Genomic DNA, 118408 nt, shown 5'->3' with positions numbered 1-118408 from the left:
ACAGAATGGGGGGTGAGGACCACACTCTGGGTGTTTCTCAGCATCTGAATGGCACTTTCAAGGGCTTGGACTGAGGAACCCAGTCTCTGTTGTATCATCCTAGGGGGTCAGTGGAGAGCCCCCCCCCCCCAGTCTGCAGGACAGCACAGAGCATGCGTTCATCCTAGGGGGTCAGCGGAGAGTCCCCCCAGTCTGCAGGACAGCACAGAGCATGCGTTCATCCTAGGGGGTCAGTGGAGAGCCCCCCCAGTCTGCAGGACAGCACAGAGCATGCGTTCATCCTAGGGGGTCAATGGAGAGGTCCCCCAGTCTGCAGGATAGCACAGAGCATGCGTTCATCCTAGGGGGTCAGTGGAGAGCCCCCCCCCAGTCTGCAGGACAGCACAGAGCATGCGTTCATCCTAGGGGGTCAGCGGAGAGTCCCTCCAGTCTGCAGGACAGCACAGAGCATCCCCTCTTTCAGGAAAGGATCTAGTTCTCAGTAGTGCTGAGAAAACAGACAGCCACCCACCTGCCTCTAACAGGAGCCTGAGGAGAGCATCTGGCTCCTCTCTGGCTTCCTCTTCTGTGAAGAGCAACTGAACCACGGCCTGGAGGAAGCAGCCTCCTGACTGAGCCCAGGTATGTGCTGCCGGTGGCTGGAATGGACAGGGGAACCCATTCTATGCCATTCTCTGTGCTGCTCCTCAGAGCCCAGGGCCTCACATTCTCTGTGCCTCCCCTTCCCCAGAGCTGGAAACAACCACGTGCTCCTAGCGCTCAAGGTCACTTCTTTATCCTAAGAACAACAGTGACCACAAGGAGAACTCTAGACCTAGGAGGAGAGATATCTGTCCTTTTCTGTCACCCAGGTGAGAATACAGCCAAGAATCAGTTAGAAGAAGGCCGGAAAAGCCATCTGGCCAGGCCTGACAAAGACGGTACCTTGTGGTCCTCAAGTTGGCCAAAGAGAAGAGCACACTCCCTGCTACCAACAGATGCGAGCCCAGGAAGCCCCAGGGAAAAACCCATCTGTGATCTCCTTCATTGATGTCCATACTGACCACATTTCAAGTAAATGGCTGTGGCCTATGCTGCAAAGAAACTGGTCCGGCTGTTCTTAGGGAAGATAGCCCCTCCTGGATCTGCTTAGACAGTGCAGGAGAAAACAAGGATGGCTTCAAGCTGTTCTTGGCTGTCTCTTCTTTGTCCATGTCCCATCAACTTGACATAGCTTAGAGTCGCATGAGAGGAGAGTCTCAATTGAGGGATTAGATTGGTCCAATGTGGGCATGTCTTTAGGGGGACCGTCTTATTTTTTTCATTGATGTGGGAGGGCCCAGCCCACTGTGGGCAGCACTAGGGAACTGTCTTACTTGTTCACTGATGTGGGAGGGCCCAGCCCACTGTAGGCAGCACCATTCTCTAGGCAGTTGGTCCTGAGCTGTGTAAGAAAGCAGGAGGTTGTGAGCAAGCCAGCAAATAGTAGTTCCTCCATGGTTTCTGCCTTATGTTTCTGCCCAGGCTTTCTCCAATGATGAACTGTAACCTCCGTGCTAAAATAAATCCTCTCCCCCCCTAAGTTGCTTCCGGTTGAAGTGTTTGATCACAGAGGCCCAAAGGGAAGTAGAGCTGGCCTCAGTCTGATGTGGCGGAGGAAGAAGTCAGAGCTCAGAAACGGGAAATGATTTACTGAGGGTACCCCAGCTCCATGCTGAGCCCAAAGTTCCTCAACCCATACCTTCTCTGCATCATGGCATTTCATTGGGACTTTGTCTCTCAGCTTCCTACTGGGTGCCTTGGGTCTCCAGAACAGACCGCAGAGGTACCCAGAGGTTTTCATTTGGTTCTCTCTGCTGAGATGAAAAATATTCAGAAGGAATTCCAAATAACAGCTGGTTAGGGAGGAGAATGAGTGCGCAGGGCCACGGCCACGACGTCACACTCCAGCTGTTGACATGCCTGCATTCCGGGAAGGTTTCTTTTCTGTGAGGAGAGCAGAGGACCACGTTTATGTGTTTGTGTGTGGTATATGTGCACACGTGTGTGCCAGGGAGTGAAGACAGGTGGCCCTGTCACTAGTCTGCTCCTTCTCTTCAGGGCGTGTGCCAAGTGACTTTCCCTTGGGATGCTGAGAAGAATAGAACATGATAAACGGACCTCAAGGCTTTCGGACTCAGCTGGATCACATCAGGGTTTCTTCCTGAAGTTGGACTGGTGGCACATGGACTAAGTAACATGTGTTTTCTTGGAAAAGCTCTCCAAAATGTCGAGTTAATGAAATCTTTGCCGAATGACCGATAGTCCCACGGGATCTTGGGGCCCTTCTCCAAATCACTCTGACTAAATGGTTCTGGAAAACTTGGCACTCACAGTGCTAGACCCTGGGACTGACTGACCTACCTGATATGGTAGCCACCAGCCAAATGTGCTGTTTGGCCTAAAATTAGTTAAAATTAAATACACCTAAAAGTCCTTATCAAAGCACTAGCCACATTTGGGGTATTGATAACCTTTGATGGTAATTAACTACAATATTGGATAACACAGAAACAAACTTTTTCCACCATCATAGAAGGTTCTAGCAGATACTTTTCCCTATCTTATGTCCCAGGAGAAGAACAGTTACATCTTATTCACTTCCATATTCCCAGCCCATAAATATAGTGAGCGGCTTACAGCAAATGCTTGATAAACACATGCTAATGGAAGAAAACACTACAATTCGTGGTAAGTATTAATTCATAAACATTATTCAATTTTGATATTTTAAAAAAAATATTAACATCCCAAACCCTGGTAACATTGGCTATTCTTTTTTCTTTTCTTTCTGTCTCTCTCTCTTCTTTTTTGCCTGGTGTCATAGAATTAACTTGAAAGACCAGCTATAGGACTTTTCCATATAAGTTGTTTCCTCAACAGTTAGTAAGTTTATGTGGAGTTGGCAGCACACTTGGGAGCTGTTATACAAACAGGAAATCATGGTGTCTACAACTCTCCAGCAAACTGCTGACCACAGTGAAGAGAAAGATGAGTCTACCATGATCTCGGTGCTAAGGTCATTTTCTTTTGAGGAGCACCAATGTATAAGTCTAGGTTTGGAGTTATGTTAATTATAGTTGCTCCAAAATTTTGAGCATTTTCTGACATTCTTAGCTCCTCTTTGTTTAAGTGTGGACTTATAAAACAGATATAAGGGCTTGTTGCAACTGTACACATGCTAAGAATCAGCAGTGTATGGTGTCGGAGGTTTTTACATGGACATCAGTGTTTAATCCAGGGCATTATGGGATGTTGATTTGGGACTTGAGGGCAGGGTGATGGTAAAGGGTTGTCATGTATTTGTCTCTTGGCCTCTTTTAAATGATAGATGAGCGTTACAAGGAGAGGGCCCCCCTGTTTGTCCCAGCTGCCTGGCTAGCTTACACCCGGAATAACCACACAAAAACTGTATTAATTAAATTACTGCTTGGCCCATTAGCTCTAGTTTCTTATTGGCTAATTATTACATCTTAATTTAACCCATTTTTATTAATCTATATATTGCCACGTGGCAGTGGCTTACTGGAGATTTAACTAGCATCCATCTCAGGAGGCAGATCCATGGACTTCCTCTTCTACCCTTCTTCCTCCCAGCATTCAGTTCTGTTTTCTCCACCTACTTAAGTTCCGCCCTATCAACTAGACCAAGGCAGTTTCTTTATTCATTACCCAATGAAAGCAACACATGAACAGAAGTGTCACGGCCACCTCAATCCGCAAGGATGACGCGACACCGGAGCTCTTCCTGCTAGCAGTTTATTCAAGACATTTTTTAATAATTGTATCTCTCTCTCTCTCTCTCTCTCTCTCTCTCTCTCTCTCTCTCTCTCTCTCTCTCCCTTCCTCCCTCTCTCCGGGCAAACCTCTCCCAGCCCTTAAAAAGGCACGGGCCGCCAACCCTGGATTGCCAGTGGGCACTGCCCATAGGTCCACGCATTTGCAAGCAGCTGACAATCATTTCGTGATAATTGCATGAGTCAGAGAGCACTCGCTTTCAGGATCGCGGAGGGCGGGAGCCAGTACCATCAGGTGCGGCTCCACGCAGCTCTCTACATTGCCATCAGGTGTGGCTCTCTACACAGAAGAACCTCCTACACCAGACGAGAGTGCCAGAAATATGACTGGGAATAAAGCTATTCTTTAAAAACCAGAGGCCTACAAATTACCACACTGTGTGGTGACAGAGACGTTCAGAAAGGAAGGAGGCCACCGTAAACAGAGCACTAATCATGACTCACACTGCTGCGTGCCTTCTGTATGCAGGGCACTCTCCACACACTCTCCCCAATCCTACAATGGTTCTATGACGTCAAGACTGACTGCCTCAGAAGCACAGAGAAGGGAAGTAACTTACCCGCTCCAGGTATGGCTGGCGAGAGTGTGGCAGAGCTGGGATTCAAACCAGACACCCTGGATCTGGAGACCAGAGCCTGACTGTCCTCACCGGGAGAGCCATGGAAGACAGGAAACATCGCTGAAGCAGATGGTACACAAAGGAGAGGGGCAGAGCCAGAACAAACCTGCAGTGCACTTTCCAAGGCTTGCCTAGAGTGGCTCAACGTTTGGATGGGCCTCTTGTCTTGGTAACATAATCGTTTTCCCTCATTTTATCCAGGAGAAAGTAAAAAACCTACAGTTTTTACCCCTAGTTTTTACTCTAACAACTAGAATTTGACCAACGCTCCTCTTACGACAGGTTTATATGTTTTATAGTCGTTCTCTCAGATGGGCCTGGGTCTATGTGACGGTCATTAGTTGGCAACTAACACATCTCCAGTGACAAAAACGTTAGGCTGTCCTCAGGGGAGTGAGGAGTAACAGGGACTCTGATTCTATAAACCTCATCCCCACACGTGCTAAGGCAAACACGCTCAGACCTAACTAAGAGACGGGTGTGCCTTCTCACCCAAATCCAGTGTCAGAAACACAAAAGCCGTGAAGAGGACTCCTCTGTGGCTGGTGTGGAAAAGCAGCGTCGTAGGTAGGTGAATTCTGAGAGAGCCCGAGAGGGAGTCCTATATCTTAGTGGATGAGTAGAGTTTCCAGAGCACCCGTGCACAGCCACGCAATGCTAACTACAGGGTGGAGAAGGTTCTGGATGCTTTCCAAGCATCTGGAAGCTTCCTGGGAAAAGCGTCCCTGTCTAAGAGACAGCTGCCACCTTGCTTTTTTTTTTTTTTTTTTTTTTTGAGACAGGGTTTCTCCGTAGCTTTTTGGTTCCTGTCCTGGAACTAGCTCTTCTAGACCAGGCTGGCCCTGAACTCACAGAGATCCACCTGCCTCTGCCTCCCGAGTGCTAGGATTAAAGGCGTGCGCCACCACCGCCCGGATGCCACCTTGCTTAATAAGAATCTTTTACCCCTTTACAGACAACAGTTCTTACTCACTGCATCTTTATATAAAATTAGCCAGGACTGGGGAGATGGCTCAGTGGTTAAGAGAGGACCCAGGTTCAATTCCCAGCACCCACATGACAGTTCACAACTGTCTATAACTCCAGTTCTGGGGGATATGGTGCCCTCACACAGACATGCATGCAGGCAAAACACCAATGTACATAAAAATAAATCTGAGCATGAGGGAGAAATATTAAAGTAAGCTTAAGAAAATAAGATGAATTAATCACATTAAGCAGGGATCCCGTGGGAGGGTTGCTCTGTAGTAGGTACAGATGGCTGTACGAGTCTTAACTCGGAGCTGAAGGAAAACAGAAGATGACGGAAAGGACTGGGAAGCAGGTTCTGTTGGGAAGAGCTTCCGTGAAAGTGTGAGGACTTGAGTTCCTTCCCTAGAACCCATCTGGGTGTGGAGGTGTGAGTTCCCAGTCTGAGCACTGGGCAGGTGGGGACAGGCAGATCCCTGGGGCTCTCTGGCCAGCTCGCTAGCCACTTTAGTGAGCTCCAGGCCAGTAAGAGACGTTGTCTTTAAAAAGGCAAAAGTCACTAGGTGGTGGTGGTGCACATCTTTAATCCCAACACACAAGAGCCAGAGGCAGGGTGAATCTCTGAGTCTGAGGCTAGCCTGGTCTGCAGAGCGAGTTTCAGGAAAGCCATGACTGCACAGAGAAACCCTGTCTTGAAAAAACAAAAAGAAAAGCCAAACGATGGCTGAGGTGATCTCCTGTGCTACACACACCTGTACCTGCATGCACAGACAGATACACAGAGAAATAGACATGCACACACACACACAGAAGTGTACCTGCATTCACAGAACACACACAGACATAGAGACATATAGTCAGACACAGATACACCTACAGAAAGGGGGGGGCCTTTCAAAGGCTAGAATGCGGAGCTACATCGCAGCGAAGGAAGAAAACATCTAGGCTCTCTTATGAGATAACAATTCCTCCACTCCTCCAGAGCTGGGCACTGATGACTGGCTACCGTGCTGCCATTGCTAGGTGTCTCCTCAGAAGCTTTCCTCTAGGAGAGCAGTCCTTAACTTTCTAATGCTGCTGTGACCCTTGAATACAGTTCCCCAGGTTGTGGTGACTCCAACCATAGAGTTATTTTCGTTGCTACTTTATAACTGCAAGTTTGCTATTGTTATAAATTGTAATGTATTCCAATGGTCTTAGGTGATTCCTGTGAAAGGTGTCCGGTCCCCAAAGGGGTTGAGACCCACAGGTTGAGACCTACAGGTTGAGAGCCGCTGCTTTAGGAGCTGCTGAGAAACCTGTCTGCTGCTTTAGTCTTGCACACTTAAGTCCGCTAGGATTTTCCTGTTCTTCGAGGGAAAGTAACACACTAATCGGATTTTCAGTCCTCATAAGCCATCTTTCAGTCCTATCTTACCACACACTTAACACTGTGCTTAGAAGATCTTCAGAGTTTTCCTTGAGGAGCCAGGAGCCCTATGAGCTAAGTGGAGAAGGTGGGGGCTCCACAGCAAAGCAGGGAGCTTCAAAAAGAAACTGGTCTCCACCACTGCAGATGGTTGGCAAGGTGCTGTCACCAAGCTGAATGCTGTCATCTCGTTTTTCTTTAATTAATATCTCACACTTCCAAACAAAGTGTGTGAAACTGCGAGGGACTCTGCCAAAATTTCCCCAGCTTACATAAGCCCTGTTCACGCAGGGCTGGGGATTTATTAGTGCTGAGAACACTCTGATGGAATCGGCAGTTGCCGTGCTGGATACACAGACCTGACTCTGGTGTCACCATCAGTCTGAGAAGGGGACCTCCTTCACAGAGCTCGTCCTGGCTGTTAAGAGATTCACACATCGTGCACGATCATCAAAGGATTTGCACACACACACATCCTCATCCCTGTGCCCCCTTTCTCCCTGCTGGAGAAGAGTAACTCTAGAACTCTCTGAGGTCAGTATGAAAGGAAAAATAAAGGGAACATCATCGCTATGTGGAGAACATTTTCAATTCAGGATTTATTTACTTGGCAAACACCGGGCCCAAGAGTCGGCTCAAATGTCATGCTTCTCTGTCCAGGCAGAACCGATTGCCCCATCCATGCTTCTGCGTCACTTCCTAGGCCGCTCACCCATGTGGAATTGGTTCCAGGATCCCCAGAAAAACACCCAAATCCAAGATGCTCAAGTCCCTTATATAGACCAATGCGGCATTTGCATATAGCCCTACACACATATGTTCTGCATCTCCTCTGGGTCACTCATAGCTAATTTAATGTCAGTGCTGTGTGCATAGTTACACTGCCTGGTTAGAGAATAATGATATGGAAAAATGACTGTGTTCAATACAGACATAGTTTTTCCCCAGATAGTTCTAGTCTGTAGTTGAACCCACAGATGTGGAAGGTTAGCTGTATCTACTATTCCAAGCAAACTCTAGGCCCTTTGTGATTTAGAAAGCTTTATTTTGGTCATTTTTACATTGAAGATTCTTGAAGCATGCTAAGAATAATAATAAGTGCCTATTAAGCCGGAGTGAAAAGGATGCCACACTTCCGAGTGCAGCATCACTCGTGGGAACCGATTCTGTGTGCTCAGGTCCATTGGGCAGGGCTTCTGTTCAGGTCACGTAGACAGATGGGTGCTTAGAGCCTGGTAGATCAGAACCTCTAGGAACGGGGGTCTTTCAAGTATCTACTGGGCTAGAAAACAATTTTTAAAATATCGTTTCCTTCCACCTCCTTATGACTTTCGAGGTGAGTGATGTCCACACCACCCTACAGGAGAAAAAAAACCAAGTTCAGAAAGGTCAGAGGTTGGGTCACTGTCTCCAGGTCACAGAGTCAACCCCACTCACTGCCAAGTTCATGTGATGCCTGATACCACAGTCTTCCAAGGTCCTAATGGTTAATCTGCCACTTAGTTGCTTCCTGACCTGGAACATTCCCGGTCTGGACCCAATTGCTGCTGGGTGGGGTTGGAGCCCTTTTTTGAAAAGTGGTAGCACATTCTTTTAAGGGACCCTGGTAATTCTGAGCCCTTTCTTTCTAACTCCACTCAGAGAGCCATGACTAATTATGAGACAAGCATTATGTAACATAAGAACTAACACATTCAAAGTGCTTAGACACAGCCTATAAACTGTGAGCGATGCAGGAATTGGGAGAAAGAAAACTTGCCGGTAAGCTAAGAGAGCACTCGATGCGGACAAGGCTCACACAGGGACGGACAACTGACATGCCTGGGGACGGAAAGACACACAGGGAGCATGCAAAGCTCGGGACACCGTTTTCATGCGGCTCCCAATGTGTTTGAGGTTGAGGCGAAACTGTCTGCGTTTTCCTGTAGGAAGATCTACATTTGAAGCACATAAAATGATTTGCCTAGGATCCATGGCTGAACAACTGAGCTGACTCTGTGCTTCAGCTCACATCAGGCAGAGGTGTATGGAGAGGACTGTGCAAAGCCAGGTGGCTGCAGCAATCACCAAGATCATACATCTGTATGAACACATTTCCCCTATTAAATATGCAGAGGCCATATCTTCTTAAGACATTTTTATTTGTGTGGGCATGTGTGGCCTGGGGAAGTTGACATGCATCATGCACATGCAGGTGTCAGTGGAGGCCAGAAGAAGGCATGGCAGTCCCCTGATCCAGGAATTAAAGGAAATTGTGTATCACCTAATATGGGTGCTGGCAACTGACCTCAGGGTCCTCTGAAGGAGTGGGAAGCATGGGGGGTTAACTGTGAGCCGCGAGAGGAAGTACCCCAAGGCTGGAGAGTTTTCCAGCCCCTCTCCACCCCCAGAAGAGCAAATCTGGCTCATGTCACCCAGACTTCTCTGGGCTGCACCATATCATCTTCGCTGACGTCAGTAGAGGTCACACTTTCTTTGTTCTACTCTGAGGTCAGCATAAAACCAAGGGGCTTTCCTACGCCTACTTTTCTTCCTTTTTCTAGGTTAATATCTAATAACTTTTAACATTAATAATCTATGTTTGTTACATGTGGGGAAGAACGAGAAGATGGCTTATGACTGAATGGGAATTTTATTTCCCTAGTTCAACTGAGAAACAGGAGTTAGGTGGAAGGACCTACCCGCCAGTAATGTTTGTAGAAATATGTTTCCTGGGGTCTGTAGGAGAAAGATAGTTCCAGAGTTTCTGCGGTATAGTAAGGTTTATTTTAATTTAATTCATACAGCTCCGAATTCTCTTGCTATTTTGGATTCATTCTCTCATGTACTTATTGGTATTTCCCTGCTTCTTCCTTCCAGGTTTTAAATCCTTTGCTGATTTCTTTGAGCCCTTTAGTAATAAAGCATGACCTATTATTACATCAAAAAGCTTTAGAACAGAGGCTTCCATTTTACCTCCTCATTAGTCACCCTGAGGTCCCTGAGGAAGTCAAGAAGGAAAGCTAGACTCCAGCACGGAAGTGACGTCATCTGTGCTGTACCGCCCTCCACGACGTGGAGCAATCCAGAGCTCTGACTGTGGATTCCGGGTCTGGAAGTGACCAAATGCCAAGCTAAGCCAGCTTTTGTTACTGGTGCTTTTAGTTTAAAAACAAAACCAACCAAACAAAGAAACCCAAAACCCCTCCTCTCTAATGACCATGGCTTCTCCCTCCTTCCCTCTCTCTCCCCCGCTCCTCGTGCATACTTATGCATTTGTGTACGTGAGTGCACGTGTGTACTGGTGTAAAACCCAACACTAAACTATAAACCCCACCCGCCCAAGGACCAGAGAACATCCTGGGATGCTGGGAGTTGTAGTTCTTGACAAATAACAACAAAGCTTTATTGGGAAAGTACGGTGGCCTACGTGTCTAGGGAGCACGCAGCTGGAAATCCTGGGGAGTGGTCCTGAAGTCCATCTAAGTCAATATTTAAAGTTAATAAAAGCTTGAGTCAAATATGGCTCAAAAACGGAGGAGCTGTTTTTTCTCTGGTGACTCTCGGAATTAACACAGGCTGAGGGAAAGCTCAGGTGTTGGTCCTCACCTACCCTGTTTGAGGCGGGGCCTCTTGTTCACTGCCGTGTCCCAGGCTAACTGGACTGCAAGCTTGTCTCCACTCCCATCTCGCTGGAAAAGCATTAGCATCACAGGCGCATGTTACAACACCTGACTTTATGTGGTTCTGGTGTGAACTCAGGACATCGTGCTGTGTGGCAAAGGCTTTATGTACTGAGCCACGTCCTAGCCCCAAGCACCTCTTCTTGGCACATCCACACCCACTTGTATTTCTCAGTAATGTCAAACAACAGTCAAGATGTCACCCAATTGTAAAGCATAAACTCACCTTCAAGGGTAGACCCTCAGTTACGTGGTAATGGGAATCAAACTATTTGGTTTGTTATTCTGAAATAAAAGAAGAAAAAAAGGACAAGTCTTCTTCGATAGGAAAGTTCTGGGTTCCAGGCTCCAGACGTGAAAAGCCCTACTAGAAAGAGTTGAAAGTCTGAACTCTAAGGAGTTGCTTAAGCAGCATAGGTGAGGAATCTGGCAGCACTCTCTACAGCCTTCCCTCTCGTGACTGCCAGCTCTCTCTGCTGCCCTCTGGTGAGAGTTCAGCCTTGTGGTATAAGTCCTGCCAACAAGTGCCAGCATGGCGCAAGTTTAGCCAATGACCATCATCCAACATGGTCCCTGAAGGGTCCTTGTATTAAAACGCCTAGCAACATAGTATCTTGTTATGGCGTAGAACTATGTGAGAAATTATGCAGATAGTGTTTTATTTGAAAATGATTGGAAGCAGGGAGGAATTGCCCAGAATTTTTCCATATGCTAACTGCTTTCCCCCCAGGTCTGGAAATAAAAACAAACCTAATCATTCCAACAGTACTGAATAACAGTGTGTTTATCCATTCCGTCCTTATGTCAGTTCTTTCCAGATGCACATATGCTCAGAAAAATAGAAGCTATGGTTAGAACCAAAGTTGCCAGCTCCCAATGCAAGTATACATACCTACTGGGTACAAGGCACTCTGAAGACACACAGAAACATGACCCTTCTATCCACGGGAATTTCTGGTTTTGGAAGTTGTCTAGAAGCACAAGTTCCTGGCTGCAGACAGTCTCAAGGTTTGAAAACAAATCAGCATCGGAGCTAAAATCCCTTCCTGGGAGAGATGACTCCGTGGATAAAAGGCTTGCTGCTCTTGAAGAGGGTGGACTTTCCAGTACCCACTCTGTACTGGCCCAGCCTCCTCTAACTCCAGCTCCAGGAGACCCAGCGCCCTCTACTGGCCACCACAGGCACCTACACACATATGGTAAACACATCACCACCACCACCATCATCATCATCACTCTTACAAATAATAATAAGAGAAAGAACACCCAAAAGTCCCATTTATGGCTTCCAAATTGATGACCAGCCTCTACCTGAATTTGGAAATATAATCTAAGCACTAATTTCTCGCTATCCAGGATGAATTCTTCACCCCTTAGTTGTGGTGATTCCTGATACCTGAGGAGAGCCATTCGCTCCACACGTGTTTCTTACCGAGCCAGCAGCAACGGACGAAGGAAGCATACGCTGCTCTCACGGCGCTCCCGTGCTGCTGCTGTCAGAGGGATTGCTGTGGATCTGCTTTCCATATTGCTGTGTGCGACTACATTTCCTGCCAAATTCCTGGAGAATTTTTATGAAGTGACCTTCTGAGTTGAAAATAATTCTTTCAACAAATGCATACTGATTACTGCTTAGCATATCATTATTTTAAAATCTATTCGTGCACTAATGCGAAAATCAAGTGCACTCTGGGTTAATGCAGGCATTGTAAATTAATCATCCAAAAATCTAAATGCACAGGGCCTGGTAGCATGTGCCTATCGTCCCAGCACTTAGAAGGTGGAGGCTAGTGGAAGAGGAATTCAAGGCCGGTCTTGACTACATAGCAAGCCTGAGACTAGCCTGAAGCAAATGGGCCCTATCACACAACGAAACAAAACAAAATTTTTAAATGCGTTTAACAGACAGCATCATAACCTTTTATAAATTTGCTGCTGTTTCCGAGCTCTGAGTCTTGCTGAGCCATGGCTGCTGTTGCCAGGATAGTCTTGGCTGTCACTTTCTGACAAATGCCATCTCTTGAATAACTTGTTTTTGTCCCGAGAAATACCAGTCCCATATGTACAACTCTTACAAATGCCCCAAATATTTTTCACTTCATAATTTTGCTGCATGTCTGCAAGGTAATTGGAATGGACCAAACAGCTTTTGGATGTCAATGGCTCTAGAATTTCAATTCCAATCATTGAAGCACACTACTTGGAAAAGGCAATGGGGAAAACGTAGAGGAAACCATTTATGAAAAGAAGCTATAAATGAATCAATGAATTCAATCGAATGAGGCATTGGTGACCTGTCATCAATCGAAGGAGGCCTTAGTGACCTGTAATCAATTGAACGAGGCTTTGGTGATGTGTAATCAATCGAATGAGGCTTTAGTGACCTGTAATCAATCGAACGAGGCTTTGGTGATCTGTAATCAATTGAATGAGGCTTTAGTGACCTGTAATCAATTGAACGAGGCTTTGGTGATCTGTAATCAATTGAATGAGGCTTTGGTGACTTGTAAGCCAACATCTAGATTTAGCCCATCCCTCCTGGGTGACTCACTGTAGGTTCTGGCGGGTTTGTTAAATCACCCTCTCTCTGAGCTTTAATCCTGCTCTCCAAATTTAGCTCTCCCTCTCAAACAATTTGGAGATACTTAAATTCAGTCAGTGTGCTGGGTCTCTGGGAGTAAGCCTGCTTAGTCCAAAATAGAACCCAGGTGCTCGGACGCACTTGAGGGATGTGTTTTGGGCCGATCCCAACCCCAGTCAAGCACTATGCAGTAGGTGTTTACTCTTCAATATCAGGGGGCACTGAGAGGACTTCTTTCCAGGTATAAAATGATTTTGGCAGGAAATTTTACATCACATCATTCCTGCCCATCTCTTTCCTGAATGATCAGATCTGGCATGCTGGTTAGGTTCAACATTGCAATATTTGCAATTTCACGGGCAATAATTTTATCATCTAGACCAAACAGGGCTGAGTGAGTGGGCTGCTCGCAAATTAGCTCAAGATCGCATCTCCCAGTTTGCAATTCATTTCTCTAGCTGTGGAAATAAATGAGTTCACAATATTTTCTCATTTGAAATCAGACAATATGAATAAAAAGAAACAGAACCTGCCTTTTCTCTCATTTCCTTGTACTTTGGTTTTTAATTGATGCACAAATATATAAAAGTTGAACACACTTAAAAGCAGCCATGTAATGGTCAATATGTGCTGATTCTTGCATAATGTTTAAATCATTGTAACTACCCCTCTCCAACATTTATCAGATCTTTGTGGTAATATTTTTTTCCAAAATTCTTTCTTCTAGCTGTTTGAAATGTTCAATACACAGTACCAAGAGCTTTCCTGATCCTCCCTGACTGTAGCCTAGAACTCACTCATGAGCCCCCTCTCCTCTTTCCCTTCTCTCCTCTCTCCCCGTATCTGGTAACCACCATTCTACTCTCAAGGTCACACGTGAAAGAGTGCAGTGTCTCTTTCTGTGTCGAGCTTGTTTCATTTAACACAGTGATCTCCTGTTCCATCCATGTTGCCACCAACGATTTCGTTCTTCTGGATTGCTGAATAAGTATTCCATTTTGTACCACACTTTCTTTACACGTTTACCAGCTGATGGGCACTTTGGTAGACCCCTTTCTTGGTTGTTGTAAAGAGTGTGTTGATGCATGTGGGCATGCAGCTAGCTCTTTGATACAGTGACTTAATTTATTTTGGTGGTGTGTCCAGCAGCAGGATGGCCGGGTCATTTGCTAGTTCTATTTTTAATTTTTGAAGAATACATTTCTTCTTTTTTTCTGAGCTGTATTTGTATTTATGAGAGATATTTTTAAGGTCAGTAAATTTAGATCCTCTACTCGAGAAAAGGATCATATTCCATGATTTAAAAGAGTGGGTTTTCCCCAATAGAAAGAGAGAACACTCATCCCACACAACACTGAGAAGTCATGATGCCTTAGCAAGCATGGAGGGCTTTTTGTTTGAGTGTTCACAGCATTTTACTTTAATCCAAAGGAAGAGGCAAAAGCAAGCAAGCAAAAAGTAGGTGTGTCTTCTGCTCATTTGTTTTGTTTGTTTTTTTTGTTTTGCTTTGTTTTTGTTTTCAAGACAGGGTTTCTCTGCAGCTTTGGAGCCTGTCCTGGAACTAGCTCTTGTAGACCAGGCTGGCCTCGAACTCACAGAGATCCGCCTGCCTCTGCCTCCTGAGTGCTGTTTTAGGTTTTGGTGGAGTTTGTTTTGTTTTCCCCAAGGAAGAGCACAGGGTTTCCTTCCCACTGGGCCTATCAGGTCACAGAGCCTCTCAGGTGCAGCTCCTGCTGCAAAGTCTCCAGCATCCTACACCAGCGATAAGAAGCATGCCAACAATCCCAAGAATGCACCAGAATAGGCATGCCACATTTTCATTTGATTGGCATATTTTCCAGGGTAAGTTTCCTGACCTAAAGACTTCTAGGAATCTCTTGGCAACGCTGAGTTAACGCTTGTCTCCTTTAACTGGGGTCTTTGAAACATCTTTTTAACTTACTTCCAAGAAAAATCAACCCCCTTCCCACTCATTTGCAATACTGTCTGTGCAAATGCTCGTAATTTACACACAACAATGTGTGTGTGTATGTGTGTGTAAAGTATATTACATATTATTTTCTTATTCTACGAATTTTCAGTTTTCCTCAAGACTGGACAAAAATCAAATCTCAAATAAATTGCCTTTTTGTCTCCACAAGCCAAGAATGCAGGCCTCTGGTCTCTCTATCTTAGAACTCAGTCTTAGAACTCATGGTAAAGGAATGCTAAGTTTATGAGAATATTAATGCAAAAGAAAACCAACCTTTTAAATTATACATTTTTCATAGCTCAATTTATTTTTAGGATTTGTTTATACAACAGCTTATAATATGAAATGCGATAAAATAAAAGCATTGACTTAGTTTAGGCCAGATTCCTGGTTAGTCATGAGGACAATCCTGAAAGCTTGCAGAGAAAATAATTGATTTCAATTTTTCTTAAGCCATAAAAAATCGCATTGAGTTGAAATGGGTTGTGTTAAGAGCATGAAATGAATTGGAGCCCTGGTCTAGATATGGAAAAGTTGAATGCACATTTTTCATAATTACATTTAGCTCCACACTGTGTGTTCCTGTGAGATTTGACTGCTGAGATCAGCGGACTCAAGCCTAGCTGCTTATTAGAATTCTTTCACAAGCTTTTCAGAATAATACCAACGGCCCTCCCCAATCCAAAACCAATCAGATTTCTAGAGTGGGACTTAACCATCAACATTGCAAATATCCCATATGATCTTAATACATAGGCAGGGTCCCACCTCAGGATGCAATTGGTAGAAGCTACCGGGACAACTCAGGTGGTAGCGCACTTGTTATGTGAGCAAAAAGGACCTGAGCTGAAATCCATGGCATCCATGTGTAACAAAGGTCTGGGTTCCACAGTGCAAGTTTATAATCTCAGTTCTAGGGAGATAGAACCCTGAGGCTCATTGGCAGCTAACGTGCCTACCCAATATTCAGTGTTCAGTGAGACACTGTCTCAAAAGATGGAGAAGTAGGGAGTGATTGAGAAAGACCCCAACATTATTGACCTCTGGCCTCCACATGCCACATTCATGTAAACTCATACAGGCATGTACGCACACACACAATTGATCACATGGCCTGGTCTGGAAATTGCCATTGCATATCTACAGCCAGTAGATATCAGTAGAGGGGAATAAAATGGCTTCTTTTATTGTTTTATTAATAAAAATAGTGGGTCAGACATTAGGGTAAAACCTGGTAGATCCACAGAGCGATGGAGAAAGTGATCAGCGACCTTTGCCCTCCAGGCTTCACCACTCAGAGTCCCATGCATCTCTTTATGTGGACCCCACCCTCCCAATCAAGGCCCAACTCCATTGCCCATCTCAGGGAAACCAACCAAACAAGCAGAAGCCAACCCACCAGGCTAGTTGCCAGGCTCAGAAACCCAGTGGGTGCACAACAAGCCCCAATAGCATCGTCAAGGACTAAAGAACTTGTTACGTCACTCTCAAGGCTGCAGTGTTTGGTTCTTTCCTGAAATTTATACTTAGGTCTGATATTTGGAAGGCTCAATGTCTGCAACCAAGGCAAAGTATTTGAAAGGCTGGAAAAGGTCACAGAAGGGGAAACAATCCTGGAACAAAAGATCATTCTTCCTCAAAAATTGCTTTTCTACAAAGCTACTAGGAAAACATGAATTTATTATCTGCTGTCTGTCTATTCATTTATCTGTTGTCTGTCTAACTTTCCTTCATTTACTTCCTGAGCACATAATGTTTTGATATATGCATAGATCAAGCTAATTAATATATTCACCACCATACATAGTTGTCTTTTCTGTGATAAGAACACAACATCTACTGTTGGCAAATTCCAAGTCTGCTATGATTATCAGCTATAGTCACCATGCCACAGAACAGATCTCCAAATTTGTTTGTCTTGTCTATTCAAGCCTTTGTGTCCTTTAACACACTATAATTTACCTGCATCTCATCTGTCTTAAGTCTCTACGCTTTTGCCATCATGATGTTAAAAGAGCCGTAGAATTGGAAGTTAGACATATCTTGGATCTGAAGAGAGATGGCTCAGTGGTTAAGAACACTTGCATCTCTTCCACAGGATGCTTGCTCTGTTCCCAGCACCTTCATCTGGTGCCTGTCTAAAAACCCCAGATCCAGGAAAGCTGATGCCCTCTTCTGGCTTTCATGGGAACTGCACACACATGTGGCTGACACACAGACATATAAACTGAAAAATGTTTAAAACAGTACAACCTTAATGCATAAAATATATTATTTTGTAGTTGATGCCCATCAGCTTCAGGGGAGGTTAGGGGGAAAGATGATGGAAATCCAAATCTCTTTCAAGATTTTCAGAAGCACCAGGTTAAATTTTTAATTTTAAATTTGCTTTGGAAGCTACTCTCTCATCTTTGTAAATCAGTACAGTTTTACCATATTCTAGATGTTTTTCCTTGCACCCATAGATAAGAGTCATTCTCATTCCTAATCAAAAAAGCTTCGTTCGCAGCAGACACAATTACCAAGATCTACAACTGATCAAATGCAGAGAATAAGTGATCATGGGATGCTCAGTCCCCACTGGGACATCCACAACCCAACCTCTACAGCTGAGGCTCAGAGACCATCATTGAAGAGAGCCAGGACCAGGATCCTGCTGCTAGATAATGTCCTCTAGACAGGACAAGGGTGCAGCATTCATGGCATTTCAACAATATGGCTACCTAAACAAGACCTAAATAAAGACAACACCAGTTGACATCCCAATGTGAATGGGGAAAATTTCACAACACCCCATCTCTAGATAAAGAGCTGCAGAAAACCAAAGGCTGCTACAATAGAGAATCAGCCCATGAGCCCCTAGGCTATCCAATACCAAGTGGTCAGCTTTAAACATAAGTACATATAAGAAACACTAAATGGGCACAGTAGGATTTTTGTATGTATGTAGGCATCAATAATAAGTATAGAAGAAGTCATGAGTTTGAGAGGGACTGGGGCCATGGAAGGAGTTGGAGTGGGGAAACGGGAGGGTGAAAATATTGTAAATGTAGTACGAAATAATGTGTGAAATTCTCAAAAATATTAAGGCTTGCTTTGAAGTATATTAGAATTTCAAGGTCAAACCCTAAACAAGCTTTTTCAGTGTGTAGAGTAGAAGCTGAAGACTCGGGATTCAATGTCAAGGATACCTGAGGACACTCACCCAAACTGGTTTTCCTGACCATTTCAATGATCAACTCCTCGGGAGCTGATGGTTTACTTCAAGATGCTTAAATGCGACTCAAATGGGACATTATCTTCCAGCAGCTGGAAGGAGATTTGCTGTATCTTGGAGTCTGGCCTCTCGAGAGCAGTTGAATTTTAAAAATGTTTATATATCAGGTCCTCTTTCTCCAAAAGGCTTAATAAGAATTTTGGTTAGAATTAAATTTACAATATGATGACTAGACATTTTTAATTTTGCTATGATATAATCCTTTTAGAGTATTGCGTTTCATCTACGTAAATATCTGCAATTTCCAGCATCTGTCCCTGCTCCAACAAATTGCAAAAGACTGTCGGTGATATTGGCCTTCCAAGTGCTCACAGATTTGGTTACCAACTACGTTCAGTAATATTCTCAAGCTTTGCCATCAGAATTGTGAGCCTCAGCAGTCAGCGGCTCGGGCATTTCCTAACACGGTCTTATACTATTAGAGCCAGACTCTTGTGTGCCTGTTAACTTCACAACTGTACCAACGGGACTGAAGGACAAGTCCCACCACTTCTAAGAACCTCCCAAAGGCTGCTTATGATGAGGCTAGTGAGGTGGCTTGGTTGGGTGAAGCGCTTGCTGAGCAGGCGCGAGGACCCAAGAGCAGGTCCTCCACTTCCGCACGAAAAGCAGGCACGGCACCATGCACGTGTCATCCCAGCACTGGGGAGACAGAGACAGGAGGATACCTGGGACTGCTGGTCAGATCTTGCAGCAGGCAGTCTAGTTAAATCTGTGAGCTCTGACCTCAGTGAGACCCCTATGCCATAAAAGTGGAGAAGCAATTGAGGAAGACATCCAACACCATCTTCGTCTCTCTCTCTCTCTCTCTCTCTCTCTCTCTCTCTCTCTCTCTCTCTCTCTCTCTCTCTGACACACACACACACATACACAGAGAGAGAGACAGAGACAGAGAGAAAGAGAGACAGAGAGAAGTTTTGCAATACAAGAAGTGTTGGGTGGGAAGGTATATTGGGGACTGTGTGACCTACTGTTCTCAGCCATGGAGTGAGCCTTAAAGACCCAATGTTACTCCATAGAGAAGTGGAACATTTTCCTAGACCTTCCAACTCTCAAGGCTGTTGAGTAGATCAGAAGAAAACACAAGAAGCTCACAGAAGACCAGTCGGAATGGCTGACAGTGGAGAGGACTGAAAGACCGTCTTCTCTTCCTGTCCCCAGACAGGTTCCTGGTAAAGAAGGGACACTGGGTGACAAGTCTGAGCAAATGCCATAAAAACCCAAGTTTCGGCATTTGGGGAGTTACAAGCATATGCCGGTGTGTGTGTGTGTGTGTGTGAAAGTTTATCTATCTCAACTGGGCTCCAGTATTGGCTTAGGAAAGAGGGCAGACTAGTTCACCAAAGCAGCAAGGGACTTTCAGGTCTTGGTTGACTGAGACTGACTGAGGTAATGACCCAATGCCGATGAGAGCCATAAACAGAGCGACCACTTTGTGAGCAATCCTCTTATGACATAGCAACTTGTGGGCATCTGGCACTTGGAAATCTCCAGGGCTGGATATCAATTCCAGTTACGTGGCTTGATTCATGATAAGCAACCTCTGAGGTGATAGAGACCATAAAACAATTAGGGTTGCTAATCATGTCTCCCTGGCAGGGAACTCTTCAGTGTGTACTGGCCCATGCCCAGCATAAGGAGCGGAAGTGCAACAGCTTTTGGGGGCCAGAGCGGGAAGTCCCTCAACTCTGAGGACTGCACCGAGCCCTAGAAATGGGTCTCAGGTGCCTAGTGCTTATTGTGCAAAAGTCAAATCTCAGATAAAGACAGAAAGACCATTCAAGGCTAATACACAAATTATCTCAGTGGATTTAGACATTACAGACAGAGCCAAGCCAGCCCAGAGGAACTGAGAATTTGATCATAGGTTAGGGACGTATTAATGATTCTTCTTCTAATGGGCGCTTCCAGTGTTCATGACTGTTGAGCAGCTGTGCTAGGATTAGGTAAGCAATCCAGAACTGAACTCTTCAGGCTTCAAGATCAAGCTAGGTCTCTTTCGTAGGAGCAGATGATGACATAGAATAAGAAGCAGACAAGTTTGCTGGGTGCAGACAGTAGCCAGAACAGAAGTGGAACATTGCCGTGTAGGGGAGAGAATGAAGAAAACCATGCTTAAATGATCACAGGGCCTAAATATCGCTTAGATGCCATTGTCTATGGAGTTTTCTGCAAGCAACAGCCAGTGCCATCAAATAAGTGTCAAGGGTCCTCAGGAAGGGCCATGCAAACCAAGCTCTCAAACTGCCACAGGCCCAGTCCAATGGTCACACACCTAGACCTGCCAGAGAAGGGCCAAGGCTGCCATGCCAGGGTTCTTCAGGATGAGATTCACAGGGGTCTTTGACAGAATATTCTGTGAAGAGCGTGGCAGTCTGGGACACTGCCTGTACCTGCTCTGTAGGAGGTACCCAGCATGCAGGAAGCTACCCACCACTCAGTGTCCGCCCCCCCCCAAGAAATGACAACTGTTAATCCACTTTATAGAAGGAACGGAGACTTGGGAGCTAAACGCCCTGCCACTGGGAGGCAGGCGCCCCACAGAAGCTGTCTGATGCCCCAGGTCTTGACTCCGACAGGCTGATTTTCTTTAGGGTTTTATTCTGATCTGTTGTCATTTCTCCCGGGGTGTCCTTGTGGCCACTGTAACCAGCAGCCCATTTTCACTTTGGGCCCACATAGTGCCTCCCCTCCCTGCATCTTCTCCTCCCTCCCTTTCCCCTCCCCCATCTTTCAAGAGTGTAGAAGTTCTGAGGTCATTCCTCTATTTAGTTATAATGAAATCCTGAAAGAAAGAATAAGCCACAAGCTTGGTAAGAGATTTTTGAGTAGGAAGTAGCAATATTTTGACAGCAGAATTAGAAAGAATAGAATTCAAGATAAACCCATTTCTGAACATCTTATAAAATTTAGAGCCTCTTCATCCCACCAGGAGCTATACAGGCTAAAAGCACGAATGAGTTCAGGAAAGGCGCCTTCAACTTCCAAATGGACAAGGGAAGCGAGACCACTGGCCTCATCTGAGGGACATCTCTGAGCTCTTGCAAGTGACACAGCCTTGGAATCACATCCTCGATGTTAACACTCGGGGTCACTCTCATACTGGCTGATCACAGGCCAGCTTAACAGGAAAAGCTTTTGTCTTTTTTTAGGTCCCAGGATGTAAAACATTCGGCTATTTTAGGACTTCATTTACTGCCATTTCCACCCACTGTTGCCATCGTCTTTTCCTGTGTGGCCCTCCGCTAACGTGCAACAGGCACTGTTGATCCTTGGGATCTGGCCCCTTTCCACTCATCCATGACCCCCTTGAGCATCCGTGATGATGGCGTCCTGTGCCAGCTAGCTGATAGCTGCATGCTCAGTTATCCTCCAAGTGTGGTCATTGCTACAAGTATTTGTATAAATACTTTCAAAATAATATATCATCTAATCAATTAATTAGCATCATAAAAAGTCAAGCCAAAAATAAAGATCACAATAAAATATAGTTGACTATTTTTTCTATCCTTTTTATTGCAAAATTTGATGAATATGTTTGGGCCACTGGCAGAACCCTGTGATGTTGGCAGGTTCCCTCAGCGCATGGCCCAGTTTCCTCGCCAAACTCAGCCAAGCCTTTCAACAGCACCTGTGTCCTACGTGCCCTGCCCTACATCAAAGGCTCCAAGCTCACCCTCAGCGAGACCCTCTCCACACCCTGTTTATTCCTCACAAGTGTGCTCTTCCTCTTCCTTTCCTGGCTGGAGCTTCCTCATCTGCCTGCTCTTAAGAACAAAACAGCAAGAGTGTGGGGTCAACACACAAGTAGTATTTATCAAAACCTAGGCTTGAATAAACTGGGAAACTCCTTAATTTATCAATATAAACTTGATTAGAAACAGAGTTTTCTCTGTAACTTATTTTCAGTAAATGTTCAAGACGTGTTACTCATCACTTAAACACTTTCATCTGTGTGTGAAACAGAGGCTGTTGGTAGTTGCACACCCATAGCAGTGTGCTGTGTCAGCCACTTGGCTGGACTCTAGGGCTGAGCGTCTTTCCAGGATGGATAACGGAAATATTAAAGGTCATGGACCCACAGCCTTTGCTCTGTAGGTGTCCTCAGATGGGGAGGAGCTGGGCGTTGAGTGCGGAGAGACATACGCTGTGCTGCAGAGTCCCAAGGCGTCCTAACAAGCCCTTCTCTGCTTCCATTTTAGGTGTGTCTCTTGCTCTATACATCACTTTACTGGCGCTTAAGCTACTGGGGGCTGCGACTCCTCCCCATTCTCCAGGGACCCACTTGTTCAGCTGTCCACCACGTGTGCAGACTCTCCTTTCTGTCTTGGTGTGTGCACCCACATGGCTTCACTTCCAGTTGCTTAGAGCTAGGCAACAGGCCCACACTTCTTTCCTGATGATTCAAGCACTACAAAATGGCTACATTTTACCTTTTTCAGGGGTAAAGAAGCTGTGAATCCATATTTTTTTTTGCACTAGCATCATCTGAGGCCTTTCCATTTTAACACGAAAAGGAAAATGCCTGCAAATTTCTAATCTTGGGTCTGCAAACACTGACTTGAGTGGCTGCCCTCCTCCTCCTCCTCCTCCTCCTTTCCCCTCTTTCTCATTAGAGTCCTTGGTAACTCTGAGACCTGAGCTCTCTCTGCTTATCAAGCTGGTTAGGGAAATGTAGGAGGAATCGGAGTCCTTTTTGAATGGACGGATTCTGCAAGAGGTTGTGGGATGTGTTCCAGAAGCCTTGGAACCAGATAAAGGTGATGCTTGGTTTTAAGGTCTCATTTCATCATGTAACTGCCATTTTCTCTCTTTCTTGCCCCCTTTCCTCTTTTTCCTCTTCCTTTTCTTTTCCTTCTCTCTAGTCCCTCCCTTCTTCCCTCTCCTCCTCTCTGCTCCTCTCATTTTGGCTCATTCATGTATATATTCTCTTTCCCTCCTGGTGTGCAATCCATCAGGTAGCTATTTTTAAGATGAATCAGCCACGGAGCAAATGCTAGCAGAGCTTCAGAAAAGTCAGGGGACCCCTGTCTCCAGCCCTAGCGCAAGTTAGGAATACATTATCCATCTTATTTTTAAAGATGAGTGTGGTGGGCACGATGTAAAACAGTGGAAAATTTCAATACCACACTACAGCTCAGATTCCAGCAAGAAAACATTCCTCCATGTCCCACGCCACCCCCACGGCAGGAACAGGCACACAGACTGCAGTCTACTGTCCTCCCAACTTCTAAGTCTTCAGCACAAGGGAGAAGCTGCCACAAGACTCAGGGAGTCAGCGTGGAGAGCTCCCGGAATTACCAATATCAGTAAGAGGGACAGCTCACACCCTAGGAAGGAAACCAGGCCTTTGAAGCTACTTTGGGGGAATGTGAGGGCAGGAAGACCATTCTAGATTTGTGAGCACAGTGCAGCTATTGACAAGCCAAGTCTTTCATTCTTTTATCAGAGAAGCAAACCAGCTGCCCTATTAGTTGTGTGATGGCAATGGATTAACAACATCCTCTCTCCCCAAGCCAGGGCATGGAGAAGTCTCCAGGGACCCTTTAGAAACAGAGGGAACTGCTCATTGTCCTTAGCATTTAGCTGTTGGAATGGAAAAACAGGAGCTGCATAAACAAGCAAGCCGTCTGTAGTGGGGTTTGAACTGTGGCCGCATGCACCCACAGTTCCTTGCTGTGGACAATGCAGCCCTGGAAGAATCATGGGGAGGAGTGGGACTTTAAAAACCTACTCTCCTTTCCAAAAACAAGCAGCTCTGGGTGCTCCCACTAGGCACTAGACTTGTGTTTGCCTGCTAGGGAGGGAATTCATCCTTGCCATCTGGAAAAGCGGCTATCCCAAGACTGTGAAGGAATCTTGAACACACGAAGAGAATGGCACACAGAAGAAGTCTCCTAGGAATGGGAGTGAGCAGCTCTTACACAGGGCAACACGACATTTGCAAGTTCTGACTCTCACATCTTCCCTCATGCCTTTAAGTGGCCTCTGGAAGGTTGGTCGCTGGTTTATTCTGTTTCCAGGAAAGGGACAGATCCTTCAGAAGTCACCAAAGTGGCTCAGTAGCTCTGTCAAAGTCCGTTCATGTATGACAGCATTAAACTGAACAGTAAGCTAGCATTTGGCTGCTGGTGTGAGGCATAGGAATTACCGTTTATTTGTGTCGATGAATTGTTTATGAAAATGAATATTCTGCAGGTATGCATTCTCTTGGCTGGCCTTTAATGCATAGAGATCCGCCGACCTCTGCTTCCTGAGGGCTGGGATTAAAGGCTTGCGCCACCATGCCCAGTTTGTATATATGGATTTGTTCTACTCTGTGTGCCCATGAGATGCTGGCAATGCTGGCTAACTCTCACTTAGCCTTTCATATGATTCCCGGCGGGCTGCTCCATTGTAATGAACTCCTTGCATCATTTTATGGTTGCTGTGACCATGCTGAGGTAAACACCAGCGTGAGAAAAAGCTTCTTCTGTTACTTTGCCTCCGACACAGGAGAAAGGTCTGTTCTTCCTAGTACAAAATCAGATAAGTAAATACTGAGCCACAGGTTGAAATATGTGGTTCTGGGACTGGAGGGCTGATCAGTGGTCAAGAGGGCTTGCAGCTCTTCCAAGCCATCCAGGTTTGTTACCAGCCATGGCAACCAGTAACTCACAATTGAGGAACCTGGGTGCAGGTCCCAGAACCCACCTAAATGGCAGGCACAGCGGTGCATGTCTGTCACCCCAGAACAGGAGACAGGGACAAGAAGATGCTGGTGCTCACCGGTGAGCCAGTCTGAATGCTGTGCTGTACATAAGTTCAGAGAGACTCGGTCTCAAAAAGTAAGCTGTAACGTGACAGACAAGGACAGCTGGCGTTGGCCTCCACCCTCCACGCATGAACATGTATGTTCACACATACAGGAACGCATCCTTAGACACGTGCGCACACACACATGTGATCTTTTTAAAATATGATGAATTGAAAGAAGAACGAGAAGGAAAATAAAAATCTGTACTCAGGAAATAACTGTGTGCTGAGAATATCCTTGGCCAAGAAAATTTGGAAAAACACACGATCCAAATATCAATTGCTAATCAAGAACATGATGAGAACATTATTTTTGATTTTAATGTTGTGAAACCTTTTTACCATTCTCTACGCTGAAAAAAAATATGTGTTTACCCTGGGAGAGACAGAAAGGGCTCACAGAACCTGTGGGTGTGACCTAACGCAGGAAGTCCGGGTTGTGTAGAAGCATTGACAGGGAGCAATGGAAAAGCCTCCCCACTGCCAAACAGCTATTGGAACCCTGATAAGATGGTGACAATTTAGCAGTGGGTATGAGTCAAAGACTTCTTAAAGTTAGAAGCGGGAAAACAAACAAACAAAAACCTTAAAGAAAGACATTGTGGTATATGGGCCAATCAGTGTCCCTAATTTCCTAACACAGGCTCCAATCTCCAATGCCCTGTGCATCTGGCCCCGCCCCAGCAGCAGCAACAGTCTGGGTAGCTCTCAGAACTAACCTCAGGGCTGTACTGACAGTTTCTTACCGCCCCCTCCCCCACACTTCACTCCCTCCAGTCCTACAGCTTGGGAGGTGCCTGGAGGTCCCGTGCTGTCCTCTGTCCTCAGCTTTGTCGTCAAATACTGTCCACTGTTTGACCAAGTGCCGACATGATGATGCAGTTCATCCAAACCATGCTCACTGGCCGCCTCCACCAGGGCCCTCCCACTGCTCAGGGAAGACTGTGGAGATTGCATGGCACAGGCAAATCGGCCAGTCTTGCAAGCCCCAGCCTTCATCCGGTTCAGAATGCACGTCAGCTGTGCCAGGTATACGCCGGGATGAAACAGCCAACAGGCCCAATCTGCCTTTACCCTCGTGGAGCCGGGGTCCTGGACGCTGGCTTCCTTACTCCAGCTAATCTGACTAACTCTCTGAGCGGGCTTTTGAGACCCTCCTTCTTTCCAGCTGCTGCTGCTGCTTTCTGCTTCTGGTCTCCATGGTCTGGAGCTTTGCTGTCTCAATAGCTTCTCAGCTTCTCACCATTTCACAAGTCTACCAGAAACCAATTTTATCACACCGCCTCAGCTCAGCATATTTCAATAGCTCCTCCCTCTTTCCCATAAGCAAAGGGCTGGCCAAGGCCTATGGACACCCTGGAGCGGAAGCTCCAGCTGCGTCCTTCAAACATGGTCTTCAGCTGTCCATTCGTCGTGATTAACCAAGCAGCACTCATTCTGTCTTCAGAACGGGGCTATCCACTTAGGTTGCACATGGGAAACCATCCTGCGTATTAACTATAACTTATCTTCTTTTTATACATGTACTCCACACTTCAATAAATGACATTTTTGCTCTATGTAACAACATGCCATGTAACCTTTTAGTTTTCATATTGTGGATATCCTTTCTGTCTCATTAAGTAGTCTTCTAGCGTACCACTTGACACAGTATTTACTTTTAAGTGTGGTATTTTCCAAAGTTATATAGGCACAAGTTAAAAAATCAAGTATTATCAGAAGACATAGAACAATAAACAGTATCATCCTGTAACACCTAGAACAATACACAGTGTCATCCTGTAACACCTAGAACAATACACAGTGTCATCCTGTAACATCTAGAACAATAAACAGTATCAGCCTGTAACACCGTTCTGCTTCAGCCCTGGTTCCCAGAAGTAGCCATCTAAGAACATGTTAGATACTGTGTCTCCTAACTTAGCTCTATGCTTCAAACAATATGTGTATGTTGGTCTTAAGATTCATTTATACTTTGTTAACTTCACAGTATGATATACTTCGTCATTCAACAACTAAATTATGCCCCCCCACCATGCACTAGACGTTGTCCAGGAATTAAGGATCTAGCTACAGGTGCGAGAGACAAGGGCATTCCATCCACGGAACTTGAACTCTTAGAGAAAAGGCGACTGGAAAGTGCGGTGCTGAGCAAAAGAAGCTAACATGCTGCTGGGTTGTGTGCAAAATATTCGCCATTGATAGACAGTGGATAGACTGGCTTTCAACAGAGTAGCAAAGAAATGCTCCTCTGGGTGACATCTGATTTGAGCCCTACGTGCTGAGAAACGCCTGCATTGTGAGACACTGGGGTGGAAGGGAAGCTCTGTGCATTGGAGGAAGGTCTGTTCTGGGTAACAGAGACCTTACAAGAATGGCTTAGCAAATGGATGTTGTGTTTGCTTCTCACAGTAGCCTCAGGACAGACTAACCAGGGCCAAGGCTCCTTTTCCCTTCTTACTCCATGTCTGCAAATCCCTGGACACCTCAGCATGAAGTCTAAAGAGTAAGAAGAATAGCAGAGGAGCAGGGCATACTTTTTCTGTATGGGTGCCAACTCTGAAATTTCCCATCTCTTCTGCCTATGTCTTTTTGGCCAGACCTTAGTCACATTGACGCACCAAGCTGTAGGAGATAATTGAAATGCAGTTTCTATTCTGAGCAGCCACGCACTAAGCTAAAATTTGCTTCCTGAGAAAGGAGACTAGGTATCAGGGGCCAATTCATTTTGTATCAAAATAACATTATTTTTTGTTGATTTTATTGAGCTATACATTTTTCTCTACTCCCCTCCTTATTTTCCCCTCCCCTTCAACCTTCTCCCATGGTCTCCATACTCCCAATTTACTCAGGAGATCTTGTCTCTTTCTATTTCCCATGTAGATTAGACCCATGTATGTCTCTCTTAGGGTCCTCATTGTTGTCTGGGTTCTCTGGGATTGTGGTTTGTAGGCTGTTTTTGTTTGCTTTATGTTTAAAATCCACTTATGAGTGAGTACATATGATATTTGTCTTTCTGGGTCTGGATTACCTCACTCAATATGGTGTTTTCTAGCTTCATCAATTTGCCTGCAAATTTCAAGATGTCATTTATTTCTTCTGTGTAGTACTCCATTGTGTAAATGTACCACATTTTCCTTATCCATTCTTTGGTCAAGGAACACTTACATTGTTTCTGGCTATGACAAACAATGCTGCTATGAACATAGTTGAGCATATGTCCTTGTGGTACAATTGAGCATCCTTTGGGTATATACCCAAAAGTGGTATTGCTGGGTCTTGAGGTAGGTTATTTCCTAATTTTCTGAGAAGTCACCATACTGATAACCACAGGGGCTATACCCAGTTTTCACTTCCACCAGCAATGCAGGAATGTTCCCTTTATCCCACATCCTCCCCAGCATAAGTTGTCATCAGTGTTTTTAATCTTGGCCATTCTTACAGGTGTAAGATAGAATCTCATAGGTGTTTTGATTTGCATTTCTCTGATGACTAAGGATGTTGAACATTTTTTTAAGAGTCTTTCAGCCATTTTAGAGTCCTCTTTTGAGAGTTCTCTCTTTAGGTCTGTACTCCATTTTTTTATTGGATTATTTGTTCTTTTGATGACCAATTTCTTGAGTTCTTTGTATATCTGTCTGATGTGGGGTTAGTGAAGATATTTTCTCATTCTGTAGACTGCTGTTTTGTCTTATTGACTGTGTCCTTTGCTTTACAGAAGCTTTTCAGGTTCAGGAGGTCCCATTTATTAATTGTTTCTCTCAGTGTCTGTGCTACTGAGGTTATATTTAGGAAGTGGTCTCCTGTGCCAATGTGGTCAAGTATACTTTCCAGTTTCTCTTCTATGAGGTTCAGTGTGGCTGGCTTTATGTTGAGGTCTTTGATCCATTTGAACTTGAGTTTTGTGCATGGTGATAGACATGGGTCTATTCTCATTCTTCTACATGTAGATATCCAGTTATGCCAGCACCACTTGTTAAATATGCTTTCTTTTTTCTGTTTGATATTTTTTGCTTCTTTATCAAAAATCAGATTGTTGTAGGTGTATGGATTAATATCTGGGTTTTTAATTCTGTTCCATTGGTCCTCCTGCCTGTTTTTATGCCAACATCAGGCTATTTTCAGTACTGTAGCTCTGTAGTAGAGTTTGAAGTCAGGGATTGTGATGCCTCCAGAAGTTTCTTTACTGTACAGGATTGTTTTGGCTATCCTGGGTGTTTTGATTTTCCATATGAAATTGAGTATCGTTCTCTCGAGGTCTGTGAAGAATTTTGCTGGGATTTTGATGGGTATTGCATTGAATCTGTAGATTGCTTTTGGTAGAATTGCCATTTTTATTATGTTAATTCTACCTACCCAAGAGCATGGGAGATCTTTCCACTTCCTGGTGTCTTTTTCAATTTCTTTCTTCAAAGATGTAAAGTTCTTGTCATACAAGTCTTCCACTTGTTTGGCTAGAGTACTCAAAGATGTTTTATACTATTTGTGACTATAGCCATGAACAAACTTTCAGCAGGGAGCTAGCAAGACCTTCTTCTCCATATCTCCCTCTTTCCCTGTTCCTCATTAGCATTAGTAAGCAGTTCTTACTACTAAATAATTACACCCATCACTCTTACATCACCATGAGTATGTCATCACTGTTCGTTATGAGGGCAGTATTGTGTGAAGTTTGCTTCAAGTCGACAGCTGTTGGTTTGCACTTATATAATTACGCACACAAACACAACACCAGACCATCTATCAAATCAAATACTCTAACCAGTTTGCTTGTTCATTTTGTGTGTGTGTGTGTGTGTGTGTTTTTTAATTCCCTTTCAAGATTTGGCTGTAGATCTTACCCACTGATGATGAGTATTAATTCTCTGGTCCTTTGAACCTGCTCATTTGTCATAACTTTACTATCATGCTAATGAATAAGGATAGAATGGGAAACATTAATGTAATCTCTCCAGCAATGTAACCAAAATCCCGTTAGCACCATTACTGAAGTATCTTTGACAGTAACTTTGACCTTGTAATAATATGTATTGGTAATGCACCTCCCAATTGTCATTTTTGAGAAGCAACAGGAAAGATGAAAATGACTTCTCTTTTGTCAGGTGTTGAAATAGGAGCGGCGGGGCTGCGTCCCCAACACCCCGGCCGCTTGGCTAGCGTATGCCCGAAATAACAACACATAAACTGTATTCATTGAACTGCTTGACCCATTTCTATCTAGCCTCTTCTAGGCTAACTCTCGCACCTGGACTAGCCCATTTCTAATGATGTGTGTAGGCACCCCAAGGTGCGCTTACCGGGAAGAGTCTAGCCTCCGTCCCTCCCGGTATCTCTGCTCCAGAGCGCAGAGCTGTCGGGTCTCTCCGGGAGCAGAGCAGAGTCTGACCTCACTTCCTCTTCCGCCCAGAATTCTATTCTGTTTACTCCTCCCACCAATGCTTTAACCTATGAGGCCAGCCAAGCAGTTTCTTTATTGCTCAATGACCTTCCTCCATCAGTCAGGTGTCATTTCTAGAAATTGTGACTGCACACCAGAAGGGGACCACGAGGCGGCTCCGATCTAACAAGACCCCACTCCTCTCCATCACCTACTCTTGGTTTTGCCCTCCCCTCTCCCCCACAGAGCTGGCCCTTTAAAGGCTGGTATCTGTCTCCCACCTCTCACCGCTTGAACGACTCTAGCAGACATTTAAATATTTCCAGGCTGTGTGTCGACCTTCTCCTGAGAGAACGGTTTTGTTGGCAGCCACCTGTGGTCTTTTTCAGAAATATCTGCCACTCTTCCCTCTCCTCTGCCTTGTGAGTGCCCTGACTGTACTCACATTTACAGCCCATCTGGGATGTCACCTCGCTCCTGAAGCTCTCCCTCAGGAACCTGCCTCTGTCAGCAGTGTGTCTGAACAGAACCAGCACTCTGTAAACCTTTCCCAGATGAACACGCTAAGCCACGCCGTGAGCATGCCAATTAACTATTCTTATGCTATCTAGTAATTTTTTCAAGCTTCTGCCGCACAGTTGAAAAGGCACTGCTCACTGCCTTCCCAGCCTAGGAGCAGATCTATAACTGAAGGACGTTTAATGTTTCCCAGCTGTTTGCTCGGCTCAGCAAGGATAATGTAGCCAAACCCATCTGTTTCCTTTCGTCTAGGGATTTCAAATGCTCACCGAAGAACTGTGCTCAACTTCTGACAACTCCTGCCTGTTCTTACCTGTTCTTCGTCAAAACTTGTTAGGGATTTTATTGCATATTAATAAATTTCAACGACACAATCTGGAACCAGTATAGAGCGCCTATGTAAACAGTTTCAGAGTCTCTTAGAGCAAGAACATGTTTCTTGGCTGATTAGTCTCAGCACACGAGAATAACTGGATTGTTTAAAACTCTGAGGTTTTAGTATCTGTTTGAAAAACCCAATCTTGGAGAGGAATAATATGATTTAGAGCTAAAGAGGAACTAAATCTGCTATCTGTTTAGTTATGAAATATTGAATTATGTAGCTTCCAGATACTGTCTTTGATAGCATGCTGCAGCTGGAAAGTATAAAAACTGGATTTTTTTTATATATTCACATCAACATCATAGGCCATTTTTAAAGCTACTGATCATACCACTGTGAATTTTCAAACCCACTGATCCCTAGTACCATTCCAAGTAGTAATTGTGAAATTGATTGTGTGTTGTGTCTACAACCATTTTACCTGTATTGCAGACAGCTACTTCATGGCCCCCAGAACTCCATTGTGCATTACACTATCCTAGTGGGGCTGGAGCAATGGCTCAGCAGTCAGGAGCATTTGCTGCTCTTGCAGAGGACCTGCGTTTGGTTCCCATCACCCACATGGCAGCTTACAGTTGTCTGTAATTATAGTTCCAGAGGATCTGACGATCTCTTCTGACCCCTGCAGATAGGAAGCTGGAGTGATGTGTGTGTGTGTGTGTGTGTGTGTGTGTGTGTGTGTGTGTGTGCGAGTGCATACATGCATGTGTGTGTGTGTGTGTAGATAGACATATATATTCAGGCAAATACTCATACACACAAAAAATGTTTTTAAAATAAAATTTATCCTATTATTAATTTAACTTGTTCTTATTGGGCCAAAATTGCAGACTTTTCATTGTTAAACATCATGATCTAACAAATCAAGACTAAAGAAAAAAAACAGGCAGGACAGAAACCCCTGACAACAAATTGGGGCCAACGTGAGACTGCATCTACATAAAGCCCAAGAGAGCTTGGAAAGCAATTCTAGATGAAAAGAATAGATTTAAGCATGGCTTATTGATAGCAGCACTTTCTTGAGTGGGCTCTGCTTGCTAGAGGCAAGTGCTCTCATTTAAGAGGGGCTTCCTGACTCAGCTTTGGCTATAAAACCTTGCAGCTTTTTTAAGAGGTCCTGGATGAAACACTTAAATGGTGTTAATGAAAAGCTGACTGCTTGCTTTTTGGTTTTCAGTCATAGCAGGAAAAAAGCTGTGCCATTTTAAAATGCTGGCTTTCTGGGCCATCCAGCCAGTGCAAATGCTGACTCTTTCAGGCAGGAGGTCCAGCTACAGAGCTTTTGAGTGTGGTTTGTAAGGAGACTGCTGCAGCTTGCTTGCTGGCAGGGACCTTGAAATGCCATAGAGTTGTGGCAATAAACATGGTTACAGCCGGTACCTCTGCCATGAGGCTGGAGCTCAGAAAGCTAAGAAATGCACTGGGTCCAGCTGTCAAAGCCACAGCTTTAATCCTATCCATATTGCTTAGTAAATTAAAGACTCATATGGTCAGAAAATGAGAGATATACAGTAAAGAGAGATTCAAAGACCAAGAAAACCTCTAAATGTTTTTCAGTGTATTAAAAATATATGCAGGCTTGGGAGAGAAAAGAAAAAGGTTAAAGTCCTTAAAATAAATTTAGAGAGAGAGAGAGAGAGAGAGAGAGAGAGAGAGAGAGAGAGTAGTTGGGTGTGGTGGCACACACCTTTAATCCCAACACTTGGGAAGCAGAGGTAGATGGACCTCTGTGAGTTCAAAATGTGGTGGCATACATCTTTAATCCCAGCACTTGGGAGGCAGAAGCAGGAGAATCTCTGTGAGTTTGAGGCCAACCTGGTGTACAGAGAGAGTTCCAGGACAGCCAGGGCTACACAGAAAAACCCTGTCTCAAAAAACAAAAACAAAGCCAGGCGGTGGTGGTGCACGCCTTTAATCCCAGCACTTGGGAGGCAGAGGCAGGCGGATCTCTGTGAGTTCGAGGCCAGCCTGGTCTACAAGAGCTAGTTCCAGNAAAAAAAAAAACAAAAAAAAAACAAAAACAAAAAAAAAAAAAAAAAAAAAAAAAAAAAACCAAAAAACAAACAAACAAAAAAAAAAACATAAAAACAGGACATGGCTCTCCTTTCGTAGATGAAAGATGTCATCTTCACCATTATCATCAACTGACTGGGACCTTTGACCTTTAGTCCTTTGCAGGTTGACACTGTGACTGATTTAGCTCGTTTACATGTTTATCTGCTTGTCCCACGCCTTGTGCAATCAGAGCTCCCGCCTCCACAGGAAGTCTGCACCAGTTCTTGCACAAGAGCTTGAGCAGTTTAATATCATCTAATAGCAAACTAGAGTCACGCTCTGATGCCATCCTGTGACCCTAAACTTTCGCTTTTCACGTTAAAATATCACAAGGGCTCAGACTGATAAAAAAGTTTTTACTTTTTTATCTTACTAAAAAGTTTTACCTTGAAAAATGTCAGTCACAGTTGGGACAAAGCACATAGCATTCTCAGGTGCCTTAAATCCTTATGTAAACTACTATGGGTCTATCAGAAGCTAAAACCACAAAATTCACTCCAACCATACAAGTAGTATTTACATAAATCCAAGTTTGATTTCAGTCAAGCAAGCTGTCACCCACGGACTATTTGCATATTACTGCTCCCAAATTATTTTCATATAAATTTTATTCCACCAACTGGATCATCATCAACCTCAGGGACCCTAGTGTCACTTCCCAGGGGACAGAAAAATCACCGGACCCATCTTTCCCTCTCACACGTGCTAAGTCACTGAGAAGTGGATACCTTCACTCGAGTCTTGGCTTTTGAGAAAGACTGAATTTGCAATCCTCTCTCCTCTAGAGTAGCTGAGATTTTAAGACTGACTAAGCTGACTTATCTCCTTAAAAATGCTTATTCTCTGACTTGTCCCTAAACCTCATTCAATTTGGAGAATACCTACTTGACTATACTGAAACAATTCACCATATATTTAGTTTCAATACATTTTTATTTCCAGTGGGTATTCCGGAATAAGCCTATTTTCACAGGAAGGATACATATAAAAGAATTTTGAAAACCCATTCTTAAAATGTGGATGGATTTTTGTCACGGTTTATTTGAGGTCCGTTCGAGCATTTATCATTTATGAGAACTGTCTGGGCCAGACACTGCAAGAGACTATATCCTCAGATGAATAAAACATGAGCCCTAGCCATAGGTATTTGCAATGCACCATGGGGCAGATCTTAGAGGGACCAGGGCTTTGGTGCTTCAGGAAAACCTGCTACCAATTAATGCTCATCATTCTTTCTAGAAGTTCAGTGAAATTCTAGCTTCAGATTACAGCACCGATGTTCTCATATATACTAAGAACAGAACTATTGAAAAGAATCCCTCGCAAATCCATTTTTAGTCCTCAGGGAACAAAACAGCATAATTAGATGCTGTGGATGGGGACTGTGCTGAGGCTAGAGAGGATTCCAAGAGGGGACGCTTGTGCTCAGAGGCCGGCAGTGCACAGTCAGCTTTGGGAAGGGGTAGCTCTCTGAACTCTGGGCCCAGAGCATTTCTCTACCTTACTGGTCCAGCACTGGACGTTTAAGAAAGAGAGAGGGGGGAAATCAATTCTCTGCTATTCTGGCTTGCATACATTTTAAACACTCCATGACAATGTTTTATGAATTATTTAGCTGTAAAATCATGGGGGAGAGCATGTTACTATACAAAGAGACTATGTCCTTTGTGGGGCTAGGGTTGATACTAACGGAAGCAAGACGATGAAAGATAATCACAACTTTTAATGGCTGCCAGGTCAACATGTCCTCTTACTCAGACTGGATTAACTTCCACAATTCACCTTCCCATTGTTCAGTGATAACTGCTGATTTTGCTGCCATTCAAATTATTTTATTAGCATCTTTCTAAAATCAATATCAAATGAATTAAATGAGATCAGATAAGTTGCCCCCTCGCCAATTAATTATTTTAAGACAGATCACTTTGGGAATCGATACCAGAAATGATTCTCTTCTCTGTGTCTTAGGAGTTATTGATGGCTCCTCAGAGTGAAGGATGGAAGTTCAGCCTGTGCTCGGTCCACAGGGTTACAACTCAACAACAGAAGGAGCACAATTCAAAACAAATGTCCTAGAGGGCGGTTTTCTGTAGAGGCCCACGTTGAGTATAGAGGAAGGGTAACGTACTTCAAAGGCACTGACCATAAGGGAGAAAGGTTTTATGTATATCATATCAAAGTCTTCAGAACTAGCAAATTCTTTCAAGGACCATGGAGGGTCCGAGGCCAGAAAACACTACAAAGGAGCTGTCTGAGGAGTCCCACGTGCATAAAGAAAAACGCTTCCCTCTAGATCAGCTCAACCCCTTCTCCCTCTCAGCCCCTTTTCAGAACGGTCTGAGCTGTGGCTTATCTCTTTTGAATGGTGGTTCTTTCATTTCATTTCACTAAATGGTTGGAGATTAGAGAAGACCTTGCAAGACACACAGGACGACCCATCCTGTGCCTCGGCCAAATGAGAGCAGTGGTAGAAGGCTCTCAGGCTGGAGGCTGGGCTGTGCAGTGAGTTCAAGGCCAGCCTGGGCAACTCACGACACCCTTTCTCAGAATAAAAACAAAACAGGCTTGGGATTGTAGCTGGACAGCAGATCACTTGCCTAGCACACACTAAGTCCTAGGCTGAATCCACAGTAGTACAAAACAAAACCACAAACAAAACCACTGGGCTTCATATGCTTGACAGCGCTGGAATATATGGTGGAGGCCATGATCTATTCATCAAACAGTATGCTATGACCCCAGAGTGGATTTATGCTTTGCAGCGATACACAAACCATGCCAAGCTACCCGAGTGACGTCTGCACAAAGGACGTTACTGCAGAGGGCTACAGGCTGGGACTGCTCAGGAAAGGGACACACCTGATTTTAAAAGATAAATGTTACAAATTATTGAGAAATACCAATAAAAACGATGGGCTGGAGATGACAGGTTCAGGTACAATACGCATCATTGGGGGAAACAAAGGAAGAGGGAAAACAATTCTAGGAAAAGACAATAAAATGACTCTAATGACTTAACCATGTCCCCATGTTAAAAATGCCTATAGAGGATGTGACATTCTAATTATAACCTTAACTAAAAACTTTAAGAGGTTTAAAACATCAAAACAATTGAAAATATTTTAAGCTTGGTCAACTGAGAACAGTTAAATCATGCCACCACAACCCTTTCCACTCTGTCTAACCTGGACCTTTTACCTCCCCAACAAAGTGAAATCCAAGCTCACACAAATGAGGCTCATGATTAAAATCATTGTTAACTAACTGAACTTACTGAGAAAAGGCACCAAGCCACATGGCTAAACATAGACAAAAATTATGGGTTAATTAAAGTTGTAAGAACTAGTTAATAATAAGCCTGAGCTAGTGGCAAAACAATTTATAATATAAGCCTCTGTGTATTAGAGGAAGTGAGATGAAAATGCCTTACTGAGAAAAAAATACTAAGCCGTGTGGCTAAATATACACAAGAATTATGGGTGAATTTAAGTTGTAAGGGCTAGTTAATAATAACTCTGAGCTAATAGACCAAACAGTTTATAATTAATATAGGCCTCTGTGGGTTTATTTGGGACTGAATGGCTGTGGGACTGGGTGGGACAGAAACCTTTGTCTACAGTAAAGTATAAAATTGTTTTAAAAAATTAAGTCTACTAAAAAGAAAATGAAATGACAAAACCCATCAAAAGATGGTTTAATAACATCTATATTAACTTTTATTTAAGAATGCATATCATATAAAAGTTTTATTTCATATTACTTTTGGTCTAGTATCCATTATCATGAATCTTTTTGGTTTCCTCCTCTCAGGTTGCTGAAGATTACTATTGCCTTCACGGAGAAAGAATGAAGAATTAAAGGCATGGGGAAGACGCCCTCTCAGCTGTCCCTGAGGAATCTGAGAGGATTCAGTAGCATGGATACAGTCTTCAAAGATGAGTGAGAAACACAGTCCTGAGACCGCTTGCATAAGATGCATTTCCTGTTGGCTTAGACTTAACCACCAACGCCTGCTGACTCTTCTGCAACAGCATCAGTATCCAGCCTCCAGTCTCCACTCTTTAAAGCACTTCTCCATCGCGTTCCGGGACTTAGAGGTGCCGACATTTACGGTGGGAATGATTTTCTGTGGTTTCAGCCACTGGACAAAACGTTTCATTTCTAGGTAACTGCTGTGTTCACTGTAGGGGATTCCTGTAAGGCCCAAAGGAAGAGATTATTTACTAAAAACCAAAATAATAAAAGTAAAAGAAAATAGAAAAGCAGTACAGAATATTGCTGTTAAAAAATTCTGGTGCTAGCTGGGAAATGGTGGTGCACGCCTTTAATCCCAACACTCGGGAGGCAGGGACAGGCATATCTCTGTGAGTTTGAGGCCAACCTGGTCTACAAGAGCTAGTTCCAGGACAGGCTCCAAAGCCACAGAGAAACCCTGTCTCAAAAAAAAAAAAATCGGTGCTTTAGTTATGATAATAAAACTTGATGTTTTTATGATTAATAAAGTTTAAAACATTAACAGAAAACTCAGGGCACACATGCAGATACACACACAAGACCACAAAACAAAACGTTTAAATGCACATACCTAAAAAGTATTCTAGAATTATATTTAATTGGAATTTTTGTCCTCTAAACCAGTGGTTCTCAACCTGTGGGCTGCGACCCCTCTGAAGGTTGAAGAACCTTTTCACAGGGGTCACCTAAGACCTCCAGAAAACACAGATATTTATTAGGATTCATAACAGTAGCAAAATTACAGTTATGAAGCAGCAAAGAAAACAATTTTCTGGTTGGGGTCAACACAACATGAGAACGGTATTAAAGGGTCGCAGCGTTAGGAAGGTTGGAGCCACGGCTCCAAACACTTGACTCACTGTGAACGTCAGGGCAATCAGAGGAAAGGGGAGACAATGAGAAGGACGGCAGGCAGGAGGCTAGCGAAAGCCAATGCCAGGGCCAAGCTTTACATACATAAAAAGCAAGAAGCAAAAAAAGAGGATTCTAAAAATCCCTTTGTGTCTTTTACAGTTAAAGTCCCACGGAGAAGGGTCATGGGAGTCTCTGAATGAAAGTCCTCAGTGGTCTGGAGACACAGCACATGTCTCCCAAGGGACTAACAAAGGCAAGCCTGCACCAGCTGTCACCCCTAAGTCCCCACATCTAACCCACCTCTTCCTGTCACGACCTCACCACTTCCTGCCAGCTAAACTTGGCTATAAAACCACAGCATTGTCCTTTCGAGTACTTCTATCATTTCCTCTACTACCCTGACTACAGCATGTAGTGATCTGCCTTAGCCACCATCAGAATATTACCAACTCTTGTTTGCTGGCTTGCAGGGCTGGATAGGAATTCAGGGTTGTAGAGAGCCTCGAAACTCTAGAGCTGCTAAATTCTTTGCTGTCTGTTTTTCTTGGTTCTTAATTTCATAATGCTTTTAAGGAATGAACAGTAACAAACATTACAGTGAGAAATTCTGGACCAGAATGACGGTTCAGTGGGTTAGGACACTTGCTGCCATGGCTTATGATCCAAGTTTGATCCCCAGGACCCAACGGGTAGAAGGAGAGCTGACCCTACAAGCTGTCTTTGAGCTCCATGGCTACACATGGTATACTCACACAAATAAAGATATAATAGAAAAGGAGAAATTGATGAAAATGAGAAACTTGAACAACTTTACCATATATTGATATATTTCCTTTCGTCTGGGGAGTGATATCCGCTATGCTTGTTATGTTATTGGAATGTGTCCATCCTGTAGGTCGAAAAGCCAAAATCTGATCATATTTCCCACCACACTTCTTCAGGTGACTCTGTAAGCCCTGTTAAATGAGAACAGTTGGTTTGCTGGTCAGCGTCAGCAGAGACAGACCGTGTGGGGTCAAAGGGCGAGATGAGAGAGCAGCACTGGCAGCCACAGGCAGGCCTGCTGGTAAGAATCGTGTGCAGCAGCCCAGAGCCAGGCTTCTAGGAAGACAGACATGGGAAACACACACACAGCTTCTCTTTTCGACTTTCCTAAACAAGTAAGGCAACGCCTGGAAAAAGGTACAATTAATTGTTTGCAAGTTAAGTAACGGAGTCAAATGAATTATGACTGAGTTAACTACAAAATCCCACCTCTTCCCAAACACCACATACAGAGACATTAATATTATAACAACAAGCATAAATGCAGCATAAGTCTTCGTGTGTAAGCTGACGAGGACACAGACGTCTCCAGCTAAGAGTGGTACTGTACGCAGCACGGATCCACACTTTAAAAATGTACCTAGCATTCCTCTTGGGCACTTGCTTTTCACCCTCAAATGTGCACTGGGCCCATCTTCAGTCTTCAGGCCCTGTAATCAGGAGTACCATGCTTCTTATCACTGTTCTATGGCCGTGAAGAGACGCCGCAACCAAGGCAACGCCTATAGAATAAAATGCTTAACTGGGGCATCTTTACAGTTTCCGAGGCTCAGTACAGTATCTCTGTGGCAGGGAGCTGATGCAGGTATGCATGGCCCTGGAGAAATAGCTAAGAATTCTACATCCTCAAACAAACAGAAGCAGGGATACTAGCTTGGGTTTCTGGAGCCTCAAGGCCCACCCCCCAGTGACACACCTACTCCAACAAGGCCACACCACCTAATCTTTGCAATAGTGCTACTCCCTGGTAACTAAGCATTCAAATATGTGAGCCCATAGGGACCGTACCTATTTAAACCACCACATTCCACTCTTAGACCCCATGGGTTTGTAACCATATCATAATGCAAGTGTAGTTTGTTTAACTTCAAAAGTTTCCATACTCTGACAGTCTCAATAATATTCAAAAATCCAAACTTCAAAGTTTCTTCTGAGATTCATGACATCTCCTAACTGTAATCCCCTATAAAATCAAAATTAAAAAACCAAATCACATACTTCTAAAATACAATAGCACAGAATACACATTGCCATTCCAAAGGAGAGAAAAAGGAGCATAGTGAGGAAATACCGGACCAAAGCAAGACTGGAAACTCAGGAGGCCAATCTCCAAACTCTGCAGCTTCATGTCTGATGTCAAAGCACTCTTCAGATCTCCAGCGCCTTTCAGCTTTGTTGACTATAACTCACTTCTTCCTCTTGAGCTGATTCCACTCTCCTTTCCTTGGCAAGTCTCCCACAACTCTGGCATTTCCAACATCTTGGGTTCTCCAAGGCAGTCCAGGCTCCACCTTCACAGCTTCACACATGGCCTCAGTGGACCTCCACGCAGGGACACTCCTGACACACGCCTGGCTATGGAGGGGATTCCACACATTGTTCTTTTCTTGGATTCTTGACTCTAAGGCCAGAACCATGTGACGGAAGCTGCCATGTTCTGATGCTTACTGTGCGTGGATCATGGCCCCCTCATTCAACAGCATCTTCATCAGCTTTCTGCTGTAGATGGTTTCCCTCACTGTGGAAGCTCTATTTCTTTTCAGAAGTTCGAAGCTAGCTGGGTGGAGTCTTGCCCTGAGGTCAGCACTCCCTTTCTTCCAGTACTGTTAGGCTTTTCTTTAAACTTTTCATCTCCTTGAGCACTGGACTTAGCGCCATTGCACTTCCTGGTGTTCTCTCTCCTCTAACTGTACATTTTGTATTTTTCTTTGCTCAGTTTGTTCATATTCATTATAGACCCGCATATGAGTGATCACTAATGATCACACAACACAGTCAATACTAGGCTGTCTTAAAACTTCCTCTGCCAATGCCACCAATTCAAAACTCTTTAACTTAGCCTCAGGAAGATTTTTTTTTTTTTAGGACAAGGGCAAAGAGCAGCCATGTTCATTGCCAAAATATCACAAGAATGGTCCTAGGCCATTTACTGATAAGCTTCACCTCTGAACCTCTGGGAGCTGGAACCACACAGATCAATCGCCCTCAGCACTGTCTTCTAAGCCCTTCTGGAATGACCCAGTAACCCTTGCTCAAAGCACCCAACTACTTTTCTAGTCCAAGCTCCCAAAGCCTTCCATATTTTTCTAACAAGCATCAATATCCAGTTTCTGGTACCAACTTCTGTCTTAGTTACTGTTCTGTGATTACACCGTATCAAGGAAATTTTAATAAAAGAAAGCCTTTAATTGGGGGCTTGCTTACAGTTTCAGAGGTTCAGTCCTTTGACATCAAGACAGGGAGCACAGCAGCAGGCAAGGCAGCCACGGTGCTGGAGAAGTAGTTGAGAGCTACATCCTGATCCACAGAGACAGAGGGACTAGGCCTTTTGAAGCCTTGAAGCCCACCCCCAATGAGGCCACACCTTCTAGTCCTTATCAAATAGTGTCACTTCCTGATAACTATTCAAATATAGGAGCCTATAGGAGCCACCCTTATCCAAACTACCACACATGCTCTTCTCGTAAGAGCTGAGTAGAATAAAGTGCCTCAGTTAAAATCATAACGGAACTATGGCATTTCAAAATCCTCTAAGAATCCATTCCAAGGCCAGGCGGTGGTGGTGCACACCTTTAATCCCAGCACTTGGGAGACAGAGGCAGATGAATTCTGTGAGTTCATGAATTCTGTGAGTTCGAGGCCAGCCTGGTCTACCGAGTGAGTTCCAGGACAGGCTTTAAAGCTACAGAGAAACCCTGTCTTGGAAAACAAACAAAAGAATCTATTCCAAGTCAAATCTTTGAAAAGTGGTAATAGTAAGAATGGGAATAATAAAATAAGGGAATTTTTTTTAAGGTCAACATTTTTGATTTTCAGGTTGAAACCTAGGATTTCAAAAGCTTAGAATGAATCAAAATGTACTTCATTGATGAAATAGCCTCATTTTCGTGTGTGCTTGTGTGTGTGTGCCCGTGCACGTGTGGAGGACATGGGTATCTTGCTCTGCCATGCTCTGCCTTGTTCCCTTGAGTCAGGGTCAGTCACTGAACCTGGAACAGGCTGGTGGCCAGTAGCCCCTGTCACCTTCCCGTCTCTGCCCCACGGCACTAGGGTTGTGAGCACTTGCACCTATACCTGGCTTTTTACATGGGCTCTGGATTTGAACCCAGGGCCACATGTTTAGGCAGCAAGTGCTCGTATCTGCCGAGTCCTCTTCCCAGCCTCCCCTCCACTGCCTTTGTAACAACCAAAACCTTTCATTAATGTGAAGCAAATATAAAGCTATCTATCATGAAAAACTCAGATTTCTAATCAACTCCTGTAGCAGGAGCTACAGACATTTAAGTTTCCATTACATCCCTGGCATTGCCAATTAACAAGTTTTTGTTTTGGTTATTTTCTTATTTACTATTTTTCCTCACTTTGTGCTCCAGAAGAAAGGAAGCAACAGTAAACAGAGACTGTGGATAATAAGTAAAATATACGCATGGTCCCGTAAACTGTAGATAATAAGTATAATATATGCATCGTCCCATAAACTGTGGATAATAAGTATAATATATGCATCGTCCCATAAACTGGGGGATAATAAGTATAATATATGCATGGTCCGTAAACTGTGGATAATAAGTATAATATATGCATGGTCCATAAACTGTGGATAATAAGTATAATATATGCATGGTCCGTAAACTGTGGATAATAAGTATAATATACACATAGTCCCATAAACTGTGGATAATAAGTATAATATATGCATGGTCCCGTAAACTGTGGATAATAAGTATAATATATGCATCGTCCCATAAACTGGGGGATAATAAGTATAATATATGCATCGTCCTTTACTGTGGATAATAAGTATAATATATGCATCATCCCATAAACTGGGGGATAATATGTATAATATATGCATGGTCCCGTACTGTGGGTAATAAGTATAACATACGCATAGTCCTGTAAACTGTGGATAATAAGTATAATATATGCATGGTCCGTAAACTGTGGATAATAAGTATAATATATGCATGGTCTCGTAAACTGGGGTTGGGTTTGCAGCATCTCTACCAACTTACTGACTTCTATTTGTTTCTCAAGACTACCTGAAAGAATTAAATGAGAACCTAGGAGACAAATCGGTTATTCTAAAAATAGCATGTGATATAAACCAGTGCTACAAATAGAAAGCCATGGTTCCATGAGCCAAATCTGCAGAGAAGGCTGCCAGCAACCACTAGCTGTATGCTAGCTACAACTGCAGGACTTCTCACGAGGAAAGCTATTATAAACTATTCGGTCAACACAAAGTCCCTGACTTATGACTGTCTCTCTCTGTTTATTAGTAACCAGTTTGTGAGGAAAACGCCTTGGTAATGTCACCAGTTTCCTTCAGAAGGCCAACCATCCACCACAGCATCCGTAGATCGTATCTTACCACATTTAGACAAGACGGGTTAAGTCTGAGGTGGCAGTCAACCATATGATGCCTGTAAGACCTTGGCATGAGCCAGAGTGTGAATTAAGCATCATTTGCAGGATTTCAGCCCTTAACTTTCAGATACGAAAGTGCACGTGATCGTGTATGTGTTCAGCTATGTGTTGTGCTTGTGCAGGCCAGAGGGTCATCTTGTGTGTTGTTCATTGGGCTCCATCTGCTTTTAAAACAGGCTTTCTCACTATCTGAAGCTTGCCAAGTCGCCTCAGCTGGCTGGTCAGGGAGGTCTAGCGACTTCCCTGTCTGCTTCCCAGGGCTAAGACTGCAAAGCACACACGGGGCTCAAGTCTCCCCAGGCCCTCTCAACAGTAGTTACTGTCTGTCTGTTTCACTATAGCCACCCAAACGTGAGCACGGGGTTATTTCCCTGTGGTTAGGGTCTGTAATGTCTTGACAGCTTACAGCACTGGGCCTTCTTTGGACGATCTTCTCACTCCTCCCTTAGCTCCCTCCCATCGTGACCGCACTGCACAGCCCCTGTGCTGGTCAGCACGGCTGCTCTAGTCGCAGTCTGCTTTCCCTCCCTCTGGCCTTCTCTGCAGCAGACAGCACCTGGGAACACCTTTGTGAAAAGTTCTAACCCCTCAACCTCCACTACACTAACTAGCCACCCTGACAATCTGCTCAGATGAAACAAACCAAGTAGGGAATTAAAAGGTGCTGCCTGTTGTCCAGGACAGTGCCACACATCCTTCAGAGTAACCAGCATCCCCTGAGACTCTCCACCAGGTAAGACAGTGCCACGCATCCTTCAGAGTAACCGGCATCCCCTGAGACTCTCCACCAGGTAAGACAGTGCCACGCATCCTTCAGAGTAACCAGCATCCCCTGAGACTCTCCACCAGGCAGGCAGCTCCCAAACTTAAAACACTCACAGGGATGACTCAATTAGCAATGTGCAAAACCCTGCCTTGGCGAAACCCGAAAATGTATGGATGACAAACCCAGGAAAATAGGTCCTAAACTTATCCTTTCACCTCCTGAGCAAAGGTGAGCAGGGAGAATCCCTGCTCAGGAAGCAGCATTCATTTTTTTTGATAGCTTGTTATTTGTAAGGCACAGGTTTCCTAGTTTAAAAAGCTTCAGAAAAGCTACGATTAATAAAAATCCGGAGTCAGATACTGGGGTTCAACCTTAAGGTCAGAAAAGTAAAACAGCCAGCCACTGGCTCTTACCTCTACCTCAAACCGAAATGGGGCAAGATCCAGTCTCCACAAATCCTCAAACTCCACACCACCCCAGAGTTCCTGTCTCCTCCCCTATATATTCCTCTCTCCACCCAGCCATATGGCTCTTGTCTCTACCTCCCTAGTGCTGGGATTAAAGGTGTGTGATCCCAAGTGTTGGGATCACCTTATGCTTCTCTTTTAGACAGATTCAATTTTCTGTAGCCTAGAGTGGCCTTGAATTCCCAGAGACCCCTCTGCTTCTGTCTCCCGAGTCCTGGGATTGAAGGTGTGTGCCACCACTCCCTGGCCTGTGTGGCGCACTAGTATGGCTAGTTTACTCTTTGATCTTCAGGCAAGCTTTATTTATTAAAAACAAATAATATACCACTATTTCCCTTTTTGTCTAAAATAAAAAAGGCTATAACTAATATAAGAAAAACTATATACAATAAGTACAATAACTATATACCATACAGGCAGTAAGTACATCAACAGTGTCTAGTCCATTTGCATTTGACAAGTTCAGAGAAAACACTCCATATCTATCCTATCTTGGTGAGTCCAAAGTCTTGTACCTAATTTACTTTCTATTGTAACTTGCTTTCTGCATCTGATAAGCTATAACTACAACTATCTAACCTTCAACTCCCTCAGGACCTAAGGAGGAAATAATAACTCATGCAGTAGACACCAGTGTCTAATGACTAGGGCTGAATATCAGAACTGCACAGGACAGGCTTGAGGGGATGAACTTACAGCTGCCTAACTCCCTCCCTCACCCTAGGACGCATGGTCCTGGTACAGAAGTCTGGATAGCCAGATGGAGACACGTGATTCTGTGTGTGTGCCTTCCTTTGGGCTAATCCTCTAGTGTTTAAAGTCCCAAATTACTCTACAGAGGCACTCACATAGAAAAGCTAAAAGCATTAAATACTTCCCTTGGGGGAACTTCATTCTTTCAGAATTCCTTAGAGTCAATACAGACGAATACCTTTGCTGGTTCATCCTAAAAGACACACATCGCGAGTGCTTACCTTAAAATTAATTTGCATCATTGGGAGGAGGTGAACCGAAGAACTGGACATGTCTGTAGTTATGAGGGAACTGACTTCTGGTATATTGAGGCTCTGTAAAGTCCTATATTTTTCTTGGGACATGCCCACCTTTGAACCCAAAACATCAGCAACGGCTGTAGGCAAGCAAGAGATGAAAAACAATAAAATCATGGTTCGTTAATAAACAGGGTTATAACTTACTCAAATTAAAAAAAATAACTTACCAAATAAAAAAAAAATTCACAAAAATAAACATTCATACTTTCATCATAAATAGCCAAATGACTTTGCTCTTTAGTTAGTGGAATTAACAACCAAAGCCAAAGATTTCTTTTTAAAGGTCTATACTTATTTAAAAACCACAGAAGAAGTATAGAAGGCAGAGATGCCGAAAGGGCTCAGTGGTTAGGGGTGCATATCGCTCTTGCAGAGGCCCCAAGTTTGTCCTCAGCATCCTAGATGGCGACTCACAACCACGTGTAATTCCAGCTCCAAGGGAATTGGGTGCCTGCCGTCTTCTGGCCTCTATGGGCACCTGTACTCACATGTACAAACATGTATACACGTACACATGATTAAAGATAAAATTAGTCATAGAAAAGTAAGCGGTAGTTGGAAAGGAAGACATGTTGAACCCTGGCCGTATCATTCCATCTCTTGGAAGCTGACATAGTGTGGCCATATTTAAGAAGAAACGGAAAGCACTCCGCAGAGACAAAACAACACATCACCTAGACAAACTACAGGGAGACAGGAGAAACCACTCAAGAGTGAAAGTTGTATTACTCTCCGACAGTTTGCTGGTGGTTACCGCAGGAATGGCACAATATGGCTGTGCAGTAAGCACCTTTCCGAGCTAACTAAAATCACAATGCTACACAGATTTTGCTGATAAACAGTCTGTACATAAGTGTCAACATAATGCATTTATCAAATGTTTCCATAAACTTTAGCCTTCTGGTTTAAATTTATCAAACGCTACCCATCTTCCCTTTAACTTCAAAGGTAATACTGGATCATTTCAGAAAATAAATATCAAATGCAAGAGCAGAGACTGAAAGGGCCCTTTGCAAGAGAATCTGATCTTTATTATATATTAATGCAAATTAGACACCGCTCTCACCCACCTAGGAAGACTTTCTCCTTTCCGATACAGTACGTGCCACAGACAACAAGAGCGCGTGGGTTTAGAGTTACAGCCTCAAAGGCAGTGTTGATGGCAAACTGGATAACCTCCTGCTGGGACGGGAAGGTAAATTCTGGGCTGCAGTATCTGTGACAAGGAAATGCAGTTCTCGTTAACAGGGGAATATGAGACTGGCTCTATTGGATGCTGCTTTAGAGGAAAACAAACCAGCCAGTTACATTCTCGGCGAGTACCAAGTATTCAAAGGACCGCCTCACACTGCCTAGAATGAAAATGCTCATTTCCAGTCACTGCCAATTTATGGTAGGGTAAGAGTTTTTCACAGATATTTTATTATGCTTTTATCATCCCCTGTTGGAATATTTTCTTCTCAATAAGAATATTTCTACCCAGTTACCCATTTTAACTATGAATGATAAAACTCAGTACCTATTTTTAAAACCCAAGTAACTATCAAAGAAAATATAATTGAAAGAGATTATATTTGTAGGAAAGAATTCTGACTTAATAAATAAGAAACTTAACATGAATTTTAATGTGGCATTTCACACTAATGGTGATGTCCACACGGCTATCACCTTTCACAGATACATAAATGCATACATCACAAGAATACAGCAGACATGTGGCTGGAGAGATGGCTCAGGGGTTAAGAGGGCATGCTATTCTTCCAGGGGACCTGAGTTCAGTTCCCAGCACCCATATCAGTCAGATGCCAACCTAGCCTGTGACACCAGCTCCAGGGGATCCAGTGTTGTGGGCCCCCACTGGCACTGCACTCAACTGCATACTCACACAGACACACAATTAAAAATAATGAAACAAATCATTTAAAAAATACAACAGCTCTATCTGGACCCAGATACAAAACACCCAGTGAAGAACTGGCCCCAAGCTGTTATCTGCATATATTCTGAGATGAAAAGAGTGATTTTGCTAAAATATAACATACTGTAAACACAAAACAAATGATTTCTCGTGACTTTCAGAATTGTTTTTGCTATTCAGCCATCAAAAACAGGAAAGAATCTGGATACCTTTCTCTTATGAAAACTCACAAAGACATTCAGAACCATATGAAGAATAAACACTTCTTTATTTATCTATTACTTAAAGGACACAGGAGGACACAGCATCACTGTGAGCCACTCCCTGTGGGAAGGCTTGTCCTTTGTGTATCTGCTTTTTAAATCTCAAAAACATCCTAGAAATATTTAATAGAATTAATTCCCAACAAATCAATGGGTTATTTTAATATATGACATTACATTGTATATAATAAATATTTATAATTTTGTCAATTACATCTTAATAAAGCTGAGACTACATAATTGAAATATAATCTCTTATGCAATTATATTTGTTTCACTGAAGAATTCAAAGGTGCCACTTAAAAATTACTTTTTTAAGAAAAGAACAAAAGTAATTCCAATAGTCACAAACAAAACTACATTGTAGCCCGTTTCCCCTTCACAATTATACCCAACAACTATACAGACCTTTGGAAAAAGAATTTAAAGGGGATTTTCTTAAAAATCTATCTTCCAGCCGGGCGGTGGTGGCGCACGCCTTTAATCCCAGCACTTGGGAGGCAGAGGCAGGCGGATCTTTGTGAGTTCGAGACCAGCCTGGTCTACAAGAGCTAGTTCCAGGACAGGCTCCAAAACCACAGAGAAACCCTGTCTCAAAAAAAAAAAAAAAAAAAAAAATCTATCTTCCAAATTTTCTGTTTTTAGTAACAGAATTGTCCTATAAACATTTTCAAAAATAAAATAACAATAAATTATGACATTTAATTCTAAATTTGCCTTTTAGCAGGTATATTTTTTAATGGCATCCTTTCGATAAACACTCTTAAAAATAACTGGCTGCGAACCATCACTTTAATTATCTAAGCAAAAGCTTAAATTACCCATCAGATGTAGAGCAGAGCTCTCGGTGAGAAGAGAGCACCCAAAGAAAGCATATCTTACGTGGTGTCTAAGTAGAGCGTGTGGACTCTGTGGCCTGCGAGAAGAGAGCGCTCCATGCTGGGGTTGGCTCGGAAGTCTCCCGTGTGCAGTATGACAGGGCCATTGGGAAGACGGAAAAGGATCATGGTAGCACCTGGACAGCTGGACAAAGACATCTTAGAGGAGCACAGACAAAGCACTTGGACCAAGGGCGTTTCTTTCAGCATCAGTGGGAGCATGAACTTTATGAGCTGAGCACAGGTGTATGGCGGGGGGGAATTGGGGAGGGGAGCTGCCCAGGCCTACAGGTACACAGTCCTAAGAAGTCCTGGTTCCAGGACAGGCTGGCCCCTCAGCCCTCAGGACAGTTTCTGATTGATGAAAAGATACTAGCTTGAACAAGCAGTTATGTGAACTATGTCATCTGTGGTAAATATTTCAATAACATCAACTCCAAAAAATATCAGAACTCAAACTGGCCATGAACAAAAGGAATACTAGCAAGGCTGGACAACAACTTTTTTTTCTTTTAAAGAACCTAACATGCTAATATAATATTGGCCTGGACTTCAGCAAATCTAGATTTAGCCTTTCTTCTTTCTCTAAATACCCGTGATCTCTATGGATAGGCTCACAGCCCAGAGGAAGCATAGCTGGTAGCTGTGTTTGGGCGACATGAATCCTGATGGTACCTTATACTGGGGGACAGCCATAGAGAGGGGAAAAGATCTCACAGAGGGAGGGAGGGAGAAGAAAAAGAGACAGGGAGAGGAGAACAACAGAGACAGAGGAAAAAAACCCTATTTCCATGGGAAAAAGAAATATTCCAAATCTTTACAGTCTAAAATTGAATTATTATTATTTATTATTTAGCTTAAAATCATTTACTTTAGGGTGGGAAGCAAGGCACCCATCCTCTGGTATCCAAATGGAATATAAGATTTCACTTTATGCAAATTATATTTAAGAACATGGAAAACATCTCTGAAGAACAGTAACACCATACTTTTTAAAAATATGAAGTGTCATAAGTCAACATGGGTTGACAACATGGGTAACAGATTCTCTCTATCCTTAATCTGATACTAAAATTATTTTTTCAAAAGTAGAAATAGGATTTACTCCAGTTAAGAGCCAAGTTCGTTAGCTCCAGGCTCTAGACCAAGCCCGCCACTGTTTCCTTTGTCAACACTTTAAAACGGGCGCCCTGCATGAGACTGGTGTCCTGCCTTCTGCATCAAGTGAGAGGACGAGGGTCTTCACACTTACTGATTGGCATCCAGCAAAACAACCTTGATGCCGTCCACTACACACTCAGTGTCCATCGGCAACTGATGGACGTACTGCTCTTGCACACGGAGCTTCTTCTTCAACAAGTTGCCGGTTATCTGCAGATGGTGAATTTGTTACTGCGGCAGCAGGACACTGAGAGTTGTGCGTCACCGCAGCTGAGAACCATGCTGTCTCGATAATCTCAGTCTCCCCACTTAGATGCCTGTGAAGGCTCCATCCACACCAGGAAAAGGTCTGTAAGACAGCCTTGCTACTCTTCTGCCTGCTCACCTGGGAAAGCTCGCTGTTCCCTGCAGAAGGCACAAAATGCTTCCTCACCTCGTCATGGCCCACTAGTATGGGTTTTCCCGTGTTTCTTTTTGGTATGTGGTGGAGACTCTGAACTTTCTGAAAACCTAAAGTATACATTTCTGAGGTGCCTGTGCCTCTCCACAAACTACCCGAGAGGACACTTCAAGTCTGCTGTGAGGATTACATCAAAATCCAGAAAAAGACCCTGGGAACCGGAATTACAATGTTCACCGTCTAACAGGCAGTTGAAGGTATTCTGTAAGGTGAAACTCCCTCTCCCTTTGGCTGGGGACAGAGAGCACTGTTGCAGAACAGCCCCACCTTAGCATTATCTGTGGATGTTAGCCCTGGAAGCTACAAGTTCTCTATGGTTAAGTGTTCTGCCTGTATATCGGTTCGGCACTCCAAAGAGTGTTTGCTGAGTAAAACTATTGAGTATACTGTGGGAACATTTATTATTCTCACATAATAAAATTCATTGGTAAAAGCAGGTTGTAACTGCTTTATCCACCTTCTCCACTATAATGCTGGCTTGTCTAGTTTTCAATATTCTATTTTCTTTTTTTACCATGCTTCTCAAAGTCACAACACTGCACCGAGCCAGAGTTTAAAACGCCAAAACTTACCTCACTACAGTAAATTGGGAACGTGGACTCCTTAGACAAGCCGGCATAGTGGTCGGAATGGAAATGCGTGAGGAAATAGGCGGTGCAGCCTTCAACCTCGCCGTACTGGAAAGCGTCCACGGTGAAGCCAGTTCCTGCAACGAGATGCCCCCGTGGGATGAGCAGGAGCCAAGGTGGTCATGCATGTGCCTGGGTTCCATCAAAGATCAGGCCCCTCTGATTGGTACCTCTCATTTAACCCTCAATTTAACTAGGATTTATTTAAAATGTAAATTTACCAAAAGGTAAGTATAACTCCCGTGTCTACTAAACATCCCATTATGGAGTCTTGGGCATAGTCTCACCAAAAACAATTAGTTAAAAGACACTAAGTTACAAACCAATCATTTCTCTGCCCCAATTAATACTTTTACAATGCTGATACTTAGGGGGCAATTGAAATCTCTCATTTCTACAAAGCAGTGAACGGAGAATGACTTAGAAGTCCAAACCCATGAGTTCCCCACGGGGTGACACTTATTTGCCTTCTCTAGGGTCGGAAATGGTAAGGGCATTACAAAGGTTGCAGTTCTCCCTGGTAGGGCCACAGTAAGTAAGAGACAGACAGGGCTATCTACAGTCTTTGTTTTGTTTCAGGGTAGTGGGGAGTAAGGAAAGAAGAAGGGATCGCCTCAAGAGTCTCCCTAGAGGAACAATAACAAAAATTAAGTTGAGAAATACTGTTCTGATATGAGCTTATGGAAGAAACAGCCAAGGGTGCCGGCAGGTGATGCACGGGTAAAGACTCAGCTTCACATTTCCGCTGAGGCCACCAATACACGGCACACAGAGTGCAAAAGCAAATCAAAACGTCAGTGACGCATTTTTATGCAGTATTTAGAAGCTGAGGATATCACTGCTGTCTTATTGTACGCCACTGAAGAGTTAGTGGTTTCTTTAGTAACAGAATTCATTTCCATGTGCATTTTTGTATGAACTCATCTGTGAAGGCCTGGGCAGATACTCGTTTGGAATATGTAAACACACGAGTTCTGATTGCTCTGAAACTGAAACTTGAGGCAGCACAGCCTGCTATCCTCCCCTTCTCTTGAGCCACTGTGCCGCCTCGGCAGTGCTCAGCCACGGGAGTTTATGATGTGCACCGACGTCGTCTTTTCTTTCTTTCCGGCTAAATGGAACCTCCACTGCTCACTGGCCTTCCTGTAATCTATAACAGCTACCTAATCATTACAGAAGCATATAGATAATAAATGCTTGATAAAATTCTGGTGATAATGGAGAAACAAAAACAAAAAACAAAAGCCTCAGTTCTGCTAAAAGATTAATAAAGTGTTATAAAGAGCAAATAAAAGATATGCTGAACACTAATTATTTCCAATATATCCACCCAGTGACAAGGAACATGAAGTTAAACACTGCTGTGTCTCCCTGGGCAGATGAAGTCAGGATTTCAACTTACCGGGGATTCTCTTATAGAACGGACAGGTTCTTCTCGCTTCCCTGGCACCAGACGACTCTGAAATGCCCCTGCTCCCTCTCTGCCGCCTGTCAAGAATCCGGCTTACAAAGGCTTTGCTTTGGTTTAAACTGACTGCTCCCACTTCTAACCTCTGAGGTGCTCCTTCCCACGGTGAATCTGACTTTTTATGTCTCTTCCTTTGACGTTGTGTCCTCTCTTGGGACAGTTCTGTAGAGTGCTGACTCTCATTTAAATTCCCTGAATCCAATTCTAAGTCACTCAGGGAGTTTTCCGCTTTCCTCTTGCGTGGCGGGCGCCTATTGTTCTTAGGACTCACACCTGGACTGGCATTTAGCCCACCTACCGCACTTGCCCTCGGGGACGGCTCTGCTTGTTTTTTGGGTGGTAATCCAAAAAACACACCTATGTCCATCTGCTTCATTGCCTTCTTAGAAGGTTGACTGGCATTGCACTTGGGACTGGAAGGCAAAGTGCTCAAAGATTTGGCGAGAGGTGCACCAGAAGGCTTTTCTCCCTTTCTGCAGGTACAGGCCAAGTTAGTGATGGTAGCACCCAAGCCCTTACTCCCTAGCCCTCTTATTTGACTTTGGGTCGGATGCAAAGGCAGGTGATCTCCTCCCTCCTTTTCAGGCGGCTTTGACATGGCACTTGTACGGAATGGCAAAGAGACCTGACCGCCAACAGCTGACGTTTCAATTTTCTGTGTCTGACGGCTTGATCCAAGTGAGTGAGATCTGCGCGGCTCACCAGGTTTGGCTTTGGTGGTTTCATCATCAGAAGCAGCACAGCCTGCTGTTAACGCAGGTGAAAACAAGAGCAAGCCCGTGTCTGTGTGTGGCGGGGCACCTCGGGACAGAAGCTGAAATGAACCTCTTACAGCACTGCCTTCACACAAGCCACTGAACTCAGCCTGGGTCAGCAGGCTTTTCGCCCGCGGGCGGACTCCCTCTGGCTCCTTCGGGAAGGGATCAAGAAATGTTTCAAATATGGCAGAGCCATCTTCTTCCAGGCAGCTGTCCTTAGAGCTCTGGGTAGAGAACAGCTCCGGCTGTGAATCATCCGGCTCTCCATCGAAGTCGTAAGTCTCCTCATCACTCTGCAGCGGGGAGTAAGAGATCTCACAGCTGCTGCTGTCGTCTTCTGGCGATGGCACCCTCGTACTCTGGGAGCTGCTTTGACCGTTTAATGCCTCCGCGGAAAGAGGGAAATCACCCCCCACAAGCTTGTCCTTCTTAACAAACCCTGCACGTTGTGGAGCCAGGGACACCTGAGGGCCCATGGAAGGGGGAATCTTTCTGTCAGTCTCGGCTGGAAGCTGGGATGTTTTTAGACACTGTACCAGCAACGAAGACTCCTCTAAAACTTTCCTTAAATTCTCTGTGTTCAGATGCACGGGCCATTTTTCCTCGGGGTTACAGGAAGGGTCTGGCTTTGCTGCAGTAAAATGTCCAGCCGGCTTGTGTGATGGGCTGCTGAGGGGCGCCGACACCTGTGTCGGGCTGCTGAGCGGTTCATTGCTAGCCCTACTCTGAGCAAGCAGGAGGTGAGTATATTTCTTATAATGAGAAGGAATTGTGCAGGTACACCGAAGACCCTCGGGACACTCTGAAAATAGTTAAAGAAGAAAAAACGATCATCTTACACAGAAGCTTTGACAGCACTAACAAAGTGCCCTCCAAGGACAAACACCACCAGTCACAGCTTTATTTTGTTTTTGACACAGTTTCTCTGTATAGCTCTCTCTGGCTTTCCTGGAACTCACTCTGTAGACCAGGCTGGCCGCGAACTCACAGAGATCCACTTGCCTTTGCAAGTGCTGGGATAAAAGGCGTGCGCTACCACCCAGCCCACCGTGGGTAGCCTTGAAGAACTATGGCAATAGCTATGTCTAAGTGCATGACAGCTGTTGCCGAGACCAACATTAAAACACCAAAGGTTAATCCAACATAGTTTTACAATGTACTATTTATTACATTTAAACCAAATACTTTTAGATTGCTTTTCAAATACTCTCTTCACAAGAAAATAATTTTAGATAACTTAAAAAAAAGTCATAACTCATTCTCCATATAGATCAAGTAAAATTTTCTACATGTTAAATATGACATTTATCTTAAAATATAATAACATGGCACCACTTCTGCTGCTGGCACATTTTTAAGAGACTCTGAGTCATTTCAGACGACCTTCTAGTTCCTCTTCCGGTTACTAACACGCATGATGCATACAACATACCCATATTTAGAAACTAAATGTGTTTATAATTTCTATCAAACTCTAAAATAGGATAACAAGTTGGCCCGGTTATTTAGCTTGTAGGAATCCGCATTCATAAAATGTTAATGCCATCCGCCTTGTGCCGTCCTTGTAAGAGTCAAGTAAGAGAAAGCAGAGCGGCAATAGCTCACGCAAACTTCAGTGAACATTTATGGAAAGTAACGGAGAAGCTGGGATGATGGCTCAGTCAATAAAGTACCTGCAGCACACACAAGGGCCTGGGTTCATATTACCAGCCCTTAAATAAACAAGCCAGGCATGGCTGCACGTTCTCATCTCCCAGCAATGGGGAGACAGCACTGGGGCTTCTTACCTGTGTCAGAGATTGGTGGAGAATCCAAACACTCAAAAACATGCCATTGGGGCGTCTGACCTAGCAAGGAGGAAAAGGGCATCTGACAGCTTGGGCAGTATCCATCGTAAACTGGGCGTACCCTTGGGGACACTTGTTTCTTTTTGGGCGTCCTACGGCTCTTTCTTGGAGTAGTCTCTTTGCTTTGAGACTGCGGAACCTCCTCTCCAGCACTAGAATTCTGAGTGGCACCCACAGAAACCGGACAGCTCGTTTCTTCAAGGCATACGCCGGGGCCCTTTGGGTTGTCTTTATCGTCTGTGGTTCTTCTTTTGTTTCCTTTTCGTTTTGACTGGTCTTTTCCATCTGTTGCTTTTCCAACAGATTCTGGGATATTTTGAGAACAATTATTTGGATGTGCTGGTTTTGGTTTTCGTTTAGATTTATATTCCCAGATGTCTTCCTCCCAAAGTGTGTCTTCTTCTAACATGGCAAATGATTTTATGAGTATGTGAGCCTTTAGTAAATTCAGAGTCCCTTCCTTGCTACAGTTTTTAATAGGAACAAATATAACCAAAAGCCAACTAACTTGGTGGGACTCTAAACCTTTGGTGATGATCGATATAGGCACACAACACACTTAGCAGCCGCTGCTCCGTTTATACCACAATAAATAAGAGGCCCTACCACAGGCTAATGTCTGTACCGATTTCTTTACAGTGCGACACTGTTTCATTCAAGCATTTTTTTTTCTTTTCCAGAACTTGATTCATAAAAATAAGAATCAATAATGCCTTGAAAATTAAGCATGGTTGAGAAGTATCGGCCCAACCACTTTAAGACAGGCTCCATATAACTGCACTGAAGCTATCCTGGCTCTCGTTCACGTGGGCAAGCAAGCGCCCACTCACAAGTCGGGTCACACACAGTTCCTTGTCAATCGGGTGCTTCAGGTCACTACTGAAACAAGCCACACCATAATCAAAGAGGTGTGTTGGTGACAAAACTGCCCCTATTCGTGACTCATGGAGATCCGATCGGCTTCAGTTTCCCGGGTGACTCCATTTCTCCTCCATCATAGGACCAAACCCTGCACAGGGAACAAAGTTCAAACGAGTGAGACTTAGGCCACACTGCACTCCAGACCGCAGGGCCTGTCATCAGCCCCCTGTCCAGACGTCCAGAGAGGTCAAGTACAAAAAAACGCCCACAGGCTCCTCCGCAGCCCCTTCCTTTGGGTCGGGGTGGGGGAAGGCCAAGGGAGGGGGTCAGAAGTGACTCTCAGGTTAGGCACTGACAGCTCCCAAAGCGCGGTGCCCTCTGCAGCGCAGCGGCTCGCCCTGGCATCCCTGTGGGTGCACCTGGGCCGGCAGCCCGGGACCAGCTGCAGCTGCCTCTCCGCGCCACCTCCCCCGCTGCGGGACATGCCATTCGCTCCGGCACTTTCAGCACCGCCAGAGTGACAGGATACTCTTGTTGTTGTTATTGTTGTTGTTGACACAGAACCACTGGCCTCACTCCCTACACTAACGACCCTTCTCCTTTGAGGATTCCTTCGCCCCCTTTACCTTTCAGCTCTTTCTTGGCGGGAACTGCCGTGCCGAATCGGCTGATCGCGGTGTAACAGTGGAACAACTGAGGAGTTTTTTTGTTTTGTTTTTTTTTTCAAGTCGGGTCTTTTTAATTTGGATTTTATTTATGTTGGAAACCCTTCCGGGCTTCAAAGGGAATGGGTTCCCCAGGCCCTCTAGGGCGCGACCTGAGGGGGCCTTTCCCGTGTCGAATCTGGCGTTCCGAACGTCCAGGCTTCGCGGCGGCGGCCCGGGACCTGGAAGGGGCGGGGAGGGCCGCGCAGGAGTTTGGTTACGTGCCGGGGAAGCACGGCCCTTTGGCCCCTGGCGTCAGAACGAAGGCTTAGGATAGACAGAAACGCGGGTAGCGCAGATCGGGGCGGGCCGGGCACCGCTCCGAGGTGGGAGGGCGGCGGCGCGTCGGTCCGAGCCGCGCCCTCGATCCCGGATCCCTCGGCTGCTCGCCCAACATGGCGGCCCCCGCAGCGCGCAGTGCGAGCCTCTCGGGCCTGCTGCCCGCGCAGACCTCGCTCGAGTACGCCCTGCTGGACGCCGTCACCCAGCAGGAGAAGGACGACCTGATCTACCAGTATCTGCAGAAGGTGGACGGCTGGGAGCAGGACCTAGCGGTGCCCGAGTTGCCGGAAGGTGAGGGGCTGGCGTCGGGGACGGGGCCCCTCGCGGGTCCTCCCCTTCCTCGGGGTGGGGGACGGAGCCCTTCCCGCCTGCTGGCAGGGGCGCTGGTCCCTGCGATCCGCCCACGTCCCTGAGGAGTTCCAGAGTGGCGACACGCGGGGGCGCGGGGTGCTCTGGAGGGTGAGGACCAGTGTTCGCATCTCTGCCTGGCCTGCCGCCCATGAATGACCTCAGGGCCCCATGGATGTTGAGAGGCTTCGGTCTCCAGTGACCGGGGTACCCGGACCACCCTGTCCCTTCACCGCCTCTTATTCCCGTCGATGTTTATCGATCATTTCTACGTGCAACACAGACTGTTTTAAGCATTCCGGGAGAGAGTTTCCCTGAGGCTCGGTACTACCTCCAGGGCGCTCTCGTGTGTCTTGCCTTACAGTTAAGGAAACTGAGTCCCAGGAGGACTAGGGCACTTGCCCATTTGCTAACACTAGAGTCGAACTACACTACGTTCTGCAGACCTCAGAGCTGATGCTTTTTCTAGCCCTGCCGCGCGCGCTTCCACGTTCAAAGCGGTGGCGGACCTACTGAGTTTTAAAAACTAGGGTCCGTTTTAGTTCAGCAGCCAGGGTTGAATCCTAGCTGTGTGGGTGTCAGAGCACGAGGAAATAGATACTCCCAGCAGAGTAGTTTAAACAAAATGCTGCCTTACCTTCGCTTGGGAGTGTCATTGTTTAGCTTGCTGCTGTTGGCGTGGGTCCTGGCGGGACACTGAAACCGCATGCATAGTTAATTGGTCACTTGTGGCAGGGTTCACGTCCCTCAGGATGTATCAGTACCTCTTCCGTCCCACGACAGTCTTGAATGTCAGTGTCTTTCTTACCCTTTTGCACTTGACTTAAGGGGGTTCCCACCTTTTCCCCTTTATTATTACAGTGGATTTAAAATAGTGTGGAATTGAAAAAACATGGCAGTGCAGAGGTTTATCCCATCAGAGAAACTTCAAAATAGCAAAGACATATATACAGGTGTATTCATATCGCCTGAAAGCTTTGTAATAAAGCAAGGAGGAAATACACTGTTAGAAACCAGCAAGCCATCAGCTAGACTTCTGGGAGAGCCTTTCAGTTTACCTTACTACTGTGGTATTTGACCACTGTGACTCAAGGCATACTCATGAGAAATAATCGGACTTTGTTTTCCAGATAGCTTGATAGTCTGCTGGACTCGACTGTTAAGGACAGCACGCTAAAAATGAACGATGCGGTTGTAGCTCAGTGATAACTGAGAGAGGACCCACGCCTCAGAAGCTGCCACCTGCAGTCTGATGGGCAGGTCCAGGCCGACCAACACTAAGCCCCTGTTCCTTCTTTGTTAGCCTTTTGCTTTTCAACACATTGCTTGGCTTCTCCAGGTCTTGGTTTGTTTTCGCTTGTAAAGTGGAGCTAATATTTACAGGGTTATTATGTGGAGGGAATTCAGGCAAATTCTTGGGTAACAAGGAGACTTACTGAGTTGGTCAGTCATTGTATTCGTTGTAATCATTGCTGCTGAACATACATTATTATATCTGTGAACACCTAGCACAATAACTTCAGTGTGATAACACTCTGTGTCCTCAATACGTCGCTTTTAACAATTTATAGAGACACAATCTTAAATTTCTTGCATGTGGGATGAGAAATACGTGTTAATTAGTTGATTTAATTAATAGTTTTGTGTCATCAATTAGGTATATAATACTTATAAGGAGAAATAATTAAATGTTTATTGAACCCTGAGACCTTTAAAGTATTTGGTGGAAATACTAAGTTGATTTGAGATAATCTTTTCTGGAATTTTGTTAAAATGGAGTAACTGTAGTTCCTGTTATTGGCCGTCCTCCTTGCTACCATAGTCTCCATTTATGTCTGGTTTCAGGAACCCTCTAGTTAATCACCTCAAAATAGTAAATGAAAAGTTCCCTAAAAGAACTCTCCCTAAGTTTTAAGTTGTACATTATTCTAAGTAGCACGGTGAAACGGCTCTCCTGTGTCTTCTCCAGCATGTCCGTCTTCTGTCTGTTCATGACTAGCCAGCCCTGCCACATCTCAGCATCCTGTGTGCTGCTCCTCACCATGAGCCATTCAGCCCTTGTCTTGGTTTTCAGATCAGTGCTTGTGCTTAGACAATCTATCCACTTCATAATGGCCCAAAGTGCAGGAGTAATGATGATTGCTGGCTGTGCCACAAAGAAGCCATGAAGTTCCTCTTGTAAATGAGAAGGTGACTTTCCTGACTCTACAGAGCAGTCCTGTGCTGTGGTTCTGAGATCTGTAGCGAGAGTGCATGTTAACCCATCAGATTGTGAACACAGAAAAGGAACTGCACAGTTCTGCCCTGTGCCTGGAACTGCGAAGGTGGCTAAGTAAGGCAACACGTAAAGATGCAAGAGGGCCACTGGCCAGGCTCAGTACCCGCGGAAAGGACCAGGGGGGACTCCTGTGTCTGTGTTCCCTATCCAACTATGGCTTTTAGTGTCTTTAAACTATTTCTGTCTACTCTGAGCTATAATTCGTGCTTAAATAGCTTTGTTTATTTACTTATAAGCAATAAATATCCTTGTTTTCTTAAATGAGTTAAATAAGGATGCTATACCTTTTAATTTAACAAAATCTTCATACTAAAGGGTTAAAATTTTGAGTCATTGTCAACTAATAAATTCTGTATTAAAAAAACTATACATTTAGCGGTGGGGAAGAGACAGAAATCTTAAATTAATTAATTAATTAAAAAAACTATACAGTTTAAGTTCCTATTTTTCTTTGAAGGGAAGGTAACATGTCTTCATTAGTGTTAATGTTTCTTCTAACTTTGCATTTAAAATGTTATTTTATACTTAGGGTTCCGTCCAACTCTAGAACATGGTAACTTCTCTTTTGTAAGATTATTTTAAGCACTTTATGTTTACCCTTGCATGCATCCTGATCTTTTCCATATCTGCTTTTTAAACTTGACCTTGTTTTTGGTATTGCTTTTATATTTAATTACACGTGCAGATAGATTATTAAAATAATTCCTATTTCCTCATGTTTTTGATTAACTGTGTTGATTTTATTCGCTTCCCCTAGACTAGTCCACTATTTCTGAGAGAATTTAGTACTTTTTTTTTTTTTTGTTTTTTACTACGCTTGCAGTTGCCTCATAACAGCGGATTTTCCATTCTTAGCCTGTTACCATCCATCCTCCTGCTTCTTCCCTCTGAGCCTTTAATCTCCACGTGAGCTTTTTCATTAAATCGTACATCACCTACCTGGTTACAGTCATGAAGACGTTCTCTTATTTAGTAATGGAAAAGAGCCCAGGTAGAAACAATAATAATTCAGATACCACAGACTTCAGTGCTGTCGTCTCTTAACGTGTGTGACTACTTGCACTCATCTTGGAGAAAAGGTTCACATTTTAGTTGGCAGTGTAGGTCAATTACCCCTTGTTCTTTCTTGTTTTCTTCAGTGGTTGTATTTTTGTTTTGTAAATCCCAGGGTTAGAGTGGCTGAACACAGAAGAGCCTCTCTCCATTCACAAGGACCTGTGTGGGAAAGTGGTTGTCCTCGATTTCTTCACGTATTGCTGCATTAACTGTATCCACGTGCTGCCTGATCTCCACGCCCTGGAACGCAGGTTCTCTGATACAGGTATCTGCTTCTGATTGCTTACTCACAGACGGTTGTACTTAGCTCCTTTGCTCCAAGACTGTGGTGCGTGCTTCTAGGCGTGGTCCTAACCTGTGAGCAGGAAAACGCCGTTTCCTGTGCTGTCAGGTTGGCCCTCCGTTTCTAGAGCCCCTGATTTGCCTCCCAGCTGCCACTAGCCTGGCTGTGCCTGGTTTCCATGGGCTTCCTCATGAGCATGGGTTAAACTTAGTGATAACAGTTCGCTGAATTGAGAACCAGAATTTAGAGTTCAGGCTTTGTCTGAGGGTTCCTGCCTAATTTACTTTTTCATGATGAGATATTTAGAAAAGTCTTTTTCTATCCCAGGCTTAACTAAATTTGTTCTATGAGAAAAGTGAAACATCTGGCCCCAAATCGTTGCTCCTCTCTGTGTGACAGTGCAAAGGTTTAAATTACTTCGCAGGAAATGCCGTTAGGCCTCTGGCGTAAAGCACAGTGGAGGGCAAAGCACAGCAGATCCTTTTCCTTTGACCTTGCATCTTTGAAAGATGATTTGTTGCAGTTAATATTTTCCAAAGCACACGGGGAAATCCTCTTACAGCATTAGAGCTTCTGGAGGTCGGAAGCATTGTGCTTAGAGTTTGCTGTCCAGGTTGGAAAATAATCAGGTTTTGATTTTTTGTTGACAACATGAGTAAAATTAATAAAATGGTTTCATGTAGTTAAGTTTAAATGCATCGGTAAGCTGTGTGAACAAATTGGGGCCGCTGGTCCTCTGAACATATGTTGTCCTGGACTATGTGTATGCACAAATGCCGGATATCTTAGAATGTAGGCGAACAAGACCGCTGGCAAAATCTAAAAATACAAATAAAGATTTAGATGCTTTTAGCTATAATATATTCTATTTTTACAATACTAGCTGAAAGATTTACAAATGACTAAAAAATCTAAAATTGATGTGTATAGATTCAAGAGCTGTGCTTTATCATGCCCTGGGTAGTTTGTGCCTGTGTCTCTTATTCAAGCCAGCACATTTATTGAGCGTGCTTCAGGAGTGTTTTTAGAAAATGTGGAACAAATCTGAATAAGAAGCATTAAGATGGCAAAATCCATTATTGTATAAAATAAATGTATGTAAATTTTTAAATTTTAATTACCTTAATAGTTTGCATACCAATCCCAGTTCCCACTCCCTTCCCTCCTCCCATCCCCTCCACTTTCCACCCCACCCCCTCCATCATCCACTTCTCAGAGAGGGTAAAGCACATTGCTTTGGGGAAGCTGAATGTCTTAGGGCTTCTATTGCTGTGAAGAGACACCATGACCACAGCAACTTTTATAAATGGAAACATTTAATTGGGGTGACTTAGAGTTTCAGAGCTTTAGTCCGTTATCATCATGACTGGCATGGCAGCATGCAGGTAGTGCTGCTGGGGAAGTTCTACATCCTGATCCACAGCAGAAAGAGACTGTGTCCCACACTGGGCATAGCTTGAGCAAAGGAGACCTCAAAGCCTGCCTCAACAGTGGCACACTTCCTCCAACAAGGCCACACCTAATAGTGCCATTCCCTATGGGCCAAGCACCCACACACAGGAGTCTGTGGAGAGGGAGGAGTTTGAGCACAGCCTGAATTACAGAGTGAAATGCCATTTCCAAACAAGGAGGGGGCGCTTAACTTCTGTCTTTAAAATTAACATTATGGAGGTAAACTTGTGCCCCTGTGGAGAAATCCAGTCTCTTTACCAGCGGTGGGGTCATTTGCTCTCTCTCTATATAGACAGTTTTATGAGGCAGCTATAAACTTGAAACTGGCCATAGGGGAAGTATTTAGACCATGAGAATCAACAAACACTATAAATCAAGGAATTTTGTAAATTGTTTTTGATCATTCCATCAAATCAAAGAGCTAGTTTGCTAGCATATTATGGGATGTGATTTGCTACCCAAGTGGCTTATTGCAAGGCTGGTAGACTGTAGACCAGCGGTTCTCAACTTGTGGGTTATGACCCCTTCATATCGGATACTTACATTACAATTCATGACAGTAGCAAAATTACAGTTATGAAGTGGTAACGAGCTTATTTTATGGTTGGGGTCCACAGCATGAGTAACAGTGTTGAAAGGCTACAGTGTTAGGAAAGTTAGGAGCCACTGCCACAGACTGACTGACTCTCTGTGTCTCTGCATGTGGCTCTTGTGAATATTGTTTGTGGAATACATTTCTAAGCTTTGGAACCTGCCTTGGTAAGTGGTCTCAGACTTGTAATTTCCAAGAAACATTGCTACAATAATATGCTACTATATGAAAATCCTGGTAACTCCAAACAAACATTCCAGATTTTTTTGGATAAGAATGTTAGGGGCTGAGGTGATGCTTTTAACCAAACAATTTTACTTTCAATTCATTTTATTTTTCAAGCCACCCTCAATGATAGTTCTTATAAAGGAGCAGTGAGGACTTAGAACCTAGGATTCCCAAGATAGTTGCCTTTGTGGCTCCAAGTGATCACAGTGAAAGAACTCGATCAAGGTCAAGAGGGGCTAGGAAGGACCAGATTTGGGGAGAGCACACGCAAGGTGTCAGGCCACTCTCCATGGACACACAGCACACAGCTCCTCCAGCCAGGAGCTGGGACACCTTTTGCACACTGCCAGCCAGGGGACATACTGCCAGTTGTTAGGTTCCTCTCCCATGATTTGTACTGGAGGTGCTTGCAGGAGCAGCTTCTTTTCTGTGGCCTGTTCCAGAATACCAGACTCCCTAGATGAAAACACTTATTTGGCCAAAACCACACAGTTTCTGCACAGCTTAGACATGGCAAGCCTTCTGCCTGTGCTAGAGAAAGTGGGAGCCTGTTAGCGCAGGTACTGGGCACACGGTCCTTGTGATCTCTACAGATGGATATGGAAGGCCTGGTAATGCTGTTCTGCTCTATGAGATGGGGTAACAGGCAGAAACCAGCTGTAGGGGGTTAGAGCAGTAGGGCGTAGTCATGAATTCAATATGGATTAATGAAGGCAGCTCATGGGTTATTATGGAGACATTCTAGATGGGGTTCTTGCTTTTAGAATTGCATGTTTGATAACAGAAAACACCAAAGAAAGTATGGATCTGGAGGGGAAGGTTATGATTCAGTTTGAAGTATCTCTGATACTTGTGTTTCATTTTCCACATAACTTCCATTGCATTTAGGATAAAGGGCTAAATTCTGACCATGATTTTCAAGGCAGGCTCTTTCTTCCTGATTGTTCTTAAGACCTCGAGCTTCCGTCCTCGTTGTCTGTGCTGTCTTCTCTCCCTGAATCTTCTCCATCACTCTCCACCTCATTTCATCTCTCATCGCTGAGCTATTGTTTAGGGGAAAGTGGGTAGGAAGTGTCATGACACACTTTGATTAATATTATTAGAGCTATATAATATGCATAAATGGCTTAACTTTTGAGTCCTTATTTGAATTTAGCTAATTTGGAATCATTGCTGTTATTTATTTCAGTGTTTGCCTTGTCCTAGATCTAGTCAGTGTCTTGCCCCGCAAGCTGCCTCCTGTGCTCATGCCATTTTTGGACTACTTCCTTTTCACACCAGAGTATTTCTAGTTCCTCCTGTGCTTTCATAGCCCATCCCCCAAAGTTACCCTATCTCTAAGGAGCTCATGGTTCCTAAGCTGACTTTGTATTTAGTTCAGTCCCTCTCAAAGACCTAAACAAGTCTTTCCACCTGCCTCCCCCCAGCAGTCACAGTGTTCATCTGAAGGGCAGGAGGAGTCACCTGTTACCCCTTATGTTTCATTTTAGCACCTCCATTACCGTGTGTGTGTGTGTGTGTGTGTGTGTGTGTGTGTGTGTGTGTGAGAGAGAGAGAGAGAGAGAGAGAGAGAGAGAGAGAGAGAGAGAGAGAGAGAGAGAGAGAAGATACAGCCTGGTTTTCACAGTGAGAACTAAACGGAAAGGTTTGCCATTCATGCACCGGTTTTCCTACCTTCTTCTGCCTTGTACTTTATCTCATTTATTACCTTTTCTCCTAAACAGGAAGTGCTGCACTTGAGACATTTTGTGCCTAGTATTTCACAGTATATGTACTGTGTCTTTCATTCAGCTGTTTCCCTGCATGCCGGCTCTCAGGTTCTTTCTCAGTCGTTACAGTGAATAATCTGATGGAGAGACAGGTTTTCACTGCTGATGGGCTCTCTTATGGTCATTTCCTACAAGTGAGATTGCAGAAGTCATTCTGTGGCATATTTCTAAACTCCCCATCATGGGATTATGCTCACTTGCATTCCTGCTAGTCGAGAGTATGTTTGTCTGTGTGTCTGTTCCTCCTACTGCTTCAGCAAAGCGTCTTAACTTTCACCTGTTGAGACACCGTTCCACACACTTAATGTGGCAGTTTATCATGCAGGTAGCTTTTTCTTTAAGTTGATAACTGCTTATTGTTTGATATATAAAGGATATCTTCATGTTAATTTTATTTCAGAATTGCTGAATCTTTTAAGCTAATTGTCAAGGATTTTTCTGCTATACTGATTATATCACGTGCATGCAAATGCTTTTGCAGTTCTTGTCTTTGATTCTCATGCAGTTATCTTTGCCATCTCCCCGTCTGTATCTCAACCCCTTGTCAAATACAGTAGAGCAGGCAGGGATCTCTGACTTGTGCTTATGCTGGTTTCTCTTCATTAAAAGACTTGTTCTGAGGCTGAATTACATTTATTTAATCAATTATTTTATGTAAATTTTAAATATGATGTTAAACAGAACTTCGTCTGTTACTTCCAAACTTAAGGAGAATGGCAGCCACCTGTGGTAGTTAATGTTGTCGACTTGACAGGATCTAGGGTTATCTAGGAGACAGGTCTCTGGGCATGCCTAAGGGATTGACTGTATCAGGATGATTGAAGTGTGGAAATCCACCTTACCTTTGAGGGGCAGCAGTCTGTGTTGCTGGGTTCCTGGACTGAATAGAAAGGAGAAGCTTGCAGAATACTGCTAGTGTTTAGTACTCTTCGCCTCCTGACTGCAGGCGCCTCACTCTCCTCCACCAGGACTTGGGGGCTATCACAGACTATACCCTCAAACTGTGAAAATATTTTAAATAAAAAGTTAAAGAAAAAAAATAAAATGTAACAGTTTTGAAAAAAGAAAGAAAAAGCAGAGCAGTTCAGAAGACTGAGTCAAACACACAGAATAGTCCCTTCGTCCCTGGTAAGAAATGCCCTAATACGAGGTGCACACGCTGAACATCGAGGTGAATGCCTGGATCACAGCTCTTCAGTGTTCCGGAGGGATGAGAATGGAAAGCTTGGAGAAGTGTCGGTTTAGGATAAGCATACAGGCAGGGCGTGGCTTCACTCGGATGGATCCCTCAAGCCAAAGAGGATGTAAAGGATCCATATAAGTGAAGGAGAATTAGATAATGTAACCCCTCCATAAATGATGTCCACAAAGGCACCTGCACAGAAAACAGCGGTCAGAAGAGGGCGCTCTCAAGCTAGGGACCTTGTCCACAAAAACAAACGGTAAAGGTGATGACAGCTGTGTACAGTAAAGAGAATGTGTGACAGTTGTCATTAATAGCCACAGACTTGACAACTGTAGTGTTCCCTCCTGGAGTGCTAGCTTCAAACAGCATTCGAGACTAATGGAAACCAACCTGGATCAGAAACATTACAAACTAAAAAGAAAAAGAAGAAGTAGATATTGATTGAATTTAAGAAACAAAAAATTCAAGATTCTATTAGAAGATGTCCAAGGGGATAAATGCAGATAATAAAGGAGTGGGTGGTGCTGAACTGAAACATGGGGGCGGGGGCTCTGGGGTGGGAATAAGCTAAGCACAGGATAAAACAGTGGAGGGACAAAATGACAGAACGAGAAGACAAGCAAAGAAGGTGCAGCATAAGACTACTTGGAGAACCTCAAAGTCACAACAACCACTCCAAACTCATACCTGAAATTAGAACAGAAGGAAACTGAATATGGAGAAAAAAGAATGTTGATTCTTCATCTTCAGAGGGCCTGTCAGGTACCAGGATATTAGCCCAGAAAAGTCCTAGGGACAGCTTAATGGAACTGTTAAACTTTACAGACCACCCCCCCATATAAAAAGAGAAAAGTCTTAAGAGCTCAGATAAAAAGTTAGTTACAAACTATGTGCATTAGACTGGTTGAGTTGTCCCAATGGACTGTAACAAACTTGGAAGTTGAAGGATTCCTGGCTAGTGTGTACACCAGCCATTGCTGAGGAGTGTCCTATAGGGGAGCTCTCACCTAATTCTGGGTAAGGAGGGAAACTGCCATGGTTGGATGAAGGTATCATTCATGAAGATGCAGAGCTGGGATGAAAATAGCAGTGTAGATAGAGGTTTGTGTGGTGGCCACCGTTTGTTCTGACAAAACAGAGCCACGGGAGGTAACGGGAGGATTTACTGTAGGAGCTGACCTACATAATGGCAGAGCTGGCTGAACAGTCTACACGGGGCCATTGCTTCTGTCTAGTATTGCAGTGCAGATGAGCTGTGGGTCCCATTGTGCGAAGTTTCACTCTTGGCTCTTTGAAGGGCCCATCACCCAGCTCCCTGATAAATGCACAGAGGCTTGTTATTGCTTATAAATAACCTCAGTTTGGCTCATTCTTGCCAGCTTTTCTTAACTCAAATTATCACAACTACCGTTTGTCTCTGGGTTTTTATCTTTCTCTAATTTTATATCCCTTTCTTTACTTCTTTCTTTGTGGCTTGCTGTGTAGCTGGGTGGCTGGCCCCGGATGTCTTCCTCGTTCTCTTGCTCTCCTTGCCTCGTTTCTGTATTTCCTCTCTGCTGCCAGTCCCGCCTATCCTTGCTCCTGCCTCGCTATTGGCCATTCAGCTCTTTATTAGAACATCAGGTGTTTTAGGCAGGCAAAGTAATGCAACTTCACAAAGTTAAACAAATGCAGCATAAACAAAAGCAACACTCACCTTAAAATAATATTCCCCAACAGGGTACAGAAAGGAAGAAGGATAAACTAGAACCCTCGTAGCTTTAGATAAGGAGCGACTAACAGGTGCCCTTTTTTGTACATAGGTAGAGAGCTGGGGTGGGGGTGCCACAGTTCCCATTTCCTGGTGCCCCCCCCCCTTAGCCTGTTAAGATTTTGTGTCTCTTTTATTTTTAGCTTGATTGATTTCTGTAGGCTGTGTCTCATGTACAGGAGAATGTTAGAGTCCAATCTTTTCCTATAACTAGATGAGCCCATGCACCTGTGCATGTTTAGTCATGTGAGTGTATATATGTATATCAGGTTACATCCTCTGTTTCTCAATGTGATGTCTTTTCTTTGCAGCTCAATTTTGCTGATTTCTTTTGAAATTTAGAGAAGTTAATTTTTTTAAATTAAAAAACAGTGGTTAAATTAGGTGAGGTTTCACTGTATACTGAGTACTATACTCAATTCCCTACAGAAGATTACCTCTTAATTCATTTAACCTAGGATGTCATACCTGATATTTTCTTCTTCTCACAAGTTAGAAAGGTGATAAAGGATAAATAATTTGGCCAAAGTTTCAAGTCCTTCCCACTTCTCCCCACCTCTATCCAGTTCCCAGGCAACCACTCCTCACGAGGTTTTTAAAAGCTGATTCCACGGTTGTCTGGTTGTCTTTTGTTTGTCTAGTCACTGTTTTTTGACAGTTTGGTTATGATCTACCAAGACATGTTTTTCTTCTAGTTGGGTCTTGGTGGTGTACTGACCTTGAGTTGTGTAGGCTTCTGCTGTTAGCCAAAATCTGAAGATTAGACATTATTCAAATGTCTGCTTTACCCAAGTTTCTTCTCTTTTCCTCTTGGATTCTTGCAACTCCTTAGATTTCCTAAACTGCTCTCAAGTTGCCTGAGGAAGTTGTGTTTGTTTTTATTTTCTCATAAGCTGCCTGTGGGCTCCAGGCCTTTTCCCCTGCACCTGTTTTCCAGCGAGCGTGTTCAATTTCTTTGTTTCAAGTATGTGTTTTCAACGCTTACTTTGTTTTGTTATTTTGACACAGGGTTTCTTTGTGTAACCTTAACTGTCCTGGAACTAACTCTGTAGACCAGGCTGGCCTCGGAGATCCACCTGCCTTTGCCTCCCGAGTGCTAGGACTAAAGGTCTATGCCACCACTGCCCGGCTTTCGGCTCTAACATTCTCATTTAGTTTTTCCTTTGCAGTCTCATCTCTCTGTTTATAGTTTCTGTCTTTTCATTCATTTCATTTGAGTTTTTCTTTTACTTCATGGGACACAATTTCAAAGCTGTTTTAAGTCTCTACTAAATCAAATGATTCTATATCGGCATCAATATCTTGTTTGTTTTTTATGTCCTTTGATGACAAAGCACATACCCTTTTTTGTGGTACTTGTTTGAGTCGTGTTCTCGCTGTGGCTCTGGATGACCAGGAATTGGGTTACCATTCTTTGTAAAGCCATAGTTTCGAGTTGTCCCTGAGATGTTGAAATCGTATAATGTGTGGAACTTTGGAACTTGGGTTCTATTGAAGTCCTGATAGATGTTTTTAGCTTCATTTAGTAGCCATTCAGCCCAGTTACTTCTGATAATAAGTTCTCATCCTTTAGAAAAGGTATTTGTTTTTATTTTATGCATTTGAGTATTTTGCCTGTGTGTGTGTATGTGCTACACATGCCTGCAGTGCTTGCAAGACCAAAAGAGGGCGCTGAGTACTCTGAACCTGGAGTTACAAATGGATGTGAGCTACCATATGAGTGCCAGGCGCCTGGTATGTCCTCTGTGAGAGGAGCAATCTCCTAACCACTGAGCCACTCCTCTACCCCTCAGCTCATCCGTACCTGGCTTTCCTGTCTACGCAGTAATTCAGTTCTCAGTGCTCAGCAGTTGTGTGCTCTGTTGGTCTTTCCTGTGTGCAAGTGCAGTTTCGTAAGCTGAGACATGAACATTCTCACTGCTTCCCCCTCACTCTCCAGCCTCCCTGGTTCTCTGCCCAGAATGCAATGGGTTCAGTTAGAGTGTTAGATGCCCATATGGCTTCAGCTGACTATGGAGCTTTTGGCTTGGTAACACCTGGCTCCTGCCTTGCTGTGCTGTGCCTCCCTATGACTGTAGCTTTATCTGAAAAACAGTCCCGCACATGAGTCTGATCCTATGTGTTTATATGTAGAAATCAAGACTGTCTGTGATTGTGAATTTTGTATACATATGTTTAAATAAATTAAGTGCACTATTGTAATTCCTTTTGAATCTGTGGATTGTTTCTATTATTGAGCAAAATAATATATGGCTGATGTTTTTAAGATTTCATAGTGTCTAATATACTTTCCATTTTCAGATGGTCTTCTGATTGTCGGTGTTCACTCAGCTAAGTTTCCAAATGAAAAAGTCTCAGACAATATCAAGAGTGCTATCCTACGATACGACATCACCCACCCTGTGGTTAACGACGCAGACGCCAGCCTCTGGCAGGAGCTTGAAGTCTCCTGCTGGCCAACACTGGTCATACTGGGACCTCGTGGAAACATGCTGTTTTCTTTGATTGGAGAGGGACATAAAGATAAACTATTTTCATATACTTCTATCGCTTTAAAGTATTACAAAGACAGGGGACAGATCAGAGATGGAAAAGTTGGAATAAAACTCTTCAAAGAGTCTCTGCCACCTTCACCACTGCTGTTCCCTGGCAAAGTAGCCTCAGACCACGCTACAGGTAGACTGGTGGTCGCAGACACTGGGCACCATCGAATCCTGGTCATTCAGAAAAATGGACAGATTCAATATAGCATTGGAGGTAAGGTTTGCTTCTAACATACTATGTAATATATTTTTCAGTTTAAAAATAGTTCAAATAAATATACAAAACAGCCTGAATTGGCTTCTGACTTTATCACCAAGTTATTTGGTTATTTAGTCTGTGGTATCCGAGTTAACCTCCCTTTCCTTTTCAGAACAAACAGAACCCAGAAACTCCCTGTCAAAAGGAGGAAATCATTAAGTTATATGGTTTTTAGGTATATTTGTGTGTTCCATCCTGTTTTTTTTTAAATAAAAATGTCTCTTTTACTCGTGGAAATATGCCAAAATTTTAGGTCAATGATTTTTTTAGTAGAAGTTTCATGTTTTCTTCTCTAACAAGATACTATTCATATAGTTTTCAAGACAGGAACTCAGGACAGTAACCAAGAAACTCGGTATTTAGATTATAAAGTAAACAGGCTAGGATTTGTACATGATTTTATTTTTCTCTTCTTTCGTCTTTAAGAACTAAAGCATACATCTGGGTGCCTCCCCTTTCCATGAGAGTACAGGCCATCTCATTCCATATCTCTCTGCCTTAGACAAGAACATGCCTCTGGTTTCCATCTGCACTGTTAGTCAAAATCTCCTAAGTACATTCAGACTGATCCGCTTATCTGGGCTGAACTGACTGACACACAACAAATTAGTCAGGGGAGGGGTCGTGTCCTTACCGCCCATCCCATCTCATGGCCTAGGAAACATTTTACACATGGAGTAGATCAGCTGCTCCTCAGCCATTGCTCATCGCCAAGTGCTCTCATCTTTTGTGTCAGCTGAGATCGTGGAGCCTTTTCGTGCTACTTGTTCGTTTTACTTGTAACAGGCAGTTATGAGAATTGTTGCTTGAAAATGTCTTGAATTTTACTAGTCTCTATGGGTCTTGGTGTGTGTGGTGTGTGTACATGCTCATGTGAGTCTGTATGCTGACACATGAGATTGTGTGTCCCCTCGAGTGCTCTCCACCTAATCTTTTGAAGCAGGGTCTCCCAGTGAACCTGAAGCTTGTTGGTTTGGCCAGGCTTGCTAACCACTGAACTCTAGAGATGGCCTTGCTTTGGCCTCTAACCACCCCCTCCCCCACTGTGTTGCTGCTGCTGCTCTTGTTGTTTTAAAATAGGGTCTAACTATGAAGTCCTAGGTGGCCTGGAACTTTCTTTGTAGACCAGACTGGCCTCAACTCATACAGATCCACCTTCTTCTGGCATTAAGAGTATGTCTAACCATGCCTGGCTTTTGTGTACACTGGCAATCCAAATGCAGATCTTCATGGTTGTATAGAGGCACATTACCAACTGAGCCTTCTTCTCACCCAGATTTTAATTTGTTATAACATTCAAAATGGCGTAGGTCTTCTTTCTTAAGATACAGGGTCTCACTATGCAGCCCTGTCTGTCCTGAAACTCTCTAGGTAGCTCAGTCTGTTCTGGACTCACAGAGATGCATCCACCTGCCTCTGCTTCTTAAATCGTGATTAAAGGCATGTGCTGCCATACCCAGCCCAACAGTGTTCTTTGTTAACAGACAACATCAGCAAATGGTGTTCTCGAGTGTGCCTCAAAGAATACTGCTGTGTCCCGACATACTCTTTGACCTGGTGGGTTTTAGACAGCGTCTCTGCCTCTGGCTCAGGCTGGCCTGGAACTCATTGTGTCCCAGACTCACCTTGAATTCATAGCAGACCTCCTGCCTGCAGTGTGCTAAGATTTATAAGCATAAGCCACCACACCCACCTAATATTAGTTCTTATATTTATGATTTATTGTGTGTTGGAGAGTAGAAGGGTGCTGTGTGTCCTGACATAGAGGTCAGGGGATGCGGGTGGTCATGTCAGGAGTAGCAGGTGGCAACTGAAGTTCAAAGTGTCAGCCCACCAGGAAGAATCCCCTGATAGTCTCCAATAGACAAGGCCCCAAGACCCCAGACCCCAGAATTTCTTTTGCCCCTGCTGTGCCTTTCCATGTTTGCTACCAGGATCTTTCTCTGGTATCTGGCATGGTGTGAATGGAAGTGGGGAGACCCCAACTGTCTGTAATGTAGTGTGTTTATCTCATGGAAACATCCTGTTCTGGGCATTTTTACCTGTGCATTACTGTGAAGATAATTTCTTCCTAGCTGATAATAATACTGTCTAATTGACAATAGTGTTAGTTTATACAGAGTATTGGTGAATAAAAATAAATGCAAGGAAGTGTTACACAGCCAAGGCCTATGAGTTTCACCTAAGGAGCTGCATAGATTGTAACTCAAGTTAATGATTAAGGAAAACAATTGAAGCTGGGCAGTGGTAGTGCACACCTTTAATCCCAGCACTCGGGAGGCAGAGGCAGGCGGATCTCTGTGAGTTCGAGCCAGCCTGGTCTATAAGAGCTAGTTCCAGGACAGGCTCCAAAGCCACAGAGAAACCCTGTCTCGAAAAAAGCAAAAGAAAAAAGAAAAACAATTGAGTCCCCAGGAGCCAGACTGGCTCTAATTCTCTTAATGCTGAGAGATGCAGTCACAGGCTTCGGTGTGCACCATTAGCTGAAACAAAACCTTAACTCCAGGTTGGATCAGATGTTTTGATAATAGCTTCAAGATGAAAAGCCTTGGAGTTCACAAGGACGCATAGCTGAGGTCAAAAATGCAAAGCAGCCCAGTTGTTACTAGCTGACGACTTTCCTTGCTATGGTTGGCTAATGACCAAAGGTGGTGACTAATTCCTTACACCTGTTTCTTCAGTCTCCTGCTAGAGAAAATTATGTGCCCTAAAGATTTAAAGTAGAGCTGAGTGATTCTTTTTCATGTATAAACGTTTAGGTTTGTGATTCCTTTAAGATTTCTTGTAAGATTGCCTTTCAAGATAAGTAATAAAGTGATTGGCCCTTTCTTTGTAACTGCAAAACCTAGCCATCCAGTAAAAGACCTGACTGAGAAGAATAGCTTACTTGCCACATGGTTAATCTATAACAAGTTGCTTGGGTATGAATGTATATGGGATGTTGGGATAATTTGTTTTTCACCTGTAATATGTAAAATGTTTAATTATGTAAGGGATATGGAAAACATACTATCTTTTTACTATTTTGTATCTATTATAATCATTCACTTAAAAAAGAGAATGTAACCACACTGTAATTTTTTTTATTGCCTGAAAGATTTTGCTGGGGTATATAAGCTGTAAGGATAAGAATAAAGATAGAGTTAAAATGGGCTAGAAGGAAAACATCAAGAATGAAAGAGTTAGAAGGAACTAGAAGGAAAATATCAAGAAAGAGAAATCACCAGGAAAATCAAGAAAGAGAATGCAGAAGAAGACTAAGGAAACCTTCAAGGGAGAATGTGAGTGTCTTTTCCCTAGCCCCTGATGGAAAAGTCCAGTGTGCGCTGACGCTGTGGGTTCCTTTGAGCCCATGCCATCTGGAGGCTTCCCTGCCCCACCAGCAGGGTTCTCTCTTCCCACAGAATGGGCCAGAGGATCAGGTTTGGGTTGTCGGGCTTGGGAAGTTCTTTTCCTTGTGAAGCCAGCTTGCCAGTCCCCAGCTGAGTTTTTAAAAAGATATTTTTGGTCACATGTTTTCAAGAACTACTGATTTCACATGACTTAACAGATTTTGGTGGTGGTGGTATAGTCAGGTTTCGCAGGCACTTCACTCTGGCAGTGTCTCCGGGATATTCCAGGTTGCAGATCTGAAGGGACTGCATGGAGCTCTTCTCCCATCTCTTACTTTTTCTGCAATCTCTTGAGGTTAACAACAATAATAGTGTTACTGGTAGTGGTGAGTGGTGGCCAGCCACATGCCTGCTTCATTCTGAGCACGCTGCCTGCATTTCCTCATTTTCACTCCTGTAAGGCTGTGAACCTGGGCTTTACTAGTTCTGTTTTACAGAAGTGGCTACTGACCTATAGACTTTGGGAAGCCGCAGTTGTGTATTACCGTGTCAGACTGTCCCTCCTTGGAGCCATGGTGTTCCAAAACCTGAGAACGTTGCATGACTTTAGGACAGGGAAGCAGGGAAGGAAGGGGTGTCACCCTGGGCTTCTTGACTTGGGAAGACTGGTGGCTCTCGAGCTATGGTACTGTGTACAGCAGTTTTGAGGGCAAAGATTTCTCTAGGGAAGGAGTGTTTTATTGCCAAAGGAGTCTATTGTCCAAATTGTTTTTAAAAGATCATTCCTTTGGGGGCTGGAGAGATGACCCAGTGGTTAAGAGCACTTGTTCTTACAGAGGGCCTGGTTTCCATTCCCACATCCACATAGCAATTCACAACCATCTGTAATTCCAGTTCCAGGAGATCTGATGACCTCCTCTGATCTCTGTGGGTACCAGACACACACATGTGCTTATACATGTGTGCAGGCAAACATACACACGTAAAATAAATCTTTTTTAATCCTTTTTTTGACTACTGATGGGTCAGTTATTTTTAACTTTCTAGTCTAGGTAGCAGGTATCTAAAATGCTTTTAAAATTATTTTCTTCTGCTATATTCTACCCAGAATAGACATACAGAGAAATAGAGGGAAGTAGCAAGCATCTTCATTTTTCTATGTGTGTGATGTTTTGCCTGCACATATGCCTGTGCACTGTGTGTGCAGTGCCCTCTAAGGCGGGAGGAGACTAGTTAGCTAGCTGTGAGCTGCCATGTGGGTGCTGGTCGTTGAGTCCAGTCCTCTGGAAGAGCAGCCAGCACTCTTAACTGCTGAATCATCTCTCCAGCCCCATTTCTTAATTTTTAGATAGAAATACTGAAATGCTATGTTATTTATTTTTAAAAATTCCAGCATTAAATGCAGTTTTTAAAATTATCTATTTGGAGGATGTTACTTAGAAGTTGCTTTTTATTGTGAAAAAAAAAAAATGGTCTCACAACTATCTTGTCTTTTAGGACCTAATCCTGGAAGAAAAGACGGAATGTTTTCAGAGTCATCTTTTAATTCTCCACAGGGTGTAGCTATCGTGAATAATGCCATCTATGTGGCCGATACTGAAAACCACCTTATAAGAAAGGTAATTTTCAATTTATTTATTTATTTATTTATTAAAGATTTCTGTCTCCTCCCCGTCACCGCCTCACATTTCCCTCCCCCTCCCCCAATCAACTCCCCCTCTCTCACCAGCCAGAAGAGCAGTCAGGGTTCCCTGCCCTGTGGGGAGTCCAAGGACCTCCCACCTCCTTCCAGGTCTAGTTAGGTGAACAACCAAACAGCCTAGGCTCCCACACAGCTAGTATGTGCAGTAGGATCAAAACCCAGTGCCATTGTTCTTGACTTCTCAGCAGTCCTCATTGTCTGCTATAGTCAGCGAGCCCAGTTTTATCCCATGCTTTTTCAGAGGTAATTTTCAATTTTAAGTTAAAATTTTAATAGTTCCAGTCAAGAAACTCTGATGTTGATCAGATGTCCAGGGTCATTGTTGGTTAGCAAGTATTTACCCAGACTGTATAATAATATCCACTGTGAGGTATATCTTGATAAAAAGCAGTGCATTTTCTTTGCTACTGAGTAGGATTTGGCCTATTAAAATGTTCAGTAGATATTTTTTATTAACAAGTTATACATACATTTAGTGAAACATTTTGCATGTATTTATTTTTATAAATATACATTGTGACTTAAAGAACTAAAGTGGAGTTTTTAAGTCTAGGAAACTCTTTCTAGACATTTGAATATGCTAATATATTATTGATATAGTTAGGGGAATATTTATTATTTATTACATTCCCTTTTTAGGCAGGTCTTTGTTAATATCATTGTGCAAAGGTTGCAGGAAAAATGATGTGGTTTTAATTACTGAGCTCTTCTGAATAATTGCGGAGTTATCCTGTGGTTCTGTCATAGCTGTCTGGTCTTTCTGGGAAGTGGTGAGAGGACGAGTCAGCACGCAGAAGTGCTTGTCCTGAGTTAGCTGTGCCCATTCCCTGCTCCACAGCTTGGTGATTTCCAAGTACTGCACGGGATGCTATTCAAATGCTTGTTTATTAAAGTGGTATAATCACAAAAATGGTGGGTCTCCTAAAGTCCGTACATTGTGTCACAGGACAATGTCTGTGAAGACAGGAAAAGTAACAGTTACTGCATTTTAATTTGAAGACCTCGTTTGCAGATGTCTTCTAAGTTTATTACCCTCTTACAGTCTCTCACACAAACATCGCTCTTTTGTCTAGAACAATTTCTTGATTAACCTATAGGGTTGTTTGGGTGTTGTTTTTGTTGTTGTTTGTTTGTTTATTTTGGTTTTTTGAAACAAGGTTTCTCTGTAAGAACCCGGGCTGTCCTGGAACTCACTCTGTAGACCAGGCTGTCCTGGAACTCAGAGATCCGCCTGCCTTTGCCTTCCGAATGCTCGGGTTAAAGGCATGCGCCACCGCCGCCTGGCCAATTTACAGATTATGTTGCCTTTTCACACGTCCCTTGCCATTCCCTCACACAAGCAAACCATAGACAGCCATTTTGATATGCTTTTCTGCATGGGACCCTGTGCTGGTGATTGTCTTAATGACTTATTGTGCAAACATCAAAAAGACCACCCAAGTAAGTTAGAACTCACTAGTTTGTAATCAGTTTAACAGGTTTTGTAGTCATAACTTTAAGCTGTTTTAGAATTTTTCAGCTCCCAATTAAGAATTGTCACACAAAGATAATTGCCATCCCCAGTGCTAGGATCAACTTTCTGTCTCCTGATAGGCCCTTCCTGACCTCTCACACAGTAGAATTCTGTGAGGGATGGTTTCCTCTTCAGTCTTGCTTGATGTTGTACAGTTCCTCCATGAGGTAGCATGTTGGGACTTCATTCCCTTCTATTACTAGGAAATGGGAGGAATAATTGTGTATATGTAAGGGACAAGTCTGCTGTAATTACTCTTTAAAACACTGTGTTTCGAATATTTTGTGTGTTCTATTAGAATTATTCACGTATTGAAAGCAAAGTAACATGTATTGAATAAAGGCTTACTCAATTTTTTATAGATCGACCTAGACGCTGAGAAGGTGAGCACTGTAGCTGGCATTGGCATTCAAGGGACAGATACAGAGGGGGGAGAGAGAGGAGAGAAGCAGCCCATCAGCTCCCCTTGGGATGTCGTGGTCGGAACCTCAGGTACAGTCCCAAACAAAGCAAAACGAGACATGAAAAGTCTACAAAAGAATGGTTGAGTTTGTCTTGATTACCTACTGCTAGGCCTGGGGCCCATCCTAAAGTGTGGTTTGTATACCCAGTGAGACTCCATTGGAGAAAACTGTTTTCTTTAGCAAGCAAGCTTCAGTTGGAGATAGCGTCCTGCTTAGCGGTGGGCGCTCCATATCCATTTCCCCATCTGTCTTGAACTAATATGGGCCCTGTACTGCCATTTTCTCAGAATTCATCTGTCCAACATCTGTCCTGTTGTGTCTGGAGGACCCTCCTTCCTTGGAGGCTTCCACCCCCCTAGTCCTTAAAAGCTTTCCAATTCCTCTTATACAGAGATCCCTGGGGCCACAGGGAGGCTTTCAGAAAGATTTCCCGGTTAGGACCGAGTGCTCCAAAGTCTCCCACTGCATTGTCCAGGGTTAGTTCCTGGCTCCTGTAGGAGGAAGCTCCTCTATGAGAAGATTCTTACACTATCTCATTTCAGGTTAATGAGGTAATATTTACAAATGCAAATTTTGTTCTTACTATGTAAAACTGTGATTTCTGATAAGTGCGTATACTCATGTCACTATGACCACAGTCAAGATAAGGGGTGCTGCATCATCCCAGAAAAGTTCTCTCATACCATTTGCTCTGTCTCCCCACGTCACCACGCCCAGTCTAGCCACTGGCAGCAGTGGTCCGTGCTTCCTCAATACAGCGCTCTGTGTCTGCTTCTCCACTGAGCTAACACTGCCAAGGTCTTGCCTGCTCTGGTTTGCTGTTTGTTGTTGAGAAGCAGTGCAGTGCGTGGCTCCTCACAGGCCCTTTGGTGGCTCTGGTTGCTGGGAGCTGTAATACACTAACCCGTTCACTAACATTTGTGGTTCCTATTGTTTGTGGTCATGATGCATTTGCTTCTCTTGGGTAGATGCCTAGAAGTGAAATTGATTGCTGTTGTTTTCCAAAGTGGCTGTTTTCTTCAGTCCCAAGTGTGTGCTTAAAGCTCTTTCCTCTGCCTGTAGGACTTTGCTTAAATTTCTCTTAACACAGCTGTGCTGATTTCTTGTGTTTTTCTGAGCTGAGAAAATGGTTAGCCTTCATTTCAGAAGGTAGTTCTACTTCACAGGTAAGTGTGGGCTGAGCTTGCATAGTTACTGAGCAATTTGCTCTACTTTTTGCACTTGGTCTTTTGTTTGTAAGATGTGTGTTTTCTCTGTTTTGAGGCCTCTGCTTTTGGTTTTCAGCAGGTTGGCTGTTAATCCTGAGTTAACCCACCTGGACTGCTGTGGTGTGATGCCTTCCTTTTCAGTAGTTTGGTGTCCTTGATTCTTTTCTAGGAATCCTGCTATCTCTGCACATCCTCACTTTGTGTTCCTTTCTGACTTGGTAGACATGCAGCTGCTCAGGTCAGATGCCTTGGCCCTCTGTCCCAGAGCCTTTGCACCTTCCCTTCCTTTCTCCTTGTTTAGGTGACTTTGCTTGTCTGTCTGCAGGACTGCCTGTCAGCTGATGGCCCTGTTTTGAAGGGTTCTTCATTTCTAGTACCATGCATTAAAGAGAAACAGTTTGCTCTGCTGTTGGTTCTACAGAAAACTCCCATCCTTTAGGACCGCTGGCTCCCTTTCCAGTCCTTAGCAGACTTAAGTCAGAGTCTCAGAACAACTCTTGTGAATTTAATTCATTGTTTTTTGTGCCTGAAAAATGGATGTTGTGGTCATCCACATCTCCTCCTCTTCCTCCTCTTCTGGCTTTCATGTTTGTCTCCTGTCATATTTGACTAGAACTATAAAGGCTGCGATAAATAGTGCTTGTGTCATCATGGGGAACTACGTTTGGACGGAAGCTGTACTTGGCGGGTTTATAGCTGAGATTACTACTTGCCCTGGAGCCACCCAGGTCTTCTGGGTGGGCTGTTGGGTGGTGCCAGTGTGGGAAGTGGGGTTCTAGCGACCTGGGGGTCTTATTGATGGCATTCTTTTCCCTCAGTGTTGTGTTCTGTCATCCCATGACACAGAGCCACATAGTGGTGCTCTCTGTACGCTTGCATCCCCAGAGCAGTCTTCTGGATTGGCTCTGGACTTGGCTGTCCTCGCTGCTGCGCAGTGTTGGAAAGACCATCAGCACAGCTGGGGAAAGAGGTGTGCGCTGCTGCTCCTTCCTCCTTCATGACTCCACCGTGCTTGTGGCTGGCAGAGTCCTCCACTTTGCTTTTTACTAGGAGGCTTCAGAACTGTGGAGACAGATCTGTTTATACTACAGATTCTACAAGGCCAGCAGGAGGATGCTGGCCACCGTAGCTTAAAATAAGGCAGAATTTTTCAAAACTGGACTTTGGATTTATTTTTTCAAATTTCTTTTATTGACTCTATTCCTATTTTTTAAACTGTTTTAGTATAATCTTTGTTGATAATTAGTGTTTTTAAAAAGGTTTTAAAAACCTTAGAAGGGGTCAACTAGCTTCACATCGTGGAGTAAAAACCTGCAGGTAAAGCTGAGCATCTCGTGGATAAAAACTCCCCTAAATAGAGGGGCTGAGGTGTCCACGGGTGCTGGAAAGATGCCAGCAAAGAGACAGAGCACAAGTTCCCGTCCAGAATGCTTTCTTCTGCCAGCACCAACGAGGTAGATCGCCAATGAACTCAAGCTCCGGATCTGGCTGTGCAAGTTTTTAAAGCATTACTTAACCTCTCTGAGTTTCAGTTCCTTCATAAAGGAAGATGATGACAGAAGGATTCCCCAAGCTCAGCGCCTGTGCCAGAATGCATTCTCATGGTTATTTTTATCCCCTCACCGATTGGTGTTTCTCAGAAACTCCAGAAGACCAGACCATAAGCTGACACAGCCTGTACATTTGTGTCTACCTCACTGTTGGAACTTGTAAAGGAAACCAGTGTGCAGGCCAAGAACAGACAGTTCCCAAACTTTCTGACAGGTGCACTTTGACCTTTCGTGTGTAGTGAACCACCTGAGCTGACCTGCCCTAGTTAGAGACCCAGACTACAGAGACCGCATTGATCCTTCTGGCAGGTGTGCTCCAGCAGAGCGCTCCTTTGCAAAGCTCCTGTGTAGGCTTTAGTCGAAAGACTCCAAAGTTGAAAGTAAACTTTGCCTGACTCACCCATCCTAACGTTTCATCTCTCCTGCGCCATGTTTCTCTTTTGGTTTGTTTGGGCAGAGTGTTGCTTGTGTGGCACAGTCTGGCCTAGAATTGACTGTGTCCCGAACCCTGTGATTTTCCTGCCTTGGCTTCTTGAGTGCTGGGATTACAAGTATGCTCCACACACCCAGCGAGACAGGCGGGGCCAGTGTTAGGTGTGAGCAGAGTGACAGGTCAGCTCAGATGTCGTTCTGGAGTTGCCCCGATGGTGCCTTAGGCTCAAACTGATCCAATTCCTCATCCATTTTAAATGAAGAGCCAACAGAATGTGCTAGTGAATTGTGTGGCCTGTGAGAAAAAGTATCAAGGAGGGTGACGTCAGGACTCACAACCCAAGAAGCAAGATGGGAAGCCGAGTTGTTCATGGTGGTCCTGTAATGGTGGTTGGTGAAGAGGGCACATGCATACTTGTGCAATGTTGTTGGCCCCGTTACAATCACGCACCGACAGTGTGCAGGTAGTTTATTCTCTGAGCGCATCCCTAATCTTGTTGAACTCACTTACAGTTCTAATCCTGTCACCTGCTGATACTTGCAGTTCCACTGAAAATATTTGCATTTTTCCTTTTGTTTTGCACGCTAGGCCTTCATCTGATGTTATATAGAGGTAATGATAAGACTTTTGTTTATCTCATTTCTGTTGGCAAGGATGTGTTCATAGAGTTTTCTTCATTAACTGTGATGGTTGCTATCAAGTCTTTTGAAAGTATTCTTTATCCAATTAAATGGGTTATCTGTGGATCTTAGTTTCCTCAGGGTTTTTAAAACTAGAACCATTAAAAGGTACTGAGAGACTGTATTTTCATCTATAGCTTGAGAAGTCTCAGCCCTGTGAGACACTAAGCCTAGCTCCATTGTAAATTATCTGAAAAAAAAAAAAAAAAGCAAAGTGAAATCACAGGTGTGTAATTCAGCTACACTTACATGTCTTTAACATTTAAAAAAGAAATAGAAGTGATTTATAATAAAATAAGGATTCATTCTGTGACTGCTCCAGCCTGGCCTTGGTTACCATACAAGGTAATGTCTGTCTCTGTGTAAAGCTGGCTTTAGAGTGAGATTTCATCCCCTTCAGTGTGCTGATCTTGGAGGAAGCAGCACAGGTTTGCATTGATAGCAGACTTGTTAATTAGAGACAAATTATTAGCAGTATTAGAAAGATCAGCCTTCATTAGAATAACTTCAGGGCTTCTGCAAAAATGAGAACATTTTTCTGCTGTTGACCAGGGGAAAGGTTACTTACTCAGTAAGTGTTTGCCGAGAATCTGCTATGAGAAGCCACTGTTTTAGTTGTTGGCAGTGAGGCTGAATGAAGCAAAGCTTCTTCCCTCTTTGAAGTGCTGAATGGAGGAGAGCAGCAAGCAAGCTGCACATAGGATGGTGACAAGCACCACAGGAAACAGTGATGCAGGGTAATAGGTCAGATGTGTGTGTACACATGTGCATGCATGCGTGCTCGCCACAAGTTCACTCACGAACAAGCTGTGTTGGGTAGGGAAGCAAGAAAGAAGTCTTGAGTTCCATGCTAGGGGCTGAAGGTGAAAGTCCTAGGAGGAGGGAAGAGGAACAAAGTTGGTGTAGGAGCTGAGCAGATGTGCAGTGCCCAGCATGTGCGGTCCTGTGTAGGAGCTGAGCAGATGTTGTGTGGTGCCCAGCATGTGCGGTCCTGTGTAGGAGCTGAGCAGATGTTGTGTGGTGCCCAGCATGTGCCGGTCCTGTGTAGGAGCTGAGCAGATGTTGTGTGGTGCCCAGCATGTGTCGGTCCTGTGTAGGAGCTGAGCAGATGTGTGGTGCCCAGCATGTGCCAGTCCTGTGGTGGTACTTAACTTCCAGAGCCTCTGCCCATCGTCCAGGTCATCTTTTGAGATGGGCAGTCATAGCATCGCAGAAATTTCAGCCAGTATTCAGCCATGGGAGCAATGCTTGTTTCAGAGGCTATCACAACTCGAGGTGCATAATTTAGATCCATTAAGAGAATTAGGAGGGCTTCAGACTCTAACTGTCTACGGTTCTTTGTGTGTTAGTCTAATATGTTACTGGATAAATACAGGCTGTGGAGTATCATGAGTGGGGAACATTACTGATTATGTAAAGTATTATTCATTTCTGCCTTTTATTTCTATTTCTTACTGAAGCTTTTATTGTATTTTGTTATTCATTTCCTTAGTTAATAATGCCACTATCTAATCAGGAGCGTGAACTCATTGTCATTGATCAATGTGATGAGTTTATAGTCGTAGATTTGGGCCAGCTTTAGCACAAGTGAGCAGTTGTAAACTGAGTGCTTTGTCGGGTGTCGTCTGTTGTGGGACAGCAGCAGTCAAACTCCTGTGGGAGACATTGTGTTGGACTCTAGGATGTGTGGCCTTGTAGATGCAATAGTGCTTGCCTAATGCAGCATGCTGTAGAGGTAAGAGCCAGTGCATGGAATAATGGTCATGGCTGACATTTGAGTATTGTTGCCTGTAGGCACTTTTCATCCAAATGTCATCATATCTGAAATAATGGAATATTTTATTAGCTTAGATGACAGTCATTTTAGTAGTCCCAGAGAGTAGTAGATCTAGAATAACTGAAGGAGCAGTGTGATGTGTAAAACATTAGTTGTGCACGTTTTTGATCTGGTTTTAACGTGATAAAGCAGAGACTGAGTCCCCATAATACACGGACATTAGTGTGTCCGTTCTTACACTCGCATCTGCAGGCGTGACTGTGTGAAGGAGGTAAACTGAGATACTTTCTATCGTAGCAGCTAAGAACAGGGAACATCAGCACATCAGAGCTGAGGCATAGATTTTTCTCTCGGCCTGGCTTGGGCCCAGAGTTCAGTTCCTTCCTGTACTGGCCGCTGGCCTGACCTGCTGCCCTCTCTGTGCATGGTTGCTCTTCTGGAGTTGGGCTTTCTAATGAGAAAACCGTAATGAGTTTGGGGAAGCACTTGACATTGTAGCATCTGTAATTATTTGAGAACCATCATTATTGTGGGTTGTCTTTGTTGTTACTAAACTAAAAGATGCTTAAAAATTATTACTAATTAAGGAAGAAATACCCTTCTCATCACAAAATACTTGAAGTTAAAGAGATTACAAATAAAATAACTTTCTATAAGATAATGTGTTGCCAGACTTCTTTAGTTAAAATGTCTGTTATTTCAGAATACCTCCTAGTTAAATTAAATGGGTTAACTGAATTAATCTGAGAAGTAGAACTTTGCTCCTTTCTAATGAGTGTTACGTCATTCAGTGTCTGGAGTAGAACGGAGAAAGCAGTGCAGTCAGCAGCTGTACTGTAATGCATTGTCCTCTTGGTCTGATAAGCCAAGGCTGAGAGGTGGCTCAGTTGCTAAAGGGTTTGCCATGTGGTGTGAGGATCTGAACTCGTCTGCAGCACCCACATAGAAGCCCGGCCACTGAGGCATGTCCCTATCGTTCCAGCACTGGGAGACTGAGACAGGAGGATACTTTGGGCTTCCCAGTAGTCAGCCATAGCAAGCTCCTGGTTCAGTGAGTGCCTGTCTACTAAGGGAAGGAAATAGAGCGTGACTGAAGAAGACTCAACATTGACCCCTAGCCTCTATGTTCACATGCGTGCACTTTCCCACAGACACTCCCATAAATTCTATAACCAACTAGACAAATGGATTTTTAAATGACTGTTGTACTTTGTGTCTAAATGTCAAATCTCATATGGTCATAAAAGACACATTCCTTATACTTTTTGTTGTCATTTTGTTTTAACAGAGAGTCTCCACTTTGTAGCCCAGGCTTGCCTAGGACTCGTTGTGCAGTCTTAACAGGCTTCCAGCTTGAGCTGTTCCCCTCTGGCCCCGGGCTCTGGGCTGCAGACTTGTGCCACTGCCCTGCTCTGGAAAGCATCTTTTCTTGCATAGAAATTGCAGGGGTTTCTTACATAATATCAGCGTACTTTTTTGTGTCACAAAGTTTTGTTTATGAATCAGTGTTTAAAAGCATTGTTTCCAGAGGTACAGGTTGACATTCTGCTATTAAGAATGTGTGGATTTGATTGAAGGAAATGGAAATGCTAATGGCTTCGATTTTGTCATTACAGTTTATAAACATGTATTGAATTATCACCCTGTACTGCATTTAATTAAAAACCATTACAACTTTGAGTTCTGGTGAAAGTGTTGCAGGTGAGAGGATGGATCTGTAGACCGATCTCTCACTAAGGAGCGTTTTCCAAAACAGCTGACTTAAAAATTAGTATCAGCCATTGAATTTCCATTTCTGAGAAGTGTTATACTAATCTGATAGATATATAATACATGCAACGTACTTTTTTGAAGGTTCAGAGGTCCAAAGAAATAACATCCTGTGGATAGCCATGGCTGGGACTCATCAAATATGGGCACTCCTCCTGGACTCTGGCTCCCTGCCAAAGAGAAGGTAGGTGGCTACTGTGCCTCTTCGGGGTCCTTCGGTTGCCCTTTACCAGGTCATCATCCTCATAACACCTGCTGTTGTACTTGTCAGCATGTGCTGGCCACACACTGTAGGAAAGCTTGGAGCAGGGTTTCTTGCTCACTCATGTAGAGTCCCTGGGGAGCACTGGTCCCCAGGCTGAGGAAGCAGCTGCTGAGAGGGGGAGGCAGTGAGTCACTAACTGGCTCCCGAAGCTGCTGCTCAGAAATAACATACATCACTTGGACTTGTATTTCATCAGCCATGGTTAAGCTTTGTGGCTGCATCTAATTCCTAAGAGCCTAGGGGAGGCCTTTCTTCCAAGTGCCTAGAGAGAGAACTAGAAATGATTAGGTGGGGCTTTAATTCTTTGCCACAGAACAAGTGTCTGTGGTCACTCCTTCAGGTGGCTGAGTGCTGCATGGTTACTGCTCAGACATAGTCAGGCCTGAAACGGAATCCCAGCTGCTACTTACTGTGTAAGCATATGCGAGCCCCTTTAGCTCTCTGTCATTTTCTGTCACCGCATGTTCTTGGGTCACCTCATGGGATTGCTGCCACTGTTGGGCCTGTGAGGATGGGAGGCAGTATCTCTCCACTGTCTCTTACTTCTCTCTCACCTCTCTTCTCTTGGTTCACACTTATCTTTAACTTGTTCTTCTTACTAGACTGCCTTGTAAAGAAATCAGTCTTGCCCCATTATGGTTGTGTGTCTAGTACAGAACAGCTCAGTAAGAGCTTTAGAGTAAGAAAACAGGTGAAAGTCCTGGTGAGGTTTCTATTGGGATAAACATCATGCCCAGAAGCAGCTTGGGGAGGAGAGGGTTATTTCAGCTGACAGGCTAGTCCCTCCTGGAGGAGCCTGAGGAAGGAACATAACAGTGGCCATTAGGAAATACTGCTTACTGCCTTGCCCAGTTTTCCTTCTTATACACCTCAGTACCATGTGTCCTGGAGTGGCATTACCCACAATGGGCCCTTTCATAATAGTAATCAGTCAAGAAAATGACCCATAAGTTTGACCACATGGCAGTCTGATGGAAGAGTTTTCTCAACTGAAGTTCCTCCTCCTCTGTAACGTGAAGGAGCAGGCTTGTTGGGGTTTCTGTCCTGCCTTGTTCCCACAGCTAATAGCCCCAAAGAAAATCACACAGAGATCTCCATAAGTTATAAAACTGATTGGCCCATTAGTTTAGGCTTCTTATTAGCTCTTGTAGCTTATGTTAACCCATTATTCTAGTATATGTTAGCCACGTGGCTCGGTACCTTTTTGAGCGGGTAGATCACATCCTGCTTCTTCTATGGTCTGGACAGGATTGGGGAGGAATGGACTTCCTCCTTCCCAGCATTCTCCTGTTCTCCTTCTCCCGCCTCTACTTCCTTTCTGGTTGACCTGCCTATACTTCCTGCCTGGCCAAGCAGTGTTTATTTAAAACATGATTGATAGAATACAGACAATTCTTCCATACCACTTCCCCCTCTTTTTTTTTTTTAAACAAAGGAAAATATCCATAGTTCATTTTTTGAGAATGTGGGTGTAGTATTCCAGGCTACTTCTGGCTAGTTGGGGGCGCTGATAAATCTTATGGGGACCTAAAGAAAATTTAAAGTTATGATCAAGTCCTGACTGGAGTATCTTGTGAGGCTTGATCATTTCAGGCAGCATCTTGAATCTGTTCTGGATGTAGAACTCAGACATCTGGGCCATCTGTTCCTACAGGAGATTTCTCAGGTGGTCTTCTGTGATCAAACCTGATTTTTCTTAATTCAGAATGAATCCACAGTCTTTCGTTTTCTGTGGAAACAAAAGCAAAATCTCTTCTCCAAAGTAACATACCTCTTGACTTCAATTTTGAAGTCAAGGTATTTTCAAAATACCTATTTTGGATTAATTCAGCAGCATTTATAAGCAAATATCTTTTAGCAGCTGTTGCTCCTTCCTCAGCATTCAAAAAATTCAAACAGAGCATAACATACAGTATCAAAATTCTCTGTGTGTTTTCCATCTTTATGCAGCTTTACTTTAATCTCTATTTCTTTTATTTTTACTTTTACTGTTTGAGACAGGTTCTCTGTATATCTTTGGCTATCCTGGACTTCCCTCTGTAGATCAGGCTGTCCTTGAACTCATAGAGATCCTCCTGTTTCTGCCTCCCAAGTGCTGGGATTAAAAGTGTGTACCACCACACCCAACTACTCTCTTTCTTTTTTATTTTAAGGACTTTAACCTTTTTTTCAAGCCTGCATATATGTTTAACACATTGTAAACCATTTAGAGGTTTGTTTGTTATTTTTTATTCTCTCTCTTCAATTGATCCGTAGTCAGACAGCCTGCCTGAAAGAGTCAGAGTTTGCCCTGGCAGGATGGCCCAGAAAGCTGGCGTTTTAAAACAGCACGGCCTTTTTCTTGCTAACGGCTGAAAACCGAAAAGCATTTCATCAACACTATTTAAGTGTTCATGGCAGGACTCTTAAAAGAGCTGCAAACTGTGAGAAATGACAGAAATGGCTACCTAAATAGTCACCCAAGGTTCCTCTGCAGTGTTGGGGCATCCATCCATCTTCAGCCTGCAGGCCTAGAGTTCTGTGAAGCAGGGTTTTGAAGGACTATCCTGCCGGTTCTTGGCAAGGTTCTGTAGTCACTCCCTTTTGCATCCTGCTTGTGTCTGCAATAGAGGGAGGGGCACTTTCTTGCCCAGTAGGTTTTTTTTTTTTTTTTTTTTTTTTTTTTTTTTTTTTTTTTTTTTTTTTTTTTTTTTTTTTTTTTTTTTTTTTTGCCACAAACAAAGTAAACTCCATGAAGAGTTTCTTCCATGCCCATCATTTTCTCCAAAGTAGATTCGTGCTGCCAGGAGCAGACATGTCTCATTGTCATAAAAGAAGGGACCTATGTTATTGAAACATCTTAAATGACATATTCTGTAGACCTCTGAAGTATTTGAAGACCTATTTAAAATATCTCTGTTTAACCTTGAAAACATAATTAATATAGATACAAGGGGTATTTTTGTTTTTTGTTACTGTTGTTGTTGTTTGATCAGGACAGGGTTTCTCTGTATAGTCCTGGCTGTCCTGAAACTCGCTCTGTAAACTAGGCTGGTCTCAAGCTCAGAGAGATCCATCTCCCTCTGACTCCCAAGTGCCGGGATTAAAGGCTCCACACTGGGCTCATCACCATTATCTTTATTAATAGAAAGGGATAGCTGTCTAGCAATAAAGATCTCAGATGTCTAGGGGTGGGTGTAGAACACAGTTGTGGAATGTTTTATGACAGTCATGCATCTAGAACAGTGATTCTCTACTTGTGGGTCATGACCCCTTTGGGTCCAATAACCTTTTCACGGGGTTCGTCTAAGACCATTGGAAAACACAGATATTTACCATGATTCATAACAATAGCAAAATAGAGTTATGAACTAACACTGAAAGTAATTTTATGGTTGGGGGTTATCACAGCATGAGGAACTATATTAAAGGGAAGATGCATGAAGACTATTGAGAACCACTGATCTAAAACATTTCTGCTAGGTACCATATTAGGCAATAGAGATGAAATGATACGCTCTTTGGTAAAGCTGAAATGAAGACATATTCAGCCTCAGAAGAATTAGATCAGTAAACAGTGAAAACTGGAGAAATCCTGTGTCGTTAGAACCTCTGCAGCAGGTTCTGAAGTACCCTGGAGGCTGCTGCAGTGGAGGTCTTCTGAGCCACCACTCATGCCATGATGTCAGGACAAAGGTTGTCACACCTGGAGTCCTTTAAGAGACTGGAGCATTCCAGAAGCTGATGAAGCTGAGAAGTGACTTGGTTAGATCTGTATTCTTGAGAGAACCCTTCTAGTATTCAGAGTGGAACAAGGTGTGACTCAGGAGGCTATAGCTGTCTTCCAGACCAGAGACAATAGTGATGTGAACACTGTGGTCACCAGTGATACATGAGGTGTGACTATCCCAGCACCCACAAATGACAGCAGCAGACTATGCTGTCAGGGCTGCCTGTGTCTCCCCGTAAGAAGGGGTGTCACTATTTGTAATAGGAAAATGGTTGCTCAAGTTACATTGCCCTGCATCTTAATTTGGTTGGTGGATTACTCCAAAGTTAGTACAGCACTGCACAGACTGTGTCTAGTGCAGATTCGCAGGTAGTAGTGACCCTAACACTTTAGTGTCTCTGCTCATCCACTTCATTATCATAGCTTTCCTGTATGTTGTGACTTCCTCCCTTGCAGTGTAGGTCTTGTACATATTTCTCTGGCCATGTTTCGTGCATTCTGTGCTCTTGCCTTCCATCACCTGCTTCTGCTTGCTTTAGCATTGAGCAGGTACCAGTTCAGAGTCTGGTCACATTGGACTTCTGTGTGACGTGCCATGTTTGGAGATGGAGAACACAGTCTCTCGCTTTGCGCTTGAAGTCGGCTTCCTCTTTCTCAGTACCATGTCTCTTAATCCTTTTGGCATAAATTTAGAAATCAAGGTGTAAACTTTGTCTGCATTACAAAAGGAATCATCACAGTCTTTCTTTTCAGTTTTTTGAGACATGATCTCGGCAGCTGTTGCTCTGCGCTGCTCTCAGTAGGCTGTCCCCAGTGTGGAGAGGAGACGGTCATACAGTTGATCGTCTAGTGCAGCACAGTCGTTAAGTCGTTTCTGAAAATGGTCATGCTTGTAGAAGACACAGGCGTTTTTAAAGAAAACTATAGTCTCTTTATTAATAAATTCCCTTCTAGAACTGCTGTTCTATGAAACTAAGAAGTTAAAATAAGAATAAAATCATCTCATTATTTCATAATAACCTGATCATTATTGTTGACCCAGGGATTTAGAGGGTGACTTCAGTAGTTAGTATACTGAAGAGAAGTGAGCACTGCACAGTGGCTCACTAAGAGCATGGCTGGACAGACACAGTAGTGGACAGGCAGTCATCACTGCTTCTGTGGGTTTATTACGTTCCTTTAGTAACTTGTGGATCCCGCCTATGCTTGTCTTTCAGTGAGCTAGAGAAAGGAACCTGCCTGCGTGTTGCTGGGAGCGGCAATGAAGAGAACCGCAACAATGCCTATCCTCACAAGGCGGGGTTTGCCCAACCTTCAGGTCTCGCTCTAGCCTCAGGAGATCCCTGGAGCTGCCTCTTTGTGGCGGATAGTGAGAGCAGTACAGTGAGAACCATCTCACTCAAAGATGGAGCCGTGAAGCACCTCGTAGGAGGAGAACGAGATCCCATGGTAAAGAAGTCACTATGTGCAGTTCCCTGGATTTTGAGTTATTCATAAAATTTAGGAGGTTCATTCCTAGCCTGTCTGATAGAATGTAGTTAACCCAGAGATAGTGACTGTAAAGAAACTCAAGTGAGGCCTTGAAAAGGGACCCTGCCTGATTACATGTAATGCTGAGGCTCCCTTAGAGCATCTGATAAAGTAGCTGCTGTTGGACAGCAGAGAGACTGCTTTGGGTGTAGCGGTGGACTGGACAGAGCACCAGACTGCAGACGCTGGCCTCTGTGAGTGCCACAGCAATCAGCCCGCAGACCCTCGCTGCGCTCTCCAGTCTGTGTCACACGCCCAGCTTCCCCGTTAGCTTTACTAACACGACGACCTTAGGGTTCACTTTATCTAACAAAACACTGAAAGTTTTTAATAACTGCTGTTTCTTTCTCTTTAAAAAATACAATAAAAGAATTTATTTGCTTTTGGTGATATTGACGGAGTAGGCATCAATGTGAAGCTTCAGCATCCGCTCGGGGTTGCATGGGACGCGAAGAGGAATCTGCTCTATGTGGCAGACTCCTATAATCATAAGGTGAGTCTCAGCTGAAGACACGGGGCTTGCTTTTGACTCAGGTGCTATCTGCCAGTGCCACTCTAGTGCAGAAAGCAGCTGTAGCCCTCGGAGCCTTGTGGTGTCTGAACGGAGGAAATGCTGGCTAATTCCTGTGCCTGTGACTTAAATGTATGAACTGTGACCCATCAAAGCTGCTCGGTAAGGAAGTCAGGAAACAAGGAGACGCGTTAGGGAAAGTGTGAACAAAGGTGTTGGAGTTGCGTTTTGTTGCCACGGTAAAACTGACCAAAGGCAGTGTAAGAGGGAGATTCATCTGGCTCACACCCAGGTTAAGGCCGTCCCAGAGGGAAGTCAGGGCAGGAAGTGAAAGCAGGCCTGCTTGCTACTTGCTCACAGACCCAGGCTCACCTGACCAGGGATTGGCCCTACCCATAGTGGGGTGAGCCTCCCCATATTAATAAGCAACAGAGTCTCCTCACAGACATGCCCACTGGCTTTCCGTGATTGAAGCTCCCTTTTCTGTTGACTCTAGAGTGTGTCAGGTTGACAGTTATGCTCACGGGGGCACTAGCAGATGAAGAGTTTTGAATTGTAGCATGGTTACAGTGGCCATGAGCAGTTAAATCCATCCTGAGCACCTTTTCCTCTTCCATCTGGTTGTCTCTGCTCTTCCTGCAGAGTTCTAAATGGCAAGACTTCAGTTTAACAGAAGCAACAATCCTCAGACAGTGTTCTCAGGGAGTTGGGTTAGCTGTGTTCTCTAAGAGGCAGAAAAGGCTGTTTTTAATTCCAGAGGGGAAATCCTGAAATTAACAAGAAACTATGATACAACTAAGATTTTTTAAAGGTTTTACTAGGGATGAAACAGCTCCCTTTTGATGATATAATTCAGATGTTGGGGAAAATAGGAAATATCTACTGTTTGAAGATGTATTTATCGAGAATGCTAATAACAGCCAGGAGTCCTGGCTTACCTGGCACTGCTGTAAACAGGGCCGACTGCAAGGGAAATGTTTGTTCATTTTTCTTTAGATTAAAGTTGTGGATCCAAAAACAAAAGTCTGCTCAACGCTAGCAGGGACCGGAGATGCAAATGATGCAGCTTCCAGTTTTGCAGAGTCAGCTTTTAATGAGCCTGGAGGCTTGTGTGTCGGTGAGAGTGGTCGGCTGTTATATGTAGCGGACACTAATAATCACCAAATCAAAGTGATGGATCTGGAAGCAGAAACAGTCTCTGTGGTGAGTTATCCTAAGGCGTAGCTTAGAGGACGTGGGTGTAGGGCGACTGAGCTTTAAAGCGCTGCCGTGGCCATCTCTGATGTGCACTGGGCACGTGGAGCGCGGGAGCCCCTGTTGTGTTCAGGGACAAGCAGACCAGGGACTTGCTTTGAAGGTCTCCTGTTAGTCTTAAAATAGAAGTTTCCATCTGCTGTGAGTGGATGAGGAAAGTGTTGGATTTTGAAGAGAAATGGGTCTGTTTTTAAATGCATAGAAGTCATGACACACTGTATTTGTGTGCCATGTGGCCTTGTTTTTTTTTTGTTGTTTTGTCTTGTTTTTTTCAGTGATCCTTAGATTATTGCTGTCTGTCTGTTTCCTGTGGTAAATCCATTACCAAGTCATCTTCTGGGGGAACCTCTAGAAGTCACAGCCCCCAGCCTCTGAAAATGAGATAGACTAGTGCAGATGTGACCAAGTTCAAATTTGTCTTCAAAAAAGCAGTGTTTCCCACCGCTTTATTAATGTATCCTATTTACCTGGATGGAAGGGGGCTTTTTATTTTTATGAGGTACTTTGTTTAAAAATAAATGCCACAGAATGGCAGCAAAAGTATCACCTTTGGACCCCTCCTGGTAGTGAAGGTTAGGAGCATGTGTCATCCTCACGGTCCTTAGATTTGTACAGTGTTGCTTTAGTTTCCTGCCGTGTGTAAGCACGGGGCGCGGTTGGATTCTGCAGTCTCGGGTGATCTGACTGCTGAGGTGAACTGTTGCCCTGTGCTCTGGGGGCACTGATGTCATTGATAGAGAATGTCATGTTTCTGCCCCATATGAGGTCAGGCTCTCTCGCTTTGGTCCTAAGAGTGCTTCTGCTTCAATAACCCATCCTCTGGTCTTCTAGCTTCCCATCTTCAAGCCTGACAGTGCCGTGGTGGATGGCCCCTTCCCCAGAGAGAAACAGAAGACAGTACCCAAAGTGCCCAAGTCTGCCCCAAACATCCAGCTCGCCCCTGTGACTGTGTGTCCTGGCCAGACTCTGCAGCTGAAGCTCAAGCTGGACCTTCCCCCAGGAACAAAGCTGACAGAAGGTGTGCCCAGCTGCTGGTTCCTGACTGCTGAAGGTAGGGCTGGCTCCACAGACACAGGATAAAGCCCCGAGGCTGAGCCGATAGCTTTGTTATATATTTTACTGTGTGTTTGGGCAAGATTTAAGGGAAATTATCTGAAAACTATGACTCTAGCTGTAACACCACTTGATATTTTTCTCTTGGCCTTTGCTGTCCCCTCTTCCTTTCCATTAAGAAGATGTGGCCCTCGAGAGCCCTCTCATCTCTGAACAACACGGGCTCTGGAAATTAGACCTGCCTGCATGCTTACCTTAGTCTCCCTCTTCCTGCTGCCCCTAAACAGCATCTAGGAGGCTGGGGTAGGAGGACTGCCAGTTTCTAGCCGGAGCTACATAGTGATCTCCAGGCCATCTGCCCACAGAGTGAGAGAGCCGGTCAGAAAACCAAAGTTAAATAAATAAGAGTTGAAAGTCTGATGAGAAGACATGAAGTGGAGCTTCCTTGTTTAGGATCCTTCTCGGCCTGTGTGTGTCTTGTCTCGTGTGTTCTGTGTGCTCTTGTCAGTGCCGTCGGACGTAGCACGTAGCACCATTCTGACAGCGGACAGCAGGTCTACAGAGGAGCCCTGGGCTCGTCTCAGATGCGCTTCCTCTGCACTCGTCTCCCACGCTCTTTGGCACATTCTCACTCACTCTCCCATTTCCTGAGCTCCTTCTCCCACACCCTCTCACACAGTTCTTCTGTGTCCCCCAATCCTGGCCTTGAGCCTGCCCACCTTCATACGTTCTCAGGCAGAAGCTGCAGATCTGCAGCAGTCAGTGTGATGTCCAGGCCAAGGGGATCTGCAGGTGGCCTGCTGGTTACAGTCTGGACTGGCCCCGAGGTGGCTCCCCGAGCCTGTGGGAACCGCCTCCTCTGATCCCCACAAGAAAGAAGGCTGTACATGTAGCCTAGCTTTGGGGGCAAACTACAAACCCTGGGCACAGCACATCCCCTCTCCGGGCTCCAGGAAGTCTAGGAAGGGTATAGCTATTCTGCCTGTGTCTATACATAGCAAAGCACCCCAGCAATTGGGGAATCACAGATCACATATTTAATTTCTCTGTGTAATTAGAGACCAGCATTTTTTTAAAGTAAGATATTGTTTTGTTTTGTCTTTGTTTTTTTTGTTTGGTTTGTTTATGTTTTTGTTTTCTTTTGGCTTTTCAAGAGGGGTTTCTCTGTATAGCCCTGGCCATCCTGGAACTCGCTCTGTAGACCAGGACAGCCTCAGATTCGCCTGCCTCTGCCTCCCAGTGCTGGGATTAAAGCCATGTGCCACCACGACCTGACAACAATTAACCTTTTTAATGCTGCATTCTTAAACTTTCAAATAGTTGAATTCTGAATCATTGTCATATACAATGAAGATGGCATTAAACTGGAGGGGTCAAATGCTTAGATGTTTTATTACTTGTCTGCAATATTGTCTCTATTTTTACTATATAGAGCAAATAAGCTTTTAGGCAAGAATCCTAGTAATTCAAAGATTCCGAAAGTATTATAGAGCCATGTCTTCACATAGGGATAGAAGATAGTTTCTCTTGGGGCTGGTTCTTGAGAAATAGTTAAAGTGGCTAGAATATGTGAATGTTTTAAAGAACTACCTGCATCTTACGTCTTTATAAGTCACAAATGTGATAAATATGAAAAATACACAAAGAAATAGTTGATGTCTTAATTTCTGGATTTTAATGTTAAAATAGTTTTTTACTGTCTTGTCTGGATTTAGAAGTCACTGCAGAGTTGTGTGCATTTGTACTCTCAGAAGTTCATTCTGTAGTTTTTAGACTGCCCCTGGAGGTTTTCCCTTTGGGTGAAAATGATCAGCTGTCTCACTGTCCCTGTGCTTGGTATTCAGTGATAGATGTACTCTGAGCAGGGGTGAGGAGCTAAGGAGCCATAGCTGCAGTTCTCAGTTTCATTCCAGGAGAGATCAGTTGTGTTATAGATTTCACAGAACTTCTCGTGGGGGTCATTATGTCTCACGCCCGCGTGTCATTTCCACAGACCAAAGTGCCAGCATTCACAGACTTGTAGTAAATACTTGCTGATTAAGAGACACTTTTCTTAGAATTTTCTATTTTCCTACTTTTATCTTTTCAAATGTATGTATATTTCGTGTGTGAGTGTGTTACACGGTGTGATTACGTGTGTGTGTGTGTGTGTATGTGTGTGTACATGCACGTTTTTGTGTGCAGGTAGTTAACTGCCACATGTCTTTCTGACATCTCTGCACCTAAAGTGTTGAGGAAGAGTCTGCCCCTAAGCCCGAGCTCACTGTTCTGAGTAGTCTGGCCAGCCGGCTTGTTCCGGGATGCCTTGTCCCTACCCCTGTCCTCTGGGATTGCAGGTAGGTGTCACCTACACCCAGCATTTAGGTGACTTGAGGTCTGACCACTGGTTCTCACATGGGTGAGGCCCAGAGCTATACTGACCTCTTGTGTCTTCTGTAGTCTGAATGATACTCTCTCCTGTTTTCTAGGCAATGAGTGGCTTCTTCAGGAGCAGGCCCCGTCTGGAGACATAGAGAGTATTTCCAGTCAACCCACAATTGCCCTGCGGATTCCTACCGATTGCTTGTCACTGGAGGCTGTGCTGTCTGTCAGCGTGTTTCTCTACTACTGCAGTGCAGACAGCAGTGCTTGTATGATGAAGGGGATCTTGTTCAGGCAGCCTTTGCAGATAACTGACACCCAGCCAGGCTGTGGAGCTCCTGTAGAGCTCACACATGTATTCTAGGAGTCAGCCCCATCCATCCCCTACCTGCCATTTAGGAAAAAAAGCATTAAAAGTCCATTGCTTAGTTGTAACAACTGATCCCAAAATAAAGTTTCTCTCCTTATTAACATTTTAATTCTAAACAAATGGCTTCATTTTAGCTGTGTACTAGCCAAGTCATCGGGCATCGTTTAAACCATGGTAGCGTTAGCTTTGCTGTTCTTGGCACGAGGCTACAGTCCATGCCATAGTAGAGAATACTGTGTTGTGCAGTTACTTCTAATAGCACTGGGTGTTTTAAATAACCTCTCTGCCTTCATCGGTGGCGGTCATAGTCACGGGACAGACCTAAGCCATGCGCCTTTATTGAGTCACCTCTACTTAGTGACTCCGGTCTGTCTGAAGCCAGAACAAAAGCTGTGCTCAGTAGACCCCAGAGAGTACAGAGGGCTACTCACTATCTCTTCTGTGTTTTCTCATCTGAGGTATTAATCTATTTTTATTATAAATTATTTGCTTTAACATGCCATTATTAATGCCTTATAACTTTATACAGAAAAAAGAAAGAATTCCTGAGAACATGCAGACCTATTCTTAACTATTTTTTTAATGAATATATGCCTAGCAGACAATGCCTAGATCCCCAGAGACGTGCTGACACTTGAGGTGGGATTCAGGCCATATTCCTTCGCATGATAGCTTATTGTGATGGTGTAACTTGATATAAGTATTATATTGTTTGGGGAATTTACATTTCAGTTTTAAGAGTTAAATACAGATTTATTGGATTTGGGATTTTTGTTACTATTTTGGTTCCCATATTTAGAATTTAAATTATGATCATTAATTCTGATATTTTGAAAAAATCACATGTAAACCTTTAAATTGATGTGATCAGTGTAAAGTATTTCAGTGCAGCTGACGGGTATAATTATCCTTTCATGCTTTGATTTAAAAAGTGTTAGTGCTGAAGCAGTGGTTTGCTCACACTGCTTTTGTATTTGAGTTCTTTAGCCTCCTAAGAAACATGACTGAGATAGAATATGGGGAGTGATTCTCATTGTTGCTGTAATTATCATAGAATATCATCATAATGGTTTAAAAGCCCATTTGTTTTTTAAAACTGACTTGGCATATATTTTATTTATTCATATTATAAGATTTCAGAAGCATCTATAAATTCAGTAAGTATCTGTAGACAGTCTGGCATACCATGCCCTCCTTTTCCCCAAAAGAACTAGATATGAAATGTAATTATTTAAGTATCATTCTACACATATATTGGTTGATTTTTGAAGTAGTTTTCACGGGTAAAATTTGCTTGTTTTATTATTGAGTTAGCTAAAAGTTCTCTGGAGTAAGAACATATAGAAGCTGCTTTTTGAGAGAAATGCAAATGGAAAGGGGCAGAGATCTTGGTCAGAGCTGCACGCGATTGCTTGGGAGACCTTTGCAGCAGAGCGGCCACAACAAAGGGTCTGTAACTATGTCTGTAGCCCATGGGCTGAGGACAGCACCCTCCTGTATTTCCTCCTCTTTGTTGGGTTTGTTGTGTTTCTCTTTTCCAGTTGGGCAGGATGAATAGTTTGGCTCAACTGTTCCTGATTGAGGACATACACAGCATCACTCTCTAGAACAGAGTATACACGGTTTAACTAATGTAGAAATAAGGGTTACACAGCTTTCACTCTAAAAATACAAGTGTGTATTCTGTAGTTTCTGTACCTTAAAAATTCCCCAGATCCTCTTTAGAATCCCTTGGTTTTCTTTTGTCTGGGCAGAATGTTAGTTTAGTGCTCAGTGGCTCCCTGGTCTTCCGAGTACACAGTTCACAGTGTGACTCCTCATCCTCAACCTGCCTCTCTCCACTCCTGTTGACGCTGCAGTGTTATCAGGAGTAGTTAGTATAGGTTTAGAAAACTCACACTGAACAGTGCACGTAGCTTCCTAGACTCATGGCTGACATAATATCACATAAGGAAACACTGGAAAGTTTCAAAACTTGAGGGCCTGCAGCAGCCTTCTGTTTTCTCTGTGAGCTGTTTGACTTACAGCCTGTCTGCTCTGGGGCTCCTGCTGCTGACATAAGGATGTTGGCCTACTTTTTGCAAGGTTGGGAATTTGGGGACCGTAATGAGAATGTGTGACTACAATTTTGCCACAGATTCAGAACTGACTGCTCGTTCTTGTCTATCAGCTGAAGAGGCTTGAGCTTACCTGCTGCCGTGGGCAGGACAGTGTTGTAACTCAGCGGGAGATCGTTTCTTTGCCTTGTGTAGAGACCCTGGGTTCAATCGTCAGAGGGAGAAAACAATCATGGGAGTGAAGTTTTGTAGTGGACAAAAATATCTGCAGGAAGACTGCATCATTAATGCTCATAAACGAGCAAACTCTTGGTGTTTATTTTCATTCTGCTTCTCTATCTTTCAATGATCAGCACTTTAGAAAGATCTAATCTCTTTAAAGATAAATCTGGACAGAAAGCACTAATGTAATAGCTTTTCTAAAGCCACTTCCATTACCAAAGACGGGATCTAGTTTAGAGTTCTTTCATTTACCAGATTTACCAGTTCCCTTTAAAGTGAGTTGGTGAGGAAGGAGTAGTCGTGGTGTTTGTGGTGTGGCACAGTGTGGTGGCCAGAGCATGGACTCTGTGGCAGTCTGACCCCGTAAAGCAGGGCTCCTGGGCTCGCTGCCAGGATTCAGTGAAATGTTCACACGGCATTTAGCACGGAGTAATTTATGAACTGCTACTTATCAGTTTTGTTACTAATAATGACAATAATTTATGGCCGCAGACATGTGCTTGACATTTTTTTCACAACTCCAGTTTCTAAAGCAAAATATTTCTTCTCCGTCTGACATGTTAGTATACCCGGTAGAATCTGGGCTCAAGAAGAAAAAGGGCACTTAATGGTGGGTGTGTTACTCTTTCACCACCTTGTGTTCATAAAGAAGGACCCCCATAGTGAAGGGTTTGAAAAGATCTTCTGGGACTTTAACCAGTGAATCCATTCCATAGAGAATCCAGACATAGCTGGAAACCTCACCACACTCTTACAGTTTGTACAAGCATCCTGAGATTGTAACCGGAATGTCCCGGGAGGGTGCTGTCTCTCGCTGGGATGCTGTTCTCTGGATCTTCAAAGTGCTTTCACATTCATTTCCTGGGGTAGGCTTCAGTACAACATACCGACTAGATAGATAGGTGTGAGCCACGTGGAGACAGGTACTGCTTTGGCGTGGTGGTAGCCCATCTGCAGGTCAGGAAGCTCCTGGGATAAAGTCCAGGGCCTAGAACAGGGCCGAGTACAGGGGTGTGGGTGGGTGATGAGTGTCCTTGATGGCTGTGTGACTGGTGGGGCTCTCACAGATGGGGAGTGGAGGAGTAATTCTGCGCCCACCGCCTCAGGCTTTTAAGACGGGGCAGGGGAGTCACAGTCATTGAGTTCTTGCCATCTGCTGGTGCTTCCCCGAGTGCTTTGTGTTGACTGTGTCCTCAGCACAGCCTCGCAGTGGAGGACGGGTAAACCCCAACCAGACGCTGAGGAAGTGGCAGAGCCTGGACAGTTATCTGCCCGCTGCCTGCCGTGTTGTCTCTTAGACATGCATGGTTCACATATTTCGTGCCTTTATGTAGTAACTTATCAATCTGGAGAATTCCAGGAGCCCTAGGAGTGATTGTTTTTGAAATTCAAATAATGCCATTTAAATTACGTAGCTTTTCATAGACTCTTAACTGCCTGGGCCTTGGAATAGTATATATAATTGTTATTTCCCAGAGGATTGTCTGTGCCCCTGATTCCAGCCATTATCCTCAGTTCTTCTCGGCAGGTGTGTGTACAGAAATAGCAGTCAGGACTGTCCGAGTGGCCTCATCCCAAAGAACAGGGCTGGCGCGGTCCTGAGAGGTGAGGTGTAGAAGTGTGAAGTCCTCTGCCTTCCTCCATCCTTAATGGTCCTGTGCAGGCGGACATCCTGGTGATTCAGAAGTTGTTCCTGACGTCAGCTTAGCACTGCAAGCCAGTGCTGGTTCCTGACGGGCATCCCAGGGTGGAGTTAAGTCACACGGTAGTGAGGTAGGCTGTGTGCAGTAAGCATGCTCTGCCTGTGTCGTGAGGGTCATTCCTGGTGTCCGTGCCTGACCATCCTGGTCACTTACCTTAAGGTAGACACAGTGCCGATCACCAGTTGCTTTTTCCACCTGTGTCCCATAGCCTGAATGAAGAATTGGCACTCACAAGCCACTGGTTTCACCCTGACCTTAATGAAGTGTGCTTTGCTCCCGTTTCTGTGCAGCAGGTAATAGAAAGAATGGTCGTAAAAGTTACAGGCTTTGGGATTTGAGCCACACGGCATTCTATGGCTAATAAACCTCGGCTCCTGTGTGCTGACTTGTGGCAGAGATGGCTGTAAGAGCGAGCACATGGGCTGGGAGACACATAGGACGAGCTCTCCTGCTGCAGCTTTGGTTTAATCATTGTCAGAGGTGAGAGGTGAAAAGCTCAAACCCTAGACACTTGTGGAATGCGAGCCTGGGTGTAGTTACTCATTCTTGGTGTGTGCTCTCCTCCCCTGGCACGTCACTCCCGTGTGCCTGTGGACACTGCTGTTGACAGCCTTCTCACCCAAAGGAAAGGGCTGCCAGCATTTTCAAGAGCACTTCCCCCGTGTGCACATCAGCTTTAGGTTAGAAGTGAACACTAAGCCAGCAGCCCTGTGCCACAAGTGTTCTGTCTGCCCTGCCTAAGAAATGGTCTTGAGCAAAACTGCTTTTATATAATCTGAAGCTGTTAAGTGTAGACAAGCCGTTGGTCCTCTTGGGATGCTTAATTACAGCTTTCCACTTGAAAACGAGGGTCAAGATCCTCTGAGATATGGGCAGTTCAAAGGGAATTGTTATTCTGTACCTAGTTTCATGAGAAAATAAATTGAGATAAATAAAACCTAAGGGGGAAAAAACACAAGTCCCTAACATGGCCACTGAATCATCCTTTCTTTTAAAAATCAGTTATCTTTCTTTTCAGTTCCACCAGGAACATGAATGGTTTTTGTTTGCATAGAGTTGGAATGTCTTGTTGATGCATGCCTGTGATGTCATCATTGCCGTTTACCTGCAGAAACCTAAGCCAGCACCCCTCTTGAAGTCCTTGACTTCTCCCTCTGAAGTAGCTGGAGTTTCTGGAGCCTTTGAGGAGCCAGCGTTCCACAAAGCTGTGAATGGGGAAATGTTGTTGTGATGGTTATTTTTCTAGAATCTCTAGTAATGTCTTATTTTTCAAAGACAGGGGTCCAGGACCCTGTGTGACTTGAGGTTTACCTGTCCGCTGTGAAGCAAAGCATCCTAACTGTACATGGGCGGATGGTGCAGTTTTCAGTCCCTCTGTAGGAGTGCATGGAGAGCTAGAGCAGACACTGTTACTGTTAGTACTTCATGCTTGCTGTGTAATCAAGATGTCCATCTGTCTATCTGTCCTGTAAGGAATGCTTCCTAGACATGTCACATTAGAGACTTCCCCATCTCGGGTGGCTCCATTTTGTGGTTTCCTGTGTGACACTAGAGATGGTCTGCCGTGTGACTTCATGCCTTAACAGTGCAAGTTCAGATACTGCTATTCTAGACATGCTTTGGTCTAAAAGAATTTACCTGCTGTGCATTTTTTAAGTGTTTAATAGAGATTGATTAATATATTTTTATGCAACTGTATTTTACATTTATTTGTAGACCAAACTCTTGAGTGGATTTTTAAAGTATGTGGTTAGATGGAATGAGAGCTTGGTGGCCTTCATCAACTCAAAAGAAATGTGGTTCCTGAGGTCCTGGGAAGTGGGAGTATTCTACTGTACATGGAAACCTAAACCTCTTTTACAAAGCTTTGTACTTTTTTTTTTCATGAAATAAATTAAATATTTTCTCTCTAAAGTTGTGTTTCTCTTTAATGTGCTAAGTGTTTTAAGTATATCACTAATTATACTACTTAGAAACTTGTAAGCTGGGCTGGAGAAATAGCTTTGTGGATAAAGCTTCGTGGAGTTTGGGTCTCCACCCTCACATAGCAGCTGAGCTGGTGTGGACAGTGGGGGAAATCAGGAACTTCTCTCGAGTTCTTACTTCCATCAATTTATGATGGACTCAGATGGAAGCCCAAGGGCAGTTGTCTTAGAGTTTGGGAGAGAAACCCCAGGGCAGACACTGAATCTCAGCAGCTTCCTGGAGGAGAAGGATGAAGAGGAGAAGGAAGAAGCCACTGCAGCTCGCATGGAAGGTGGAGACGTGGTGGACAAGTAGCCGCATGGAGGGAAGGACATGTTGGGGAAAGGGAAGGCACACTTAGAAAGGAAAGGAAGCAGCAGCCATTTCTGGATAATTCAGAGGCTTTTGGAGCAGGCAGACTTTTGACCTTTTCGTAGCAGTAGCATTAGAGGCAGGGATTCTGGGAAGGGAAAAGTACAACATCTCCTTAAAGACCTAATTATTCTGTCCAACTCTAGCATGGCTTAACGAGCCGCCTTCCTGGGGGTGGTCCCTTAGTCAGAGTGGTTGGACCAGCCCAGCTGGAATGTAAGTCTTTATCCAGGTTTAAGAGTCCATTCTCTTAACCAGGAATTGTTTCCTGCATGGTGACCTGCCTATAATCCTAGAGGCAGAGATGGAGGATCCATTGGACAAGTGGCTAAAGTAGCCGAATTGAGCTGTGTTAGGTCAGGGGACCATGCCTCAGTAAGTAAAGTGGGGAGCAGTTCAGGAAGTACCTGATGTGTTGGTGTTCTGTTGCTGTGAAGAGACACCATGATCACAGCAGGTCTTATGAGGGAAAGCGCATTGGGGCTGGCTCACAGTTTGAAAGATTTAGTCCATTATTGTCACGGAGGAGAGCATGGCCGCATGAAAGCAGACATGGTGCTGGAGAAGTAGCCAGGCAGCAGGAAGAGACAGGCACTGAGCCTGACTTGGGCATCTGAAACCTCAAACCCCACCTCCTGTGACACACTTCCTCCAGCAAGGCCACACCTCCTAATCCTTCTCAAGTAGTGCTGCTCCCTGATGACTAAGCATTCAAATATGTGAGTCTTTGGGGACCATTCTTATATAAATAAACCACCATATCCAACACTTCTCTACCCTCCAGACACAGGCACAGGTGGGTGTCTGCACAGACACATGCAGAAAAAGTCAAAAGCCTGTAAGATGTGATTTATTTGAACCCTTAGGTTATAAAGAAGATAATACTAAGTTAAAAAAAAAAACTAAAAGCAAATATTTGAGTTTTTATTATGTGTTTGAGTGTTGTGCCTATATGATGATGCATACTGTGTGTATGCTGTGCCTACAAAAGACCAGCAGAGGGTTCCTGGTTCCCTGGAACTGTGGTTGCAGGCAAGTGTGAGCTGCCATATAGTTGATATGAACCAAAACCACATCCTGGAGAAAAGCAACTGGTGCTCCTAACCACTGAGCAATGTCTCCATCCACTGTAAGCAAATATTTAATAAGACAGTTATAGTGGCAGATTTTTATGCAGCTGAACTGAGAAAGAGGGAGCTATCTAGTCACTACTTGATGCTGGGGAGGAGTTTGGGCTCTACCTAAGCTGTGAATTTGAAAGGAATTAATGACTTCAAAGAAATTACCAAGAGGGCAGAAGATGAAGACTAGGATGGAGATGACATTGCTAAAAATTACTGAGACACAAAAGCAATGATTGCGAAGATTGGTGCGTGTGACCATTGTAAGTATCTGTGTAACACAGTGAGCAGAAATGAGAAGTCAAGTGTAGTGTTACTGTTCTGTTGCATTAGTAAAACACCATGACCTGGACAACTAGCAGAAGGAAGGGTTTATTTGGGATTATGGTTCCTTGGGGATAAGAGTCCATCCTGGCTAGGAGGCATAGCAGCCAGAGCAGAAAGCTGAGAGCCAGCACTCTAATTCACAAACACAAGGCAGAAAAAGCAGACAGGAAGGAAGGCAAGACACACTTCCTCCAGCAAGCTTGTGCCTCTCAAATGTCCTACAACCTCCCCAAACTGCCACCAGCTTGGAGACCAAGTGCTCAAGTGTCTGAGCCTATCAGGGACATTCTCATGTAAGCCATAACATCAAAGAAAACTCAAAACAGGAGAGACAGAGAATTAATATTGTGAATTATTAAATTGTGAATACCAGTTTAGGAAATTATCAGGGGACATTAGTATGCGATTGTGAGGAATTTGCCGGAATGAAATGATGTTCCCTCAGGAGTTAAGATGTGCCGATTCTGTTGGCTGCTTAGCGAGCTTGTTGATAACAAAATGGCTCTTTACCTTAACCAGACACAGGGACACCCAGACAGACTCAGCATCTGCATTTACCTTAACCAGACACAAGGACACCCAGACTCAGCAGCCGCATTTGAACAGTGAGTGATCTATTCCCACAGAAATCTGTGGGGAAGTGCCAGGCCGCACATCCAGAGGTCCCACTGGTTACACCAGGACTGGCCACGTGCGTGAGGACCAGTGGGTCCTCAAGCTCTCCAACCCTGTCCTGTCAAAATTGATCACAAGATGTTGTCTCTTTATGTTGCTGTGACCACCAGCAAAGCTGAATACTTTTCTTTTAGAGATAGGGTCTACTATGGAACCCAGTGCAACCTAAAACTCAAGGATCCTTCTGTCTCAGCCAGAATGGTACAGTAATTCTCCTGTAGAAATTGATTCAGTAGAATGCTTGTGTACATACACAGACATGTTAGCGTGTAAAAAAAAAAAATGTAATCAGCCTAGATGGCCATCAGCAGTGAAGTACTAAGTAAGCCACAGCTTGCCCATTCAGGGGACTACGACAGCCTTTAAAATAACTGGATATGTGCCTGTGTTCACATTATCCCAACAACATGCTTCAGAATGCAGAAAAGCCAGGCGGTGGTGGCACACGCCTTTAATCCCAGCTCTCGGGAGGAAGAGGCAAGCCGGTCTCTGTGAGTTCAAGGCCAGCCTGGTCTACAAGAGCTGGCTCCAGGATAAGCTTCAAAGCAACAAAGAAACCCTGTCTCGAAAAACAAAACAAAAACAGAATGCATAGAAATAGCATACTTTGCAAACCAAACATGCATGCACATATGCACATTCATAAACTGTTGAAATAAAGAGCGGCGGGGCTGCGTCCCCAACACCCCAGCCGCTTGGCTAGCTCACGCCCGAAATAACGACACACAAACTGTATTCATTTAAAGAACTGCTTGGCCCATGAACTCTAGCCCTTACAGGCTAATTCTCGCACCTGGACTAGCCCATTTCTAATGATGTGTGTAAGCACCCCAAGGTGCGCTTACCGGAAAGATTCTAGCCTAAGTCCATCGTGGGTTGCAGCTGCCTGGGAGAGCTGAGCATGGCGTCTCTGCTCCAGCAGAGCTGTCGGGTCTCTCCGGGAGCAGAGCAGAGTCTGACCTCACTTCCTCTTCCGCCCAGAATTCTATTCTGTTTACTCCTCCCATCTATGTTCCAAGCTGAGGCCAAGCAGTTGGTTTATTATAACTTAACCAATGAAATCAACAGATTGATATATGACACTCCCACATCACTTCCCCTTTTTCTGTTTAAACAAAAAAAAAAAAAAAAAGAAGGCTTTAACTTAACATCCAAAGCTCTAGAAATGACAGAGACATCTCGCTGCCTGGACAGTCACCCAAAGTTCCTCTGTACCGTTGGGGCATCCATCTTCGGCCTACAGGCCCATAGTTTCCAGCAGACATTTCCACAAAGCAGGAAATTTCAAAGGCAGTCACTATCTGCTTGTCCTGAAGAATGTCTTGCAGACTCTTTCATGAATCAGGAACCCCGAAAGATCATCTCACCTTTAGGCAAGTTCAGCAGTCCTCTCTCTGCGGGTTCTCTGTGTCCAGTTTATGCAATAGTCCAGGCAAGAGCAGTTTCTTGCCCAAATGGCTATCAAACTCCATAAGGATCCTCTTCGATGCCCATCTTCCTCTTGAAGTAGATTGGTGCTGCCAGGAGCAGAGTGTCTCATTGTCATGAAAAGTCCTAAGTTATTAAAACATTTAAAATGCCATATTCTATAATCTTTGAAAAATATGAAGAATGCCTATCTAAAATATATCTATGCACATCTAGAAAATCTTAACTAACATAACTACAAGCTTAACTACTATTAATGATTATTCATTAACAACCTATATACATTCAAAATTGACCTTAAATCTCTATCAATAAAGCAAAATCTATACTAATGCAAATTATTCATATCTATATCATATCCCCCTTTAAATGTAAAAGAACATTTATAAACCATATTTGGGAACATGGGCGCAGTTTTTTCTCTCCAAACTGCTTCCTGCTGAATGGGGGCGTCGTTAATTAGGTCTTTCATGGTATAACCTGTGTGCTAGTTTCATCTCAGTTGGCAGTTGAGCGAAGCAATTTTCTGAAGGTATTCACAGCAACCGTTCAGGAGGGCGTGGTCCATCATACCATATCGGAATAGAAGAAATGAACAGGGTCTCATCCTCTGTGAAAACAAAAAAAGAAACTCCTTTCCAAAGTATCATGTCCTTAGATCCAAATTTCAAAGTCAAGGCATCAAAATCTCTACGTTGGATTAGTTCAGCAGCATTTATAAACAAATATCTTTTGGCAGCTGTTGCTCCTTCCTCAGCATTCAAACAATTCAAAGAGAGCATAATAGTATACAGTATCAAGATTCTCTGTGTATTTTCCATCTTTGTACGCTTTATTTTAACCTCTATTTCGTTTATTTTTACTTTTATATTCTCTGTATCTCTTTGACCTGGAATAACTCTGTAGACCAGGCTCTCCTTGAACTCTCAGAGATCCGCCTGTCTCTGCCTCCCAGGCATTGGGATTAAAGGTGTTTGCTACTACACCTTGAACTCACAGAGATCTGTTTGTCTCTGCCTTCTAGGCACTGGGATTAAAGGCGTGTGCTACCACACCTTGAAGTCACAGAGGTCAATCTCCCTCTGCCTCCCAAGTGTTGGGATTAAAGGCGTGTACTACCACACACAACTTCTCTTTTTCTTATTTTTTTTTAAGAACTTTTAACTTTTAGCTTGCATATATTTTTAACACACTGTAAATCATTTAAACATTTTCTTTGTCTTTGAATCTCTTTACTGTATATCTCTCTTTTTCTGACCACACGAGCCTTTAAATTACTGAGCAATATGAGTAGGATTAAAGCCGTGGCTTTGCCAGCTAGATCCAGTCCATTCCTTAGCTTTCCAGCCTCATGGCGGAGATACAGGCTGTAGCCATGTTTATAGCCACAATTCTATGGCGTTTCAAGGTCCCTGCCAGCCAGCGAGCTACAACAGACAACAGTCAAGTCCTCTCTCGGTAGTTGGCCCTCCTGCCTCAGTCAGAGTTTGCCCTGGCAGGACGGCCCAGAAAGCCGGCATTTTTAAACAGCACAGCTTTTTTCCTGCTACGGCTGAAAACCGAAAAGCATGCGTTCAGCTTTTCACCAACACCGTTTAAGTGTTTCGTGGCAGGACCTCTTAATGAGCTGCAGGGTTTTGCAGCTGAAGCTGAGTCAGGAAGCCTCTCTTAGATGAGAGTGCTTGCTTGCTTCTAACAAGCAGAGGAGACCCGAGAAACTGCTGCTACCAAGAAAACATGCTTTACTCTTTCCCAAGCTTTTTCAGGCTTTCTGTGGATTCAGTTGTCCACACGTCTGGGCGCCATCTGTTGAAATAGGAGCGGCGGGGCTGCGTCCCCAACACCCCGGCCGCTTGGCTAGCTCATGCCCGAAATAACAACACACAAACTGTATTCATTTAAAGAACTGCTTGGCCCATGAACTCTAGCCCTTACAGGCTAATTCTCGCACCTGGACTAGCCCATTTCTAATAATGTGTGTAAGCACCCCAAGGTGCGCTTACCGGGAAGATTCTAGCCTACATCCATCTTCATCGCGTGTGCCTCAGAGAGCAGAGCTATCGCGTCTACCCAGGAGAGCTGAGCATGGCTTCTCTGCTCCAGCAGAGCTGTCCGGTCTCTCCAGAAGCAGAGCAGAGTCTGACCTCACTTCCTCTTCTGCCCAGAATTCTATTCTGTTTCCTCCTCCCATCTATGCTCTAAGCTAAGCCAAGCAGTTTCTTTATTGCTCAGCCAATGAAATCAACAGATTGATATATGACACTCCCACATCAATAAACAGACCTTGTGTGCAGTTATGAGAGACTATAAAAATGATTGCTCAAGCTGGAAGTCAGTGGACATCAGAATTCCTCAGTGCTGGGAGACCAGGGCACAAGAACCGTAAGACCATGAGGCCAGCCTTGGGGAAATAGTGAAACCCTGCTTAAATAGCGCCCCACTGCCGGGCAATCTGAAGTACAACAAACCTCTAGTCAGTGGGGACTGTGATTGCTCTCTGACTTCTGCAGCGTTTCATGTGGGCTGGCCTCTTTCCTCTTCTGGCTCACCATTTTTGTTAGCTGTCATGGGGCGGTGTCACCAGGAAACAGGCAATGTAGCTACATGCATCACTATCTGTAAGCAAAATGGCCAGTCACTAGCAAAGTTTGAGAGAAGTGACGTTCCTGTTTGCTGTCTGCGGGACACATCTTACAGAAGTTTTGTTATGGAGAGAACCGGCCTTAAATGGGTGTGTGCAGAAAATGGGAAGGGAGTCTCAACTTACACCGCAGCCACCTCACTAAAGGACAGCCCTGAGCTGTTCTGTCCCCAGCAGCCAGCTTCCTGTCCGAACAGCTGGATTTATTACAGACTAGTGCTGCCCAGAGTTATTTTATGATCAGACAAGATACGTGATTAGGAACTGAGAAGGCTCAAAATACTGATCTTCTGACGGTGCGTGTCATGTCTTCAGCCCATTGTAGTTGTCTCAGGACTTACCCATCAGGTGGGAAGTGAAACCAGCCAACCTCAGGCTCTGAACCATAGACCACAGTGCTCTGGATACTTAACGGCAAACCTACTTAGTTTAATTCCCAAAGAGCAATTTGTTATTTATGCCTTAAGACTTTGTAAGACAGTGTTTTCATTCTGTTTGTATATGTGTGGTGTGCATGTGTGAGGCTGTGTGGGTGTGTAGGTGCATTGTCCACATGGCGTGTGGGGAGTGTGTGTGCACATGAATGGGGGGTTCCATGTACACATGTGGCAATGTGTATGTAAGCCAGAGGTTGATGTAAGCCAGAGGTTAATCACACTCACCTTGGAAGCAGTTTCCCTGGGTAGCACTTGGCATTGGCCAGTACGGCTAACCAGCTTGCTCTGAGCAAGTCGTCTCTGCCTCCCAGGTGCTGGGAATTCAGGCCGTCCACTATATCCACTGGCATTCGTGTGAGTGCTGGGCATCAGACTCCAGGCTTCAAGCTTACACAGTAAGCATTTACCCACTGAGCTATCTCCCAAGCCCAAGATGCCAGTTTTTAGAATGAAATATCCATTTCAAACTAACTCTTAGAATTTTAATAGGACTCAGAATTATTTTAAGTATATTTTGTTAACAAAGTGAAGTCTTATTAATAGAGGTAATTTTGTATAATCCCAGTGCTAGCTAATTCAGTTTCTACCACATATAATGTATGTGTATCTTTGTTATGTATTAGTCAGAAGGCTCTCAAGAAATGAGGCATCCACTCTTCTTCCCTTCATTTTCTTTATGAATAATACATAAAATATTGAAATATCTTTATGTACCAAAAGTTTTAAGCAGGGTAATTTAAAAGTTTGCTGAAATGAAATGTTGGGGGGGGGAGTATATAATTTCCAACATATAATAATGTTATCTAAATATCTGTGACCTCAATCTTTTTTAAAATTTTTTAAAATTGTTTTTATTGAGCTATAAACTCTTCTCTGCACCCCTCCCTTACTGTCCCCTCCCCTTCAACCCTCTCCCATGGTCCCCATGCTCCCCAGTTTACTCAGGAGATCTTGTCTTTTTCTATTTCCCATGTACATTAGATCCATGTATGTCTCTCTTAGGGTCCTCCTTGTTGTCTACGTTCTCTGGGATTGTGATTTGTAGGCTGGTTTTCTTTGCTTTATGTCTAAAAGCCACTTGTGCGTGAGTACATGTGATAATTGCCTTTCTAGGTCTGGGTTACCTCATTCAGTATAATGCTTTCTAGATCCATCCATTTGCCCGCAAATTTTAAGATATTGTTATTTTTCCCTGCTCTGTAGTTCTCCATTGTGTAAATGTACCACATTTTCCTTATCCATCCTTCTGTCGAGGAGCATTTAGGTTGTTTCCAGGTTGTGGCTATAACAAACAATGCTGGTATGAATATAGTTGAGCACATGTCCCTATGGCACGATTGAGCGTCCATTGGATATATACCCAAAAGTGGTATTACTGGGTCTTGAGGTAGGTTATTTCCTACTTTTCTGAGAAACTGCCATACTGACATCCAAAGGGCTATACCAGCTTGCATTCCCACCAACAACCATTTGTTAAATATGCTTTCTTTTTTCCATTTTATAATTTTTTTGCTTCTATGTCAAAAATCAGTTGTTTATAGGTGTGTGGATTAATATCTGGGTCTTTAATTTGGTTCCATTGGCCCTCCTGTCTGTTTTTATGCCAATACCAGGCTGTTTTCAGTACTGTAGCTCTGTAGTAGAGTTTGAAGTCAGGGATTATGATGCCTCCAGAAATTCTTTTACTGTACAGGATTTTTTGGGGGGGCTATACTGGGTGTTTTGCCCTTCCATATGAAGTTGAGTACCATTCTTTCAAGGTCTTTGAAGAATTTTTCTGGGATTTTGATGGGCATTGTGTTGAATCTATAGATTGCTTTTGGTAAGATCGCCATTTTTACTATGTTAATTCTGTCTACCCAAGAGCATAAGAGATCTTTCTACTATCTGGTGTCTTTTTCAATTTCTTTCTTCAAAGATTTAAAGTTCTTGTCATACAAGTCTTCTACTTGTTTGGTTAGAGTTACTCCGAGATACTTTATGCTATTTGTGTCTATTGTGAAGCGTGATATTTATCAAATTTCTTTCTTAGCCCATTTATCATCTATGTACAGGAGGCCAACTGACTTTTGGGGGCTAATCTTGTATCCTGCTACATTACTGAAGGTGTTTATGAGTTTTAGAAGTTCCTTGGTAGAATTTTTGGGGTCCCTTATGTAAAGTATCATATCATCAGCAAATAGTGAGAATTTGACTTCTTCTTTTCCAATCCATTTAGTTTGATGTTGGCTGTTGGCTTGCTGTATATTGCCCTAATTATGTGTAGGTATGTTCCTTGTATCCCTGCTCTCTCCAAGACCTTTATTTGACTTCAATCTTAACAATTTCTAGAAAGTATACTGTTCTTTATTACTTTTTGTTTTGTTTTGTTTGTTTGTTTTATAACAAGGCACAGGGATACGTCTAATCCTTTGTCATTGTTCTTCGGTTACTTACCTGGCCAGTGGTTAAGGGGAAGACTTACCCAGCAGGCTCCCAGAGTAACAGACAACTGTATTTTCAGGCTCCTCCTGCATCTGCCCCTCCCTCTGTGAAACAGCAGCATCCAGGAACAAGCAAGGCCAGCTCATTTTCAGAGAAGGAAGATACCTTTAGAATAAACAAAGGGGTAAATCAGTTTAATAAAACTAAGATGGGAGAGAGGGCACATCAAGAGTGTCACCTTGCTTTTCGTCAGAGTCCTTAACAGGCTTTAGATGCTGCTCGGCAGTGATGTGCTCGCCTAGGTTCAATCCCAGCACCACAGTCTGAGAACATCCATGACTCTTAAAGAGTGCTTCTGTCTCTATTGTGATGGACACACAAATTACATGTATGCTGTGTGATTATCTCTGCATGTGTCTAACGGTATGTATGCAGGTATGCATAATTTGCATGTGTGTTGCAATTTCTGGTTTTCTCTTTGTGTTTGCAGTCAAATCCTATCGGTTAAAGGATGTCCTTTTGGTAAGTAGCTGCTGTCTAGTCAAACTTTGCCAATGACATTTTTCAAAGTATTTTAACATTAAGAGAAGCGAGCAGATAGCATTGCTATGTGGTGTGTTGGGGGTTCCTTCCCTTATTGAAAGGGCCACTGCACTGCCACAGATGGGGGTTCCAGAGGAAGACTGAGTTCTGAACCCCTGCCAACACGTGAGAAGCATCCATTTCCCCTAGTGTTTAGGACCTGAATTTGAAAAGAATCACCCAATGAATGATTTCTCTCTGTGTAAATTGAAATTGTTCTATATTTAGCATTTCATCTGAAATGTCACCTCAACCAAATCCCTTTATTAGGATCCATGAGATAAGAAAAATAAATATTTAGAGTGTAGTTTATCTCCCATCCTGGAAATGGAAAGACAATGGCTTAGGCATGTTCAGGAAGCTGGCGCGACCTCGGAATCCCAAGTATTGCCAGGGGCCTGGTGCGACTGGTTGCCATGTCCTCCTCCTCCACTCTTTAAGTGGCATGGCCAGCCACATCAGCCCTGCTGAAAGTCAAGGAGAGAAAAGCAGCTGCTTCTGTTTGCTTCCCCTCAAGGAAGAGCTGATAGCCACGTGGCCAAGGATCTTTGGTTCTCTTGCTTCTCAGTATTATTAACTTCCAGGCACTCTGGAATGCTTTCGCTGTAGGCTAAGGTTGGATGTGAGCAGACACTTCTGAAATTATTTGAGGAATTCTAATTAGCAAATGTCTCTATCAGATTCGTCTAGGATGGGTGTGAATATAGGAGCTAAGGTTCTATTACTGTGAGGTTAGCCCTACAAAGACAAGGGTCTATCATGCTTTTAAATGCTATTCTGGAAACTTCTGGGACACAAAGCCAACTGTTTAACAAGCCTGCTAGAGACTATCTCTTGGCTTTAATCCATATACTTTACCCTGTATCAGACACATTCTGTATTCAATGAACACGTAGCTAGGTCTTTATGACCTTCATTGGCCATGTGTCTAAGACTGGCCGTTTTAGCCCCTTTGATAGGATTGCCCACATGCATGCCCCTTGTACCAGCTTTCTGGTCCTCCTCCCAGCCCTTCCCAATCTGTTCACAGCTACCTGAAGCTGGAAAGCCAGGAGTGAAGCAGAACCTTTTGTAGAGAAGATCAATGATGTTGAAAGTAAAGGCATGCGTGCCTCCTGCGTGCGGCCCACAGGGCTCTGTGGTCCCTTTTTCTAGTGAATGGCCAACATCTGTTGAAGGTTATTTTTAGCCGGGCGGTAGTGACGCACATCTTTAATCCCAGCACTCAGGAGGCAGAGGCAGGGGGATCTCTGTGAGTTTGAGGACAGCCTGGTCTACAAGAGCTAGTTCCAGGACAGACTCCAAAGTTACAGAGAAATCCTGTCTCGAAAAACCAAAAAAGAAAAATAAAATTAAATAACCATTTGAAGTCTATAGAAATGGTTCCAAGGTTCTAAGGAAATATAGCAAACAGAACATAAATTGATTTAAGAGAATCTAGATTTCAATCTCAGAGTGACTGTGACCTGTGACCCTGTAGCCATGACCCACTGACCCGGATGGATATATTGGACTGAATGTGTGGCCTTGAAGATGGGATTCCCCACTCCCAGTTCCAAGTAAAAAGCTAGTTCCTTAAGAGGCCAAGGCCACCGGCATTCTCGTCCCATACACAGCTGGAGGTTAAAACGGAGCAATAACAAATGCATTCCCACATGTACAACCATACAGCCCCTCCCCCCAGGATCACGCTTCATGAGTTATAATCATCAGCTCACATGACCCTCACAATCAGGTCTGCAGTTTGGGGTACACGCTTGGTGCTGTGCATTTAGTGGGTTCGGTAAGCATGCTGTCTTCCATTATGGTTACACAGAATTTCAGTGTCCTGAATTCCTCTGTGCTACACCAGCCGCCCTCTGTCCCCACTAATCCCTGGAACCACTGATCTTGACACTGTGTCCATGGTTTTGTTTTTGCCTTTTCCAGAATTACACAGTACAGAGCCTTTTTCATGGCTTCCTGAACATAGTGCCGTGCATTCCAGCCTCCCCCAAATCTTCTCATGGCTATGGTTCGTCCTGTTACCTGGATTGCCTCAGTTTATCTATTCATTCACCTTTCCTGGCATGAAACTGTTCATTTGAGAACGAACCCCATTTTTATAATGTGCTCTTTCCGAAGCAGATACCCGCCCATTCTTTCCACCAGTGAGGGCTGGACGGAAGAGAGTGGCCACTTCTCTGCCACACTTGCCGATGAGCTGGGGACTAGGTGAGAAATGTAGACGTCTCACCCATCTGTGGAGAGTTGGGAAAGATACCCTGTGGTCCCGGCAGCAGCAGGCTGGAGTGGGGTGCTTCTACTGGACTGTGGGACAAAGGAGGGATCAGCTAGAGTGGAGTCAGCTTCACAGGGCCGCGGGGTGAAGGACAGAGCAGACTACCTTTTAACCAAATTTTAAAGACCTTTTAAAAATGCGCATGACAGGAGGCAGGCTGTGAGTTCAAGGCCAGCCTGGTTTACTTTGTGAATTCCTGGCCAACCAGAGCTGCAGAGGGAGACCTTGTCTCAAAGCAAAAGAAAAAGAAAAATGCTGTGGTTTGAATGTTTCCCCAAAGTCTACTGTAATCCTCAGCGCTGGGCGTGGCATTGTCCAGCAGAGGCAGGGAGGTTGCTGTGAGTTCAAGGCCAGCCTGAGTGACACCAAGCCCTTGTTAAGTCAGCCTGGGGTACGTAATGAACCGCATCTCAAAACAGACACAGACCCAAAGTCAGGCAGGTGTCTCAGCATCAACACTGATATTGCTAGTGGGTTTTCAGTCATGTTCTTCTCACAGCCGCGAGCTCCCGTGCATTCTGTTTCCAGTCTGGAGAGAGCTTGGGACCTTATTAAGCATGCTGAGTTCACTTATTAATTCTAGCATTTCTGGTAGAGTCTTAGTGTTTTCTGTATATAAGATCATGCCATCTGCAGAGAAATTTTTACTTCTTTCCAATCCGGATGCTTTTTATTTCCTTTCCTTGTCTAATTGCTCTGGCTAAGACTCTCCATACTGTGCTGAATAGAATCACTTTCAGAGAAAAAGAAACTCGTCTTTCATTATTGGAGAAACTGCTAGCTGTAGTTATTATATACGTCATTTATGATACTGAGAAACATTCCTTCAATACCAAATTTGTTAATCATTTTTAATCTCAAAAAGATGTTGGGTTTTTTTTATATATAACCTGAACTTCCAATGGCAAATATATGGATTTAAAATGTGGTATGTTCATACAAGGGACTAGCATTTGACTTTCAAGAAGGAGGAAATGCTGGCAAAGTGAGATGTGCCGGATGCAGGAAAACAAGACTATGTGATCTTATTTAGGTGGCAGCTAAGATAGTCAGCGCAAGCTTGCCCTGGTGTGCGAAGCTCTGGATCTGACGTTTAGAACCAAGGAGAGAAGAAGTCATGGTCATCGTCAGCCTCCCAGAGATGTGGAGTGGAGCGGCAGACACCGGGTTCTAGAGGGAGAACATATGAGGCGGTGCTGGCCAGGGCACAGAATTCCAACAGTGTAAAACTAATGAATAACACGTCTGTAGGAAGGAGGCTGCTTGTTGGTTCCCGGCTGCCTGGCTAGCTTAGACCCGAAATAATCACACAGAAACTGTATTAAGTAAATCGTTGCTTTAACTCTAGTTTCTTATTGGCTAATTCTTACATATTAATTTAACCCATTTCTATTAATCTGTGTATCACCATGTGGCTGTGGCTCACTGGCTAAAGTTACAGCATCTGTCTCCAGCAGGGGCTTCATGGCACCTCTCTGACTCTGCCCTTTTTTCTCCCAGCATTCAGCTTAGTTCCCCCCCCCCCCCCGCGCGCCTAGTTCTGTTTTGCCCTTGCCATAGGCTCAAAGAAGTTCTTTATTCATTAACCAATAAAAGCAACACATAGACAGAAGGACCTCCCACACCACATGTCACTACACTACCCACTTGAAACTGGTGAGAAAATAGATTCTAAGTGTTCTCAGCAGCAAAACAAAGGAAGGTACTCATGTTAATTAGCTCAGATGCAATGAATTCTCCACAATGCTGGGGTTTATCTAATAGACCAGAGTGCCGTGGTGGTTAATCATTGATTTGGCACAGTCTAGAATCACCCTGAGAGGAGGGGTCTTCCCGGGGGATTGTCTAGACCATGTTAGCCTGTGGGCAAGTCTGTAAGGGGAGGCTCATCTTTATGGTGCTAACTGAAGTGTGAAGAGAGAGGGTCCCACTATGGGAGGCACCATTCTCCAGCCTGAACTGTGGGAGTGGAGACAGATAGCCCAGTGCTAGCATGCAGGCATTAACTTACTCATCTGTGATACAGATAGCTGAGCCTAGCATGCACGCATTAACTTATTCATCTGTGATACAGATAGCGCTAGCATGCGTGCACACATTAACTTGTTCATCTGTGATACAGATAGCTGAGCCTAGCATGCACGCATTAACTTATTCATCTGTGATACAGATAGCGCTAGCATGCACATATTAACTTACTTATCTGTGATTCTTGGTCATGGATGTGGTGTGACAAGTCGTGTCGAGTGTCTGTCTAAAATGATAGACAGCGAGCTGGAACATTGAGCTGAAACACTCACAGTCTCCCCCAATTTGCTTTTGTCTGTATCCTATCTTAGCAACAGGAAAAGAGACTTTGAGTTTTGTTAAATAACCTAAATGTCTATGGGCAAACGTGGGTTAACAGCACTGTGTTCACACTGGAAAGAGCAGCAGGAGAAGGGCCTGGAGGGGAACTCTCATTCAGCCTTGGACCCTCAAAGAAAACGATTTCCCTTAGTGGTACTCACTGTCCCAAGGCTGGAGACATCTCTACAGCTCTTGTTTTGGTGGCCTCAGCTGCCATTTGTTTTGTGGAAGGAAATCCGACAATGGAGTCCACTTCGGGGAAATTCCTGATTTTATTTACTGTGGAGCGAGGAATGCACACAGACATGGGCAGGGCCTGAGTCCATTCTGCTGCCTGGTGCAAAGTCAGTTTGTGTTTATCCTCTCGGAGTTTCCTATCTCTTTGGAAGCTCCAGCCACTTCCTCGGTGGCTCCAGAGCTCACCTCAGCCATACGGAACAGGCAACAACTTAAACACATGAGGAACAGGGCTAACTTCAACATGGGAGTTTGGAAATGTGAGTTTGTGTGTAGTCACCCTCACATGGCACTCTGATGTCAGTTGAGTTAACGTGTTGATAAGACTCACGTGTTGATAAGACTCACGTGTTGATAAGATTGTGGCGCACCATACCCCTCTGCGCTTTATGCACCACCATACCATTTGTGCCCCGGGCAAGGGGCTGGAGACTGAATCACACAAAGACACATAGAGAGAGATAGAGACACGGGTCATCTTTGATGCCAAATGCCCCAAGAATGCCCCCTTTATTGTGTTGAAGGGAAAGCTTATATAGGGATAGCCACACCCCAGCCAAACACACCAGAAACCACTCTCCTGCCATCAGGAACGCCTGAGGGCCTCGTGCTCAGAGCAGCTGTAGGCACTCAGATCCGGGGAAAACAAGTTGTTTACAAGAAATTCAGGATCTGGGGGCTCACAGCTCCCAACACACAATATGAACTAGAGTTATGCATGCATATAGCATAAGTGATGGACTTGCTCCAAGTCCTGCAGAGTCTCTGGACTCCCTGTTCATCCAGGCACTCCCCTGCATCACTACTGGCCTCTTCCCACCCCATCCAAACTTCCCATCCAGAGCTCAGGGAGCTGGATCATGTGGTAAGCAGATCAGTGGCCCCGCCAGGATGTCTACAGCCTGATATCCTGGAACCTGTGCCACTGTCTTACTAGGGCAGTGTTTTGCAGGTGTGATTAAATACCTCAAGGTGGAGCGATAACCCTAGATATCAAGATTTCTCGTAAGAATTGTGACCACAGAAGCAGAGGTTGAGTGACGTTGAGGCTGGCAGGGGCCACAGACCAAG

At 44.1% G+C, this 118408-nt stretch overlaps 2 protein-coding genes across 2 annotated transcripts; one reads left to right on the top strand and one right to left on the bottom strand.

Annotated features, from left to right (window-relative positions):
* Nucleotides 1-37120: 37120 nt before the first annotated feature.
* Nucleotides 37121-57056, bottom strand: Dclre1a (DNA cross-link repair 1A). Its single transcript, XM_050144775.1, has 10 exons — nt 56931-57056; nt 55384-56452; nt 52773-54398; nt 51314-51447; nt 50373-50491; nt 49125-49265; nt 47132-47277; nt 45984-46138; nt 39116-39257; nt 37121-37626 (listed from the first exon to the last, which is right to left on the bottom strand). The coding sequence occupies exons 2-10, from the start codon at nt 55850-55852 to the stop codon at nt 37466-37468; spliced, it is 3093 nt and encodes a 1030-aa protein (XP_050000732.1). The 5' UTR covers nt 55853-56452; nt 56931-57056; the 3' UTR covers nt 37121-37465.
* Nucleotides 57057-57236: 180 nt separating this feature from the next.
* Nucleotides 57237-102412, top strand: Nhlrc2 (NHL repeat containing 2). The gene is made up of 11 exons (XM_050144780.1): nt 57237-57581; nt 61085-61237; nt 70534-70989; nt 75864-75985; nt 77944-78073; nt 85548-85647; nt 90655-90886; nt 91338-91460; nt 92475-92681; nt 93564-93783; nt 96254-102412. Exons 1-11 carry the CDS (start codon nt 57404-57406, stop codon nt 96508-96510), a joined length of 2178 nt encoding a protein of 725 aa, XP_050000737.1. The 5' UTR covers nt 57237-57403; the 3' UTR covers nt 96511-102412.
* Nucleotides 102413-118408: the final 15996 nt, after the last annotated feature.

The sequence above is a fragment of the Alexandromys fortis genome, unplaced genomic scaffold, assembly GCF_014885135.2.
Source record: "Alexandromys fortis isolate MF-2015 unplaced genomic scaffold, M_Fortis_MF-2015_v1.1 scaffold_16, whole genome shotgun sequence".
Classification (NCBI taxonomy): Eukaryota; Metazoa; Chordata; class Mammalia; order Rodentia; family Cricetidae; genus Alexandromys; species Alexandromys fortis.
The sequence above is the reverse complement of the archived record's forward strand: the minus strand, read 5'-3'. Positions and strand labels throughout refer to the sequence as shown.

Excerpts from the sequence above, each read along its gene's own strand:
- Nhlrc2 (XM_050144780.1), top strand. The coding sequence starts at position 57,404 with ATGGCGGCCCCCGCAGCGCGCAGTGCGAGCCTCTCGGGCCTGCTGCCC. Across the intron at positions 78,074-85,547 it reads TGTCGTGGTCGGAACCTCAG|GTTCAGAGGTCCAAAGAAAT; the intron begins GTACAGTCCCAA and ends ACTTTTTTGAAG. Across the intron at positions 93,784-96,253 it reads CTGGTTCCTGACTGCTGAAG|GCAATGAGTGGCTTCTTCAG; the intron begins GTAGGGCTGGCT and ends CCTGTTTTCTAG.
- Dclre1a (XM_050144775.1), bottom strand. The coding sequence starts at position 55,852 with ATGTTAGAAGAAGACACACTTTGGGAGGAAGACATCTGGGAATATAAA. Across the intron at positions 51,448-52,772 it reads GTTCTATAAGAGAATCCCCG|GAACTGGCTTCACCGTGGAC; the intron begins GTAAGTTGAAAT and ends ATCTCGTTGCAG. Across the intron at positions 37,627-39,115 it reads AGGAAATATATCAATATATG|GAATCCCCTACAGTGAACAC; the intron begins GTAAAGTTGTTC and ends TGGGCCTTACAG.